This window comes from Moschus berezovskii, chromosome 5 (assembly GCF_049115385.1).
Source record: "Moschus berezovskii isolate FMDL1 chromosome 5, NW_MosBer_1.0, whole genome shotgun sequence".
NCBI lineage: Eukaryota > Metazoa > Chordata > Mammalia > Artiodactyla > Moschidae > Moschus > Moschus berezovskii.
In genome coordinates, this window is record NC_142464.1 from 64,611,128 (window position 1) to 64,755,306 (window position 144,179).

The 144,179-nt window shown below is 38.4% G+C and overlaps 1 protein-coding gene and 1 pseudogene across 1 annotated transcript; both read left to right on the forward strand.

The window, feature by feature from the left end:
• The first annotated feature begins 240 nt into the window (after positions 1 to 240).
• On the forward strand, positions 241 to 1,134 carry LOC129561770 (ER membrane protein complex subunit 2 pseudogene; annotated as a pseudogene).
• A 17,911-nt stretch (positions 1,135 to 19,045) lies between these two features.
• On the forward strand, positions 19,046 to 114,039 carry DTHD1 (death domain containing 1). Its single transcript, XM_055434995.2, has 10 exons — positions 19,046 to 19,424; positions 21,393 to 22,005; positions 25,727 to 26,057; positions 29,400 to 29,579; positions 30,647 to 30,891; positions 47,122 to 47,286; positions 49,527 to 49,816; positions 60,715 to 60,959; positions 97,775 to 97,832; positions 110,292 to 114,039. Exons 1-10 carry the CDS (start codon positions 19,154 to 19,156, stop codon positions 110,651 to 110,653), a joined length of 2,760 nt encoding a protein of 919 aa, XP_055290970.2. The 5' UTR covers positions 19,046 to 19,153; the 3' UTR covers positions 110,654 to 114,039.
• The last annotated feature ends 30,140 nt before the right edge of the window (positions 114,040 to 144,179 follow it).

Below are 144,179 nucleotides of genomic sequence, written 5' to 3' on the forward strand. Positions count from 1 at the left end.
TGATTCATCCAACCCAGTATTTTGCATGATATACCCTGCATATAAATTAAATAAGCAGGGGGAAAATATACAACCTTGACATACTCCTTTCCCAATTTGGAACCAGTCCAGTTCTAACTGTTGCTTCTTGACTTGAACAGGTTTCTTAGGAGGCGGGTAAAGTGGTCTGTTATTCCTATCTCTTTAAGAGTTTTCCACACTTCGGGCCCCCTCACCCAGCTGCCTCCAGGTTCTGAGAAGATGGCGAACGTGTCAGAGCTGTACGATGTCACTTGGGAAGAAATGCGAGATAAAATGAGAAAATGGAGAGAATAAAACTCACGAAATAGTGAGCAAATTGTGGAAGTTGGAGAGTAATTAATTAGTGAATATGCTTCTAAGCTTGGAGATAATATTTGGATCATATATGAACAGGTGATGATTGCAGCCCTCGACTATGGTCAGGATGACTTGGCATTGTTTTGTCTTCAGGAGTTGAGAAGACAGTTCCCTGGAAGTCACAGAGTCAAGAGACTAACGGGCATGAGATTTGAAGCCATGGAGAGATATGATGATGCTATTCAGCCGTATGATCGAATTTTACAAGAAGACCCAACTAACACTGCTGCAAGAAAGCGTAAGGTTGCCATTCGAAAAGCCCAGGGGAAAAATGTGGAGGCCATTCAGGAACTGAATGAGTATCTGGAACAATTTGTTGGAGACCAAGAAGCCTGGCACGAGCTTGCAGAACTTTATATCAATGAACATGACTATGCTAAAGCAGCCTTTTGTTTAGAGGAGCTTATGATGACTAATCCTTACAATCACTTATACTGTCAGCAGTATGCCGAAGTTAAATATACCCAAGGTGGACTTGAAAATCTTAAACTTTCAGGAAAGTATTTTGCACAGGCATTGAAACTGAACAAGAGAAATATGAGAGCTTTGTTTGGACTTTACATGTCTGCAAGTTATATTGCTTCTAATCCAAAAGCAAGTGCAAAAACAAAAAAAGACAACATGAAATATGCTAGTTGGGCAGCCAGTCAAATAAACAGAGCTTATCAGTTTGCAGGTCGAAGTAAGAAGGAAACCAAATACTCTCTCAAGGCAGTCGAAGACATGTTGGAAACACTGCAGATCACCCAGTCTTAAGGAGAGATTAGGACACAGACATACAGAGGAGGCACTCTGGAAAGATGAAGAGAAGATGTCCATCTACAAGCCAAGGAGTGTTTCCTCAGAAGAAACCAGCTCTGCTGACACCCTGATCTTGGATTTCTGGCCTTTAGAATTGTGATGAAATAAATTTCTCTTGTTTTAAGACAAAAAAAAAAAGAGTTTTCCACACTTCGTTGTGATCCACACAATCAAAGGCTTTAGCTAGTCAATGAAGCAGATATTTTTCTGGAATTTCTTTGTTTTTTCTATGATCAAATGATGTTGGCAATTTGATCTTTGATTCCTCTAGCTTTTCTAAATCCAGCTTGTCCATCTAGAAGTTCTCAGTACACATACTGTCGAAATCTAGCTTGAAGTATTTTGAGCATTATCTTGCTAGCATACGAAAGGAGTGCAATTGTGCAGTAGTTTGAACATTCTTTGGCATTACCCTTCTTTGGGATTGGAATTAAAACTGAACTTTTCCAGTCCTGTGGCCACTGCTGAGTTTTCCAAATTTGCTGGCATATTGAGTGCAGCACTTTCACAGCATAATCTTTTAGGATTTGAAATAGCTCAGCTGAAATTCCATAACCTCCACTAGCTTTGCTCATAGTTAATGCTTCCTAAGGCTCAACTGACTTCACACTCCAGGATGTCTGGCTCTAGGTGAGTGATCACACCATCGTGATTATCTGGGTTGTGAAGATCTTTTTTTGTACAGTTCTTCTGTATATTCTTGCCACCTCTTCTTAATCTCTTCTGCTTTCTGTTAGGTGCTGGCCATTTCTGTCCTTTATTGTGCCCATCTTTGCAAGAAACATCCCCCTTGTATCTCCAATTTTCTAAAAGAGATCTCTTTTTTTTAGTCTTTTAGTCTTTCCCTAGAATGGGAAAAGACTTTGTTCACTTAAGAAGGCTTTTATATCTCTCTTTGCTATTCTTTGGAACTCTGTTGGGTATATCTTTCCTAATTTAGGATTTAGAACAGAAGTAATTAGCACTCACCAAAATGGATGGATTTTCTTTCTCCACAATGGATGGAACATTCTTTAAAATGTGTGTGTAATTATGTATGTATATTTAGATGCAAGTGACATTATATTTCCGGTATAGAATACAGTCGAGGTGGCTGATGTTGTTCTCTTCTAAAATACTAAAAATGAATGCTCCACTTGTGGGAAATCCTTGGGTGTGAGCTTACAAAGTGCTAAAAGCTCTACTTTATCTTGGTATTGAGGTTCCCCAAAGAACATGTCTCTCAAAACCTCAAAAGGAAAAAGCATTTTACAGAGCAAGCACAATCAGTTACAGCACCACAACAGCATTTTTCTGAGGTTTATGAGAGATTCAAAGGCTTTGAATTTGAAGATTTAGCTGAAAGGGGCTACAGGTAATTGCCTCACACTGTATTCTTAAACTGGTTTACATTATTTGTATTCAAGTAATTCATTTGCGAATAAACAGGGGAAAGTGTCATGTAGGCCAGTAACATAGAGTAGTACAAACCTCAGGATTCATGAGAAAAAGAAGCAAGTTCCCTGGGGATGGTTTCACCAGGAAGTTCTCCTGACATGTATTCCCAGTTCATCTGTGCTTTCACTGTTCTTTCTACAAGTTGAGACTTTGCCACAGGTTTGACTTTGCACCTGAGGATATCTCAATAACATCCACAATTCTAGTTGCTGCCTGTGCTATTAGCTGTTTCTTCCTTTAGTTTCCCTTGTCTAATCCATAGCACTAACTCTTTTAAAACCCTGCTTAATACATGGCTAGCTTGCTCTTTTTTTTTTTTAATTTTAACTTTTTTAAACACCAGAAACATTTTGTATTGGGGTATAGCCAATTAACAATGCTGTGATAGCTCCAGTGAACAGTGAAGAAGTGACTCAGCCATACATATACATCTATCCAATCTCCCCCAAACCCCACTCCCATCCAGGCTGGCACAAATTTTATCCTTATCAAATGCAATGTTTAGTCACTCCTACTACATTTTTAAGATGCACAGGAACAAGAGCTTTCTTTTAACCACCCAGATATCAGGACAATGCTTAGCATACGGTAAATCCATGTTAGTTGATGGAAAGGCAAATATCTCACATCATGGCTTCCTTCTCTGTTGTATATAGATGTACAGGTCAATGGTAGGGCTTCCCAGGTGGCACTAGTAGTAAAGAACCTGACTGCTAATGCAGGAGATGTTAGACACTCGAGTTTGATCCCTGGGTTGAGAAGATCCCCTGGAGGAGGGCATGGCATCCCACTCCAGTATTCTTGTCTGGAGAATCCCATGGTCAGAGGAGCTTGGTAGGATACAGTCCATAGGGTCTCAAGAGTCAAACATGACTGAAGTGACTTAGGACATGCATACACAGATGGTCCTTATATTTATTCAGCAGAGGTTTGGTGATGAACACCTGGTTTCTGTAGATTATCATTGATCTTGTCTTGCTGCTTGTGCTAGTCATGGCTCATAAGTGATGCTGATTAAAGTTGTTCCAAAATGGGTCACAATATCTACTATTGACCCAGATTTCACAGCTAAATTGTAGGGAGGATATCACCACTACCACACTGAAATAGTTAACATGTGTGGAAGCCAAAGCTGAACTCACACAGCAAACTTTCTGATAAATTCACTTGCCATGTTATATTGTTTCTTTGTTTATTTTGTATCATACAAAGGGATATTGCCACAGCTGTTGGATTAAGTAATGCCTCAAAACATCAGTCTTCAAGGTCATGCAAATACACTATTTCATCCTTTGTGAAAAGTTGATAAAGATTTCAACTTCTGTAAAAATCTCCTGTATATTCAAAAAGAGCTCTACTATGGATCACCTCTTCTCTCCAAAAAGCATATTAAAGACAGTTTCTTGTTTTTGTTTTTTAAAATTCCTAGCATGTCCCCTGCTATCTCTGCTTGAAGCACTCTACTTTCTGGGTTCTTAAGAATGTTAAGATTGTTTTCCAGGTATTAAGCTTACAGCTTGTTGCTGAAATGAGAGTAAATCAAGTACAAAAAAATATTTGGGAGTCTAGTACTTCAGAAAAAGTAGAATTTCTTAATGAGAATATTTTGAATGTGTAGAAAATGCATATTTGAAATCTTCCAGCTTATCACACAAGCTAAACTCTGGAGGCCCCTATATTTCCAGTTATTGGATTAGTAATTATCAATTCTTTAGAAATTGTTCCATTTTTACGATTCTAAGCTATCATTAACATTTTGAAGATTTAACAGATGAAATCGTGGTTTTTAAAAAGTACCCAGAGAACTCAGTTCTTTCAGGGATGAATACATTACTTCTTTTGTACATTGAAATAAAAGAAGTCCTCTGACCTTGATCATTCAGGCATATTTCTCCTAGTACCACCAGTCCTTCTTAGGACATGAATAAGGCACTGAGGAATTAACTCCTTCAAAACCCAAGGAACCCACTTCCCATGCAGAGGTACTGATTTACTGTACCATCCTGTATAATCAAATGACTTCATATAGCATCTTTACTGAAATGCAATTAAATTATTAACCCCCAAAATAAACCAATAACCTGGTTTATTTTCTAGAAGCAATATAAACATTGGAAAAGTACAAATCAATTTTAGACTAAGGAGAGATTACAACCACATATTTGCAGCCAAAGGAAGTATGAGAGAGATGGTGGGGAAGACAAGTGGGAAAAATGGCATACAGCATTGATTATTTATTGCAAGTTTTGCTTTTAAAGCAAAACTAACATTCTTAAGTAGCATACATACAAACACACACACACACACACACACACACACACACACACCTGATGTTTTTAAGACCTGCTTTTCAAACAGCACTCTTAATGTCTTTGCAGGTAGCAGCCAAGAGTTAAAAAAAAAAAAAAAAACACTCTTGTCTTGTGTTAGATAATGCCACAGAGAGTATTTCTAACTTCAGCTTTAGCTTCTGTCTACTGACTAGACCTATTTAAATTTCCTAACCTTTTTAATGAGCTCCAAAAATAAATGTATATTATACAGAAAATTGAGGCACACTCACTCTTTACAGAGAAATGACACAGAGAGGGCATTTATGCAGTATGTAACCTAAATAACCTAGATCAGATTTAATTCAATATGGGAGCCTGGGATTACATTAGGGCTGTTATCTGGGTCTACCAGTGACTGTAACAGCATCTTCAAAAGGTGGTACAATCTTGGCTCATCTGTGTCCTAACAAAGAATGAACCCTTTGTAAGAGCAGAATTCATTTTTGTTCTCAATTTTTTAAAAAGCAAATGACATTTCCTTAAAATTTTATAGCCATTTCTAAATTAAGAAATGAAAAATAAAAAAAACAATGATGCATTTCTGACAGTGCTCAGAAAGAACTATTCCCAATGACTGCCTTTCACTGCGCAGACTGAGAGGTACCCGGAAAGGCATTCCATAGAAGCTTTAATTTTATCACCACAGATTCAGTCTTAAAAAATTCAAGTAATGCTGGTGAGGAAACTCACAGACCTGCCAAGACTCTAGTGCAAATGGGTTTATGCAAGTGATTTTTGGCAGATGATTCAAGGCAGCAAAAGAAAAAGAACAACATGGAAGATAGGCTGAAAGGGAGAGGTAAGTGGGAAGCAGGGCCAAAAAGAAGTTGCCAGTGACTATTTCATAATAAAAATGCTTGCCTAGAGCCAGCTATGGCTGTTCCTCCCACCCACTGTCACTTACAGAGATCCTAGGGTGCCTTGAACCTACTGATGAGAGCAATGAGGAGGGGAAGTGAAGCGAAATAGAAAAGTCGGTAACACTTTTCTGTTGTTGAACCTGGTTAACACCTGTAGTGGATACAAATAATTTAACACAACAGTTGATTGTATTAGATCAAATATGTCAAGATAATAATAGTCTAAGTGGAGAGAAAGTTGTGGTTGTAAGGAACTTGATATTTTCCATTTATAATAAAATTTACTTCTGAGCAACAAAGACCTACATGTAAGATTCAACGTGTAACTGTAAGTGATGGACAATGGTTGGGGAAGATCCTCAGGCAGTCCCAGCTCAGGCAAATTTGGTTCAAAGAGTTCAGTTACTTCTAAAAAGCAGAAAATTGGGAGCTTCTTAGTATCCTTTCCCCCCTTTATAAAAGTGCCCACGATGCTGAGGGTGCAGTTCATGCTGAAGAATTAGTTTCTTGTAAACTTATTTTTGCAGTGTGAGGAATAAGACTTCTGATGATAATTATACTTTCAAAAAGATGAGTTCTGGAATGATAAGTCTAGGAATAAGGTCTGTAAGAGATGCCAGAGTGTGGGTAGAAGGACATTCTGTGGAGGTGATGTCTAGAATAGCACAGATCTGTTCCTTTGGTGGATTTCCTTGTGACTGCCCAGAGGAGAGGAGGGAAACTCGAGGTGAACTTAAAGGGTATATGTAGTGTCAATATGTATCAGACCCTCCCTTTTTTTCTTTTTTCTTTCTTCTTTTAAAAATATTACTTTTCTTCTTTCAGTTACTTCTTATTTCTCTTTACCAGAACTACATCTCAAATTTCTAATTATACCCTGGTAGAAATCAAGCCTTCAGGAAGTTATAGAAACACATTCTAAACTGGGATACCACACACTACACAGTAGCAATGCACCTGGCACACCCTCGTTTGAAAATCTGTCTCTGAAAATTTTGGCAGAGAAGAAGGCTGTCTAGTTTTCATTTCACATGAAAGTTTACTTCATTGGTTTCATGTCATAGGCCCATGACTGTATAGTCATAATTTTCATAAACACAACGATGACTCAACAGAGAAAGGTTGTAAGCTATAATCCAAACTCTGACAGTAATTTCAGAGGCCACTAAAAGGAGAGTTTTTACTAACCAAAAATTGAATAACAGCTCCTGACACCCTGAAAAAACCATTTTTGCTATGTAGTGATTGTAGAAGTCACCAATAAGACCTTTCAACACTAAACCTTCAGGTATGAAAAAATATATTAAAATCAATAGTTACTGCAATCAGTTGGTAAAGTTTGGGAATTTACTTAAACACAAACGAATGAAATGATCTCTACAAATATGTTGGCTATAGTTTTCAAAACTGGTGACTTAGTTTGAAGTAACTCCTTTGCTGCTACTTCTCATTAACCCATAAAATAACAAAAATGAAAGTTAAGCTTCAAATTTTATGAGGAAACTGTTCTAGCACCATTTTTGTTGGCATAATTTAAAAAATTATTTATTTATTTTAATTGGAGGCTAATTACTTTACAATATTGTAGTGGTTTTTGCCATACAATGACATGAATCAGCCATGGGTATACATGTGTCCCCCATCCTGAACCTGCCTCCCACCTCTCTCCCCATCCCATTTCTCAGGATTGTCCCAGGGAACCAGCTTGTTTTATGCATTGAACTTGGACTGGTGATCTATTTCACATACGGTAATATACATGTTTCAATCCTATTCTCTCAAATCTTCCCATCCTCACCTTCTCCCACAGAGTCCAAAAGTCTGTTCTTTATATCTGTGTCTCTTTTGCTGTCCCGCATATAGGATCATCGTTACCATCTTTCTAAATTCCATACATATGCATTAATATATTGTATTCGGAGAAGGCAATGGCAAGCCACTCCAGTACTCTTGCCTAGAAAATCCCATGGATGGAGGAGCCTGGTAGGCTGTAGTCCATGGGGTCGCTATGGGTCAGACACGACTGAGTGACTTCACTTTTCACTTTCACACATTGGAGAAGGAAATGGCAACCCACTCCAGTGTTCTTGCCTGGAGAATTCCAGGGACAAGGGAGCCTGGTAGGCTTCCGTCTATGGGGTCACACAGAGTCGGACACGACTGGAGTGACTTAGCAGCAGCAGCAGCATACTGTATTGGTGTTTTACTTTCTGACTTACTCTGTATAATAGGCTCCAGTTTCATCCACCTCATTAGAACTTATTCAAATGTATTCTTTTTAATAGCTGAGTAATATTCCATTGTGTATATGTACCACAGCTTTCTTATCCATTCGTCTGCTGATGGACATCAAGGTTACTTCCATGTCCTAGCTATTGTAAACAGTGCTGCGATGAACATTGGGGAACATCTCTTTCAATTCTAGTTACCTCAGTGTGTATGCCCAGCAGTGGGATTGCTGGCTCATATTTCCAGTTTTTTAAGGAATTTCCATAGTGGTTGTACTAGTTTGCATTCCCACCAACAGTGTAAGAGGGTTCCCTTTTCTCCACACTCTCTTTAGTATTTGTTGTTTGTAGACTTTTTGGTAGCAGCCATTCTGACTGGTATGAGATGGTACTTCACTGTAGTTTGATTTTCATTTCTCTGATAATGAGTGATATTGAGCATCTTTTCATGTGTTTGTTAGCCAACTGTATGTCTTCTTTGGAGAAACATCTGTTTAGTTCTTTGCCCCATTTTTTGATCGGTCATTTATTTTTCTGGAATTGAGTTGCATCAGCTGTTTGTATATTTTTTAGATTAATTCTTTGTCAGTTGCTTCATTTGCTATTAATTTCTCCCATTCTGAAGGCAGCTTTTTCACCTTGCTTATATTTTCCTTTTCTGTTCAAAAGCTTTTAAGTTTAATTAGGCCCCAATTGTTTATTTTTGCTTTTATTTCCATTACTCTGGAAGGTGGGTCACAGAGGATCCTGTTGTGATTTATGTCAGAGATGTTTTACCTATGTTTCCCTCTAGGAGTTTTATAGTTTCTAGTCTTACATTTAGACCTTTAATCTATTTTGAGTTTATTTTTGTGTATGGTGTTAGAAAGTGTTCTAATTTCATTATTTTACAGGTGGTTGACCAGTTTTCCCAGCACCACTTGTTAAAGAGATTGTCTTTTCTCCATTGTATATTCTTGCCTCCTTTGTCAAAGCTAAGGTGTCTACAGGTGCATGGATTAATCTCTGGGCTTTCTATTTTGTTCCATTGATCTATATTTCTATCATTGTATTGGCATAATGTTTGAATGAGTTTTTCAGTTGTTTTAATTTGTATGAAAATTATTAACAAGGAGTTATTTGCCTATATGGGCCTTTCAGTTCAGTTCAGTTCAGTCGCTCAGTCGTGTCCGACTCTGAGCAACCCCATGAATCACAGCACGCCAGGCCTCCCTGTCCATTACCAACTCCCGGAGTTCACTCAAACTCATGTCCACAGAGTTGGTGATGCCATCCAGCCATCTCATTCTCTGTCGTCCCCTTCTCCTCCCGCCCCCAACCTTTCCCAGAATCAGAGTCTTTTCCAGTGAGTCAACTCGTCGCATGAGGTGGCCAAAGTATTGCAGTTTCAGCTTTAGCATCAGTCCTTCCAATGAACACCCAGGATTGATCTCCTTTAGAATGGACTGGTTGGATCTCCTTGCAGTCCAAGGGACTCTCAAGAGTCTTCTCCAACACCACAGTTCAAAAGCATCAATTCTTCGGTGATCAGCCTTCTTCACAGTCCAACTCTCACATCCATACATGACCACTGGAAAAACCATAGCCTTGACTAGACGGACCTTTGTTGGCAAAGTAATGTCTCTGCTTTTTAATATACTATCAAGGTTGGTCATAACTTTCCTTCCAAGGAGTAAGCGTCTTTTAATTTCCTGGCTGCAATCAGCATCTGCAGTGATTTTGGAGCCCACAAAAATAAAGTCTGACACTGTTTCCACTGTTTTTCCATCTATTTCCCATGAAGTGATGGGACCAGATGCCATGATCTTTGTTTTCTGAATGTTGAGCTTCAAGCCAACCTTTTCACTCTCCTCTTTCACTTTCATCAAGAGGCTTTTGAGTTCCTCTTCACTTTCTGCCATAAGGGTGGTATATATGCATATCTGAGGTTATTGATATTTCTCCCAGCAATCTTGATTCCAGCTTGTGCTTCTTCCAGCCCAGCGTTCCTCATGATGTACTCTGCATATAAGTTAAATAAGCAAGGTGACAATATATGGGCCTTTAGTGGAGCCCAATTGTTAGAACTTATGTAAAAAAATAAAGCATTTGCAACTTTTATGAGATAGCTGGAAATTTGAATCCAGATCAAGTATTTGATGATAGTAAAAAATATTTTTATTACATTTTTAGAAGAATATTATGATGATTTTTAAAGAACTTATCTATTGTTTATTATATTTCATCATTATCTTGGTCATCAAACATTTGTTGACCTTCTACTGTATCAGAGGCACTGTATCCCAGATGAAGTATTTGATACTGGGCAGAACCAGGTGGTAGTTATTCCACCTGTGTTTGAAGATTATGCCCTGCCCATTTGACTCCTTCTAACTTAAGTTCATTCTTGAATGCTTGCCACTGAATTCCAGACATTTTCAATGATAAATTACTCATTATAAAGTCAATAAAATATGTGTTAGCGGTTATGAAGTAACCCATTTGACATGAATATGTTATGTCAGCCTTAATATCATTGCCAAAAGACCTATAGTGAGTGTAACATTTGGCCTCAGTTCTTTTGAAATATGTGAATTTGGTTTATCTCAGTGTGCATGTGTGTGTGTATGTGTATATATATATATATATATATATATATATATATGACAAAATAGTATGACAACACTTAAGAGGACAAGTGACTTATGCTTGCCCCGATGGAGGTGGGTTTGAGTGAACTCGGGGAGTTGGTGATGGACAGGGAGGCCTGGCGTGCTGTGATTCATGGGGTCGCAGAGAGTCGGACACGACTGAGCGACTGAACTGAACTGAACTGAACTATCCTTTTTCCAACCCACATATTCAAAGATCTGTCAATGCCCTCCAGCCAGGGCTTATTTCTCATTTCAGTGAGGGGGAACTCACAACATGAGGAGCCACGGTGTATATCAGTTAAAAGGTATTAAAAGGGATTTATTATAAGATTGGGGCTTTTTTTGGGAAGATCCCCTGGAGAAGGGAATGGCTACCCATTCCAGTATTCTTGCGTAGAGAATTCCAAGGACAGAGGAGCCTGGTGGGCTATAGTCCATGGGGTCACAAAGAGTCAGACCTGGCTGACTGACTAACACCATCTATTTTACATACAATAGTGTGTATGTTTCCATGCTTCTCTCTCCATTCGTCTCAGCCTCTCCTTCCCTGTCTGTGTCCATAAGTCTGTTCTCTATGCCTGCATCTCCATTGCTGCCCTGCACATAAGTTTATGGGTACAATCTTTCTAGATATGCATTCTCTTTATGACTTATTTCACTGTGTATACTAGGCTCTAGATTCATTCACCTCATAAGAACTGACTCAAATGCGTTGAATTTAATGGCTGAGAAATATTCCATCATATATATGTACCACTGCTCCTTTATCCAGTCATTTGTCAATGGACATCTAGGTTGCTTACATGTCCTAGCTACTGTAAATAGTGCTGCAATGAACATTGGGGTACATGTGTCTTTTTCAATTATGGTTTTCTCAGGGTATATGCCCAGTAATGGGATTGTTGGATAATATAGTAATTTTATTCCTAGTTTTTTAAGGAATATCCACATTGTCTTCCATAATGGCTGTATCAATTTACATTCCCACCAACTGTGCAAGAGGATTCCCTCTTCTCCACACCCTCTCCAGCATTTATTGTTTGTAGATTTTTTTGATGATGGCCATTCTGACTGCTATGAGGTAACATCTTATTATCTAGTATTTATTTGCATTTCTCTACTAATGAGGGATGTTGAGTCTTTTCTCCTGTGTTTACTAACCATCTGTATGTCTTCTTTGGAGAAATGTCTCTTTAGGTCTTCTGCCCACTTTCTGATTTGGTTGTTTGTTTTGCAACAACCATATTGAGTTGCATGAGCTGCTTGTATATTTTGGAGGCTAATCCTTTGTTAACTGTTTCATTTGCTATTATTCTCTCCCATTCTGAGGATTGTCTTTTCACCTTGTTTGTAGCTTCCTTTGCTGTGCGAAAGTTTTTAAGTTTAATTAGATCCCATTTGTTTATTTTGTTTTTATTTCCATTACTCGAGGAGGTGGGTCACGAAAGATCTTGCTGTGATTTATGTCATAGAATTTTCTATGTTTTCCTGTAAGAGTTTTATAGTTTCTTATCTTACATTTAGGCCTTAATCTGTTTTGAATTTATCTTTGTGTATGATGTTAGGAAGTGTTCTAATTTAACAGTTCAGTTTTCCCAGAACCACAGAAAGAGAAATTATGGAATCAATCCTACTTACCACTGCAACAAAAGGAACCAAATACCTAGGAGTAAATATACCTAAGGAGACAAAAGAGCTGTATACAGAAAACTATAAGAAACTGATGAAACAAATCAAAGATGACATAAACAGATGGAGAGATATTCCATGTTCTTCGACTGGAAGAATCTGTATTGTGAAAATTACTAGACTACCAAAAGGAATCTACAGATTCAATGATATCCCTATCAAATTACCAATGACATTTTTCACAGAACTAGAACAAAATTTTTCACAATTCATATGGAAACACTAAAGACCCCATATAGCCAAAGCAATCTTGAGAAAAAAGAACAGAGCTGGAGGAATCAACCTTCCTGACTTCAGATGATGCTTCAATGCTATAGTCGTCAAGGCTGTATGGTACTGGCACTAAGACAGAAATAAAGACCAATGGAACAAGATAAAAAGCCCACAGATGAACCCATGCCTCTAGTGGCACCTTATCTTTGACAAAGGAAGCAAGAATAAATAATGGAGAAAAGCTAGTCTCTCCAATAATTGGTGCTGTGAAAACTCTGTTGCTTTTGGAAAAGTTACCTCCCTTAGTAGTTTCCCAAGAAAGGGTATCCGTTCCGTTCCGTTCCGTCGCTCAGTCGTGTCCGACTCTATGCGACCCCGTGGACTTGTAGGCTACAGAAAGGGTATAGAGAAGGCAAAATTTTTTATATTTGCAGGGGATGACGGAAAATGAGATGGCTGAATGGCATCACCGACTCTGTGGACATGAGTTTGAGTGTACTCCGGGAGTTGGTGATGGACAGGGAGGCCTGGCGTGCTGTGATTCATGGGGTCGCAGAGAGTCGGACACGACTGAGCGACTGAACTGAACTGAACTGAACTGAACCTGAAATATGCCCTTTTTCCCCCTGCACACTTTTAAAAAGTGTATTTTCTCTCAGCTTTATTGAAATACAATTGACATATAATATTATGTAAGTGTAAGGTATACAGTATGTTGATTTGATGTACTTTTTACTGTGATATGATTACCACTATAGCCTTAGCTAGTAACTCCATCACATCATATAATTACCATTTCTTTTCTCTGTCCCTGGATCAAATGATGTCTTGAGGAAAACAGAATTCTGAATTAGAAAGAGGGAAATCTCAGAATACTGAAGTCACAATTGAGTGTTGCTTTTGAAAAGTCCAATGCCTTCTGATTTAAATGTGATCTTTCTTGCCTCTTTGGAGGCTATTAGTATCTTTGTCCTTGATACTTTGAATATTCATGATATTTAAAGTAATATGAATAGTCATAATAAGATGACTAGTTATGATTTTTTCTTCTTTTTTCAAGCTATGGTTCTGATCCTATAGTTCCTTCAGTCTGGAATATCAGACACTGCATATGGGAAATTTTCAATTCTTTGATAATTTCTTTCTTTTCTTTCCTTTTTCTAGGACTTATGTTAATTGAGTCACTTAGATTGAACCATTAATTTTCTTAACTTCCTTTTCTTTTTTCCATTGTCTCTGTCTTTTGTTTGACCTCTGGGATGTGTTTACCCATATACCAGCTTAAAAACTTCCTGTTGTATTTTAACTCCTATGAGGTCTTTCTCATTATCTGAGTGCTTCTCTTTTTTTAAGAAAATCTTTTCTTATTGTGTGGGTGCACTATTTTCTCACATCCTAGATGCTGAGTGTTAATTATAATTATATTCAATATTTTCTTCTCTTTCCTGTATTGGCTGTATTATTTCGAGTTGTTTGTGTTTGCTTTAGTCTTCAGCAGTATGTAGGAGGCTTGTTTCAAATGCCTCACCCCCTTGACTGATATTCCATACTCAAAAGTGAAGCATTAGAATCATTGTTTGGAAGGTTTTACATACTTAGGTAGGGCTTCTGACTGATGCTTCATCATGGGTGATCTAACAGGAGCAGGGCAGTCTACTGAGGGTGAGGAGAAGGGGGAGGAGCACAAAACATTTCCTATGAATTGGCCTTTTTATTGGGGTATTCAGTCACAATAGAGAACAAACTTCTAATCTTCTGCCTGAGAGGTTAAACTTGCTGGCCCTATTCTTGGACTTGAGCAGAAGAATAGAGTGGGACTTCACTTTCTAAAATTGTAGAATTTCACTTAATCCTTATTGTCAGAACGCACTCCCTCTGGTTTTCTGCTCAGCCTCCTGCCTCTGCTGCATTTTGTCATAGAGAACATCTCTAGCTTCCAATGGGTGGAAGAGAGACTGTTACCTGGCTATTTGGGGCAGAGGGGAGGAATCTTGGTATCTAATGACTCCCAAAACTGAATTTGAACAAAACTTGCTTACATCTCCAACTTCATTCTCAGTTTCAGAGCTATTCACTCACTGCCTCTAATTCCAGGGCTCTCCTGAGCTTCTATGGCAAGAACCAGTCTTTTTTCCACCATATAGGGACATTCTTTGCTTGATTAGGTTATTTACAACTTGTCCATCTGCTTCTGATCTTCCAAAAGTTTGTTGACATATTTTCTGTCATATTATCACCATTTTCTTTGTCCTTTGTAGTTTACCTGTTGTTTTATCTTCTTCAGTGGCATTTTAGGAGGAAGCAGAGGTAGAATATGTATTAAATCTACATTGTTTAACCAAAAAGTCTTAGCTTTGATTTTTACCACCCATTTTACGAAGACATTTTAAAATTGATATGCATTGATAACTCTGATATTCAATTGCATTTTCCCAGTGCAATAAGTTATTGGGGAAAATAAAAACAAAACAATCATTTTTGCCTTCTCTTCTCTTTCCACTCATCATCCAGTTGTGAGAACTTGCTCTAAACAGATAAAAGATATTCAATAAGAGTTTTCAAATGGGGAAAAATTAATGTGGGCTGACTGCACCAAAGTTTGGGGTTGGTAACTACATAGAAACTCAAAGAAAATAACAAAATCAGATAACAGAACTAATAATGTTGCCAACATCTCATGTATCCACAGCTCCCCACCATAAACTCTGTGGAAAGTAGCCAAGTTCCGTATACTTCAAAACTTTACTGTCCTTCTCTCCTGCCTAGCATCAGTAGGCTGTCCAGTCTATTGCAAAGTTATATTTCTTCAGTTGTTCAATGAGTGACTGTCCTACTTACTGGAATTTCCTCTGTACTCACTTTGATACTTTTGTATGAAGAACTGCAGTCTTTCAACCACATAATGTTTTGCATGAATTCAGGACTGCATACTAATTCCTTTAATGTCAGTGGAAGCACAGAATTCTCAGTAGAGAAAGTATAATAGTCATAATAATGAGTAACCACAATGAAGAAGTCCATCAAGGTGAATTTTTTGCAGTTAACTTCTGTGGGTGTCACAAATCTTGATTGCAAATGTCAGTTCTTTCCATGGTTAGTGACATCAATTAATTGAAAACAAAATGCAGGAACATGCAGATGCTTGTTTAAATGAGTAAACACAGCGAGTGTGGCCTGTGGTAGGTCTCACCTTGCAATATTACATATTTTGGGGAAGCCAGACAGAGAACAAGTTTAGACTTGAGGATAGCAAATGTCAATGAGGCTAAGGCAAAATGTTTGGACTTTCTTCCTCCTGACCTGAGAAAGTATTTTCCTGCATATCTAGAAGGAAATAAATGTTTATTGGTTCAATGATTCAGCATTTCATTATCAGTTTTATTCAATACTTAAAATGTACATGTTGTAAATTCCCCATTAAAGTCTTCTATTTTCAGGGATTCATTCACTACCTATTCAAACATGCCAATATTATTCTGACCTCTCCTCTCCTAAATATATTACATATTCCAAAGAATTGTCCCATGCTATCTCAAAGATAATAGATCCAAAATTAATCAAATTATCTGCCTATCAAGCTGATTTTTTTTTCTCCAAATTCCTTGACTCATTTGGTTTACCATAGTCACTTAACCAAAAATTTCAATCAAACTCCATTACTAAGCACAGTTTTATACCAGTGGCCGAGAAATATTTCTCAAGTAAATAAACAACAGGGTTTTCAATACTTTCTATTCCTCTTTTTCTAACTGATGATTTAGAAGTTATAATTCAAGTCAGGTTTAGTCGCTCAGTTGTGTCTGACTCTTTGCAATCCCATGGACTGTAGTACGCTAGGCTTCTCTGTCCATCACCAACTCCAAATTCATGCCCACGGAGTCAGTGATGCCATCCAATCATCTCATCTTCTGTCACACCCCTTATCCTCCTGCCTTCAATCTTTCCCCAAATCAGGGTCTTTTCTAATGAGTCAGTTCTTTGCATCAGGTGGCCAGAGTATTGGAGTTTCAGCTTCGGCATCAGTCCATCCAATGAATATTCAGGACTGATTTCCTTTAGGATTGACTGGCTTGATATCTTTGCAGTCCAAGGGACTCTCAAGGGTCTTCTCCATTACCAAAGTTCAAAAGCATCAATTCTTTGGCGCTCAGCTTTCTTTATGGTCCAACTCTCATATCCATACATGACTACTGGAAAAACCATAGCTTTGACTAGATGGACCTTAGTTGGCAAAGTAATGTCTCTGCTTTTTAATATGCTGTCTAGGTTGGTCATAGCTTTTCTTCCAGGGAGCAAGTGTCTTTTAATTTCAAATGCAGTCACCATCTGGAGTGACTTCAGAGCCCCCCAAAAATAAACTCTGTCACTGTTTTCATTGTTCTAGTTCTAGTTACTTTACTTCAAATCTCCTCTCAAAACATCATCTTCCTTTGCCTGCACTGTTGCTGCTCTAACATGGACTCTCAAGTCACTCAATTCTTGTGTGTCTACCGTCTAAATCATCTAACTCCCTAAAGCATAGATTTTACTATAGATTTACTTGGTTCAAAAATATTTAATGTCTCTCTTTTGTCTGCAAAAACACAATTCCAACTTCACCACTTTCCATAATTATTTCTCTTACTACTTCCCAGACTCATAAACCCTCTTCAAAGGCCATCCTTTCCTCTTTTTGATCATACAATGTCATGTCTTGCTTCCCTGCTTCTGATCATATTATTTCCTATGCTGGAACATCCCTTCCCTCTGTTGTCAAGGCTGCTCAAATCCTGACTAGCTCCTAGTTAAACATCTCCTAGGCCTCTAACCTGGAGAAGGAAATGGCAACCCACTCCAGTACTCTTGCCGGGAAATTCCCATGGACAGAGGATCCTGGTAGGATACAGCCCATGGGGTACCAAAGAGTCGGAAATGACTGAATGACTTCACTTTCACTTTTCATGCCTCTAATCTGAGTGAAATTTTTACCCCTCAAAGCTTTGGGGATACTCTGAATTCACAGTTCTGCTCTAATTCTCAACACAGTCTAAGCTGATTTCAGTCATCTTTCTGCCTTTCTCTGGAGTTCCCATCAAGTAGATCGTATCTGGGCCACAGTAAATGCTACAGAAAGTTCTCAGAACTGGGATCAAATTAAAGTCATATATACAACATTATGCTAATTACATACATATTTCAGGTGTTAAAGGAACAGAAGTCACTGAAAAATAAGATTTCCACTGGAGAATAAGCCGGCACTTTTACCCCAACCCTCACCGCCCCTTCCCATATCACTCCTTTCCTTTTCCTCAGCCTCTTCAGACCACAAGAATTCTTAGGCAGTATTTAGGCCTGTGGTGGCATTCACTCTCTATTCCCTATTCACTGGGTTGTATTTTCCCATCTCATCTTCTAGGTGTCCCGAGTGTTGCTCTAAGAACTCTGGTGCTTAAGATGAGACAAGGCAATGCCCATGGGAGGGAGGACAGGATTCAGGCTGTGCTTTGGAAGTTTTCATTTCATTTCAGAGTCTCCCAGAGAACAGGAGCCTGTCTGGAATGTACTGCCTTCTGCCTCTGGTGCTGTGCTCTCCCTGATGAAGGGAGTGGCTCGGAGAGGAGGAGGCAGGCTGCTCTGTGTTTCTCCCCACACCCTGGACTCCTCCAGTATCAAGTCCTGTAATTCCTTGGCCTCATGTACAATGTGCCAATGGGGGGGCAGGCAGCAGTGGGAACTTGCTGTGAATGAATTCTAATTATACACAGTGAAGATTTCTCACTAGTTAGAGAAAGCCACTCTTCAGGTTTGCTTTCTTTTGGTGAAGGTGCATTTTATCCAGTTAGAGAGAAATTATCAGAGAGGAAAGAGGCCAAGTACCGACCTTGATCTCACTGCAGACGTGCCATAGAAGAAGGCACTAATTAAACTAATCTCCTGCCCAGTGGTAATAGACTCTGCTCCAGCAGAGGAATATTTTTTAAAATTCTTTATTGTAAAAATATTATAAATATATGCTTATTATAGATAATCATAAGGACTCCCACATGGAACTATATCCAGCTTCAACAATTATTAACCTATAGCTAATTTTATTTCATCTATATACCACTGCCACTATCTCAGATTATTTTGAAGTAATTCAGACAACATATTAGCTCATGCATAAGTATTTTAGAGTATCACATAGAATTATTAGCAATGTTATTAACTTAGTTTACCTTTGATTAATATGCTTCTCATCCTACCAGAGAATCCACATTTTGTTGCCTTAAAACTTGAAAAATATATGGGGCTTCCACGGTATATCAAAACTGTAAAACTTACATGGCTAGTGGGATTGTGTGAGCTAACTCTGTCCCCGTGGTTTAACATTCTGTACACAATGGCATCCAGGGTGTTGGAATGCCCCTCCTTTGGTCACCTAGTAACTTTTCACTGGTCAACAGAAGCTGAATAAACTATTATGTTGCAGGAAAGTGCTTGGCGAGCTGACTTGGATCATCTCCTAGATTTTAGAAGAAAAAGAAATTCCATAGCCAAGATTAAATTTGCTAAACCTTTAGGCTTTGCTGTCAGGAAACATTCCACTCTTGGAGCGTAAGATGGATACAGAAGACATGGGCTCAGGTAAACTAGGCCATATATTGAAGCAGATTTGGAGACAAAACCTGATGCTAACGCAGGTGCTTCTGGGTGAAGACCACTGTGAAGGGGCTGGTGGGGCCACTTGGATCGCCACAGTGGTCTTTCTGGGTCAGGAGCTCAGTGGGGCCCTTCACCAACTCTTGGAGCACATTGCAGGGACACTGCGCTCCACCTGCCAGCAGCTGTATGCACTGCTTGACAAAGAGAATCATTGTACCTGGAGACAAGGCAAGTATTTATTTATTCTTTCTCTAAAAAACATTTATTAGCCACTCTGAGAGGGCTAATGAGCACATAGAGACTAGGTTAAGGTCTCAGTCCATCAGGGATGAACGATTTGATGTGGGAAGTAACACAACTGCACAGTAACACAAGGGACATTGAGGACAATCCCATTACAGACATACAAATGAAATGCCTTAAGTCTTCAGAAACAGGTGAGATTACATTTCTTCAAGTGGAGAATTTTGCTAAGACAAATGCATTATCTAACCTGAGGGTGAAGGAATGGATTTGATTTATGCAGCCAGAACTTGGGTACCTTGAAAGAGCATTCCATGCAGAGGTGTTATCAGTAGGAGCCAACACTTAGAAGTAGGAAAATATAGGCTTAGTTTGAGGCAGGTTGATCAGTTTTTCCATATTGAAATATGATATTCTATTTTTCAACTTATTTGAACTTGAACTTGCTAATTACAAAAATATTGGGAAGTCCAGGGTGGGATGGAATATGAAATTATACCCCCAAGACACACATAAAGAGAGGTGCAGGTTATTGGGAATAAGCCCAGTTATGGATGCTAAGTACAGCATGGCAGGAAGAATGTGGTATCCAATGCCTATTATCTCAGACAACAGTTACTCTAGATGAGAAGATGGGCATCATGAAATCCAAATCTAAATAACACGGTCTCAAGGCAAATGGGCAGGTCAAATCAACTGGGAATCCAGGGCAGATAATGTTAAAAATTCAATCTAGAGAACAGATCGTGGACATTGAGGGGAATCTGTTCAAAGGCAGCATGACCCAGAGACCCTCAGCTGGAACTCAGAGCCAGGAATTGAATCTCTAGAGAGAACTGAATGTGATTCTAGGCAACATATGAAGACGTGATTATTCATGGAAAATGATAAGGTCAGCTCCTAGAAGAGGAGTTCAAAATAAAGACTGGTTCTCAGATACAAGACAAACAAAAAAAGGTCAGAACTAGAGCCCCGTGATAAGACTAGACTAGTTAAAGATGATTTAATGATGACTTTGAAAACACTGAGCTATATGGCATCTTAAATTACATATTCCTGAGTTCAGAGTTGAGTTTTAAAGATTGGAGAGTTGCTAAGCCTATAAGAAGCCATCAGGTGACCCCAGCTGTGAGGAGAGGAGGAATGAATAAATAGGAAAATAATAAGAAATAGGGATGAAGTGAGAGACTATGTCAGATGAGATCTCAGTGAGGGTTTACACCAGAGCAAAGAGGTTTGACTTGGTTTATTAGTTTTTGAGTAGTCAGGTTCCAATCAGAGAATTGGTATCATTAGAGCTATTCTCTGAAAGGCTTATTTGAAAATTGTCAGTGATCAAGCCCAGCAGGATGAACAGTGTGAACCTAATTAAATCATAATAGCAAACAAAGTACTCAACAAAATATAGCATCTGCATCAGCAGAAATAATGTAGACAATGGCATGCCTGCTACCCAAGTCTCATTTGAAGCGTTCCACTAAACTTCAGGCAAATCATTACAGATGGATCATTGATAAACTATACAGAACATTCAAAGAAGAGAAATAATTTCCCCCAAATCATACCAAACGAGGGATGAATGAATGGAGGGAGATGTTGACTTCCATAGGACAGCATGTTATGGGGGTGGGGGTGGCGGGGAAGCCATGATACCTTCAAATACTCAAAGAATTTTCACAAGCAAGAGGAACTGGATTTACTCTTTGCTATTACGTTAAACAAACAATTTGTCCCCAGTTTCTAGGTGTGTTAAAAAAAATTACAGTTGTACACATGATTTCTTCAAGAGGGATACAGGCTGTAAGGCCTAGTAAGGGTCTTATATACACAAGGGTCTTTACAGATTTCTAGGATAATTTCTCCATATTTTATTACATGTGAGTGGAGAAACATAATGTGGTTTTGTTGTGTATTTTTTCTTTTTATGTGTCTCTGTGTGTATTGTGTGTTTAGAAACCATTACGTTCATAGACTGCCTCATGAAAATAAATGAATATTTGGGGAGCACTGCTACATTTCTAAAGAAAGAAGAAAAGGAGATGTGTAATTTATGCGGCATGCATGATGAATGTACTCCACTGCAGACAAAGTCCGCCATTCAAGATTTCAAAGCAACAGACATTGCTGCAAGAGGGGAACAAAATGTCATAGAAACAGCTACTGTTTCTCCCACAAATGGAGAGGAAAGTCATTACACAAACCAGGTCCAGTTGAAAAAAAATAAAATACATAGGAGTTCAGAATTAGTGGAAAAAGAAAACAATACATCATTGAATGGAGATGTAACAGGGCAAGAAGAGTCACAGAACAAAATGTTCCCAGATAATGCAGAAAATAAAGATGATAAACAAATAGAACACACGACTATTGAGAGCATAAATGGCAACAGGGAAGAGTTGCATGACATAATCCAGACAACAGAAAGAGAAATTCAAGAGATCTCAGAAAGCCAAAGAGAAGAGATTACCACATCCTCAATAACATGTGATAGCTCCAATAAATGTATGAATAGCCTTCCCAGTGAGTCAGAGAGTCTAAAGCAAAAGAATAACATAATGGAAAAGGAGTAAGTAAATACAGTGTAAGAGGTGCTTGTGTACGCCTACTTATATGTGTTTCTACTTGTATATAAAACAATTTACACATGAATAAAATTTTATATCTACATTTCATATCTCTAAAAGATATTAGCAATCAATAACTGTTTAAATTACTCCCATAAAAATTTATAAGGTTGCTATTACTAGTATTGTTAGTTTCTTACAGCTCACAGAAAAAAAAATGCTTCTTTAATGGAAGAAGGAATTGACTGTTTAAGAAAGTTGTTAAAATGAATAATTGTCCTGAACACAGTTTCCTAAATCAGAACTCTTTAGATTATCACGAGAAAAAAAAAAACAACTAGGAGACTGCAGAGTTCAAATATTAGAAGAGAATTTCCTAGCCTCTGATTTATTTTATGTATATTTTCAAATTCTTACATTTATTTTATGTATTAATATAAATCATCATGTATCTGTAACCTGTGTCTGTAGAACTCTGGGAGAGCTCATGCATAAGCTTTGAGAGATTCTTAAAATTGAATATATATTTTCACAACTACTTTATATCCTTGGAAATGGTCTAGAGTTCTCACCAGATTCTCAAAGAGCCCATGACTTCAAAAAAATATGTTGAAATTGACTGGTCTATTTTATGAATCATCACCCCTATACAAGGTCATAACAATCCATATTTCTGTAAATAAAATAAAATATCCACAAGCTATATTTTCCCAGTAAAAATAAGACTCTTAGAAGATAACAGGGAATAAAATATCACTGGTTTGGAAGACAGATAGAGGTGAATTTATCTCCTGTTTTACTACATACTAGTTCTGTGACCCCGGAGAAGGCAATGGCAAGCCACTCCAGTACTATTGCCTAGAAAATCCCATGGGTGGAGGAGCCTGGTAGGCCGCAGTCCGTGGGGTCTCTAAGGATTGGACACGACTGAGCGACTTCACTTTCGCTTTTCACTTTCACACATTGGAGAAGGAAATGGCAACCCACTCCAGTGTTCTTGCCTGGAGAATCCCAGGGACGGGGGAGCCTGGTGGGCTTCCGTCTACGGGGTCACACAGAGTGGGACACGACTGAAGTGACTTAGCAGCAGCAGCAGCAGCAGCAGTTCTGTGACCCTGAGCAACTTGTTTTGTTTCTTAGACCCATTTTCTTATTTGTAGAAATTATAAATACTTCCTGGGATTATTTGATAAGATCAAAGGAGAAAATCTTCTAAAGGGCCTAGTACCTTGTTGCTTGGCTGACCTTCACTCTCAGCTAAACTTCTCTATGTTGATTTAATTCACCACCACCAACCCTCACTTTCTCCACCACACACACACCATCAAACATCACTTATCCCATCTGTGCTCTTTCAGACACACAATACCATTTCCAGGACAGCACCACAAATGAGTCCACGGTCGCAGGCAAGTCATTTTGCTCACTTTGACTTAGTTATCTCATCTATAAAAGGAAAGGCTTGAGCTCTGAGGTTTCCTACATGTCTGAAAGTCAGGTCAATTTCACAGATGTCACAGGAGCACATTCAATGCATGAAAGACCCCCCAGGTTTGAAAGACATGCTTCTGAAAAACAACTGTTAAAAGCAGTTAGTATGTGGTTCCCATTTCACTTGAGAAAAACATTAATACTTTGTATCCTCACATTCAGAAATGACTCAATGTATCAACTAATGAGTCACTGCTGAACCACTCCCTCTAACACCTCCTTTAGGTGTTCCTAGTTAGTGATTTCCTCTTTGTGGCAATGTAACCAATTTTGCTTGGCTTGCATGTTTCATAAGATGACTACTCATTGCAGCGCCTCAGGCTAGGAAGCCATGGTGCCCAAGAAAGATGAGCGTCATAAAAAACCTAGTTCGGAATCTGTTGTGATTCCTCCCTGGAGAATATTTTTTTTTAAAGTCTATATCTTTCAGGGTAGTTGTCCTAGTATACACAGACTCAAAGGGAAACAACACTAGAACAAACCAATATAATTATTTTAGTGGTTGGATTAGATTTGTTTGATTAGATCTAGGGGAAATGGAAGCATTAACAGGTCTCCTCGCTCTACTTTGTCAGTCTTTTGGAAGAAGAGTATATTGAGCTGGGCTTCCAGGGCACAGAAGAGAGTCATTTTTGAAGTGATACAAGGCAGGATCATTGCAACTTCCATTAAACAATGTATCTAATTTTCTGAAGTACCATTATCATCATGATCAGAAAACAGACTGATGACTTGAATAATTTTTTATTCCTTCTACCTGTATGGGTTCAGAATTGTAAATATAAATAAACAACCCTCTCTTCTATTTCAACATATTTTTTAGATTTCTGTGTTACAGGGCACTTTAAAGTTAAATTTATTAATTGAAAATAGTTAAAACCTGATTATTTTAGAACTGGGTATTTACGCTGTATTTTATAAAGATCCTCTTCTTTTTTTAAAAAAATATTTTTTAAAGATTCTCTTATTTCTCTTTGATACTATTTATGTTTCAGTCATGTCACTGGTATGAAATGAGAAATAGTGAGAAAAGAAGAAGTGCAAACTGGTAGCTATAATGTAGAGATTTAATATTTATTGAAAACTCATTTTATGTTAATTCACTATTATAAGAAGTTGAAACATTTTATCTCATTCAATCTTCACACTATTGTGAATTTGATATTTGTTTCAATTTATAATGGATAATGAAACCAATGTTTTAGAATGATTTGAGGAAGTCTGATATAACAGAAAGCTTGAGCTTTTGTGTTAAAGATAGATGGATTCATTTAGACTCTACAACTTACTATCTGTGTAACTTTCAGAAAGTTAAAATCTCTAAACCTCAGTTCCTTTATTTATAAAATGGTAATGACAGTAGGATATGCCTGGAAATTTAAATGAAATAATGTATAGCACAAAACCTGATCATAGAAAGAGCTAAAATATTATTAATAGCTATTTTAATAATAATTATTGATGCTAAAGATCAAACAGTAAGTAACTAATATAAAATTTGAATTCAAACCTATAAGATTCTAAAATGTTTTGCAAAGCTGCTGGTACAGAAAGCAAGAGTAAAACCAAATGTAAAAATAAGCTTTTGGATTGATTCCTCGAGGACTGTGAATATTCTGTTTCTATTCACCTTGATTAAATGTACATTTACAGTACTTTTATACTCTCTCAATTTTTCTTAAAATGTAATAAGCATCATCACCTGATTTATGGCATTTAGACAATTCCAGAACTATATATATACAGTATATATATATATATATATATATACACATACATTTTCTTTCCTCAAAATTTAGAAAACTATCCAGGTATTAGTTTTTGATTTATCAAGAAGCTTCAGCAATCTTCAGATTTATATTTGAAGTGAGCAAAACTGAGAGATGAATCGACCACCTAAATAATAACTGTAATAACAACAATAACAATGGATAACTTACATGGTACTTACCATGTGCCAGGCACAGCTTTTAAATGACTTTACTGTATAATTGTTCATTTAATTCTCACAGCCTTCATATGAGACTGGTATTATTTTTCACTATCTTACAATTGAGGAAATTGAGGCACAGAGAAATGATGTATCTTGCCCAAGGTCACAGTGTCAGAAATGGGAGAGCTGGGATTCACGCCACAACAGTGTGGCTCTAGAACTGGTACTCTTATGCATTTCACTATATAGTCCATAAATCAAATACTCGAAAAAAAATGATGTCCCCTTTTCCCCTGCAGGTATCTTGATGTGCTGAGTGACGATACTGTCCCCCAAGTGTCTTGTTATATTACAGCACCAGCCTATGTTCTACAACATTTACAATGCAGGATAATTAATAGCATGAGTTCTTTAATAGTGAGTGAGAATGAAGAGTTGGTCAGCAATGTCATCACCGTGGAGTGCTCAGATACGGAAAAGAAAATTCCATTTCCAATATGCATTGCGATTCCATTTACTGCACGTTACAGGGGAAATTACAGAGATATCGTGGTGAAAGTGTCTGACATAAACCTTCGATCAAGTTACCTAACTCCAAATTCACTGGAAGGAAAGAAAGGAAGTTACAAGGTTGGTCAATCCTTGATTACACCTACATTTGCTCTTTGACTCTTCTTCTAACTAATTACTCAGACTACCAAATCATTGTATAGGTACAATTGCTTCATTGGTAAAAATGGAAGGATTCATGAGATTTATGCTGGTGTATTCATGTGTTATTTTTGTTTGTTTCATTTTTCTATACATAAAGATCAAACAGCAGAGCTTGTTGGTCAAATTTGGGAGTGAAAAACGAGTCTAGGAACCAGCAAGTGTTATATTTTTGCCTGGAAAGCAAAACCAACGTCATTGTTTAATTAGCTTTATACCTTAGACTAGTTTAGACTAACATTTCTAATGGAATGAGCTTCTGTTTAGAATCTCCAGATGACAGTCGCTTTATTTTTATCATTCATGGGTTGAGAAAATATGTAAAAACTAAAACAATTTGCATGTCTGTGTGTGCTTGTGTGTGTGTATGCACTGAGATAAATCATGTTTAATACAAATCATGTTTAGTATGTATATGGAAAACAGTATATTTGGTAGTTAGGATATGGGTTGTGAAGGAAGATTGGCTGGGTTTGAAGTTTGGTTCCTACATCAAACTTTGGTTGCTTGCAATGTCAACTTGAGTAAATTATGTAACCTTGCTACAACTCAAATTTTTCATCTAAAAAGTGAATACAATCATAGTGTCTACCTGGTAGGGTAATAAGGAAAAGGAGTACGTCTGGGAAAGGAGTACATCAAGGCTGTATATTGTCACCTTGCTTATTTAATTTATATGCAGAATACATCATGCAAAATGCCAGGCTGGATGAAGCACAAGCTGGAGTCAAGATTGATGGGAGAAAAATCAATAACCTCAGACATACAGATGACACCACCCTTATGGTAGAAAGCAAAGAGGAACTAAATAGCTTCCTGATGAAAGTGAAAGAGGACAGCAAAAGCTGGCTTAAAACTCAACTTTCAAAAAACTAGGATCATGGCATCCGGCCCCATCATTTCATGGCAAATAGATGGGGAAACAATAGAAACAGTGAGAGGCTTTATTTTCTTGGGCCCCCAAATCACTGTAGCTATGAAATTAAAAGACATTTGCTCCTTGGAAGGAAAGCTATGGCCAACCTAGACAGCATATTAAAAAGCAAAGACATTAATTTAACAACAAAGGACGGTTAGTCAAAGTTATGGTTTTTTTCCAGTAATCATGTATGGATGTGAAAGTTGGACCATAAAGAAAACTGAGCACCAAAAAATTGATGCTTTTGAACTGTGGTGTTGGAGAAGACTCTTGAGAGTCCCTTGGACTAAAAGATCAAACCAGTAAATCCTAAAGGAAATCAGTCTTGAATATTTATTGGAAGGACTGATGCTGAAGATGAAGCTCCAATACTTTAGCCACCTGATGTGAAGAACTGACTCCACTGGAAAAGACCCTAATGCTGGGCAAGATTGAAGGCAGGAGGAGAAGGGGATGACAGAGTATTTGGTGATCTGATGGCATCACCGACACTATGTATGTGAGTTTGAGCAAGCTCCGGGAGTTGGTGATGGACAGAGAAGCCTGGCATGCTGCAGCTCATGGGGTCGCAAAGAGTCCGACACAACTGAGCAACTGAACTGAACTGAACTGCAAGCCATCTGTGGTGACAAAATCACATATTTTGAAGAAAGAATATATGCACAATTATTAAACTGAGAACAGAGTTGATGGGAAGTTTGAAGTTCTTCTCTGGACCACTGGAACTTATTTTTAAATAATTAAAATTATTTACTTTTCAGCTTTATATAAGTTGTCATTATTTGTAGAGGGGGATAGAGAATAAATGTTAAAAAATGCCATACATATAAAGAATTCTTCCTCTTCCAATTTGGGTCTTTTCTGAGTTATAAACAAGATTATACAGTTGAATATGAAAGCTGTGCCTGTTCTAATTATTTATTCCAGTTCATGCAACTAAGACATTTTCTGTTTAGTCTAGCAAGTCTGTAAGTAGTTTGTGGCCTTTTACCATTGACCTATCCATGTGACTATCATAATAATAACAAAAACTGTTCATAGCATATATGCTTTTCACCAAATAGATATGAAGATGGTTAATAAATAGTGCAAAATAAAAAAAGAGAGAACATTTCTACTGAGAAAAATAAAAGCATATACTTTTCTTTTAATAGTTTTCTAATGGTAGTTATCCCTATATTTAGCCTAAGAAAATTTAAACTCTGGATTCCTTCCAAATTTTTATGTGGTTCATACGACATTTAAGAAATCTAATTCTGGAGTCAGATAAACCATCGTCAGAATTCTGCTCTTGACACTCCCCTGCTTAAAAATCCTCCGTTTCCCCAGTATCTGCCAAATATACTTTAACTGCATGGCAACCATCATGAGTTCCGAGAAAACCTTTTTTCTTACCTCTCACCATTTTCCCTCTGGCCAATTAAGAACATTCATCATGCCGTGAATTTTCCCAGCAACAGATTCATGCAGTGATATTGTGAAACCTCTTCCTTAGTCAGTTTTCAAATGATAGATTATTTTCCATTGTGATTGTCCCTGAAATGTTTGTGTGTGTGTCTGGATGATTATCCTCTCCTGCCTGGGTGGAGCTCGGCTGGTGTTTGGGGAAGCACTGAATAGACCAGATTACTTCTAAGTCCTCCTCTTCATTTTAAGCTTTGGTGATTATATGAGTAGATAATTATGTTTTCATTTAGGTACACAGTTCCTTTCTGTGTGATAAAAAAGCTTGAATATGTCCTTGCATATATGCATTCCAAATTTAAATGTCACTGTATAAAAAAGAAACACAAGTGTGTCTCTTTGCAATCGTCTGCTCCCCCTGCATGGAAGAGAGAAATAGAGAAAATGACTTTATCAGGAGGTTATGAATTGTCAGAGGGAGGAATTTGCTGACAGTACAAGTGCTGCAGGATTTGTGTAAACTTTACGCAAATGAAATTTTAGCCCTCGGAATTTCTAAAACTGTTAAACTTTATGGATAGAGGCTAGTGCTTAAAGTCCAAACATGATTAATATCTGTGGAAACAATAAATGTGGTTGCCCATTATCCATTTACCTTTTCAGGGGAATAATTTAAATTTAAAAATATATTTATTTCTCTTTTTTTTTATTGTGTGGTTCAAATTTGAGAAACTCCTAGTGACTACTTCTAGTTTATCTCATGAAAGGACCATCCATTTGGGGTTAATGAAGAAATTCTCAATGACAGGAACAGCATATAGCTGTTTTTTTTTGCTTTTTTCCCCACACCTGTAGAATATGTACAGCATATACTTCCAGAATAATGCACTACTAATGTGTTTTAATGTCACTGTCTTAATATCCTTCAATCCACACAGGGGACCTGTGCTGAAGTGAAAGTTTACAAGTTGGGGATCTTTTCTGTCGTGTCTTGTTTAAAGAAAGAGTCCTTTACAGTAACAAAGAAAGGTCTTACTCATAAGACAAGCATGGATTCCCGAATAGCCTTAAATTACCCTCCAGGAGTTTTCAACTCACCAGTGCTTGTACAAATAAAGGTAAATATTAAAAACTGGTGAGGCTTTTTGTGGGTTATCAAACTTTGTCCTAAAAGGGAAGAAGATACAAGTATTTAATATAGCAATAAATGAATTTTCCTACTTTTAATCACCTAACTTATAGTGTTATCAGTGAAATAGTGATGATTTAGAGCATATTAAATCTCATTCCCAAAGAAATCCCTGACTTATTTTAAAGGCTTTTCTAGCTAATTTTTGTGTTGCTTTGTTGTGTTGTTTATGATATTTGTTGACAAAAAAATGTTGAATATATATGATAGAATTAATGTCAGACTTTGGGGCTTTCATATACTTCAAGAATTCCACCTAAGAAGATGTTTAAAAAAGAACCTAATCAATTAAAACATTTATGATTATGAATATTTGGTTATATTTAATTATAAAACAGTTCTTTTGGGAATGAGAATTTAATTCATACAAACATTATTTACAAGAGGTACAACTATGTATCAGTATACATTTTAGAAGACATATTTCCTCAATATTTCCTATCCTTCTAGCCTAACTCTCCCTCATGCTCTCCTAATTTCTCCTAGTTGTTACCATAATGGGTAAGAAAAGAAAAGTCAGGAAGAAAACATAATATAAATAACTGATTCATAAATATTTTCTATAAACTGTGAAATTTTGAAATCATGCTAGTTATTTTTATTAGCCATTCTTATGTGAGAGGAAACAAATATACGTAGTCTTGTTTGTCTAGTTTCTGGAGATCACTTAATCTAACAATAGTTCTAATTAGAAATTATGTAAAATGTCTGTTTTGTGTTCTGGGTCATTTCTTTGCCTACAATTAAGAGTGATTCTCAGTTATTTATAACATAGAACAAGAAACCTAGATTTTACAAAGACTTTGTAAAAAGAGGACCAATTGCTATGATCTTTCATCGATAAGATAGTGTTGATTCTAGCCAACAACGCAGAGAAAAATGTATAAAACTATGTTCTAGTAAATTTTTAGAAAATTGACTTAGACACGTGCTGATACTTTGTATCTCCTGCTATTAAGATATAGCAATATATATACTTTTTTTTTCTTTGTTTAGGTTCAACCAATTGACCCATCTCTGGTGGCATATTTAAAAACTCAGCAAGATACTTCCTACTCAGTACTATCCACAAGCCCTATGATTCATGTTCACCACCCATCAACACATCCTTTTCAGAAGCCAGTCACTGTACTCCTACCCTGTTCTCCACACCCTGACAAAAAAAATCTTGGGTCTGAAATAGATCATAAAAGAACAGCTAGCACCACAACAAACAGAATCATACCTTTATACCTCAACAGGTAAGTTTGACCCTGATGTCTCTAGTTGACTTAATGGTAAACAAAGAAACATGATTAAAAGTGTAATCAGATATAGTTAAATATCAGCATTGAAATATGATGAAATATTTTTAATATAGAAATAAAATGTTGTGGATCTAGAAGGGTAATGGTTTTAGCTGTAATGGGCCCAAAAGTATGCTATGAGAAAAGATTGACACAAAAGAGGCAAAATTAATCCTTGCTTTCAAAAAATTTATGATATGGTTAATTACAAAGATGTGATATGATGATTTTAATTTCTATATTTAAGAGTTCCATTAATGTAGAAAAAAAAACCTTGATCTTTTAAAAAATAAATTTGAGTCTATATTTGCCACATAGGCAGTTTCCTTTCTGTCCTAATTTCTATAATTTAAAAAATTCCCCACAAATGAGACTAATATACATAATGAGTTGCCAGCTAGAAATAAAACAGGTATGAAATGTTAGCAATAAACAGTGTACACTAAATAATAGGGGTTTCCTTGGTGACTCAGTGGTGAAAGAATCCACCTGCCAATGCCTACCAATGTGAGATGCAGGTTTGATCTCTGGGTCAGGAAGATCCCCTGGAGAAGGAAATAGCAACACACTCTGGTATTCTTGCCTGGAAAATCCCATGGATAGAGGAGACTGGAGAACTACAGTCTGTGGGGTTGCAAAAGAGTCAGACACAAGTTAGTGACTAAACACACACACACACACACACACACACACACACATAGTATCCCTGATCTTCGTTTCTGTCCTTTCATTTAATACTTTTTTTCCTAATAAGAAAGGTAAACAGGAACCTTACATTCTTTGATTCTGAAGGCAATTTTTTTTTTACTTTTTGGCAAAAACATTAGAGGGAGAAACGACTTCAGACAGAAATAATAACAATTATTAACTGAGAAGCTAATTTTTCAAACCAAATTCCTTATGCTTATTATCTCATCCACTCTGCCCACCACCTCACCTTCATTTTATCACTTGGAAGTCTGAAATTCAATGAGACTAAAAACTTGTATTACAATTATCTGCAGGTTGTACATCTGATGATCAATCTATCACAGGTTGATAATATTTTTTAAAAATTCTAGCAAGTTCCCCAAGGCAAAACTTGAATATGCCATGCACTAGCAACTATTTATATACCATTTACACTGTATCAAATATTACAATTAGTCTTGAGATAATTAAAAAGAAGATGTGCCTCTAGGTTATATGCAAAGCCTATGCCATTCATAAAAGGGACTTGAACATCTGCAAAGTTTGGTACCTCTGGGGGTCCTGGAATCAGTCTCTTGCACCCAGATACTGAGGAAGGATTGTGCCTAAGAAGTGTGCGAGCTTGGTTTGGACTCACATATTTTATTTCTAATCACGACTCTATGTAGCACGTGGATCTGCCATGTATTTAGTTTGAGGCTGTAAGATTAGAAATTGAGAGGTGGATTATTTGCTCTTTACCATGGTGTTTCTAATTTAGGAAGCTGACAATAGTAGAACATTGGCCAGGAGACCAAGTTAAACTTTTCTTAGTATTAGGTTTGTGAGAGCAAACATAGAAATTATAGACACGAGTCAGTTGTATGTGCTTTTGCTGTACAAAATCATATGTATTATATTCTAATTGGCATTGAGTTAATCCATGTTCCTGTATATCATGGTAAAGTAAGATTTAAAACCAGAAAAATCCTGGAGCTTCCTATTTAAATATATTAGTCTTAACAGATTACGACATTCTCTTTCAAATATCCTCTAAAATGCATATACATATGCATTTTATATACATATATTTTATAATCTTTAAATATATATATAAAGATTAGATATTAAATATTAAAGATTAGAGTTGAACTCTAAAATTTGATTCTTACTGGTAACCTATTGATAAAATCTAGTAGAAGTTTCAATTGTCTCTAGGGTAGGTTGCAAAGGGTTAATAAAAATAAATTTGTATTGACACGTACTTTATATTATTAAACAATGTAGCTACAATTGCCAGAAAGATAATAATGAAACAATTTCCTGTTCCCAATTGTTGATCTTATTCATAGTCCATATACACCAGTGAGAATAAAAATGTATCCCTGTCACAGCCGAATATCATTTGTGCAAGTGACTGGATCAATGTTTCTTTTGCCTCTCCCTTGCTGTATTTCCAGATCCCTCAGAAACAACAGGGCAGAATGTGGAGAGAAATTGGAGGCAGTGCATTATACTGTCAAAAATGAAATTGCCAAAATATAGGGATAACAGTAGAGGCAATAAGATCTCTAAAAGATATGCATACTGGGGGGTGGCACATTTTCATACACTTCATTGACTCGAAGTACTGGAAATCTAGCCAATACCGATAGGAGAAGGTTACACCTTTGGCCAGAGAAATTTTACTCAGCAAAAATGACTAGACACTGAAAATTGGCTTAGAAATTTTACCCTCTAGATCTATGAAATATTCAAATGGCAACCAAATTGAAAATGGGTGGACCGATGTTCATTCAAAGATAAGAAAATACCCAACTCCTCCATGATGTTGTAAGGGGAAAAAAATAATACCAACCAACACCAAGACTTCAAAGAAGAACAAAAATAACAACAAAAACATATATAGAAAACCATCAGGATGGAGCAGAAAAGAATAAAGACCAACAGGGTGAGATACAAAGATAAGAAACAGATGAAAATCAACAGGGTACGATAAGGACTCATCTAAAGTGATATAACTTAAGGATTTTAAGTACCATTGAGAAAGAGACCAAAACAACCACGAACGAAGTAATAATCAAAGGCACAGAAATGTAATTTTCTGATGTTGACTAAAACCTTGAGTTAGAAAGTGTTGATTTCAAAATTTATGAAAAAAAAACCTATACTTTAGATATGACATAGCAAATTGAAATGTATTTTTAAATAAAATATAATCCCATAAGTATTCATTTAGCAGAAACAGATTAAGTATGAAGGAATAAAATCAATCTAGCCCCAATTTCATTCTGTGTAGCATGAAATATCAAGGATAAATGGAGTAAAGCCTTCAGAGACTTGAAGGGAAGATGTGGAATTAGGGTTTACCCCTAACAAGCAAGTTTTTTTTTTTTTTTTTTAATACAAGTGCTCACAAAATGTATTACTCACTTGTTCTTAGCAAAATAAATAAATATATAAAATTAATGAGTTGAGGATAAAATAATATTTAACAGATCAAGAATAGGACATTAACTCATTTCAAAAATCTAGAATTGAATATAAATAATATAAAAGAAAAAGAAAAGTAAAAATTCATATGGCAAAGTTGTAACAGAAAGAAAAAAAGAAAACAGTATGATGAAATTAAATAGAAAATATTATATAAATAAAATCATTTATATTAAGTAAATATAAGTAGGTTAAACATAATTTATATGAATGTCCACCTTAATCTTTAATATTTTTAATATTTTACATGCTATATTTGTGGAGATTTCCTTAGATTTATCATATATTTTACCAACTTTATTGTCAATTGTTTAAGTTGTTCATTTTAATAATTATAATTCTCTTTTCTAAAAGGTTATTGCTATATTTTAAAATCTTAAAAAATATATTTTCTGAGGTTCTCTATTTTTTCATTATGCTTACTATTTCTTCTTTTATTCCTTTAATCCTTGTAAACACTTCCATTTTAAGTTTCATTCAGATTATTTTACCTATAAGCATGATATTAACTATGATATCTATTTACGTGGTGTAAACTAGTAAATTGTCTTTAATACTAATTCTACTCTATGAATTTTAGCCTTAGAAATTTATTTCCAAGTATTGATTATAATTTTTAATCAGATCAACTGTTCTTCTCCCTTTCCACCCAGAGAAGCGTTTGTGTGCTTCTTTGTTGCTTTCTTGAGTCAGTGTTCAAAGGGATTTTGGTTGTTTTTGTTGTTTCTCATTTCAAGGCCAGTACTGTCCTTTTGGGGATTCCAGTTTTATGACTGAGTTAGTTCTAGCTGACAGCTGGAGGCTGTATGTAATGTGGCTGAGTGCGTGTTAGACTCCAGACCCCACACATCTGGTGTGTGTGCGTGACTGGTGGGATTGGGGCAGGCTGATTCATGGAATCAGTCCCTTGTGTTCCCTAGGGAGGAAAAAGAATTCTAGCTGTTTGAGATTTTTTTCCCCCAGATCTAGGGGATTTTCTTTCCAGCTTCAGAGTTTATCTAACTTGGGTGTGTTTGTGTGTGTCATTTTGTCTGGCGTTCTAGGATTGCCATTTGTCATCAATTCAACTAGCCAAATTTCTTTTTTCTTCTCCATTTCTTTGCCTTAGTACATGATCTCTCTGCTTTTTCTATCATGATTAGCTGAAGAACTCTCATTTGTTCTATAAGGTGAAGCTCAGCTGTCTCGTTATGTCAAGATAGTCTATGATCTCCAGAAGGGATTGCCTGCTCCTCTCTTAGTGCCATCCCTGTTCTTTCGTATATCTTAAATCACACCATACTTATTAAATTCTCTTTTCCATTTATAATCACTCAGCATAATTACAACATTGTTGGTGCCATGTTGAATTAGGTGAATTAAATAAATTAATGAGTAAATTTGTGGAAAAATAAATCATGCCATTAATTTTCTGTATTTTCTGACAATACTAAATTGATAAATTATGATATGCTCTGCTGCTATTAGTGCTAGACATGGGAGATGTATCTTCCCTATGCAGAGGAGCATAAACCAATTAAATAAAAACCTATATGAACTATTTATTTAACATTCTTATGTCAAAGAGTAAAAGCTAGCTGAACATTTTTTGTGGAAATAGAAACACAATGCCTCAGAATATAAAAAAGATAAAATGATTTGATGTCAAAATGTAGTTTGAATATAAAGAATAAAAGGTCTTTGTTGTAGTACATTCCTTCATGTGTGAATGATTTCTGGGCAAAACATGACAGTTATTTAATTATGAGCCAGAAAAGATTTATTGATAGTAATGAAAGAAGAAATTAATTTATTAAATAGAAGCTTATTCCATATTATGCAAGAAATATTTTAGAGAATTAGATGGGAAATTGTTTTTGGTTTTGCATGAAAAATGCCATTTCTACAAAATGCTATTGGTTTTAAGATCACCTTATCAAACTATATGTGAATCATATACAAGAATATCTGTACAATATACATGTCATATAAAAAATAATAAAATGGAGAAACCGGTAAAACTATCACATAACTTAAGAAATTATATATCATCAATACAATTACATCTCCTTACTTGTCTCTTCCCATCCTATCCCTTACCTCCCTACCCAATACTCTTCATTTTCACCAAAGTTAACCACTATTAGAAAATTTTGACTCATTCATTTGCTTTTAATTTTTTACTTTTATCAATATATTTTTATTCATCCATGCATAATGTCTTGTTTGGCTTTGTCTGTGCTTGCCATTTGTAAAAATGCTGCCCTTCTGCCTATAGTCTTATGGTCTTGCTGTTCCATTTATAATTGTATAAAGTTTGTTCTCATTTATGTATAATATTCTATTGAATAGCTTCTTATTTCAATTATCAGTGTTCTTATTGGGGGACATTCGGGTAGTTTCAATTTTTGCTAACATAGATATTACAATTATGATTATTCTTCACTCAAAGTGTATTTGTGTAAGCACTTCTTCAGAGTGTTACCAGTCTTACTGCTGGGCATAGCATATACGCATGTACAATTTTACAGGTTTTACAAACTGGTAGGACTAAATTTCATCCTCCCAGTATTTTTTATGTTTTTTAGCCTTGCATATTGTCAGATTTTGTAATCTGAAAGTTTAATAGTTGTAAAAATGTACTTTTGTGTCTTTAATCTGCAGTTCTCTGATTAAAATAAAGGCGACATCTTTCATAATGGCTTTTATTAGATATTTTTGTTTTCTTATATGTCAGGTAACTGTTAATTTCTTGCTCATTTTTGAACTTTTTACATTGATTTGTAGGATTTTTTTAATGGTCTCAGTGCTAAACCTTTGTCAATTTGTGGTCCGTATTTTTATATTTACGTGACTAATTTATCGTATATTTCATTATCAGTGTTTTCTGTCCCAGTCCTAAAATACTTCTATCTCCTAAATTATAAAAATGTTCTTCTTTATTATCTTACAATTTTAAAGGTTTGGGTTTCATGTAAGTCTTCAATCCATCTGAAATTGACTTTTACATACAATGTGAGGTAGGAATTCATATATTGTTTTTATGTGGATAGGCAGTATGATTTACTGAATGGTTATTTCTTTCATTAACAATCTGTGAAGCCTCCTCTGTCATATAACAGATTTTATTCTGAACTGTTCCACTGGTCAGTCTTGTTATACAGTTTTGAGCTAATCTAACACTGTCATAACTTTTAAGGCTTTATAATAAGTTGATCCCTGATAGGTAAGCCATATCATATTATTCTTATCCAGACACATTTTTTTTGTTTGTTTTCCTTGAAACTTTCCCACTCATATACAATAGAATCAGTTTGTTAAGGTCCACAAGAACAATGTTGGGGTTTTGTTGGTAATTGCCTCTGACATATGGATCAGTTTGGAGAAAGATGACATCTTTAGTATATTGTGTCTTTAAATGTATTACCTGTAATATATGCTTCAATTTGTGTTGTTTTCCAATGTCTTTCAATGAAGCATTGTGAAAGTCTCCACACAAGTACTATATACATTTTATTAGGCTTATTCCTAAATACTATAGCTTTGGTATGTCGATTGGAAAGTCAAGTGAGTAAGAATTTAATTTTCCAAATCAAAAAGAAAATATCACTCAAACTGGCCAACAGAATGCAGTAAGTCTCCTACATACAAACATACAAGTTGTGAACTTTCAAAGATGTGAACGTGTGTCTGTGTGTCCAATCATGTAAGTGAGTTCACGTGGCTGGCATACATCATCATGTGCATGCATTCTCTACAAGTGGCTGTGATTTTGTGTACTTCATTGTTCTATGGAGTATTCAATAGAACAGTATCTTTATTTCAAGTCTAGGATGTATGGAAAAGGAGTAAAAGTAGTGGTGATATGGTTGGTACTGCTAAGAAGTGCCAAGAGATAACGATGAAAACAAAAGTGAAAATAATTGAGAGAGTGGAACAAGAGGAAAATATGATAGACATCTCTTGTTCTTATAACATGAATTGTTCTGGTATGATTCTAAAGAAAAAAGACTTGTGAAGATTATAGAACAGGCTTCCAATAAAAAAATGAAAAATTTTTTTAAAAAAGAACATGTGAAGTCTGCTGTGCTGATGATGTCGATGATGTTGGCAATAATATTGAAGAAGCATGGAAAAGTGATAGAGGAAATGCAGAAACTTCTCAGTGTGTGAATGCATGCATGCTAAGTTGCTTAAGTCATGTCTGACTCTTTGTGACCCTACAGACTGCAGCTCTCCAGGCTCCTCTGTCCTTGGAATTCTCCAGGCAAGAATACTAGAGTGGGTTGTCATGCCCTAATCCAGGGGATCTTCCTGACCCAGGGATCAAACCAATATTTCTTATGTCTCCTGCATCAGCAGGTGAATTCTTTACCATTAGCACCACCTGGATCAGCATCAAGTTCCACTTAGCTTAATGATGCCTGGGAGTTTCCTGAAATACTTTGAGAAATTACTGATGAAAGCAAGAATTTACTTAGTCTTTCCTGGTTGCTCAGATGGTAAAGAATCTGCCTGCAATTCAGGAGACCTGGGTTCAATCCCTAAGTTAGGAAGATCCCCTGGAGAAGGAAATGGCAACCCGCTCCAATATTTTTGCCTGGAGAATCCCATGAACAGAGAAGCCTGGAGGGCTACAGTCCACGAAGCCACAAAGAGTAGGACACAACTGAACAGATAATGCTTTCATTTACCTAAAGACTGTGAAGAAAGCTGATCGCCGAAGAATTGATGCTTTTGAACTGTGGTGTTGGAAAAGACTCTTGAGAGTCCCTTGGACTGCAAGGAGATCCAACCAGTCCATTCTAAAGGAGATCGATCCCGGGTGTTCACTGAAAGGACTGATGTTAAAGCTGAAACTGCAATACTTTGGCCACCTCATGCGATGAGTTGACTCACTGGAAAAGACTCTGATGCTGGGAAAGGTTGGGGGCGGGAGGAGAAGTGGACGACCGAGAATGAGATGGCTGGATGGCATCACTGACTCTGTGGACATGAGTTTGAGTGAACTCCAGGAGTTGGTGATGGACAGGGAGGCCTGGCGTGCTGTGATTCATGGGGTTGTAGAGAGTCGGACACGACTAAGCGACTGAACTGAACTGAAAGCAGGTTTTTAATGTGGATGAGACAGCAAATGTGCAACAGAGAAAGAACAAAGAGAAACAAAAGGAAGGAGTAACTGAAAAACCAAAAAGATTCATGACCCAGGAAATGGCAAGGAGATTTTCTTTATTTGAGGAGGTACTGTTTGTTCTTGAGGGACAGGACCCAGATGTAGAATGGCACATGAAGGTTGCAGCACCCATTGCAGAATGCAATCCAATGCTACCCTGTCATCTATGACAAGAGAAAAGAGCTACTACTCAGACATCACTGGATTTTTTTTTCAAGAGGGTAGATAGAATTTAATCCAGCAAGAAACCAGAATCTGTGCCATCAATGTCAGGCGTGAGTGAAATTGCAGCTTGCCCTCCATCTCCTATTGCTGATGATCCTTCAGCTCTACCATCTCCCACTTCTCATTCCTGTAGTCAGTAACTCTTTTTGCTTCTTTACTAGATGTCAGCCCCTGTGTGCCAGCTATTGTAATCTACTACAGTACTTTTCAAGGTACTACATGATTAAAAATGATTCCTTTATTTTTTGTGTTTGTTTTTTATGTATTATTTGTGTGAAAAATATATTAAACCTATTACAGCATAGTACTATATAGCTAATCATGTTAGTTGGGTACCTAGGCTAACTTTGTTGGACTTATGAACAAAGTGGACTTATAAACTCGCTCTCAGAACAGAACTCATTCATATATAAGAGACTTACTGTATTAAGAAAGATCAACATTGGAGGACTGACCCTCCCTGACTTCAAGGTGAACTATAAAGCTACAGTGATCAAGACAGTGTGGTAGTGACCACTTAAGAATTGACACATAGACTGATAGAACAGAATAGAGAACCCAGGAAATACAACCAACTGATCTTTGATGAAGGAAAAAAGGCAATACATTGGAACCAAGTCAGTCTCTTCAACAAATGGAGTTGGAACAAGTGAACATTCACATGCAAAAAGAATGAATCTAGACACAAATATCATACCCTTTACAAAAGTTAATCCAAAATAGTAGCATGTAAACATAAACGTGAAACACAATGGCATACAAAACTCCTGGAAGACAACATAGGTGAAAATCTAAATGATCTTGTATAAGGCGATGACTTTTTAGATAAAACATCAAAAGTATAGTCTGTGAAAGAAATAATTGATATTGTTGGATCTCATAAAACTAGAAACTTCTACATTGGGCAAAAAATGACAAGTGAGTAAGAAGATGAGCCACAAACTGGGAGGAAATATTTGCAAAAGGTACATCTGATAAAGGACTATTATCCAAAATTTATAAATAAGTCCTAAAACCCAACAATAAGAAAACAAAGACCTGATTCAAAAATAGGCAAAAAACTTTAATAGATATCTCACCAAAGACAACGTACAGTTGCCAAATAAGAATTTGAAAAGATGATCCATATCATATGTCATAAGTGAGATTAAAGATATCACTACATACCTATTGGAATGACCAAAATCTGGGACACTGACAACTTCAAATGCTGGTGAAGATGGGGCAGAACAGGAATTCTCATTTGTTGCTGATGGGAATGAAAAATGGTACACTTTAGAAGATAGTTTGTTGATTTCTTACAAAACTAAATATAATCCCACCATATGATCCAGCAATAGCACTCCTTGGTATTTCCCCCAAAGGAGTTAAAAATGTATACACACAGATGTTATAGCAGTTTTATTCTTATCTGTCAAAACTAGGTAGCAAGCAGGATGTTCTTCAGCAGGTGAATGAATAAATAACACCCACACAATAGAATATTATTCAGCACCAAAAATAAATGAGCTAACAAGCCACAGAAAGACATGGAGGCACCTTAAATGCATACTGCTAAGTGAAAGAAGCCAATCTGAAAAGGCTACCTACTGTTTGATACACACTGTATGGCATTCTGGAAATGGCAAAACCATGAAGACAGTAAAAATATCATGGTTATAGAAGTTTGGCATTGGAGACAGATTAACAGGTACAGTACAGAGAATTTTTAGGTTGGTAAAAATACTATGTACCATACTGTAATGATGGATATGTGTCAATACGTATTTGTCCAATCCACTAAAGTGTTAGTCACTCAGTTGTGTCCTATTCTTTCAATCTCATGGATTGTAGCCCACCAGGCTCTTCTGTCCATGAAATTCTCCAGGCAAAAATAATGGAGTGGGTTTCCATTTCCATTTCTAGGGTTCCTGTAGGGAAAATTAGAATTGGATGCCTCAAGTCTCAGGGAGATTCCTGGGCATGTTCATTGTCAGAACATTCCTCTCCAACTTAGCTGGTTAAGAATCCTGTAATTCAGGAGACCCTGGTTCAATTTCTCAGTTGGGAAGGTCTTCTGGAGAAGGGATAGGCTATCCACTCCAGGAGTTTTGGACTTCCTTGGTGGCTCAGCTGGTAAAGAACCCGCCTGTGATGTGGGAGACCTGGGTTCAATCCCTGGGTTGGGAAGATCCGTTGGAGAAGGGAAAGGCTACTCACTCCAGTATTCTGGCCTGGAGATTTCCATGGACTGTATAGTCCATGGGGTCACAAAGAGTTGGACAGACTGAACATCTTTCACTTTCTAACTGCTGCTGCTAAGTCACTTCAGTCGTGTCCAACTCTGTGCAACCCCATGGATGGCAGCCCACCAGACTCCCCCGTCCCTGGGATTCTCCAGGCAAGAACACCGGAGTGGGTTGCCATTTCCTTTTCCAATGCGTGAAAGTGAAAAGTGAAAGTGAAGTTGCTCAGTCGTGTCTTGTTTAATTGTGAGCCATTCAGTGCAACACAAAGAGTGAACTCTAATGAAATTATAGACTTTGGGTGGCTATGCTATGCCAATGCAAGTTCATCAGTCATAGTAAACATACCACTCTGGTGGGGAATGGGGATAAATGGAGGAAGTTATGCATTTGTGGGAGTAGGTGATAAATGGGAAATCTCTGCACCTTCCTCTCCTTTTTACTATGAATCTAAAACTGCACTAAAATATAGTCTAATAAACAAGAAAAGAAATTATCCTTGAAAAGTCCCCTGTATTGTCTATTTGCAGAGATAAAATATTGAGGTACTTTGGAACAGATCTTTTTATCTTGGAGAAAAATCTTTAATTGAGTGGCACTAAGGCATGTGTCTGGGAATTATGTTATCAGTACACTGTAAGACTTGAAAAGGCAGCTGTGGATGGATATGTGCTGGTTTGTGTATCCTTCTACTTTATTTTTAGGTAATTATACCAGAAATTCTAGAAATTGTCTTTCTCATCCATGTGGAGCTCCTGGATGTTTTCATGTTCTTCAGTGTTCAGTATAATTGAATATTTGACCCCAAATGGGCCAAACATAATTCCCTCAATGCCTGGAATTTTGGACATGGAAAGAGTCTTGAACTCAAGAAATAGCAAAGTCAGCTGTTTTGAATAAACAAGTTGATTTAATAAATGTTGATTATGTTTTATGGAACTATTAGTTATCAAAATTTCATCTTTTGTGGAGTCTGATCGGGGGCTATTCACTGCCAGGTAATACTACTTGTCAAAGTTTGCTAATGGTATGTATAAAATAAAGAGTTTAATTGCAGAGTTGTTAAAACAGCTGGGATAAATAAGCATGCCATCAAATCATTTAATTTCAATACGAGTTGTGTCTATTATCATATTAAGGCTAAATTTTAAGTGATAGATGTATTAACTAACCTAGTTGTGGCAATAATTTTCAATATATACAAGTATCAAATCATCACATTGTACATGTCAAAATCACATAAAGTTATATGTATATTATATCTCAATGGAAAAAAATTAGTCTAAATTTGATCTTAATATCATTAAGGACTTTTTTGATTTTAAGTGACAGAAAAACAAACACAAGTGCTTAAGAAATAGGGAATCCTTTAGTCCATGTAAATTACAAATCGAGGGATACTTTTATTTTAATATTTCACTTGAGCCATAAAGAATAATTTTAAAATATTATTTTTATGTATTTCTTCTCTTTCTGCCTTTCTCTGTGCCAGTTCCATTCTTTGACATACATATTCCTCATGCTGGCAATATTTCTACACCTTCAAAACTCCAAGTTCAGTAGAAAAGAATTTTCCTTTCCTTGTGACTATACGTAAAACTCTTGGGTCTTATTTTTACTCCAAATCTGTCACAAACCCATCACTAAAGAGATCACTGAAACCAAAAGGAAGATGTGCTATACAAGGCAGGCTCACCTAGTTTATGACATGATAACAAAACCTGATTCATTAAAGACAGGCTGCCTCTCGGTCATCTCTCTCCCAGACTTAAGTTGAAGGAAGGGCAGTCATTGTTTTGTTGCTGTCATGGTGGCAGATAAAAAAGCTTTAGATACACTCACACTAGCAGTTAAATACTGAGCCTGAAAATGACAAAATGACATTTCTCAATATTCATTAACCAGAACTGGTCACATAGACCCACTCAACCATAGGGGACAAGGAAGTACAGATCTATCATGTGCTCAGAATGTGCAGAAATCAGGTATTTTGGCAAATTGCACTGATGAATGCCAAATGTACTATATGGCTCAAATCAAACATCCACCTAGACCTGGGAGTAGGGTCAACCCCACCACAGTTGATAACATGTAGATTTTCACAGAAAACTTAGAAAATTCCAGATTCAGTATATCTTCCTGTGTTAATACATTAACTTCCAGGTGTTAAAAATTTACCATATTTGTGGTTATAAACCAAACGCTAAAAACTTATATTTTCCCCTATTTTGATTTTAATCCGGGTTGATCAACATAGTCTAAATTTTTAAGGGTAGACATTTTAAACATAGTTCAGTTCCTCATTTATGGTTCCTAAGATAGCTCAGCCTGTGAAACTAAAGTGGCTTTAAACACACAACTAATTCTATTCACAAATGAAGACGTGGGATCACATTTACATCTTCATTCTTCTTTTTGTTTGTTTTCTTTTCTTCTTCTTTTTTTAACTTCTTTGGCCCCATAGTATCGCATTTGGGATCTTAGTTCCCTGACCAGGGATCAAACCCACATTGCTTGCCATGGAAGTGAGGTGTCTTAACCACTAGACCTACAGGGAAGTCCTTGTCTTCATTCTTTTAATTTTTTAGAATGTAGTTTCACTTATTTATTTTTGGCTGTGCTGGGTAGGCTATTTATCCAGAGAAGGAAATGGCAACCCACTCCAGTGTTCTTGCCTGGAGAATCCCAGGGACTGGGGAGCCTAGTGGGCTGCCGTCTATGGGGTCACACAGAGTCGGACACGACTAAAGTGACTTAGCAGCAGCAGCAGCAGGCTATTTATCTAGTTGTGGTTAGCTGGAACTACTCTCTAGTTGCGGTTAGCTGGAGTTACTCTCTAGTTATGGGGTGCAGGCTTCTCTTGCTGTGGATCATAGGCTCTAGGGCATACCAGCTTCAATAGTTGCCGCAGGTAGGTTCAGTAGTTGCGGCTCCTGGGCTCGAGAGTTCAGGCTCAGTAATTGCGGTGCTTGGACTTAGTTGCTCCACTGTATGTAGTATCTTCCCGTATCAGGGGAATGAGCCCATATCTCCTGCATTGCCAGGTAGTTTCTTTACCACTGAGCCACCAGGGAAGCCCCCTGTCTTCATTCTTAAGTACCTGGTTAGAATTGAAAATCCCATGGACGGTGGAGCCTGGTAGGCTGCAGTCCATGGGGTCGCTAAGAGTCGGACTCGACTGAACGACTTCACTTTCACTTCTCACTTTCATGCATTGGAAAGGGAAATGGCAACTCACTCCAGTGTTCTTGCCTGGAGAATCCCAGGGACGGGGGAGGCTGGTGGGCTGCCGTCTATGGGGTCGCACAGAGTCGGACACGACTGAAGTGACTTAGCAGCAGCAGCAGAGTTTTTCTATCCTCTTATGGGATTTAGTATCATTAGATCAGGTTTTGTTTTTCTTTTTCCAGCAAGATATTCAGTATCAAGGAATTTTCTTTCTTTAATTGTGAGGAACAGTTTTCTATTTCAGTGAGTTTAAGAAAAGAAGAACTTATTGTAAGGCTTCAATACTTAATCTCTGCTTTCGCCATCTCTAACCTATACTACTTGATCTTGTTTTTTTGTTTATTGTTTTTCCTTTTCTCTCTTCACATCTGCTCTGGCATTTCTTTCTTAATAATCTCTCTGCTTACTCATCTTCATAGCCCAGGGCACTACAACCAAAGGGCAACAAGTTACAATACAATCTCTGGGCCTCTTTATTAGTTAAATTTCAAAGACAGGAGTCAAATTGGCTGGGTGTTGGAAATTGATCCACTGTTAGTGAAATCAGCTCTGGTTGGGGGAAAGTATCACATAATACATACAACTGCCTCTTTTAAGGCTTTAAGGTGGGGCAGGTTAGCAAGAAGAACTGTACAAGAAAGCTAATTGGCCATGCCTGCTATAGGAATTAGGATGAGAATATCAATACCATTTATACTTACACAATTTTATGTGCTTTACAAACTGTAACTCATTTAATCCTACAAGGTTGATAGTATTATTACACTCATATTGCAGATGAGAAGACTGAGATATGGGGAGGGCAAGGCAGAGCCACCCAGAATTTGGAAGTAGGTAGCATTGTTTCTGCCTCGAGGTTCGGGCAGGAAAGAATCCGCCTGCAATGTGGGAGACCCAGGTTCAGTCCTTGGGTTGGGAGGATCCCCTGGAGAAGAAAATGGCAACCCGCTCCAGTATTCTTGCCTGGGAAATCCCATGGATGGAGGAGTCTGGCGGTCTATAGCCCATGGGGTCACAAAGAGTCGGGCACGATGGAGCCAGTAACACTTTTCACTTTCACTTTTCATAGGAGGCAAAGTAAGCAGGATCGGGCTGCCATTTGCATGAGGCGGTCAGTGGAGGAAGAGATCTCTGCTGTGACTCCCAGAGCTTTGACGCTGGTTGACTGGGTGGAAGACAGTGGCGTTTGCTGTGTGGGATATATTCAGTACTTATATAGGATATAGTCAGTGCTTAAAAATTAAAAGAATGTTTTGACCAGCCCAATACTTTCCATGTATTAAAGCACTTTAACCTTCACCACAACTGTTGGAGGAGATATTATTATCAGGAAATTAGGTGTGCAAGGTCACACAGCTGGTGTGTGTGGAGCTGAGATTTCAGACTGCAGCAGCCTGGCCAGGGGTCTGTGCTCCCTGTGTGCCAGCACTATTATGTGTTTCAGAACAAGCCTACTTTAGAAAAAGTACCCCAGTGCTGAGCAGTGGAGAAGGCAATGGCACCCCACTCCAGTACTCTTCCCTGGAAAATCCCACGGATGGAGGAGCGTGGTAGGCTGCAATCCACGGGGTCGCTAAGAGTCGGACACGACTGAGCGACTTCACTTTCACTTTTCACTTTCATGCATTGGAGAAAGAAATGGCAACCCACTCCAGTGTTCTTGCCTGGAGAATCCCAGGGATGGGGGAGCCTGGTGGGCTGCCGTCTATGGGGTCACACAGAGTCGGACACGACTGAAGCGACTTAGCAGCAGCTGCATTGCTCCAGAATTTGTAGTTGCTATATCCTGAGTCTAGGCTATCCTAAAGTATCCCTTTACATCAGTGAGTTTACTGTCTTGGGATATTCCCTTAACTCTTTTGCTAGGAGCAAAATTCTTCTCATTCTCCAAAGCTCATCTTGAATATTAGCATTGCCACTTTGCAAGCTCTCCTTCTGCTGTTCAACCATCTCATACATTCCCTTTATTACTACACAGATAACCTTCTCCTGTGATTAACACTGTGAGCTTCTGTTGAGCAAGGGCAAAATATTTCTTACCTTTGTGTTCTTGGTGGATGGTATAATGACTGGCACACAGCGTATACTTAAAGAACTGTTTTTGCATTGTTCAGTTAATGAAAGAATGAATGAATTAAATATGATTTATGCTATACAAATCTTACAGATTTCTCTCCTGCTACTATAATATAGGACAAAAAGCACTTCCATAAGAAAACCCAGGAACAATGCTTGCGAATCTTTGAAATTATTGGGATTCAGAAGCCAGGAGAGTGGTTGGTTTGTGCTTGATGATGTCGTGGTGAGATCTGTGCAGAGTGGCTTGATATCATTTGAATTGTGTGAACATCTAGAGAGGTAATACTATAGTAAACAATAAATGTTGATGATATTCTATTCTGATGGCTTGTAATTGATGTTTATAGAAGCAGAATCGTAGGATTAGATTTTTTTTATTTCTCAAATACAAATATGAATAGTCCTTTAGGGTGCGTTTAAAATGCAAACTAGATCTGACATGAATACACAATCTATAATTTCATTCATGATAGTTTAATAAGTGCTGTTGGAAACCACTCTTAACTTAGACTTATTTTTACAGCTTTCTTCTAACTCCAAAATAGATCTAAAATAGTGCCTTCATTTCTGAAATTCCATGGAGATAGTAATTAACTGTTCTTATTATGCTCATCTCCTATGTATGTATTAACTGAATTTGTTATTTCTGTGTCCTCATTTTGCTTTCTCATTTCCGTGTTTTCTAGACAGCTCATTACAGTAAGAGTTTTAGACATATTAAGGTTCATGAGAAGTAGACACTCATAAAGAGAGGGCCATACATGTCCAAAGACAGCCTTTATCTCACAAAGGAAGAGCTTACATCTATAATTGTTGTGGGTCAGTTTCCCTAGAAAGAGTCTAAAATGAGAATGCAGGTGATAGGCTGAGAGAAGGCTCCCAGGGGATTCCTGTTGAGGAATGAGAAAAGCCAATAGGGACAAGGGAAGAAATGGGAGAAATTATGACTTAAGTTGAGGTTTTACATCAGCCTGACACCTCAGGAGAGCCCTGATGTGAGTACCAAGGAGGCTGGCTTTACATTCCTGCATCAATTAGTCTTTGTCTGTGGATGAGGGGCTGTGCTGGGGGAGGGTGGTCTTGTAGGTCAATTTCTGGAGAACAGCTGGGTGATGGTAGTCCTGCCTATGGGGAGGGATTAGTTTGCTAAGCTCCCATAATGAAGTGTCACAAACTGGGTGGCTTAACCAACAGAAATATATTGTCTTACATTTCTAGAAGCTGGAAGTCCACAATCAAGGTGTTAGCAAGGTTTATTCCTTCTAAGGACTGTGGGGATCTGTCCCAGGCTTTTATCCTTGGCCTATATATGGTTCCGGAGAAGGCAATGGCAAGCCGCTCCAGTACTATTGCCTAGAAAATTCCATGGATGGAGGAGCCTGGTAGGCTGCAGTCCGTGGGGTCGCTAAGGGTCGGACACGACTGAGCGACTTCACTTTCACTTTTCACTTTCCACTTTCACACATTGGAGAAGGAAATGGCAACCCACTCCAGTGTTCTTGCCTGGAGAATCCCAGGGACAGGGGAGCCTGGTGGGCTTCCGTCTATGGGGTCACACAGAGTCAGACACAACTGAAGTGACTTAGCAGCAGCAGCAGCATATATGGTTCATTTCCTGTTCACATGGCATTCTCTTTGTATGCGTACTTACATCCAAATTTCTCATTTTTACAGTCATAGAAATGAGAAATTTTTTTACTCTAATGATAGGCTTCCCTGGTAGCTCAGTGATAAAGAATCTGCCTGCCAATGCAGGAGACATAGGTTCAATCCTAGGGTCAGGAAAATCCCCTGGAGAAGGAAATGGCAGCCCACTCCAGTATTCTTGTCTGGGAAATCACATGGACAGAGGAACCTGCCGGGTTAAGGTCCATGGGATTGAAAAAGAATCAGACATGACCTAGCAACTAAAACAACAACAATGCTCTAATGACCTCACACTGATTTGATTACCTCTGTTAAGAACATACCTCCAAATAAGGTCACATTCTGAAGCATTGGGGATTTGGCCTCCAATGCAGAAGTTGGGTGGAGGTGACACAATTCAAACCATTCGAGGTACACCATAACAACCCTTATCACAGAGTGATGAGATGAATATTTCAATCCCCACTGAAATATGATGTGTATTTTTGTCCTATTGATAATAGGATATTATTGATAATAAATGGATTATCTTGATTATCTTTCTCTTTTTGAAGGAGTAGTCTTTGGTAATGCTAGGTAAAATGTAATTTAAAATATGCTGCCATAGGTAGAGCTAAGCTGAAACTGGATGATTTCTTTGTTTATGGGCATCTGTTTTAGATTTAGCTTGATGTAAGCTGGTTTCCTGACTGCCGAGAGTTTCATTCAAGTCATTCATTGAAATTCATCCCATTAATGAATTTAATGTCTTTAGAATGCTTGATTTTCAAAGGAGCTTTGGTTTATAATGGCTTTTTGGAGGTGTTATTAGTTATTGGTGATATTTTTGAGACTTGTTTTCCCTTAGGTCACTCCTCTTTACTTCCACGCAGGTTTATCGTGCTTCACTATTCTTCTATTGTGGACAACAGCCATTTGGTTTCCTTTGTGAAGTCTTTGGAGGAAGCCATGTTCAGCACCACTGCCTGTGTTATACTTTATCACCAGAAAGACAACCCACATAGAATTGCTATTTTAGCGGTGCCTTCTAAAGATTTATACCAGGTGCTTGGGAACTTGCGCTCAGAAGTTTCTAGTGGTCCTCCAGAACCATCTCGCCATTTCCAAGTGAAAGAAGGAGAATTGCTTCTTTTACGATTTACTGGAAATATATTTGCTTCAAGTAAGTATCATAGAATTGTATATACTGTGGGCCATCAGCCACGTGCTTCAGATGGAGTTCACTAAATGTGCTTCACTAAAGAGTCTTCAAAGGACTGAAGGAAGGCTTTGGAAAAGTAGGAAAAGGAAAAGGACTTATTTACGTCTTTCTTTTCAGTCTGTTTCTTCTCTTTTTAGGGCATGCATGTTCTCTTATGGGCCTATTCTAAGTGACACTCTTTTGGAAACAGTTTTCTCTCCATAACTGCTCCAGCTGAGACTATGCTAGGATCATCTTTCCAACACCAGTGTAGTTGCTTTCTAAATATTCCTTTGCTTCTACTATTAGCCATGTGAAACAAACTATATTTCCATACAGTAACAACAGTGATTTTTAAAAAATATAAATCATACTTTATTACTCCCCCCAGTTAAAACTTTATAATTATCCCCTATTCTACTTCAAACAATACCAAAACTCTTTATGTTGTCCTCCAAAGAATCTGATCTGGGCTCAGTGTACTCCCAAGAGATGTATGGATAGAAATATGTTTCAGTATAATTTCCTTATTTATAATTCCATTTCTTTTATTTTATATACCTAAAAGACTACACTGAGAAGGAGTCAGTAAGTTTCACCACACTCAGAAAGGGTTCAACCCCTGCTTACCTCTTATCTTTACATTTATCTAGTGATCTTTTATTTCTATTACAAATCTTGCCACAACTTGAAATTTTTATTTGTTCTTATACTTTTCATTCCTATACTTATGTTGTTGACTAGAATGTAGATTCCATGAGGGCAGTAACTGTGTCTTTCTTGCTGTGCATCCCTGAGACCAGAATAGTGCCTGGCACTTCAAGGGCTTTCAATAAATACATAGTGAATGAATGAATATATGATGCCAAGGAAAACAAGGTGAATGACTGTGAGAGGTGACAGGAGAGGTGGGAGAAGTAAGGAAATGACTGAGGCAGAAAAGCTAAAAAGAGATAAAGCAAAGGAAGCAAAAAGACAACACAGAGAAAAACAGCCGAGTGAGAGAAGAGAATAAAAGATCTTTGGGGGTGCTGCCATCACAGGCATTTATTTTCATGAAAAAGACTCCTTTCCCTTTCTAACTCCCTTCCTTGAGGTAGAATCAGACCTAACAGTGTGCATGTAAAAGAGGAGGTGTGGGGGGAAATTCAGGAATGGGTTTTGTGGGGATTTCTGGCCCAGAAGTCCCATTATAGACTTGACTTAAAGTAATATTCTCTGTTTATTTATAAATTAATATAGATCCCATTGACTTTTAAATGGTTTCTGTTTTCTAATTTTGAAAATTACTCCAAGCTCCACTGGCTCTTTGCGCTTTGTTGTTTCCAAAACGATGTGGCTTAAAGCTTCAGCTGACCTTTTTTGGTATCTCAGAAAAAATGAGATTCCAAGTGTCCCAATTTGAAGTATCTCTTCCACTGTTACAGACATTGTCTTATCCATCTGAGCCAGCTGTTGGGATCTCGGGAGTAAGTGACACAATATCAGAAAAAGGGGAAGGGAAAGAAGAGGAGAGGAAGGAAGGGTGAAAGACATCCCTTCCTACTTGGCTTCCAGAGAAGAAACCACCCTGAGACAATCTCTCTAAGATATAGTCAAAACCTGGAAGTGTCTCACCCAAACTAATGATGCAAAAGACTTCCTGTAATACTTGGGACAGCAGCTGTGTTTACTTCCTGCCCTAAACAGGAGAGAGTTACTGTGATTCTCAGGCAGTGGTGAAGTGTACTGTCATCTATAAGGGGGAGTGAAGAGCATATGCTAAAATAAAAGTGCCTGGAGACAGCCAGTGTGTTCACAGCTCCTCAATATAGGAATGGAAAACTCCTCTTCAGCCAGGGAAAATGCATCAGGCCGAATGCCAGGATCCTTCCTGCTTTGCCTTTTTTAGAGATGTATATTCAGACCTGGAGCTTCACTGGATTTAAGCCCCCAGTACTATCTAAGAGGAGCAAGACCCTCAGTAAAGAACTGACACCTCTGTTTGATTCCCTTTGCTGTATGGCAGAAAGTAACATGACGTCTTAAATAAACTATGCTCCAATAAAAATTTAAAAAAAAACAGAATTGATACCTCATCCTTTCATCAGGGCCTGCGGTAGCCTCTGTGAATCTCAAAAACAAACAGCCAGAGGTTGTCTGCATGGGGGTCCGTCTCTTGACCTATCACCACTGGCTTCTGCAGTTATCTCCTACTGTATTTTCACATCTCATTTATAGTGATCATGTTCAGAGAAGCCTTTCCTGTCTTTCCTGATTATGTCAGTTCGTATTTTACTTTTTAGATTTTTATGTAACCCTCATTGGAAATGGCAATAGATTTAATCTTCTGTTTATTTTTTAATTGCTTGATCATTATCAGTGTCTCTGACTACAGTCCCAAAAGAGGACTGTCTCTTTAATTAGAACTATTCAATTCCCAGCACCTAGAATGGTGCCTAAAGCTATAAGAAGTATTTACTCAAAGAATGAAGATAAACCTTGGGGATAAACTCAACATTATAGTATTGTATGATTAAAAGTATTTAAAACTTTAATAAATTTAGATGGCTTCTCTCTGAGAAATATAAAAATCTCTAAATTCATTACATAGTTGGACACTCAGTCGTGTCCGATTCCATGGACTTTGTGACCCCATGAACTACACAGTCCATGGAATTCTCCAGGCCAGAATACTGGAGTGGGTGGTCATTCCCTTCTCCAGGGGATCTTCCCAAACCAGGGATCAAACCCAGGTCTCCTGCATTGCAGGCGGATTCTTTACCATCTGAGCCACCAGGGAAGCCCAAGAATACTGGAGTGGGATCTTCCCAGTAGATAGTTCCCAGGAATCAAACCGGGGTCTCCTGCATTTCAAACAGATTATTTACCAAATGAGCTATCAGCTGAAGCTATCAGAGAAGCCTGGGCTACCAGGAAAGCCCTCTAATTCATTACATGGAATATAGATGATTCTTTTGATTGAGGATCATGCTACACAGAGATTATTTCTACTTCTAAGAGACTGCACTCATCTCACACGATAGTAAAGTAATGCTCAAAATTCTACAAGCCAGGCTTCAGCAATACGTGAACCATGAATTTCCAGATGTTCAAACTGGTTTTAGAAAAGGCAGAGGAAGCAGAGATTAAATTGCCAACATCCACTGGATCATGGAAAAAGCAAGAGAGTTCCAGAAAAACAATCTATTTCTGCTTTCTTGACTATACCAAAGCCTTTGACTGTGTGGATCACAATAAACTGTGGAACATTCTGAAAGAGATGGGAATACCAGACCACCTGACCTGCCTCTTGAGAAACCTATGTGCAGGTCAGGAAGCAACAGTCAGAACTGTACATGGAACAACAGACTGGTTCCAAATAGGAAAAGGAGTACGTCAAGGCTGTATATTGTCACCCTGCTTATTTAACTTCTATGTAGAGTACATCATGAGAAACACTGGGCTGGAGGAAGCACAAGCTGGAATCAAGATTGCTGGGAGAAATATCATAACCTCAGATATGCAGATGACACCACCCTTATGGCAGAAAGTGAAGAGGAACTAAAAAGTCTCTTGATGAAAGTGAAAGAGGAGAGTGAAAAAGTTGGCTTGAAGCTCAATATTCAGAAAACTAAGATCATGGCATCTGGTCCCATCACTTCATGGGAAATAGATGGGGAAACAGTGGAAACAGTGTCAGACTTTATTTTTGGGGGCTCCAAAACCACTGCAGATGGTGATTGCAGCCATGAAATTGAAAGACGCTTAGTCCTTGGAAGGAAAGTTATGACCAGCCTAGACAGCATATTAAAAAGCAGAGACATGACTTTGTCAACAAAGGTCCGTCTAGTCAAGGCTATGGTTTTTCCAGTGGTCATGTATGGATGTGAGAGTTGGACTGTGAAGAAAGCTGAGTGCTGGAGAATTGATGCTTTTGAACTGTGGTGTTGGAGAAGACTCTTGAGAGTCCCTTGGACTGCAAGGAGATCTAACTAGTCCATTCTAAAGGAGATCAGTCTTGGGCGCTCATTGGAAGGACTGATGATAAAGCTGAAACTCCAATACTTTGACCACCTCATGCGAAGAGCTGACTCATTGGAAAAGACTCTGATGCTGGCAGGGATTGGGGGCAGGAGGAGAAGGGGACGACAGAGAATGAGATGGCTGGATGGCATCACCGACTCGATGGACATGAGTTTGAGTGAACTCCGGGAGTTGGTGATGGACAGGGAGACCTGGCGTGCTATGATTCATGGGGTCGCAAAGAGTCGGACATGACTGAGCGACTGAACTGAACTGAACTGAACTGAAGAGAAAATCAATATAGGTGTTCCCCTTTACATTGGCCTTTGGCATTCCTCTAGACACAGCTAGAATCTGCTTTCTTTCTCTAGGTTATAGCTGTTGATATAGCACTTAAGCTTTCCAGTGTATCACATCTAAGCCCCCAGTGCTCATAAAATTCATTAAATGCTGGGAAAGGGGCAGAGAGAATTTTGCATAATGATGCCTTAGCACAACTCACTCATAACACTAAGTAATGTCATAAAGAGGTTTGTGTGTGTCCAAGTTTCCCCAAACACACTTTGGCCTAGAGAAGTAGTTTTCCCAGACACAAGTGTTAGAGTGTTAAAATGGCCATCCTTTTATTCATTTAACAAAGATTCCTTTCCTTTATTACATTGTATTTTACTGCAGAGAGACATAGAAGAAGCAAATAAGTAAATAAAATGTACAATTTAATGAGATGAAAGGTTCCTTAAAGAAGAATAAAGCAGGGAAGGGACATAGTAAGTCTCAGAGAGAGTGGCAGATTTGTAATTTTAAATAGACTTATCCAAGATCTTGTTGAGAAAGTACCATTTCAGCAGAGACTCAAAGATGATAGAGCAAGCCATGATCCTATCCTAGGAGAGTCTGTCCCAGGCAGAGCAAGAAGGCTGAAATGGCTGGATGAGAGGGAGGGAGAGGAGACTTGGAGGAGATGAAGTGGAAACTGTACTTGCCTTGAAGCTCATTTCAAGGACTTTTCCTTTTATTCTAAGTGAAATGGGGAGCCCTGAAGGATTTTCAACAAGGTTGTCACACAATCTGGGTCAGATTATATCTGTGTTGAAATTAGATGATGTAAGGTAAGTTCGCAGCAGGGAAATCAATTAATAAGTCATTGCAATGAACCAAGCAAAGAATGCTGGAGGATTAGAGGCAAAGATATTGGAAATCAGGTCTGGTATTTTTGCCATAGACATCTTTGCTGTGAGCATTTTTGCTGAATAACTTATTTACCATAAGGCAATTTTTCCATAAAATATATAGTGACAAAAAATTAAAAAGGGACATTTAAAAGCAAATTTTAAAAGCTAGTGGAGGTGATGAAATTCCAGCTGAGCTATTTCAAATCCTAAAAGACAATGCTGTTAAAGTGCTGCACATAATATATCAGCAAATTTGCAAAACACAGCAGTAGCCACAGGACTGGAAAAGGTCAGTTTTCATTCCAATCCCAAAGAAGGGCAATACCAAAAAATGTTCAAATGACCATACAGTGGTCCTCATTTCACATGCTAACAAGGTAATTCTCAAAATCTTTTAAGCTAGACTTCAGCAGTACGTGAACCAAGAACTTCCAGATGAGCAAACTTGATTTAGAAAAGGCAGAAGAACCAGAGATCAAATTGCCAACATGTGCTGGATCATAGAAAAAGCAAGAAATTCCAGAAAAAATATGCTTCATTGACTATGCTAAAGCCTTTGATTGTGTGGATCACAACAAACTGTGGAAAATTCTCAACCACACCACCTTGCTTGCCTCCTGAGAAACCTGTATGCAGGTCAAGAAGCAACAGTTAGAACAGGAAATGGAACAATGAACTGGTTCCAAATTGGGAAAGGAGTACATTAAAGCTGTATATTGTCACTCTGCTTATTTAACTTATATGCAGAGTACATCATGTGAAATCCTGGGCGGGATGAATAACAAGAAGGCATCAAGATTGCTGGAAGAAATATCAACAACCTCATACATGTAGATGATACCACTCTAAAGGCAGAAAACAAAGAGGAACTAGCGAGCTTCTTGATGAAAGTGAAAGAGGAGAGTGAAAAAGCTGGATTAAACTTCAACATTCAAAAAACAAAGATTATGGAATCCAGTCCCATTGCTGCTGCTGCTGCTGCTGCTGTTAAGTCACTGCAGTCGTGTCCGACTCTGTGTGACCCCATAGATGGAAGCCCACCAGGCTCCGCCATCCCTGGGATTCTCCAGGCAAGAACACTGGAGTGGGCTGCCATTTCCTTCTCCAATGTTTGAAAATGAAAAGTGAAAGTGAAGTCGCTCAGTTGTGTCCGACCCTTACTTCATGGCAAATAGGATAAAGTGGAGACAGTGACAGACTTTATTTTCGTGGGCTCCAAAATCACCGCAGATAGTGACTACAGTCATGAAGTTAAAAGATGCTTTCTCCTTGGAAGGAAAGCTATGGCAAACCTAGTAAGCAAGTTAAAAAGCAGAGACATTATTTTCCTGACAAAAGTTCCATAGTCAAATATATGGTTTTTCCAGCACTCATGTATGGATGTGAGAGTTGGATCATAAAGAAGGCTGAGTGCCAAAGAATTGATGCTTCCAATCTGTGGCGCTGGAAAAGACTCTTGAAATCCCCTTGTACAGCAAGGATATCAAACCAGTTGATCCTAAAGGAAATCAATTCTGAATATTCATTGGAAGGGCTGATGCTAAAGCTGAAGATTGCATGTGGCCACCTGATGTGAAGTGCTGACTCACTGGAAAAGACCCTGATCCTGGGAAAGACTGAGGGCGGGAGAAGGGGGCGAAAGAGGATGAGACGGTTGGATGGCATCATTGACACAATGGACTTGGGTTTGAGCAAATTCTGGGAGATAGTGAAGGACAGGGAAACCTGGCATGCTGTAGTCCATTGGGTTGCAAAGAATCGGACATGACTTAGTGATTGAACAACAAGAAAACCACCTAATGAATCACGAGAAATGAGTAACAAAGTTATAAAGACTTTGTTGTGAAATATAAAATATTTAAATACAATTAAAATCTGTGTAGATTCATACCAATGCTGCACAGATAACTGATTTTATTTTGTGAGTTGTACCTAAGCACTTGTCTCTAAGTATTTTGTTCATTGTTTTTTATATATTTTTTACTTGTTTATTTATTTGTCATTGTTTTTCTTTTTTTATTCATTAAAACTTCATCCATCACTGAAAAAGGTATCAGTTTCCAAATAACTGGGATGCATATTTGTAACTGAGCTTTGTGGTGCATTGCAAAAATCTTCTATACTGTTTGTCCTTGGCAAATTGTCACATGTCCATTGATACATGTTCCAAAGTTCTATGGGAAATGTGAAAATCACTCAGTCATGTTTGACTCTTTGTGACCCCACGCATTATACAGTCCATGGAATTCTCTAGGCCAGAATACTAGAGTGGGTAGCCTTTTCCTTCTCTAGGGGATCTTCCCAACCCAGGCCTCCCACATTTTAGGCAGATTTTTTACCAGATAAGCCACAAGGGAATATGTGTTCAACTCTGGGTCTGTCAGGCCCATGGTCTCAGCCTCTTTCTACCCCAATGTAGTAGTGTTTCAAAATAATAATAATAAAAACAATTCATGTGGTAAATCATTGTCGTCTGTCATGATTTTTTGGTTGTGTTGTCAAATGAACCTATTAACCAGGTATTTTATCTCTTACAGCAAAATTGCCTTGTGGCCTGATCACTAAATCTGTGATATTACATGTGCTGTGCTGTGCTTAGTCACTCAGTCGTGTCCAACCCTTCATGACCCCTTGGACTGTGGCCCATCAAACCCAGGGATTGAACCCATGTCTTTTGCATTGCAGGTGGATTCTTTACCATCTGAGCCACCAGGGAAGCTCAAGAATACTGGAGTAGGTAGCCTATCCCTTCTCCAGGGGAACTTCCCGACCCAGGAATTGAACCAGGCTCTCTTTCATTGCAGGTGGATACTTTATCAGCTGAGCTACCAGGGAAGCCCTGTGGCCTGAGTTATATAGCAAAAATGTTTGTGGGAAAAGTCTCTGAGAAAGATGTCTATAGCAAATACGCTTACAGTGAAAGTACCTATAACTAGTAGAGATGTGTTAGGATACAGAAATATCCCGAGCCAGTGGCTTTCATGAGAGTCTTCTGGTTCTCTGTGTTCCAAGCCTGTTACTTCCTCATCTTAACTTTCTAAGCAAAAGCACATATTACTACCCTTGTACTTCCTATGTTTTCAATGAAAAATACTCCAAAACCACTATCGAGAAAATATATTGCTATAAGAAATCTCTAGTAACTCACAAAATATAAATAAATCCTGTTCTTCTTTCTATGACAAATTTTTACTGTATAGTTACTATCCTACTATTCCTGCTGGGAACTGTATACATAATATGCACAAGGAGAAAGGTTCTCAAAATGTCAACTAATGATTACTTTTATAATTTTGGTATGTAGTGAATGACTTTTGGTTTTACTTCTCTAAATATGACAGAGTAAGAGAAAAAAAATAAAATCGTGCAATTTTCTGTGCTACTCATCCTCTTTTGGTTCTGTTTTTTTTTTTAAACTGTGACAAAGGGCCTTCCAAATATAGTGTAGTATATCTTAGTGACAGTGAAATTCCAACTCTAAAAAGCTACATAATGTTTTCTATATAGAACAATAAGGTAATATTATTTATTATTAGTAAATGCTCAATAATGTTATCCTTATTTCATATGTAAATGTGATTCTTAGAGATTTACATTTTGGATCTTTAGTTTTTTTAATTAACTGGCAATAAAAGGTCGATAAGTTTTAGGTCAAAATAGAAATGTGACTATTTCTCATCCTCAGTCTTTATACAATATATGTATGTAAATTATTTCTTATGAGTAATTGTATACCTGGTAGGGAGCACCATTCATGAGATGGAAGGAGAAATTTAGTAAATTATATTCTACTGGGACAAAAGTGGCAACATTCTTCTTGCTAGTACTCTAGAGGGATGGAAGTAGGAGTTTGTTAGGTGCTCCCCCAGTGATCCAGAAACTGTAATTGATTATTTTCAAGATGGCATTTCAGTTTCAGTGACTCCAAATAATTTTCCTCCCCCCACCCCAGTTTTTTTTTTTTTTTAACCAGAGTGATTCTTTTAAGGCAAATCTGTCTAGTCATGCTTATCTTAAAATGTCTTAGGAATCTGTTTTGTTCAAGGAACCAGGTTGCCTCTAAAACACAGACTTATGCAAAGGAACATACTGCTATACCTTCCATAACATGGAGTTATTCTAATTCTAGATTTAACTGTGCTTTAGAAAGCCACCAAAATGACCTCTAGCAGTCACAACAATGAGAAAAGTATAGATGTCACCTACATCTCTCAAAGAACTCTTATTTCATTGGGAAGATTGGAAGTTTCTGGTCAGAGAGCTAGCGAGGTAGATAGAGATACAGATAGGGACAGAGAGACAGATCTCAGAGTCGTCAACTTCCAGGCCTCTCAGAGCAGCAGGAAGTTGCTGCTGATAGCAAAGCTTCATACTGACATTTCTTTAAGAAATTTAAGTGGGTTGTTTTTGTCATAAATACAAATTCAAAACAATGTAAGAATCCTATCTGTTTCTCCTTTTCTGTCTTGCTCTTGTTTACTTATTACTTTCTTACGTGCTCTTGTTACTTGCTCTTGCTCTTATTATGTGCTAATCCTTTGCTAATCATTGTATCCACACATTATCTCATTTCATTCCCAGAACAATCCTAGGAGGTGAGTTTTATTTCTCTTGCTTTAAAGGTAAGGAAGTGAAGGCTCTAAGAAGTTCAGATGTGAAAGAACTGGATAAATATTACCATGTAAATAAATACTAGAAGCTGAACTTGGATCTAGATCTTTATGTCAGAAACTGCGACTTTATAGCTTACTTTTAAATTTGTAACGGGTAATGCACACCTGCCTTAGGGAATGTGACAGTGTCTGGTTTACTATTGCAATGAGAAGGTGAAATAGCCTGATAGTCATGGTAAAAGCCCCAAGAGTGAAATGTTACGTTCACTAAAGTTCCATTATTTTCAGTGGATCACTGAGAAGACTTTTACATATCCTTGTATGGGGGGATTCACCAGGTTTTAATAGAAATTTCAGTAACTATTAAATCTATAAACTATTACATTTGAAAGTTCTAGAACAGCACTGTATTTCTTCCATGGTGAATATGTTTTATATATGTACTCTCCAATAGACAGATGTGGCTATTGAACATTTGAAATGTGGCTAGAAAGCCTAAGGAATTGAATTTTTAATCTTAGTTTCAACTTTAATTTTAAAAGCTACATGTCGCTACCATATAGGAGAATATATTTCTAGAATGTCTATTGTGAGGTCATGATCGTGTGCAATGTGATATGGATAGTTAAGTGAAAGGAAAAAATGTCATCGTTAAGAAGTGAAAATAATTTTCCAAGTAGAGCCTGGTGGGCTTCCGTCTATGGGGTCACACAGAGTCAGACACGACTGAAATGACTTAGCAGCAGCAGCAGAGAAAGAGCTAAATATGTCCAATGGTTTCTTGTAGCAAAATGTAACAGAAGGTGAAAATCAGATCAATGATGATGCCCACACATGCATAAAAAATGAAAAGAACCAAGGATATGAGATCTAGAAGCAGCCAGAGAGAATGTAGTTCAAGTATAGATGAGAATTCTTTTAGCAGTTTACACAATCTCAGTCCAGTGCTGCTTTGCTAGGTTATGTTTTGACAAGAAGTATTTACACACAACAGACACACTTGAAAAATGAATGATTATTTGAATTTTAAAAAATTAAATAGAAATGTGGTATGTATTAATAGTAACAAATGCATTTTTCTTTTATTTAGGCAATGGGAAGGATTATGGGAAAGACTACAAGCTTATTTTTCATTTACAAAGGAAACCTAGGCTGGAACTCCAAATCAAAGAGGTGGATGAATTTGGAAACTATAGCTGCCCTCATTATAAGGGTGCCATTGTAGTTTACAAAGTACCTAAAGAAAAGATAGTCCACAACCTGGATGAATCTCTTATATTTAATGAAAACAATTATCAGTTGCCAATTTGCAAGTTAGCATTGAGATTACCAAAGGTGAGTAATTTTACCTTCCTAATTACTATATTTTGTTAATTTCTTGTAATTCCCTACAAATTCAATATTGCAGACATCTGGATACTTATGGTTAAAAGGAAAGCTAGGAATAATGGTGACAAGGAAGGAGTGAGTAGCTCCAAATTAAGAGTAATAGAATACATATCAGGATATAAAGTTCTTTCATATCATCATTATACTAGGAACAATTCAAGTTGGTTTGATCCTGAGAGGATGTTGTTAATGACTATTCATTTTCTATAACTGCATCTGATTAAATAGAAAAAAACAGTTATAAAAACATTGAAAACATTTGGAACACAACACTTTTAGAAAAATCATGTGGTGAGAAGAAAAATTGTTTTGAAATACATTCAGTGAGAATTAACCAAATCCTGCACATTTAAGAATTAATTACTCTTTCATTTCTGATTTTACTTGAGTTCTTTTTTCTTGGTTAGTCTGGTTAAAGTTTTTTCTATCTCATTTATCTTTTCAAATAACTAACTCTTAGTTTCATTAATCTATTAAACTGTCTTTTCAGATTTTATTTCATTTATTTCCACTCTTAAAAAAGGAAAAATATTAATCACTCAGTTGTATCCAACTCTGTGGGATCCCATGGACTGGAGTCTGCCAGGCTCTTCTGTCCATGGAATTCTCCAGGCAAGAGTACTAGAGTGGGTAACCATTCCCTTCTCCAGGGGATTGTACCAACCCAAGGACCGAACCCAGGTTTCCTGCATTGCAGGCAGATTCTTTACCATCTGAGCCACCAGGGAAGCCCCTATTTCCACTCTAATCTTTATTATTTCATTTCTTCTGTTAACTTCAGGCTTTTTTGCTCTTCTTTTTCTAGTTTTTTTAGGTATAAAACCAGATTGTTTATTTGTGATTTTTCTTGTTACTGAAGTAAACCTGTATCATTATGAACTTTCTTCTTAGAACTGCTTTAGCACAGATTTTGGTGTTTGCATTTGTGTTTTCATTTGCCTATGTATTTTGTGCTTGTGTCTTTGAATTTCTAATAGCTCATTGGTTTTCAGTAGCATATTGTTCAATCTCCACAAATTTGGTGATTTTCTGAGTTTTCTTATGGTTGATATTTAGTTTCATGACGTTGTTTGGAGAAGATGCTTGACAGGATTTCAGTTTCCTTGAATTTATGGAGACTTGTGACCTAAGTGTACGGAAATGGCCCATGTACACTTGAGAAAAATGTGTATTCTGCTGTTTTAGATGGAATGTTTCTATTTTCTTTCTCTATATATGTATATCTAATCTATTAGGTTCATTTCGTTTAATGTGTTGTTTAAAATTGATGTTTGCTTATTATTTTTCTGTATGGATAATCTATCCATTGATGTAAGTGTAATATTAAAGAGGGACTTCCCTGGTAGTCCAGTGGCTAAGACTCCAAGTTCCTAAGTATTGCTGTCAATTTCTCCCTTTAGGTCAGCCCTAATATTTGCTTTCGACTCGGACACAACTGAGCGACTGAACTGGACTGAACTGAATATTTGCTTTCTTTATTCTAGTGCTCCTTTACTGGGTGCATATATATTTGTAAATGTAACATCTAAAGAAGAAGTTACAATTGACAAAGTAAAAAATAAAAAAGATCATAAGAAACTACTATAAACAATTATAGACCAGCAAACTAGGCAACCTACAAGAAGTTCCTAGATTCCTAGAAACAAACTATCTTCTAAGACTTAGTCATGGATAAATATAGAGAATAGAGGATACTTAATCATGAAGAAAATCTGAATAGATTGATTTCTTGTAAGGATATTGAAATGGTGATAAAAAAAAAATCTCTCAACAAACAAAAGTCTAGGACCAGAAAGCATTAGGGGTGAATGCTCCCCAAAATTTAAAAGAATATTTAATACTATCCTTCGAACTCTTCCAAAATGTTGATAAGGAGGCAATGCTCCTAAACTCGTTTCATGAAATCGGCATTACCCTGATACCAAAACTAAATGAGGACACCACCAAAAAAGAGAAAAGTACAGGCTAGTATCCTTAATAAATGTAGATGTAAAAATCCTCATCAAAATATTAGCACACTGAATCCAACAATAGACTTGTACAGCAGGATCAAGTGGGATTTATCCTCAGAATGCAAGAATAGTTCAACATCTGAAAATCAATCAATGTGTTATACCACATTAACAAAATAAATGATAAAAATCATATGATCATCTCAGTAGAAGCAGAAAAAGAATTTGACAAAATTCAACATCCATTTATGAAAAAATATCAACAAAATAGGTATAGAAAAAAGGTACCTCAACATAATAAATGCAATACATGACAAATCTACAGCAAACACCACACTAAATGGTGAAAAAACTGAAAGCATTTACACTAAGATCAGGAATAAGACATTTTACCAAAGAAGATATGAAGATGGTTGATACAATATGAAAAGATGTTCAAGGTCACTAGTTATTAGGGAAATGAGATTCAGCACAGCAAAGAGATATACCTCAAATCTCTCATATAGAATGATTACTGTCAAAAAGACAAGAAATAACAAATGTTAAAGAGGATGTGGAAAAAAGGGAACATTTGTACACTTTGGGGTTGGTGGAAATATAAATTGGTGGAAATCTAAATTGGTCCAGCCACTGTGAAAATCAGCATGAAGATATTTCAAAAATTAAGAAACAACTACCATATGATTCAGCTATTCCACTTCTGGGTATTTATTCAAAGTATACAAAAATATTAATATGAAAAGATATATTTACCCTATCATCATTTCAATATTATTTACAATAGCCAAGATATGGATACAACCTAAGTGTCCATCAATAGAAGAATAGAAAAGGAAAATGTGGTATATATATATATACAATGGAATACTACTCAGTGATTAAAAGAATGAAATTCCATATGTAATGACATGGCTGGACTTTAGGGTACTTAGTTATATTATTAACTAAGTAATATAAGTTAGACAAAAGAAAGACAAATACCATATGATTTTACTCATATGTGGAGTCTAAAAAACAACAACAACAAAATGATTAAACAAACCAAAGCAAAAATAAACTCATAGATACAGATAACAGATTGGTGATTACACATCAGAGGGGAGGGTGTTTTGGGGAATGAGCAAATGGTTGAAGAATGTCAATTTTATGGTGATGATTGATAACTAGATTTTTGGTTTTGTGCACTTTGCAGCATATACAAATATCAAATTATAATACATACCTGAATCATAAATAATGTAACATAACAATTTTACTTCAATTTAAAATGAGTCAATTACTTTTGTCTAAAATTCTTATTTGTATTGGGAAAGTAGGGTTGAATTGTTCCCCTCAACTTGTGAAGCAAAAAGTCAATGATGTTATTGCTATGCTGCTGCTGCTAAGTCACTTCAGTCGTGTCTGACTCTGTGTGACCCCATAGACGGAAGCCCACCAGGCTCCCCCATCCCTGGGATTCTCCAGGCAAGAACACTGGAGTGGGTTGCCATTTCCTTCTCCAATGTGTGAAAGTGAAAAGTGAAAGTGAAGTCGCTCAGTCGTGTCTGACCCCTAGCGACCCCATGGACTGCAGCCCACCAGGCTCCTCCATCCATAAGATTTTCTAGGCAATAGTACTGGAGTGGCTTGCCATTGCCTTCTCCGTGTTATTGCTATACATACTATTTATTTTAGTGATCCAGGACTTGTACTTCTTAACTATAGCCTAATGAGAAATGAAAAATGTATCACTCCAGAGGAAGAACAAATTTTTTATCCTTTAAGGAAAGTTGAGTAGTTTTCCTACTTTTATGATTTTTATATTTTTACTTGTGTTATGAATAGCAGAAACATGTTCTCTATGGGATATGATTTTGTATTTATTTTAACTAAATTAGTAAACTATTTAATTTGATAAATATTAGTTGAAATTATCAAATAGAAAATTTGCTAAGCTAGGCATTGTGATAAATACTGAGCTATATAGGATAATACAAGCCCTAAAATGGCATTGTCCTGAATGGTAGCCACTATCCACATGTTTCCATGGAAACTTGAAATATGGCTAGTCCAAACTGAGATGTATCATAAATGTCAAATACACACTGGACTTCAAAGACCTAGTACAAAAACAGAAAATATTTCATTAATTTGTTTTTAATGATTTCATTGTAAATGATAATCTTTTGGATATGGAGTTAAAAATGTGTTACTAAAACTCATCTCACCTGATTAAAAATTTTTTAACTAGAATATTTTAAAGTATATTTCTATAGGATATCATTACTCTAAATTATTGACAATCCAGCAGATTGTGCAAAACATGAACAAAATTACCTTGTAAGGTTGTGAATAATTAGATTAATGGTATAAACAGTGTACTAATAGTTATTCAGAGGAGGGAAATTGTTTTTCTGGAAGTTAAACTCGAGAAAAATTTCAAAGTGGTTGTGGCAATTTATCTGAGCTTTATAAGTATGTAGAAATTTGGCCACAGGAAATGAAGAAAACCTATGTTAGGCTGAGGAAATGGAATGAATTTGACTGGGGATTGTAGGCATAGTTTAGCAGGACTTCAGAATTCACCTAATAACCATTATAATAATTTATAAAGTACCAAAGATCTTTCAAGTGCTTTCCATTCGTTGCATCATTAAATTCTCATAAAAATCACATGAGGCTTTATCATTTTATAGGAAACTTAGGCACGTTGTCCTAAGTTATAGGCAAGTTGTCCATGGACCAAAAACTAATAAGTGTCAGAAGTGGGATTCTGACCCAGAAAATCTGCTTCACACATGGGCAACCACAGAGCGCTATTGTCTCTTGAGCAGGTGACACAAGGATTTTTATTCAAGGATGTAAGATAGATTTTAGGACACTCAGGTTCTCCCTCGGAGAAGGCAATGGCAAGCCACTCCAGTACTATTGCCTAGAAAATCCCACGGATGGAGGAGCCTGGTAGGCTGCAGTCCGTGGGGTCGCTAAGGGTTGGACACGACGGAGCGACTTCACTTTCACTTTTCACTTTCACACATTGGAGAAGGAAATGGCAACCCACTCCAGTGTTCTTGCCTGGAGAATCCCAGGGACGGGGGAGCCTGGTGGGCTTCTGTCTATGGGGTCGCACAGAGTCGGACACGACTGAAGTGACTTAGCAGCAGCAGCAGCAGGTTCTCCCTGGAAGTTGTAAGACCATTTCATGTGTAACATGCTTTAGTGTAGAGGTGACAGGACATGGATTCTGGTCATTGGCACTGAAAATAGCCATTTGTAGGGGCCCAGAGACATTAACTCTACTTGCTGGTTTCAGAGAGCCATCCTGAGGTTCTTAGGAGGCATGAGTAAGGTAGCTGACTGTAGCAAACCACTGATACTGAAAGTGACATTTTAAGAAGGGTATAGCTGTATATCCACTATCGGTTGTGGGTTTTAATTTCCATGTAGGTTCCTTGCCCTTGCTTCTCCCTGTGTTTGGGGGTCTCTTCCCTTCGATAGTCACATCAGTTCAGTTCAGTTCAGTTGTTCATCATGTCTGAATATTTGATAACCCATGGACTGCAGCACGTCAGGCTTCCCGGTCCATCACCAACTCCCGGAGGTTACTCAAACTCATGTCCATCAAGTCGGTGATGCCATCCCACTGTCTCATCCTCTGTCGTCCCATTCTCCTCCCACCATCAATCTTTCCTAACATCAGGATATTTTCCAATGAGTCAGTTCTTTGCATCAGGTGGCCAAATTACTGGAGGTTCAGCTTCAGCATCAGTCATTCCAATGAATATTCAGAACTGCTTTCTTTTAGGATTGACTGGTTGGATCTCCTTGCAGTCCAAGGGACTCTCAAGAGTCTTTTCCAACACCACAGTTCAAAAGAATCAATTCCTCAGTGCTCAGCTTTCTGTATAGTCTAACTCTCACACCCAAACATGACTACTGGAAAAACCATAGCTTTGATGAGATGGACATCGGTTGGCAAAGTAGTGTCTCTGCTTTTTGATATGCTGTCTAGGTTGGTCATAGCTTTTCTTCCAAGGAGCAAGTGTCTTTTAATTTCATGGCTGAACTCACCTTCTGCAGTGATTTTGGAGCCCCCCAAAATAAAGTCTCTCACTGTTTCCATCGTTTCCCCATCTATATGCCATGAGTGATGGGACCAGACGCCATGACCTTAGTTTTCTGAATGTTGAGCATTAAGCGAACTTTTTCACTCTCCTCTTTCACTTTCATCAAGAGGCTCTTTAGTTCTTCTTTGATTTCTACCATAAGGGTGGTATCATCTGTATATTTGAGGTTACTGATATTTCTCCCGGCAAACTTGATTCTAGTTTGTGTTTCATCCAGCCTGGCATTTCTCATGATGTACTCTGCATATAAGCTAAATAAGCAGGGTGACAATATACCGCCTTGATGTACTCCTTTCCTGATTTGGAGCCAGTCTGTTGTTTCATCTTAGGTTTTAACTGTTGCTTCTTGACCTGCATACAGATTTCTCAGGAGGCAGGTAAGGTAGTCTGGTATAGCTGATTCTTATTATTTACGTCTTAGCTCAGACATCACCTCCTTATCTATATTCCTCCATCTCCTTATCTCAAGTTGCTATTTAATTACTGAACCTCTTAAAACTTAATTCATAACACTTATCATTAACTGAAATTATTAGATTTATTTATTTATTTATTTCTACTTGCAATTGCTTCTTGAGAGAGCAAGGTCCATGTTCTGGCTCTAGCATTAGTGATTAGAAAAATGCCTGTCATACTGTTCAGTTCAGTTCAGTTCAGTCGCTCAGTCGTGTCCGACTCTTTGCAACCCCATGAATCGCAGCATGCCAGGCCTCCCTGTCCATCACCAACTCCCGGAGTTCACCCAAACTCATATGCATCGAGTTGGTGATGCCATCCAGCCATCTCATCCTCCGTCTTCCCCTTCTCCTCCAGCCCCCAATCCCTCCCAGCATCAGAGTCTTTTCCAATGAGTCAAAAAGCCTCTTAATGAAAGTGAAAGAGAAGAGTGAAAAAGTTAGCTTAAAGCTCAACATTCAGAAAACTAAGATCATGGCATCTGGTCCCATCACTTCATGGAAATAGATGGGGAAACAGTGGAAACAGTGTCAGACTTCTTTTTTTTGGGGCTCCAAAATCACTGCAGATGGTGACTGTAGCCATGAAATTAAAAGATGCTTACTCCTTGGAAGGAAAGTTATGACCAACCTAGACAGCATATTAAATAGCAGAGACATTACTTTGCCAACCAAGGTCTGTCTAGTCAAGGCTATGGTTTTTCCAGTGGTCATGTATGGATGTGAAAGTTGGACTGTGAAGAAAGCTGAGTGCCGACGAATTGATGCTTTTGAACTGTGGTGTTGGGAGAAGAATCTTGAGAGTCCCTTGGACTGCAAGGAGATCCAACCAGTCCATCCTGAAGGAGATCAGTCCTGGGTGTTCATTCGAAGGACTGATGCTAAAGCTGAAACTCCAATACTTTGGCCACCTGTAGGCACTCTAAATATTTATGGCTGGTTGAATGAGGGGAAGTCTACAGAGTCCCTTAGCTTCTACTAAAGTTTAGGAATTACTGACTTAATGGAATGCTTGAGTACTCCCATATCTGTGATTTATAGGCTGTGTTCAAACACTTGGCAGATAGGCCAAGGAGTTGACTTGGATCAATATTGAGGATTTGAGAGCAGAGAAAGGTTACATCAGGGGTGCAGTCTAGATAGTTTGATTTAGCACTTTACTTCCTAAGATCATTGTTGTTTTAATCGGGTAACTAAGAGGGAGACAAGTAAGGGAGGCTGTTGGGATTCTCTGACAGGATTCGGCCAGAATTTCACTACGATGATGATAGAAAATGGAAAGAAAGGCTCTTATGTGAGACAGGACAACTTGAGGTACAAAATGTGACCCAAATTCAGCTTTCAGTTTGCAGTGATTTCTCTGTAGCCCAACTTCATGAATTAATTAGTCAAATTAGCCAAGCTAGAAAATTAAGAGGTTTATATAGGATTTTTCTCAATGAAAGTCTGTTTAGAGATTGTCCAGATCTTTTCCATGAGCTCTTCCTTCGCTTTGATTCTAGAACAACTTCTCCACCTGTTTGCCTGAGCAATTCCTACTGGCCATCCCTTACAGCTTTGCTGAAGTGTGACTTCTCTCTGGAAGCCTTCCCTTACCTCCTTCTCTACCAGGTTAGGTGCTCCTGGCATGTGTTTCCACAACTATGCTTTCCTTATTACTGGAGTTATTATATTTTATTATAATTACTTGCTTTCCAATAGACAAGTGTTTCTCAGTCTCTTTTCTCCTTCTAGGGGATCTTCAGACTATATATCTGTTTATGTATTGTGTGTGTGTGTGTGTGCATGTATATATATATATATATCATACATTAAAAATTTAAGGTTTTTTGTCTTACCTAACAACAATTTTTCTCTCCTTAAGAGCGATGTTACCTTGGTTGGGAATGAATATAATCAACCATGCAGATGCATCCACTATTCTGCTCAAATTTGGATTATCAGTGCCATGTTTATAGTACACATTTGATAATTATTTACCTGGAGAAGGAAATGGCAACCCACTCCATTATTCTTGCCTGGAAAATCGCATGAACAGAGGAGATTGGCAGGCTATAGTTCATGGGGTCACAAAAGGGTCAGACACAACTCAGTAACTAAATAATTAGATAAATGAGATAATTTTTCAAATCCTAAAATTGTCCAATCTTGAAATTAATCATCTTGAGACTATATCGTCATGTTAAAAAATACATTTTAAATGTCTCCTGCCTTTCTTATATAAACATATAGCAAGTATGCCATCTGTCTTTTTTTTCCCTCCTAGATAGGTCTGTATAGGGATTTCCAGATTCACTCTTTTGACCTTTTCTCACAGTGTAGCCTGGCAAGCTACAGACCATAGGACTGCAAAGAGTCAGACACAACTGAGCACACATGCAAACGAACTCTTTACAAGTAAGTTTCTTGGCATTGAGAAAGAATCTGTGCCTGGAAAACTATTTCCCTCATTTAAAACTAACATATCTAAATGGGAATTGAAACTGTGACCTCTATTTCTGTGAGAACCTCTATTTCTTCCATAAAGTTCAGAATTAAAAAAAAATTCCTCTCAGCTAGACAGTACTAGGATGTGCTATTTTTCAGGAAGTAGAAGTAGCCGCATTATATGGGGCTTGGCATTAATGCTTACTACAACATACATACATTTATAGATGTGGTATAAATTAGGTGAAAACATCTGTCAAAATTCAAAGTGTTTTCCACAGAGAAGGCAAGCAGTAAATATTCATATCTATGTATATAGATATAAACACACACACATTGGCATTCTAATAATTATAAGGTATGACCTTAACGTACTACCTCTGCTTTCCAACAATGTGAATATATCACCCATTACTTCATGCTTGTGAGTATCTCTGTTTATCTTATTCTTCAGCCTCCATATTCCATTCATTCATATTTTAATTCATCCAACACACATCTTTTTGTCTCCTTGGGCCATGCAAACTCTGGTGTTCCAATATATATGGTCTCATTCTTCCCTTACATCACTACAGACTACTCTCAAATCAGAGTGTAGAGTGAGCCTTGAAACCATCAGTCAGATCACCTCCTGCCTCTGCTCCAAACACTGCAGTGACTTTCGGTTTCACTCAGAGTAGAAGATTCTATATGAACTTGCCCCCTTGACACTAAGACTTTTGTTTCCTCTTTACTTACTTAACTATTGTCACAATGGCTCTCCGACTATTTTTGGAACTTGCTGCTAATGCCTAGGCTTTAGGTCTTTGTATTAGTGGTTCCCCCTGCCTGGAATAATCTTCCAACCATTAGATACCTACAGGGCTAACACCTTCGTCTCCTCCTTCAGTTTGATCAAATTTCAGCTTCTCTCTGAGGCCCACCTTGATTCTATTTCTTATTGCACTCAGCTCCAACCCATACAACTTGACACTCCTGATCCTTCTGAAATTGCCCTGATATTTCTCTTTCCTCTGAAGCACTACTACCTCCAAACTTCTATTTCCTTATGTATTATGTTTATTGTAGGAGCACCTCCACTCCACAGCCAGTACATAAGGTCTTGAGGGTAGATGTCTTTATCTGTTTTGTTCACTGATGAATCACAAGGAACTATTATAGGATAGTATCTGGCATAAGTTAAGTCTTCAAGAAATGTTTGTTGAATGGGTGAAGTCACAAATAGAGCTTGCATTTAAAATACCAGAAGTGTAAAGAAGAAAGTAAGAAGCAACAAGAAGAAAACTAAATTAGCATCAGAGGATTGACAGAATTGGCAGTGGCTGCTTATGGATGAGATGCAGTAAGGGTATCACTGTGGAGGTATCTTTTGGGCTGAAGAGCCACAGTGACAAGAAGTCTGTGTGCTGTGTGGTCAGGAGTGCACCCAGGGTGACATCAGTTCTGTTCAGTTCAGTTCAGTTGCTCAGTCGTGTCCAACTCTCTGCAACCCCATGAATCACAGCACACCAGGCCTCCCTGTCCATCACCAACTCCCGGAGTTCACTCAAACTCATGTCCATTGAGTCGGTGATGCCATCCAGCCATCTCATTCTCTGTCGTCCCCTTCTCCTCCCACCCCCAATTCTTCCTAGCATCAGACTCTTTTCCAGTGAGTCAACTCGACACATGAGGTGGCCAAAGTATTGGAGTTTCAGCTTTAGCATCAGTCCTTCCAATGAACACCCAGGATTGATCTCCTTTAGAATGGACTGGTTGGATCTCCTTGCAGTCCAAGGGACTCTCAAGAGTCTTCTCCAGCACCACAGTTCAAAAGCATCAATTCTTCGGCGATCAGCTTTCTTCACAGTCCAACTCTCACTTCCATACATGACCACAGGAAAAACCATAGCCTTGACTAGACGGACCTTGGTTGGCAAAGTAATGTCTGTGCTTTTTAATGTGCTATCTAGGTTGGTCATAACTTTCCTTCCAAGGAGTAAGCGTCTTTTAATTTCCTGGCTGCAATCAGCATCCACAGTGATTTTGGAGCCCAAAAAATTAAAGTCTGACACTGTTTCCACTGTTTCCCAATCTATTTTCCATGAAGTGATGGGACCAGATGCCATGATCTTTGTTTTCTGAATGTTGAGCTTCAAGCCAAACTTTTCACTCTCCTCTTTCACTTTCATCAAGAGGCTTTTGAGTTCCTCTGCACTTTCTGCCGTAAGGGTGGTGTCATCAGCATATCTGAGGTTATTGACATTTCTTCCAGCAATCTTGATTTCAGCTTGTGCTTCTTCCAGCCCAGCGTTCCTCATGATGTACTCTGCATATAAGTTAAATAAGCAGGGTAACAATATACAACCTTGACGTACTCCTTTTCCTATTTGGAACCAGTCTGTTGTTCCATGTCCAGTTCTAACTGTTGCTGCCTGACCTGCATACAGGTTACTCAAGAGGCAGGTCAGGGGGTCGGGTATTCCCATCTCTTTCAGAATTTTCCACAGTTTATTGTGATCCACACAGTCAAAGGCTTTGGCATAGTCAATGAAGCAGAAATAGATGTTTTTCTGAAACTCTTGCTTTCTCCATGATCCAGCGGATGTTGGCAATTTGATCTCTGGCTCCTCTGCCTTTTCTAAAACCTGCTTGAACATCTGGAAGTTCACGGTTCACATATTGCTGAAGCCTGGCTTGGAGAATTTTGAGCATGACTTTACTAGCGAGTGAGATGAGTGCAATTGTGCGGTAGTTTGAGCATTCTTTGGCATTGCCTTTCTTTGGGATTGGAATGAAGACTGACCTCTTCCAGTCCTGTGGCCACTGCTGAGTTTTCCAAATAGCAAATAGCAGGTATCAAATTGCAGCGGGCATGAGCTTCTCATCAAGAACTGGAAGGAAGACTACCGCAGTGAATGCACACAGGAGGGACAGAGAAAGGGCTTGAGATTTGAAAGTTAAAGAGGGTCCTAATGATAGCTGGCATTTCAATATGATCTTCTGAAAATGGTCACATAATCAATATATATGTGAAAATATATGGCTGAAAAAGGTGATTTATTTCCAAGTTTTTCTTAAGATGTGCTTCAAACTTCCTCCTTTTACAAAATACTGAAGCCAGTTCAGTTCACATGATGTCTATTCATGCTTTGGTGGAAACCAGGCGAGTTTCAAAGAAGTGTCAAAGGGTTTTAGGTGGCAGGAAGTAGCGTGCGTATGTGCTTCTGAAATCACGTCATGTAGGTGGCTGTCTGTGCAGTTCCGTTATTTGCAGCAGCGTGAGTTGTGGCTGCCTTTGAGTGGTGACTCTTCCTGTCTGTTCAGAGGCTTTGCTTTGAAGGAGAGAAGGGCTCCAGGTGGCTGCTTCTGCAGGACTGTTTTCAAGGTCCCAGTCATACCTAACCTTCATATTTACGTAAGCCAGCCATTGACCCAAGTTTTGCTTAGCCTGAACTTCCTCTTTTTAAATTTTTTTAAAATGAACTCCTGACATGTGATTTCTAGTAAATAATAGTACTGCATCAACCCTTACTTTCTCACCACATAAAATAACTTGCTGTGTCAAAGGAAGGAAGCATGCAGAGGCTGGTGCAACATTCAATTCTTCAGAATCATACCACTTTCTTACCATTTAGGACTTTCATTAGCATCTCCCTGCCCTGAAAGGGCTGACTTTCTTTGCTGTATGATTTCCCCCACCCCAACCACATGACTACTAAAAAAAGACCTTGATTAAATAAATGAGATGTTTCCACTATTGAAAATCTTTATATTCACAGGTACTACAGTTCTATCCAGGTTTTTTAGTAGTAACAATTTAAAAAATTATATTACGTTTCAACAATGAAATGGAACTTTTAATGCTATTGGTAAGAAAGCAGATTTAAAAAAAATTAAAAACAAAAAATAACCTGTGAGAGAAATCAGAGTTGTGTGTGTTGTAGGGAATGGTAAATTTAAAATAGTAATTTAAAAATTTTTGATAACTTCGTCTCATGTTTTTCGTACTAAGTACAACACTGTATTGCTTCATATTCCACCCCTACCAGTTATAGAAGAAAGGCACTAGAATCTTGGTAAGTAGACACATCATGTCAATGTCTTTATCTTCTGAAAGTTCTCAAAGCCTTCTCACTCTTCCCAGTGTTTCAGGGCTGGCGTCCTAGGTGCTGCCTGGACATGCCTTCCCAGCCTGGAGCCTAACCTTCCTCTAAGCCATCAGAATGAACTTCAAAGACAATTTTGCCCAGGTCACTGAAAAATGGACTTTATATTGTACATGACACATGAAAGGGAGAGAATGAGCAAAACTGATTTAGTCAGCAACAGGGTCCTATATGTTTTGGAAAGCGCTTCGCCACCGGTTTAATCAGAAGAGAATAATTGCCTTGTCTTTTCCTTCTCCTTCCTCTTCTCTTCCCCTCCCGTTCTTTGTCCCTCTCCTCTCTTCAACTCATCTCTCCCATCTCTTCCCCTCTCTCTTCCCCTTTCTCTGTCTCCTCTCCTCCTTCCTCCTCCTTAACCCTCTGTCCTTAAAAGGAAAGGTTTTCTCTGCTCAGTGGGCAGTACCAAGAATTACGCAGTGTTTGGCCATATGGTTTTCAATAATTCTTTCATAAAGGAAGTACATATATTCCTGCCTGTCTGGAAAAATGTAACAAAAATAGGTTAATTGCTATATTTGGATTCATTCTGTTAAAATAGTAACATTTAATAAGTAAAAAATGATGTCCATTAATTCAAACAATTTTCTAGGTCCTGAAGTCTTTACTGTGGCTCAGCAGTAAAGATTCCATCTGAAATGTAGGAGTCACAGGAGGTATGGGTTCAATCCATAGGTCAGGAGGATCCTCTGGAGGAGGGCATGGCAACCCACTCCAGTATTCTTGCATAAAGAATCCCATTCAGAGGAGCCTGACGGGCTACAGTCCATAGAGTGGCAAAGAGTCAGACATGGTTGAAGCAACTTAGCACACATGCATGCACGGGCGTGTGCACACACACACACACACACATAAAATGAAGGGCTTAAAAAATGAATACAGGTCAGTCCTAACTTTCAAGGAAATTATGGTCCAGTGAAGGAAATAAAGCATAAACACTGTAAAAGTTATAAAACAATGCAAAATATAAATAATAATTGAATACAATAATACAGTAATATCCCAAGACAGGAAATGATGATAAATTGCAAATAAGTGACTGAGATGGTAAGTGCTAGGACATTTCAGAGAATTTCCAGTAGACTGAGGTGACTCGGGGACACTTCACAGAGCAAGATAGATGAAGAGAATGTTTAGGTTCTGGAGAGGAAGAGAGAAAGAGGCAGTGGGTTCCACACGAGAGGGATGGCATGAGCTGAAACTTACAAGTATCAAAGCACAAGGTGTGTTTCAAGAAAGGACAATGAACAGAACAGCATGGCTTGAATGAAAGAATTGGAAAAATCATACTGGAAATAAGTTGGGGAAAGATCATACAGGGATTTGAATGCCTTATTTAGTTCATCCAAATGTCTCTGTGAAATTGTTATGGAGGAACCTTTTGTCAAAATTTGACAAAAGAATGTGATTGATTTCATCATAGAGAGATCATGTAGAAAGGAGAGATTCCTTAGGATATGAGTAAACAGCAAAATCTCTCAGCCTCTGGATTCTTGGAATGAGTCTGTCCATACTGAGGATAGAGAAGTAGGTATCTAACTAGTCATCATTGAACTTATCTTTTGTCCTATAAGTAGTGGCTAGTGATTGGAAAATTTTAACCAGGAGGGTGATGTGATCAAATTTTGTTAGCTTATTACTGTGACAGCCTATAAGTATATATTAGAAAGAGATGGTACATATACACAATGGAATATTACTCAGCCATTAAAAAGAACATATTTGAATCAGTTTTAATGAGGTGGATGAAAGTGGAGCCTATTATACAGAGTGAAGTAAGTCAGAAAGAAAAACACCAATACAGTATACTAATGTGTATATGTGGAATTTAGAAAGATGGTAATGATAACCCTGTGTGCAAGACAGCAAAAGAGACAGATGTATAGAACAGTCTTTTGGACTCCGTGGGAGAAAGCGAGGGTGGGATGATCTGAGAGAATAGCATTGAAACATGTATATTATCATATGTGAAACAGATCGCCAGTCCAGGTTTGATACATGAGACAGGGTGCTCAGGGCTGGTGCACTGGGATGACCCAGAGGGATGGGATGGGAAGGAAGGCAGGAGTGGGGTTCAAGATGAGGAACACATGTACACCCATAGCTGATTCATGTCAATGAATGGCAAAAACCACTACAATATTGTAAAGTAATTAGCCTCCAATTAAATAAATTTTTAAAAATAAATAAAAATAAACAATAAAAAAGAGAAAGAGATGGGTTTCAGCCACAGTAAAATAGAAATCTAATGAGGCAGTCCTTAGACTAGATGGTGATAGCCTGATGCGCAGACCATGGCAGCAAGGATGGCAAGTGGAGAGCAGGGCTGGAGCAACTGGACTTGTTGATGGAGTGAATATGTGTGGGGATGGAAGGCAGAGGACATTGGGAGATGGACAAAGTTGTGGAGTGGGCTCTTATGGGGTGGCTCTCAGGATACTGGATTGAGCTGTTGTCCTTTGACACAACTTCATGTTTCACTGATTTTCGTTTGGGAGTGTGTTCAAACTTCCATTTCATCTCCGTTCCCTCTAACGTCTCATCCAGTAGATCACTGCCACTTTCTCCTTGAAGCCCTATCACCAGTCCCTTTTTCTATCAATACTTCTAGGCTACATGAGTGATAGGTAGTTTTTCTCAAAAATAAATATGATTTTTTCTTTTCTCCTAAAACATTTCAATTGGTACTTTATTGATCAAAGTCCAAGCTACTTACCCATATATAAGACCCTTCACAAACACCCACAACTTACCCTTGCAACTCTTCATATTACATTTACCCAAAAAACATCTTTGCTCCACTTCGGCTTAAGCTCTCACTTTTTTCACACGTTATTGTCTTAATTGCCTCATGGCTCTTCCCAAAGCTGTCCATGTGAGCACTGACTCCATACTTAGCTCTATTATCACCTCTTTAGAAGAAGCTCTTAAATTTCCCAGGCAGAATAAGGTACTACACAGTAGCTAGAACCAAAGCACTTTGAATATGTACTAACACATGGTCTGTTATAAATTGAATTTATATAATAATAAAAGTAATGATAATATAGCTAATATTTATTACTCTTGGATAGTAACTTGATAAAGCACTTACACATATTAAACCATTTACTGAAACAGTCAGTGGTCGAAGAACCTGAGGTATGGAGAGGTTTGCGAACCCGTTTGTCTGATTCCAATGATGGCATTCACAGCCCCTCTACCCAGGGACTCCTTTTGTGTTAGAGCTCCTCAGAGCTGGGAGAATATCTCATTCAATCCTTTAATCCCATCTCTAATACACATTCAATAATGTTTTGTTGAACTATCAAAGGATAAACGAATGCATGCTGGGGAAATTGATAAAACAATTAAAGGTGGAGTCTTAAGAGCTGACCAAAGCTTTACCTGCTTCCTTTCCCAGCTAACAGTTACAATTTAGCAGAAGCCTTTCATGACTACAAAGGAATGACTAATGTGGGGATTTCACACACTGGCCACAGATAGGAGGAAGATGTTTGCAACTATCGAGGACTTTCCCAGCACATTCACATCATCACCCTTTCTGTTGGAAAGGCTGTTCCTATCCAGAAGCAGGAAAAGCAAGTCAGGAAATTAAGAAAAAAAAAAAAAACCTGTTAGAATATTCCAGAGAATTTTGTTCAGAGTTGAACAGAAACTTTGACAGATATTTGTGCCTGACAAAAACTTGGGATTATAATTGAAATGTGAAACAATGAAGAGACAAGGTGAAAGCTTATACAAGTTCTCACAGTGCTGTGTATCTTGATTTGTTGAGTTGTTTTTAAAATCAACATGGTCTCCCACATAGCTGTATCTATGTATCAAAAGCATCTGCTTTGGCCAGAACTTCCTGGACTAGTGAGGAAGCTTTTAAGCATATTCACAATAGTCAACACTGATGGAGTACTTGCTAAGTTCCAGGTATGTTTGAAGTTTCTATGTGCATTAAGTCATTTAATCTTCACTGCAACCCCATGTTATGTCTACTGCCTCACCTTCAGTAGATAAAAATATGACTCTGGAGATACTAATTTATATATTAGGTTTATCTATTCAAGACTGCTCTTGATGACTTTCCTTTACTGATTCCACGTGTCTTCCATTTTGTTGTTCAGTTGCTAAGTCATGTCCAGTGCTTTGCGACCCCATGGACTGCAGCATACCAGGCTCCTCGGTCCGCCGTGCTCTCCTGAAGTTTGTTCAAATTCATATCCATTGAGTGCATAGTGCTATCTATATTTCCTGAGTTATCCAGGACCTTGCTTTATTTTATGCCTGCAGTCATCCCTAAGACTCCTTCCTTCTCCTTGTGCCAGCTCTTTTGATCATTTAGGGTTTTTTGAATTGATCTATCCAGTTTCCTGGGTCCTCAGGTTGTCTTCTTTTGTGATTGACTCCTTCAAAGGTTGAGAGATAATCAATTCCTTCCTCTTGAGAAAGTCATAATCAAATTGAAGCCTTAAATAGAATCATTTTCTAAGAAGTAATTTAAAAAAATAATGAAGAAACAAAAGTTTGGCTGCAGTAAAAAGTGTATAGTTTTAAAACTAAGAAAGATCTGAGAGAAACAAAATGGACATTTCTAGGATTGGGAACAGCCTGATTTCATTTCCTAAGATCTTAATTTCTAGATAATCTCCAAGTGAGACCACTCTGGGTCAGTTCTTTTAGCTCTAAACTCAGTTTTTACTTTTTTTCCACAGTAATTTTACTTCTCTGTGGGCTTATTAGGATCTCAGATCTTTCCATGTAGAAGCCCTTCCTTTCATTGTGCGGACCAAGCCTTGAGGAAGTTCTACACTGTGCAGTAAAAATAATAACTGTGATGAAAACAATAACAGGATATTTATCGACTGACACTTGTGTCTTTTAATCTGTCTATATATATACTTACATATATATATATATTTAAAGGTATGAGTGGAAATTTTCAGAAACACAAAAACAGAGGAACTACAACGAAACTTCATGGACTCATCACGTTTTTTTGCCATTCTTGTTTCATATAACATGGAATTTTTATTTGTTTGAGTATTTTAAAGCAAATCACAGTTATTCTATCACTTTACTTATAAATAATTCTGTTTGTTTCTCTAAGGGTAAGGAGTTTTTAACAAACAATGGCAAAACCCAATAGAATTGGTAGTTATTACTAATAGTATCTACTATCCAACCCATGTTCTATATTTACCTACTGACTCACTTTCCTCCTTTTACTATTAATTTGTTCAAAAAACAAGTTCTGAAAAGTATTCATACATTGCATTTGGCTTTGTGAGTCTCCTCCTCCATTTGTTGAATTCTCAGTGTAGGTGACATCCTTTACAGACATCACCTTAATCTAGCCTCAGAGCATACTTCAGAGGTAGGAGCCATCGTCTCTGTTTCACCAGCAAGAGTTTAGATGACTTGCCTTGACTTGCATAATCTCACAGGGTAGAGGCTGTGCGAGACCCAGTATTCAAAGTCATTCCTGTCTCATGCTCTTCCACTTCCCTCATTCCTTACACAAGATGGGTCTTCTGTTTCCTTTCGTCTGCCACTTTTGTCGCTACATCATAATTCCTCTCATATCTTTTGCCCCTTTCAATGTATTTGGCAACTCTAGCTCTTTCAGGAAGCCAGGGTGCTTGAATCTTTTGCTGAAACTAATAGAGCAGCCTTAGTCTCATAAGGTGGTTTCCTTTGTTATCTGGAATTTTAAGCTCTTGCGGCAGAAGCAGATTTCTCTATCATCTTGGTTTTACATACACAGTGACTTCTGAACAGCCCAGTAGGTTCCTCTGTTCTATCCACATAGATAGCTCATAGCTCCTCATTTTCAGAGCAGACACTGCTATCCTTTTAGCATGATGAAAGCTCTGGCTTTCTCTGGCTCAGGATATGAGTTCACATTTTTAACTTTTTGTTGCTGACCTATCACTCAGATACCCTCAAAATGTTCTTTATGGTTTTAAAAGAACAAAAATACTTTCCATGCATGTTTACAGTAAAAGATGGCAAAAGGTAAGATTACTGGCAAATAAAAGTCAATGCTCAGTTACATTTTCCCCAAAGTTTAGAATTCTAAGTACTTTATTTTTTAGAACAATAACATACCAGCTTTGAATAAAATGGATTCACATAGTGAGGCAGTTATTTTATTTTTAATCCTTTTGAATCCCTGATCCTCTCAGTAGATCTTAGATTGGTGCTTACATGGTTTTAGCTCTCTCAAATACCTGCAGAGTTAACAAGCAGAGAACAACTCAGGCTCAGAGATCTTGGCTGGCAAGATAATAATATTGTTTTAATTGGATCTGTTTTTAAGATTTCCATGTGTTTATACAAGTTAAAAGGCATTTCCACTTATGCCTGAAATATGATTTTTTAAATGTATTTGCATTGATAAAAAAGTAATTTTAAAGAAAACTGTTAAGTAATAGCTATTATCTTGAGTACTTATTACATGCAATGATCTGCTCAAAGTTATATGATGTAGCCAAAGATTTCTTTTAAGGGCACTATGAAGCAGATACTATATATCATCATGTCAATTTCATGAATGAGGCAAATGGGACACAAACCTGTAAGATCACAAGGTTGATAGATAGTATCATTAGGAATTGACCTCTTTCCCTCTATCTAATGCTGCTTCCAAGTCCAGAGCAGTGATGATATTTGTGACTGGTGAGCTTAATACAAGAGGTGCTAGAATGGCCAAGGGAAAGCCTTGTCTCACATCCTTCCCTTTATATACACAGAAGGATCCATAGTCTTACAAATTTTAGCTTTAATATTACATCTGTTACTTAGTACGTATGTTTTTGGTCAAATTATTTAATCTCTCTAAGCTTCAGTTTTCTAGGGAATCCTCCTCTACTGTTGGTGGGAATGTAAGTTGGTGGGAATGTAAGTGGTGTAGCCACTGCTGAAAACAGTGTAGAGGTTTCTCAGGAAACTAAAAAGAGAATTACCTCATGATTCAGCAGTCCTACTCCTGGGCATATAGTTGGATAAATCTATAATTCAAAAAAGATAAATGCTCCTTTATGTTCATAACAGCACTATTTACAATACCAAAGACATGAAAACAACCTAAATGTCGATGGACAAATGAATGGATAAAGATGTGGTACATGTATACAACAGAATACTACTCAGCATTAAATATAATGAGATAATGTTCTTTGTAGCTCCATGGGTCCAACTGGAGATTATCATACTCGGTGAAATAAGTCAGAAAGAGAAAGACGAATAATATATGTTATCCCTTATATGTGGAATCTAAAATATGACACAAATGAACCTATCTTCAAAGCAGAAACAGACTCATGGATGGAGAGAAAAGACAAGTGGTTGCCAGGGGGAGAGGTGTTTGGAGGTGGGATGGAGTGGGAGGTAGGTGTTAGCAGATGTAAGCTATTATATGGAGAATGGATAAATAGCAATGTCCTACCATATAGCACAGGGAATTATAGTCAGTATTCTAGGATAAACCATGGTAGAAAAGAACAGAAAAAACTGTATACCCTGAAGAAGGGAATGACTACCCACTCCAGTATTTTTGCCTGGAGAATCCCATAGACAGAGGAGCCTGGTGGGCTACAGTCCATGGGGTCATGAAGAGTCAGGCACAACTAAATTACTAACACACACATATATGTATAACTGAATCACTTTGCTGTACAGCAAAAATTAACATTGTAAATCAACTATATTTCAATTAAAAAAATAAACTTCAGTCTGCTCATTTGTAAAGTAAGTATAACAACTACCTCACAAAGTTATAGATATACTAGACTCCACCAAGGTTATGGAATATATTTTAAGTTATTTTAAAATATTTAACTTAAATATATTTTAAGTTATTACTGGTACCTGATAAGTAATGAAAATTATAGCTAATATCATTATCTGGAGGAAATATTATGTCTAACTCAGGGCATTAATTTGAATTCTTTAAGACAGGGCTTTAGACAGAACTGGATTTCAAGATTAGTTCCATGTTACCTTGGAGAAGTTACATCTGTGAAAGGAAAATGACAAATTTTCAAACGTGGTTTGGAATGAAATAATATAGTTACACATTTAGCCCAACTGTTGCCACCAATCCTGCCTGGTATTCTCTGAGCTTCCTGAATCTGTGGTTCGGTGTCTGATATTAATCTGGCAAACTCAACAATTATTGTTTCAAATACTTCTGTTTCTTTCTCTATTTCTATAATTCCTATGGCACACAGGTTTTCACTGTTGTTTCACAGTTCTTAGATGTTCTGTTTTTATCTTTTTTCTCTTGATTTTCAGTTTGGGATCTTCTGTTTAGATATCCTCAAGCTCAAAATCTTTCCACGGCCATGTGTATGTACTAATAATCCTTCTAAAGACATTCTTCATTACTCTTACAATGTTTTGATCTCTAGCATATCTCTTTGGTTTTTTCTGAGACTTTCCATCATCTGCTTACATTGCACATCTGTTCTTATATGCCGTTCACTTTCACACTAGAGTCTTTAGCATATTAATTGTAATTTTTAAAAATTCCTATATGATAATTCTCATAGTACTGCTATACCTGAGTCTAGCTCTCATGTTGACTTGGTCTCTTCAAACTGCTTTTTGCCCTTTAGCCTGTCTTGTAGTTGCTTCTCTTGATAGCTGAACACGATGTACTGGGTAAAGGGAACTGCTATAAATGAACCTTTAGTGATGCGGTGGTAAGCGTGAGGGAAGGCAAGGGTCCTATAGGTCTATGACTTGCTCTCAGTCTTCAGTGAGCCTGTGTCTCCCTCCCGTCCACCTTTGTGGGACAGGATGGTTAGAGGGACCTGAAGTTGGCTATTTCCCTTCCCCTAGGTCAGTTACACCCTGATAAAACACCAGCAAATTAAGCTTTGGTTAAATAGTTTCTTCTGAGGGCAGGCCTTCTACAGACAGAGTACGGATATTTAAAAAGGCTTCATTTTCCCTCTCCCTGCAGGAAGCACAATGGGATTTTTCTCAGATATTTACTATAAGAACCTGGTTGAGCTCCTAGAGGTAAAATTCACAAAAGTGTGCAAAATTTACCCCTGACTGGATCCTCCTGGAGTCTTCCGCTGGAGCTCTTGGACTTGTCCGCACTGAGCCTCCAGCAATCTGTCGATCGTACTTCAGGTTTCCTTACCCTGGCCCTCGTTCCTGTGGTTGTTTGTGCTGTGGGTTTCTGCCCTGGTTAGCTGTGATTCTCAGTAGCTTCTTGTTAGTCTCTACAAATTTGACAAAGAGGTTTGCCCCTGTGACCTTATTTCTTTGACAAATTGAAAGACAGTTGTTGATTTTTCAGCTTGTTCTGCTTTTCACTCTTTAGGACAGAATGGCAACTTCTAGCCTCTCACATGCCTGGCTGGAAACCGAAAATCGAGCCTAGTTCTCCATGCCCGTAGGTCCTCTCTCAGTGCTACTGTAAGCTCTTATTTGATTTGTATTATGTTGGACCTATAACTGAAGCACAGAGATTTTATGCTACCATTAATATTTTATATCAGATTACTTCTTTAATCAATATTCTATCGAATGTATTTATAATATAAAATCTCTAAGAGTTTTATAGAAGTCATACATTATGAAGTTTGAGACCCTACAGTTTATTACTATGATGTGATAAATGAACTCAAGTTAAGCAAATGGCCGCTATTACTTAGGTGAAGAGGACTCTATGTGAAATAAATAGAGAGTAAAGTAAGCAGTTAAAACTTGTATGTAGCTATGGTACCTTAAAGGCTTCTGGCAAAATCCATGTTGCTGCTGCTAAGTCACTTCAGTCGTGTCCGACTCTGTGTGACCCCATAGACGGCAGCCCACCAGGCTCCGCCGTCCCTGGGATTCTCCAGGCAAGAACACTGGAGTGGGTTGCCATTTCCTTCTCCAATGTGTGAAAGTGAAAAGTGAAAGTGAAGTCGCTCAGTCATATCCGACCCTTAGCGACCCCATGGACTGCAGCCTACCAGGCTCCTCCATCCATGGGATTTTCTAGGCAAGAGTACTGGAGTGGCTTGCCATTGCCTTCTCCGAAAATCCATGCTAAAGATACACAAAAATATACTAATTAAATATATACTCCCTTGATTTATTATTCATACCACTTCTAATTTTATATCTTCTAACTAATAAATGACCTATATATCAGAAAAATCTACAATAAGTGTTTGGGGATGGGAGAAGTATGAGAGTTAAGGCTGGACAGAGGAGTTGTTGCCACAAGATATTATCATAATTACCTGTGAAAATCTCTCCATGAATAAGTGCCTTAAGGTAAATGATAAAAATGCTAATATCAGCATCACATTTTTTTGTTGTTGTTGGATATGTAATGCTGCCCTTTAGCTATAATTCTGTGTAGCATCCATGTTAGATGGTACTTAAAGTATCAGAAAGTTTTTAACATGTTACTTTACACAAAAACTAGTTCTTCAATAGAGACTCCAAGAACTAGTGTGTGTGTTACTTGCTCAGTCAATTATGACTCTTTGCAAACCCTGTGGACTGTAGCCAACCAGATTCCACTGTCCATGGAATTTTCCAGGTAAGAATACTAGAGTGGGTTGCCATTTCCTTCTCCCTGGGGCTTCCTGACCCCAGCTCTCCTGCATTGCAGGCAGATTCTTTACTGTCTGAGCCACTAGCGAAGCCCCCAAGAAATAGCAGGCATGTAGAAATTAAGAAAAGTCTATAACTTGTTATTTCTATATCCACCAAATAGCAATAGTAAGATCTTCATGACCCAGATAACCATGATGGTGTGATCACTCACCTAGAGCCAGACATCTTGGAATGTGAAGTCAAGTGGGCCTTAGAAAGCATCACTACGAACAAAGCTAGTGAAAGTGATGGAATTCCAGTTGAGTTATTTTTGAAATCCTAAAAGATGATGCTGTGAAAGTGCTGCACTCATTATGCCAGCAAATTTGGAAAACTCAGCAGTGGCCACAGGACTAGAAAAGGTCAGTTTCCACTCCAATCCCAAAGAAAGGCAATGCCAAAGAATGTTCAAACTACTGCAAAATCGCATTCATCTCGGACACTAGCAAAGTAATGCTCAAAATTCTCCAAGCCAGTGTTCAACAGTACGTGAGCTATGAACTTCCAGATGTTCAAGCTGTATTTAGATAAGGCAGAGGAAACAGAGATCAAATTGCCACCATATGTTGGATCATCAATAAAGCAAGAGGATTCCAGAAAAACATATACTTCTGCTTTATTGACTATACCAAAGCCTTTGACTATGTAGATCACAACCAACTGTAAAATTCTGAAAGAGTTGGGAATACCACCTTACCTGCCTCCTGAGAAATCTGTATGCAAGTCAAGAAGCAACAATTTAAACTGGATGTGGAACAACAGACTGGTTGGAAATTGGGAATGGCGTATGTCAAGACTGTATATTGTCACCCTGTTTATTTAACGTATATGCAGAGTACATCATGCAAAATGCCAGACTGGATAAAGCAGAAGATGGAATCAAGACTGCCAGGAGAAATATCAATAATCTCAGATAAGCAGATGACACCACCCTTATGGCAGAAAGCAGAGAACTAAAGAGCCTCTTGATGAAAGTGAAAGAGGAGAGTAAAAAAGCTAGCTTAAAACTCAACATTAAAAAAACTATGATCATGGCATCCAGTTCCATTACTTCATGCAAATAGATTGAGAAACAGTGAGAGACTTTATTTTGGGGGGCTGCAAAATCACTGCAGATGGTGACCGCAGCCATGAAATTAAAACATGCTTGCTACTTGGAAGAAAAGTTATGACCAACCTCGACAGCATATTGAAAAGCAGAGACATTACTTTGCTGACAAAGGTCCATCTAGTCAAAGTCATGGTTTTTCCAGTAGTCATGTATGATGTGAGAGTTGGACTATAAAGAAAGCTGAGCACCGAAAAATTGACGCTTTTGAACTGTGGTGTTGGAGAAGACTCTTGAGAATTCCTTGGACTTCTGGGAGATAAACCAGTCCATCCTAAAGGAAATCAGTCCTGAATAGTCATTGGAAGGACTGATGCTGAAGCTGAAGCTCCAATACTTTGGCCACCTGATGCAAGGAACTGACTCACTGGAAAAGACCCTGATGCTGGGAATGATTGAAGGCGGGAGGAGAAAGGGACACGGAGAAAATGGTTGGGTTGGCATCACTGACTCAATGGACATGAGTTTGAGCAAGCTCCAGGAGTTGGTGATGGACAGGGAAGCCTGGCATGCTGCAGTCTATGGGGTCAGAAAAAGTTGGACACAACTGAGCAACTGAACTGAATTTAATTATTGTAGGTACCCTTGAAATTAGTGACCATGAATGTTATAATTGGGGGCTTCCCAGGTGGTGCTACTGGTAAAGAACCCGCCTGCCAATGCAGGAGACAAGAGACATGGGTTCAATCCTTCGGTTGGGAAGATCCCCTGGAGGAGGTCATGGCAACCTACTGCAGTATTCTTGCCTGGAAAGTCCCATAGACAGAGGAGCCCGGCAGGGTACGGTCCATAGGGTTGCAAAGAGTTGGACACGACTGAAGCAACTTAGCATGCAAATAACTGAGTCAGTGTACCATACACCTGAAACTAACATAGCACTGTCAATCAAATATAAAGTAAAATTTAAAAAACAACAAAAAAAATAGGATATTACTTTAGATGCAAAAGATGTCATTTTATGTCACTCTTTCCATTTTTCACTTCAAAATATGTTTTACTATGGTAAGGATTTATAATTTTCCTGACTTCTTTTTTTACTTTCAGTTTGGTTTTATGGGTTATTGTGGTGAACCTGCAGAAATTTCACCCAACAACTTTGTTGAATTCCCTAATTTTACTCATATTTGTTATTTTAAGCTGGAATGGAAGGCACAATGCTGCTGCTGCTGCTGCTGCTGCTAAGTCACTTCAGTCATGTCCGACTCTGTGTGACCCCATAGACAGAAGCCCACCAGGCTCCCCCGTCCCTGGGATTCTCCAGTCAAGAACACTGGAGTGGGTTGCCATTTCCTTCTCCAATGTGTGAAAGTGAAAAGTGAAAGTGAAGTCACTCAGTCGTGTCCGACCCTTAGTGACCCCACGGACTGCAGCCTACCAGGCTCCCCCATCCATGGGATTTTCTAGGCAATAGTGCTGGAGTGGCTTGCCATCGCCTTCTCTGCACAATGATGACATGATATTACTAAACAAACCAGTGCTGAAGCCAACCTATAATGGCTGTGTTTCCACTGCTTTATTTTTCACTCTAGTTTTCTTGGTGTTTGTTCCTAGATCCCCCGAAAAAGGAAATGCTTACCCACTCTAGTATTGTTGCCTGGAGAATTCCATGGACAGAGGAGCCTGGCAGGCTACAGTCCATGGGGTGACAAAGGGACGGACACAACTGAGTGACTAAACACTTAACACACTCCTTGTGTGAGGTTACCTTACTTAACTATGGCACCATCCTAAGCTTCCTGAAAGCACATTATAATAAGGGTGAGTCCTGACCAAGATTGAAACTCTGAGCTTCTATCAGAGACTCGATGGTCTGCAGCTGCTGAACCCAGGTGGACTATGAGACCACAGGGAAAGGGGCTGGCTCCAATGCCATTATGTCATGTAACACTTAACTTATGTCTCGCTATACATAAAGTTATAGGATTTACCTTATTTACAAATGGATCTTTTTAAATTAATTTTTATTGGAGTAGAGTTATTTTATAATATTGCATTAATTTCTACTGTATAGCAAAGTGAATCAGCTGTATGTATACATATATCCTCTCTTTTTTAGATTTCCTTCACATTAAGGTCACCACAGGGCACTGAGTATGGAGTTCCCTGTGCTATATGTAGGTTTTCGTTAGTTATTTATTTCATACATGGCATCAGTAGTGTATATATATCAATTCCAGTCCCCCAGTTCATCCCACTGCCCTTCCTTTTGGTATCCATTTGTTTGGTCACTAAATCTGTGTCTGTTTCTGCTTAGCAAATAAGATCATCCATACCATTTTCTAGATTCCACATACATGTGTTAATATAGGGTATTTGCTTTTCTCTGCAAATGGATCTTTGGACAATCATTTATTGTATTGGAATTTGAGAGGTATCAAAACCTTTCTGATACAAAATGAGACTCTAGGTCTATCAAGAATTGTGTGACAAAATTAAATGACTTACTGAACACACACTCTGCAAAGAATTCAATGAAAGTAATCCATTTTATTTCATCTAAAGTATGTTACACATTGTATTTCATTTAAAGTTCACTACACATCTAGGTAGGAGACAAGATGATGACAGAAATTTTAAAGTTTAGGAAACCAAGGCATGAATTGACTCAGGAGTCAACAATTGACAGAATGAGGTTTAGACTCAGTCTTACCCAAAAGCCCTCATGCTCAAGCAGCCTTGTATTAAGGAAAGCATATGTTTTGGAGTTCATCAGAGTGGTATTGAGCCCACGGTTCCCTCACTCTGAAGTCTCAGCCACAAGACCTCACTACTTTTAAGCCTTCATAGTCTCACTCTTGAATGAACTCCTCATCTTCCTCACAGCATTTTGGGGAAAGACAGATGAGATAACCCAGGAGAACATACTTTGTAAATAACTCTGAAGCAGGCTCAATTTTGAGAGTTTCAGACAAGCCTGATAAATAAGTGCTGAGATTCATCCAACTCATAAGATTATTTGCATAGAAGCTGAAGTGATTCCTGGAATAAGAAATTAAACTGTATTCACTGCTGAGTCTGAAATAACTGAATATGAGATATGACTTGACAGAGCTCTATTTGCAGAGGACTCAGAGTGTGTTTTCCCACCCCTCACATATTTATATATATTAGAATATAAATAAATTTTTATTAAAAACTTCTAAATATATACCAAATATTCTATGTTAAATGTGTCACATATTAAAATATATTTAAAACATACAGGCCATCAGATGTTGAGAACAGAGTACTATAATTATTAATGAAATCTGATTCTCAGTTCAGCCCCTTGTCCTAAGGGATTTTAATTTAAAAACAGAAGACATATTTAATTGAGTCCTGTGATGCAACAGGGCCAAGTTCATATTACTGTAACCCAAGGAGTAGGGAGACACTTACTTCATTCTATCACATTTTACTACACAATTTACACACCAGGAGAGCTCAGAGTGGTCACTGATGGAGAACTGCTTTGCTCGGGAGAAAAGTAGGAGAGAGGATGGGCTTCATGTGGAGCAAGTTAGAATGGTATCACTGCTGAAGGAGCTAGCAGAATGGTAGTGGGGCTGCAACAGAACAAACCCATGGTAACCACTGATATGCAATAACTGTGCTCATGTGAAACCATGGGAGCAAAAGCGTGGTATGGGTAGAACACTCATGGTACTACCTAGTAGTACACATGATAGACTCCATGATATACACAGGAAGGGAAACTGTTGTGCCCACAAAAAGAGCTTTGATGGTTGTGTTGCCTGGCGGACCATTGTGCTGAACCTGGTGGAACATGTGGATACCAAGAGAGCAAAGCCCATAAGACTGCCAGAAATACCTGGATGGGACTTTGCAGAGTTGGAGTTTCTATGTGAGGAGGTATGCACCAGATTAAGTCATCTGTGCAACTCCTATGAAGCAATTTTTGAGTGAGAAATTAATTTTATTACTGTACCTCTATCAGAGAAGGTGATGGCACCCCACTTCATTACTCTTGCCTGGAAAATCCCATGGGCGGAGGAGCCTGGTAGACTGCAGTCCATGGGGTTGCTAAGAGTTGGACACAACTGAGCAACTTCACTTTCACTTTTCACTTTCATGCATTGGAGAAGGAAATGGCAACCCACTCCAGTGGTCTTGCCTGGAGAATCCCAGGGACGGGGGAGCCTGGTGGGCTGCCGTCTATGGGGTCGCACAGAGTTGGACACAACTGAAGCGACTTAGCAGCAGGAGCAGCAGCAGCAGTACCTCTATAGCATCAGTTGTGTAAGAAGCAATCAGAATCTCACTTTGGCCCTGACATTATATTGGAAATCTCCATCATTTCTTGGATAAAGATATGTGTTTCATTCTTCCATGCATTGCTGGGATACATTTGGAATGCTGGTTGATAACTGATGTAAGTCCAACTCAATGGTGCTTTTCTAACTGGAGCCATCATACTTCAGAATAAGAACCATCTGTGTTACAAATGTGGCCTTATCTGAGACCAATTCAAAGTATGGACTTAATTTTTGCCTTTTTCTCAAGATTCATTTTCATGAATGCTATGGTTTGAGAACACTGCTTTATTTCTCAGTGATAAATAAAGCCCCTTGCTGAGAGTGTTGGGCAAGGGTGAGGCAGAAGTCTTGCAAAGAGTGGTACATGTGTGCAATGGTTTCCGTAAGCAATAGTGGAAGAGGTCTTCAGGGACATATAAAAATACTGCTGAGCAGTCCCAGTCCCCAGCTGAAACAACAGACTTTAAATTTGTGGTGATAACAATCTTCATAATTGTCCACAGAGAATCCCCAGAGCTATGAAGAATTGAGGCTTGAGGGTATGGTGTAGTAACCCTGTGGTAAATAGAAGCACTGATATTAAAAAAAAAAAAAAACACAGAAAATGATACAATAGGATCTACCAATGTACAGCTGTAAAGAAATTTAACAATGGTTAAAGAAGACAGCTTAAGTGATGCAAGTAAACTTTAAGACTTCATGAAGTGGATGGTTTCCCTTCAAAGAACGACAAAATGGGCAAAAGGTAAGAAACATTTATAAGATAAAGAAAAAGAGCAAGGATGAGACAAATAGAAAATATCCAATTGGCTGGGGCCACAAAGTCACCCCTGATGGGCGTGAGAAGGCCTGGACTGGACTTGGCCTTTATGGACTGGCCGACTGGATACACTGCATATCTGGTCAAGCTGAACATTTATGAGGACATGAATGTTTTCTAAGTTTTGCTTTGCTGATGTGGCATCCTGGAAAGGAGTGTGGATCCTTCCTGGGCCTAGAGATTTATTTCAACAGAGGCACAGTCCTGTAGGGAAAGAGATCATGACACTGAGAGCTCCGGTTGGCCTCAGGGTCTCCATGTTTCACGGCTTCTGTGCCCACATCCATTCTGTGGTTCTGAAGCAGCAGGGGAAATACAGCTCTTGGGCATCGTGGAACGAGAGGAACCAGATAAAGTGGAAGTGTTGCAGCCTGAGGAACATTTTGAGCAGTTTCTGTTTCCAGTCATCAGTGAGGTGCAGGAGGCAATTGTGCCTTGCACTGGCACGCACAGGAGAGCATATGGACATAATAGGATCAGGTTGTAGGAGATGGACAATAAATTCTTCAAATAAAAACACAGGTGGAAAGCCTTGGGAAAAGCACTCTGAATTATCTTCAGAATCCAATCGATGGAGTCAAGGGCAGAGTGACCAAAATGTGCGAAGGAGGAGGAGGCAAAGGAGATTGCAAAGATGACAGTGACAGATGTTAGCTGACCTGGTCAGGCAGGTAAAGAAAAGCAATTGTTTTGAAGGAAGGTCAGCCATTTGTGTCTAATGGATTCTGGTCAAGCAGTGGAGATTGGCTGAGACCCTAAAGAAGCTGAAATCATAGAATCTTCTGTTTCCTCATTTTCTCTCTGTCTACACACTGTCCTCACTTACACTAATGTTCTGCTATGGTCTGTGGTTAATGACCTCAATATGAGTTGTAACTAACTGTTAAATAATTTTGTTTGAGGAAGTAACTTTTGTTTGGAAAATGCCTTCACATATGAGAATTCGTGATAAAGGCTCTTGCAGGAGTAAGAGAAGCTGCAGGCTTCCTGTAAGGAATCTTGCAGTAGCTACATTTGTTTCTGGGCTTTCAGTTATTTCTAAATCTTGAGGTGCTTTGCTCTTTCTTGTGTGACCAGATAGCTCCCAGGAATATTGAGTCTGTGCTGTGCTGTGTGGCTCATGAGACTCAGAGCTGGAGTTCTGTAGTTCTGGAGGTGTCTGCCAAAGGAGCTGTGCTATTTTTGAAAGATGATTTCATGCAGCAACTGCTAAAGAAGCTGTACAGGGGACCAGACTCTTACAGGGAGTGTGAATATGGTTAACTTGGCTAAGACTGATGAATCAGAAGAAGGGGTAAAGGATGGTATTGTCTGTATTTTGGGACTTTAATTTCTGTCTAAGACCTAAGAAGGAGATATGTATTTTGTTGAAAATTTTAATTTTGTGTGGCACACTATCTGATGTAATCAGTCTGGTCAATTTGTTTTGACAGCCTAACTCAACTTAAGATGGAAAAGTCCTTGTCAAGATCTCAATAGGAGATGAGCTCTTGGTATTTTGTTCAAGTTGATATTATACCTTGATGCATTTCAGGGGATTCAGGATGTAAAATGAAAGAGGTATTTGCAAAGGCCCTTGAGAGGCTAGGGAAGGAAAGTGAAGATTATCGGCAATGGGCCCTAAACTGAACAGGGAATAGGTATCTTCAATGTTCCATAAATCACCCAACAATAAGTTCATTTGAGTAGCAGACCTGACAATTACTTGAGGTCAAAATTTTACCATGAGGGAAAATATTATTATTGTAATAAAATTAATTATTTGATTGAAAATAAAGGGATACAAAAATTACTGAAAGTCTAACTGGAGGGAAAACAAACATATGCAAGTAACAGTATATGAGTGGCATTGATGAAAGCACAAGCCATTAAGAAATAAATCGAGTGATATCACATGAATTCTCAAATAAGAAACCAGGAACCAGAGTAGTTGATAAAAGAGATGGAAATGATCAGTGGTCTTGAAAACATGGTAGGATATGAAGGAAGAGATCATTCAAGTCAAGAGAAAGTATCACATAAGTTAAATAGTTCTTACTACCCTATGTGTATGTGTCAATATCAGTAAAGTATGGTGAAGAATTAACATAGGAACAGGGTACTTTATTGGCCCTCAAAGAGATGATAGTCTAATAAGCAGAGCCAAGACTGATCATGGCTAGTTTCTGGAGTGGTGAAAAGATACAATGAAGGGAAACTTTTAGGTGCATCACTAAAAATAATGTTGGATAAAATAAAGGATGTGCTCAAGTTAATTTTTTTGTTGTTGCACACAAAAGACCAAGTTGGTATAAACTCAACTAAAAATGTTTCCTAAGTTTTAAAAATTCAGTAACAGGGTTGTACTTAAGGAACATGGAAACAATAGTAATTGAAGGAGTCTTAAAAGCAGTGGCCTGTAAGACTCAAGACACAATGCCCCTTCCAGGTGTAAGTAACTTTTTAGTTCCAATCTTTTAAAAACACTTTCAAGTCAATGAGAGCTGTGCAGTAACAAGACATACTGGTATATATTTTAATTATTTATACTTTTATACTGATGGCATATAGTGAAGAAAACACTGCCACATAAACCCCACTACACCCTTCTACAAGGTATGTGTGTAAAACTGAAATCTTGAGAGTCAGGTTTAGATTTTCTAGACAGCCTTCCTGAGAAGTCACATGTTGAAAGTGGCATTTTAGAAACTTTATTTGGCAAAATAAAGTCTACAATATTAACATAAGAGCAGGTTACCTGAGAGGAATAACAGAACTTCCTCTAGCAACTAGTGGACCCTTAGGGGATGCAACAGAATAGCACTTGTTGATGTGAAGAAGAGAAGAGAGATAAGTAGGGAAAAATCAGAGTCAATCCCGCCAATGAAGGCATCCAGGTAAGCCTGTGTAGACACAGAATCCATGGGAGTGGACACTGTAGGACAAGCATCGGCTTCCCTGCTTAACTTGGAGCTGACCCTGAGCACCAGTGAGATTTTAAAGGTGGTAAGCAAGGCAAAAATAGTACAAAGAAAAAAAATGGAATGAAAAGATGAAAGAAAGGGGGAGGGAAGGAATAAGAAGGGTGTTTGACAGTCCCTGAATGATGAGAATATATGGGAGACCAGCATAGTGCCTGGAAGTATAAAAGACCCAAGATTTCCCATGCATCCACAATTCACTGCTTCTGTGGTTGGGTTCCAGATAAAGAACATGGCTTGAATTTTCACATATGTGAAAAAATACATATACTTGAACACTGGAATCACTCTCAGTGCATCAAGGTGCTATGAGCCATCTGTGAAGAAAGAATGACTGGCGGGGTGGGTGGTAAATTGTTTACACACAATAAAGAAAAAATCCAATGTGTACCTCTTGTCCTAGACTCAATCCTGGTCATATGTCCATTGGTGGGAATGACAGAATCTGCTGCATGATTTAAAATGGCACATTTCTCAATTTTTCTGGAGAGGATTAAGTGCAAAGTTAATGTCTCAAAAATCTGTGCACTTCTTTTGAAATGCTACAGTATCAGTATTCTTGGATTTATATTGTTATTATATTGATTCTTAATCTCTTCCCATTAAAACTTCTTACTCTAAGGTTTTTAAAAAATTATTTAAATTTCCGGTCTACAGCATTAGAATTCAATATGTGTATACATTACACAGTGTTCACCACTACAATTCTAGTTACCATCCATCTTTGTACAGTTAACCTCCATCACCCATTTCACTAACCCCTCCATCCCCCTTCTCCTCTGGAAACCACAATTCTGATGCCTGTGTCTGAGTTTGCTTTGGGTTTATTTGTTCTTTTGGGATTTTCTTTTGAGATTGGACATATGAATGAAATCATATGGTATTTGTCTTTCTCCATCTGATTTATTTCACTTAGCATAATACCTTTGAAGTTCATCCAAGTTGTCACAAGTGGGAGAATTTAATTCTTTTTTATGGCTGAGTAGTATTTCACTGTTGCGTTTTCCCTGGTGGCTCAGATGGTAAAGAATCTGCCTGCAATGTGGGAGACCTGGGTTAGATCCTTGGGTTGGGAATATCCCCTGGAGGAGGGCATGGGATCCCACTCAAGTATTCTTGCCTAGAGTATCCCCACGGACAGAGGAGCCTGGTGGGCTACAGTCTAAGGGGTCTCAAAGAGTCAGACACAACTAAGTGTCTAAGCACACAGCACAGTATTTCACTGTATATATTTGTGCATGCTATGTCACTCAGTCATGTCCAACTTTTTGTAAACCCCATGGACTGTAGCCCACCAGCTTCTTCTCTCCATGGGGATTCTCCAGGCAAGAACACTGGAGTGGGTTGTCATGCCTTCCTCCAGGGGATATCCCTGACCCAGAGATTGAAACTGTTGTCTCCTACCTCCTTGCACTGCAGGCAGGTTATTTACCACTAGAGCCACCTGGGAAGCCTCGGGTGTGTGTATATATATATATGTAAACCCGGGGCAAATTCATGTCAATATATGGCAAAACCAACCAATATAATATTGTAAAATAATTTGCCTCCAATAAAAAATAAATTAATTACTTAAAAAAAATAAAATAAAATGTATCTTCTTTATCCATTCACATATCGATGGACACTTAGGTTTTTTCCATATCTGACAACTGTAATATATTGCAATAAACATAAGGGTGCATATATCTTTTCAACTTAGTGTTTTTATATTATTCAGATAAATACCAAGAAGTGGAAATATGGTTAGTTCTATTCTTAATTTTTGAAGAACGTCCATACTGTTTTCCATAGTGGCTGCACCAATTTACAGTCCCACAACAATGAGTGTTTTCTTTTCTCCTATCCTCTCTAACATTTGTTATTTTTTCTCTTTTCAATAATAGCCATTCTGTAAGTAATATCTCATTGTAATTTTGATTGATATTCCCCTAATAATTAGCAGTGTTGAACATCTTTCCATGCTTGTTAGCCATCTCTATATCTTCTTTGCAAAGCGTCTGTTCAGATTCTCTGTCCATTTTAAAATTATTTGTTATTGAGTTATGTGAGTTATTAAAATATATTTTAGATATTAACCCCATAGATAAATAGTATCTTCTCCCATTCAGTAGGCTGCTTTTTCACTTTGATAACAGTTTACCTTAACTCCTCAGAAGTTGTTTTTTTTTTTTTTTATGTAGTCCAATTTGCTCATTTTTGCTTTTCCGTTGCCTTTGGAGTGAGATCCACAACGTTACTGCTTATGTTTTTCTCTAGGATTTTTATGATTTCAGATCTTACATTCAGATCTTTAATCTATTTTTAGATCAGGATCTTTCTATGCCACCATCTTGCTTGTATGCCTTAATGGAAGTTTCATATACATGTCTATGTAGTATATATGACAAGAGTACCTACAAAATATTACATTCAGATTTAATAAATTAGTGCTTTTAATGAAGCAGTTTACAATGCATTAATATAGAATTCTACATCATTCTTGTATCATTGCTATGAGCAGACTTTTTAAAAATCAGTTTTATTTTGAAATAATTATAGATTTACAGGAAGTTGCTAAATATGGTCCAGAGAGATGCTAGATATTCTCACCCTGTTTTCCTCAGTGGTTACACCTTACATAACTATAGCACAATATCAAAGCCAGGAAGTTGACATCAATAAACGTGTATATAGTACTGTTAATGTTTTATCAGATGTGTAGCTTTGTGTAACCACTGCATTCAAGATATACAGTTGTTCTAGCATTACAAAGACCTACCTTGTGCTCCCTTTTTACAATCTTCTACTGCTCTCCTAACCCCTGGAAATCACCCATCTGTTCTATATCTTTGTAATTCGATAAGTTCAACAATGTGATATAAATGGAATCAGAATATATGACCTTTCAAGACTGAAATTTTTCACTCAGCACAGTACTCTGAAGTTCATGCAAGGTGTTGCATTTATCAGTGATTTATTCTCTTTATTGTTTAATTGTATCCCACTTTATGGACATTCAATAGTTTTTTTAGCCATTCACCTGTTGTAAAAAATTTTAGTCATTTCCAGTTTTTAGCTATTCCAAATAAAGTTGCTATGAATATCTATGCATAGGTTTCTGAGGGGTGTGTGTGTGCATTTTATTAAATCATATTTCAGAACTTAGGCTGAGGATGGAAATAAACTGTCCAGAGCACTGAACAGGTTTTCAAACATATATTTTTACTTACTCTCCTATGCTATTTTTCCTGATTCTATATTAACTGAGAACAAACCATTCTGTGGACAGTGTAGAAAAGTAATGATTCTATATTTGATTTATTCCTGACAAAATGTTGATTTCAGAATAATACTTACTTAAAGACTTGATTGCTTTTAGCATTATGGCTGCACATTGATTCACTCATTTATTCACGTTTCCCACTCCAGTATTCTTGCCTGGAGAATCCCATGGACGGAGAAGCCTGGTAGGCTACAGTCCACGGGGTCGCAAAGAGTCGGACATGACTGAGCGACGGAACAGAAACAGAAACAGAATGTTTGAGTACCCACCAGGTACCAGGCCTGGTGCTGAGTGTTGAGCAAGGTGCCTGGTCCACAGGGGCTTTTACTAAATATTATGTTTGTATCATAGAGATAGCTTGCTTTTTGTTAGCTAGTATTAACAGTTTTAAATTGTATTTATTCAGAGTTAATTAAACTGCCATAATAATATTTATATGCATATTCCTAATTTAAATTTTCTGAAATATTTGTGTTAATATATGTTGCCTTATCTTGGGAAAGGAATTGCTGAGCATGCAGACACAAATACACAATGCAATTTTGCAAGGCATGCAATTCAGGACTTTTCCCAAACAGGGGTGAAGTTCAGAAGGACTTTTATGTGTAGCTTGTTCACACATTAATGATTTCTTCTGCTTATTCTGTGTCCCTTTCTCCCCAAAGCATGAAAAATTAATCAACCGTCCACAGAGTACCAAAAGAATTTCTACAGATCCACTCGGTAAGGAATATTTGCTGTGTCCTCATTATGATGGTACTCTTTTCTTCTTATATTTTATATTTTATGTGAATCTTAGGAAAAACAGAGGACTTTGATATTAACAATAATTTGCTAAATAATCATTTCTTATCAGCCAAATAAATGAGTTTTTCTTTATAAGTCATGCACATATGAACAAAATTCTTACATGGAGATGTAGTTACACTTTTATTAAAGTCTATAAGAAATATGAATTCTACTAAGTGCTGTTTAACTAAGGTAACTAGTAATTGCTGTATTTGGTAAACAAACTACTATGGTTTGTTCTGAAATGTTGACTATTAGGTTTTGAATCTTAAAATAGATTTTAAATAGAGGTATATATAGAGGTATGAAACCACAAGAAAAATATAAAATTTGATTGCGGTTATGCCTAATCCAGCTACATAACAATGACACATATTTCAGAATTTGACACTTTTATTCTATTTTAGTCTCTGAAACAATTCACTTTGTGATGCTAACAATTACTATTGTGAAAATTTATAGGTCTTCAAAAGGTATCAGTGAATGTGTCTTGACTATTGTGTCAGTCTCCCACTGATGGCATACCATTTTGTTTAGGAGTTTTCTTTGTGGACTTGTATAAAAACTTCACAAGCTTTGCTGAATTAAATTAGAAGTAATAGGATGGGCAATGGCAAGCCACTCCAGTACTCTTGCCTAGAAAATCCCATGGATGGAGGAGCCTGGTAGGCTGCAGTCCGTGGGGTCGCTAAGGGTCGGACACGACTGAGCGAATTTACTTTCACTTTTCACTTTCACACATTGGAGAAGGAAATGGCAACCTACTCCAGTGTTCTTGCCTGGAGAATCCCAGGGACGGGGGAGCCTGGTGGGCTTCCGCCTATGGGGTCACACAGAGTCGGATACGACTGAAGTGACTTAGCAGCAGCAGCAGCAGCAGCAGGATGGGCATACACCCTAGCATTATACACTCTCTCAGAGGCAATAAAATTGATATTTTCAGTGAGAGCAGGAGATCGAGCAAAAAGAAAACACGAAAGCCAAAAACCACACAAACCAAATGAAAAATCCCCACTAAAACAACAAAAGTAGTAGATGAAAACCCAGCAGGTTGATAATGTTAACTTTGAAGAACTTGGTGTTCAAATATAACTCTCCTGCTCCATTGGTAACAACCACCAGAGTGGACAAGGGTACAGTGATCTTTTCTAAGTGTACCAGGGAGTCCTAAATTGTTATTCAATGTGGTCTTGCATGGCCAATGCCATTTGAGCTGCTGCAGGATGATGGTAGATGAGGTTGGAGCAGGATAAAAGTATAAACAGCTTTAAATGCTAAGTTGAGAAGTTTAGACAATGAAGGAGGCCACAAGAGATGTATTAACAAGGAATGAACAAGATCAGATTAAACTTTGAGAACTTCTCTTTGTTAGTTGTGTAGGAGACTAAGGTCAGCCTACAGTGATAGCAGGAGTATGAGTTATAACCCTGGTTCTTGTAGTTTTCCAGAAAAAAGGTAGGACATGATTGAATCCATAAGACTATAAAGTGGGAGAAACACCTGAGGTATGATTATAGTTAGAGCCAATAAAACTTGAGTATAGGTGATAAGATATAATAGGCTTTGAGAAATTGAGATAATCTTATGTGTGTCAGTACACTAAACTGAGTGGTCCTATTTACTAAGATAGTGAATAGAATAAAGGATCAGGTGGAGGGAGGGAAAAACTAAAGTTGATTTCAATTTTAGTAATGTGGAATTTAAATTGGATGTACTATAAACTGGTAAAGATAGCCAGGAGATGAATATTGCAGATGAGTGTGGGTTTGGTTTCAAACCATCACAAAAAAGCAAATATCATGATAAAGTCACATGAATTTTTGGGTTTCCTAGTACATACACTCTTGCCCAGAGAATCCCACGGACGGAGGAACCTGGTAGGCTACTGTCCATGGGGTCGCAAAGAGTCGGACACAGCTGAGCGACTTCACACACTCACTCACTCAGTACATATAAAAGTTACATTATACTGTAGTCTAGGTGTTGGAGAAGACTCTTGAGAGTCCCTTATACTGCAAGGAGATCCAACCAGTCCATTCTAGAGGAGATCAATCCTGGATGTTCATTGGAAGGACTGATGCTAAAGGTGAAACTGCAATACTTTGGCCACCTCATGCGACGAGTTGACTCACTGGAAAAGACTCTGATGCTGGGAAATGTTGGGGGCGGGAGGAGAAGGGGACGATGGAGAATGAGATGGCTGGATGGCATCACCGACTCTGTGGACATGAGTTTGAGTGTACTCTGGGAGTTGGTGATGGACAGGGAAGCCTGGCGTGCTGTAGTTCATGGGGTCGCGGAGAGTCGGACACGACTGAGCGACTGAACTGAACTGAACTGAACTGAAGTGTGCAATAGAATCATGTCTAAAAACTAATGTACATACGTTAAAAATACTTCACTGCTAAAAAAAATGCTGACCATTTTCTGAGCCTTCAGCGAGTCATAATCTTTTTACAATAGTAACATCAGTGATCATGGATCACAGATCACCATACCAAATAGAATAATGAAAAAATTTGAAATACTGTGAGAATGACCAAAATGTGACACAGAGACACAAAGTGAGAAAAGATGTTGGAAAAATGGCACTCATAGATTTGTCTGACCCAGAGTTGCCACAAATCTTCAATTTGCAAACAACAACAACAAACAGTGCAGTATCCACGAAGGGCAATAAAGCAAAGCACAAGAAAACAAGGTGTGCCTGTACCGGGATTTAGGAAAACAGAGTTAAAGATGAAGATACGCTAGATCTGGGATATTTCACAAAGAGGAGATGGTTATGGCAGTTGGTGAATTTCAAGGGGAGGGGCAGAAATAGAAGGGGCCTGAGCTAGGAAGCAGTAATTCAGCACAATTAGGAGGAAGAAAGTCAGCACAGAGGGAAGAGAGAGAAAAGAGGAACACCAGGGTGGGCCATGGAACCCAAGGGAAGGAGTAAAATGCTCTGTGGAAGTCGGAGAAGATGCAAACTAAGAATCAGTTGCTATAAGTAGTATCTAGGAGGGCTCTAGAAAGATTGGAAAGAAAAACTTAAACAGAGTTTTAAAAGAGGATATCAGAGAGGAGGAACAAGATGGTGGAGGAATAGGACGGCGAGACCACTCTCTCCTCCATAAATTCATCAAAAGAACATTTGAACGCGGAGTAAAGTCCACAAAACAACTTCTGAATGCTGGCAGAGGACATCAGGCACCCAGAAAAGCAGCCCATTGTCTTCGAAAGGAGGTAGGAAAAAACATAAAAGATAAAAAACGAGACAAAAGAAGTAAGGACGGAGCTCCGTCCCGGGAAGGGAGGCTTTAAAAAGAGAGAAGTTCCCAAACACCAGGAAACACTCTCACTGGCGAATCTGTGGCGAGCCTTGGAAGATCAGAGGGCCACATAACCCTCTTTTTTTTTTTAAGATTTTTTTAAAACCCACAGACTACCCGCCAAACGGTAACTCCCAGTGGAGAAGCAGCACAGACGCCTGCATACGCCATTAGCAAGCGGGGGCTGGGCAGGGAGGAGCCGGCTGAACTGCTTAGAGAGAGGACTGGGCTTGAATGCCGCGAGAACAATTTGAGAGAACTGGGGAGAGCAAAGCAGACTGTGGGATAGCTTCCCCACGAAAAGGCGGAAAGCTCTAACCTAAGACTCGGCCAGCCCCGCTCACAGAATAAAGGACTGAGCAGAGCGAGCCGGCTGCGGTCGGCCCATCCCCCATCCTCCGCCGAGACAGGCAGGGGGCACAGCCAGAGCCGGAACGGGCAACCGCGCCCCAGAAAGGCATCTGATACAAAGTGCAGACAGGCTTGTTGCTAATCAGGACTTCTTGGGCTCGGGCCGGTCGATAACCTCCTGAGAAGGTGCGCCGGTTGTACACCCAGAAAACTGAGTGGCGGGGACTGGGGAGGCAATAAGTCGCAGAGACAGTGCTCGCCAAACACCTGGTCCCCTGAACTGCTCGGACCAGGGAAGGCACAAAACGCAGGCCCAACCAAGTCTGCGCCTTTGTGGAGTACCTGAGAACCTGAACTTGAGCCGCTCAGACCTGGGAAGTGCATACAACCCAGCGCCGGCCTCAGACAGTTCCCGGCAGAGCAACCTAGAGCCTGTGCAGTGTAGACTGGAACAACACACGCACTGTCAGCGGGGGCAAACCCAGTGTGGCCGAGATGCTGCGAGCACTCCCCACAGACGCCAGAGATATTCGTCTGCAGCGTTCCTCCCTTCCCAGAACAGGACTGAACAATTGAGCCTTAAAAAGTGTCCACCCACCCCCTAGTATCAGGGCGGAAATTAGACACTGAAGAGACCAGCAAACAGAAGCTAAAACAGAGGGAACCACCTTGGAAATGACAGATAGAGACGTCTAGAGGCTACTCCAAGAATAAGACCAAAAACCAGAGGCAAGAGGCTTAAGCCTGAATCCTGAGAACACCAGAGAACTCCTGACTCCAGGGAACATTAATTGATAGGAGCTCATCATACGTCTCCATACCTACACTAAAACCAAGCACCACCCAAGGGTCAACAAGTTCCAGAGCAAGACATACCACACAAATTCTACAGGAACACAGGAAACTAGCCCTGAGCTTCAATATACAGGCTGCCCAAAGTCACTCCAAACCCACTGACATCTCATAACTCATTACTGGACACTTCATTGCACTCCAGAGAGAACAAATCCAGCTCCACCCACCAGAACACTGACACAAGCTTCCGTAACCAGGGAACCTTGACAAGTCACCTGTCCAACCCCACACACAATGAGGAAACTACATAATAAAGAGAACTCCACAAACGGCCAGAAGAGGGAAAGGCCACCCCAAGCAAAGCATTATAAGCAAGATGAAGAGGCAGAGAAATACCCAGCAAGTAAAGGAACAAGATAAATGCCCATCAACACTAACAAAAGAGGAAGATATAGGGAATCTACCTGATAAAGAATTTCAAATTTTGATGGTGAAAATGATTCAAAATCTTGAAAGCAAAATGGAGTTACAGATAAATAACCTGGAGAAAAAGATTGAGAAGATGGAAGAAAGGTTTAATAAGGATTTAGAGGAAATAAAAAAGAGTCAATATACAATGAATAATGCAATAGATGAGATCAGAAACACTCTGGAAGGAACAAACAGTAGAATAACAGAGGCAGAAGACAGGATAAGCGAGTTAGAAGATAGAATTGTAGAAATAAATGAAACAGAGAGGAAAAAAGAAAAACAAATTAAAAGAAATGAGAACAATATTAGAGACCTCTGGGACAATGTTAAATGCTCCAACATTCGAATCATAGGAATCCCAGAAGAAGAAGACAAAAGGAAAGACCATGAAAGAATACTTGAGGAGATAATAGTTGAAAACTTCCCTAAAATAGGGAAAGAAATAATCACCCAAGTCCAAGAAACCCAGAGAGTCCCCAACAGGATAAACCCAAGGCGAAATACTCCAAGACACATATTAATCAAATTAACAAAGATCAAACACAAAGAACAAATATTAAAAGCAGCAAGGGAAAAACAGCAAATAACATACAAGGGGATTCCCATAAGGATAACAACCGATCTTTCAACAGAAACTCTTCAGGCCAGGAGGGAATGGCAAGACATACTTAAAGTGATGAAAGAAAACAACCTACAGCCCAGAATACTGTACCCAGCAAGGATCTCATTCAAATATGAAGGAGAAATCAAAAGCTTTACAGACAAGCAAAAGCTGAGAGAATTCAGCATTTCCAAACCAGCTCGCCAACAAATGCTAAAGGATCTTTTCTAGACAGGAAACACAGAAAGGGTGTATAAACTCGAACCCAAAGCAATAAAGAAAATGGCTACGGGATCGTACTTATCAATAATTACCTTAAACGTAAATGGGTTGAATGCCCCAACCAAAAGACAAAGGCTGGCTGAATGGATACAAAAACAAGACCCCCATATATGTTGTCTGCAAGAGACCCACCTCAAAACGAGGGACACACACAGACTGAAAGTGAGGGGCTGGAAAAAGATATTCCATGCAAATAGAGACCAAAAGAAAGCAGGAGTAGCAATACTCATATCAGATAAAATAGACTTTAAAACAAAGGCTGTGAAAAGAGACAAGGAAGGAAACTACATAATGATCAAAGGATCAATCCAAGATGAAGATATAACAATTATAAATATTTATGCACCCAACATAGGAGCACTGCAATATGTAAGACAATTACTAACAAGTATGAAAGGGGAAATTAACAATAATGCAATAATAGTGGGAGATTTTAATACCCCACTTACATCTATGGATAGATCAACTAAACAGAAAATTAACAAGGAAACACAAACTTTAAATGATACAATAGACCAGTTAGACCTAATTGATATCTATAGGACATTTCACACCAAAACAATGAATTTCACCTTTTTCTCAAGCGCACACGGAACGTTTTCCAGGATAGATCACATCCTGGGCCATAAATCTAGCCTTGGTAAATTCAAAAAAGTTGAAATCATTCCATGCATCTTTTCTGACCACAATGCAGTAAGATTAGATCTCAATTACAAGAGAAAAACTATTAAAAATGCCAACATATGGAGGCTGAACAACACGCTGCTGAATAATGAACAAATCACAGAAGAAATCAAAAGAGAAATCAAACTATGCATAGAAATGAATGAAAATGAAAACACAACAACCCAAAACCTCTGGGACACTGTAAAAGCAGTGCTAAGGGGGAAGTTCATAGCAATACAGGCACACATCAAGAAACAAGAAAAAAGTCAACTAAATAACCTAACTCTACATCTAAAACAACTAGAAAAGGAAGAAATGAAGAAGCCCAGTGTCAGTAGAAGGAAAGAAATCGTAAAAATTAGGGCAGAGATAAATGCAAAAGAAACAAGAGACCATAGCAAAAATCAACAAAGCCAAAAGCTGGTTCTTTGAGAAGGTAAATAAAATTGACAAACCGCTAGCCAGACTTATCAAGAAACAAAGGGAGAAGAACCAAATCAATAAAATTAGAAATGAAAATGGAGAGATCACAACTGACAACACAGAAATACAAAGGATTATTAGAGAATACTATCAGCAATTATATGGCAATAAAATGAATAACCTGGAAGAAATGGACAAATTCCTAGAAAAGTACAACTTTCCAAAACTGAACCAGGAAGAAATAGAAAATCTGAACAAACCCATCACAAGCACGGAACTAGAGGCTGTAATCAGGAATCTTCCAGCAAACAAAAGCCCAGGTCCAGACGGCTTCACAGCCGAATTCTACCAAAAATTTAGAGAAGAGCTAACACCTATTCTACTTAAACTCTTCCAGAAAATTGCTGAGGAAGGGAAACTTCCAAACTCATTCTATGAGGCCACCATCACCCTAATCCCAAAACCTGGTAAAGACCCCACAAAAAAAGAAAACTACAGGCCAATATCACTGATGAACATAGATGCAAAAATCCTTAACAAAATTCTAGCAATCAGAATCCAACAACATATTAAGAAGATTATACATCATGACCAAGTGGGCTTTATCCCAGGAATGCAAGGATTCTTCAATATCCACAAATCAATCAACGTAATACACCACATTAACAAACTGAAAAATAAAAATCATATGATTATCTCAATAGATGCAGAGAAAGCCTTTGACAAAATTCAACATCCATTTATGATAAAAACCCTACAGAAAGTGGGAATAGAAGGGACATACCTCAACATAATAAAAGCTATATATGACAAACCCACAGCAAACATTACCCTCAATGGTGAAAAACTGAAAGCATTTCCCCTAAAGTCAAGAACAAGACAAGGGTGTCCACTCTCACCACTACTATTCAACATAGTTTTGGAAGTTTTGGCCACAGCAATCAGAGCAGAAAAAGACATAAAAGGAATACAAATTGGAAAAGAAGAAGTAAAACTTTCACTCTTCGCTGATGACATGATCCTCTACACAGAAAACCCTACAGACTCTATCAGAAAACTACTAGAGCTAATCAATGATTACAGTAACCTTGCAGGATATAAAATCAACACACAGAAATCCCTTGCATTCCTATTCACTAATAATGAGAAAATAGAAAGAGAAATTAAGGAAACTATTCCATTCACTGTTGCAACGAAAAGAATTAAATACTTAGGAATATATCTACCTAAGGAAACAAAAGACTTGTGCATAGAAAACTATAAAACACTACTGAAAGCAATCAAAGAGGACACTAATAGATGGAGAAATATACCATGCTCATGGATTGGAAGAATAAATATTGTAAAAATGAGTATACTACCCAAAGTAATTTATACATTCAATGCAATCCCTATCAAGCTACCAAGGATATTTTTCACAGAACTAGAACAAATAATCTCACAATTTGTATGGAAATACAAAAAACCTCGAATAGCCAAAGCAATCTTGAGAACGAAAAATGGAACTGGGGGAATTAATCTGCCGGACTTCAGGCTCTACTACAAAGCCACAGTCATCAAGACAGTATGGTACTGGCATAAAGACAGAAATATAGATCAATGGAACAAAATAGAAAGCCCAGTGATAAATCCACGCACCTATGGACACCTCATCTTTGACAAAGGAGGCAAGAATATAAAATGGAGAAAAGACAGTCTCTTTAACAAGTGGTGCTGGGAAAACTGGTCAGCCACTTGTAAAAGAATGAAACTAGAACACTTCCTAACACCATACACAAAAATAAACTCAAAATGGATTAGAGAGCTAAATGTAAGACCAGAAACTATAAAAATCCTAGAGGAGAACGTAGGCAAAACAGTCTCCGACATAAATCACAGCAGGATCCTCCATGACCCACCTCCCAGAATATTGGAAATAAAAGCAAAAGTAAACAAATGGGACCTAATTAAAATCAAAAGCTTCTGCACAGCAAAGGAAACTCTAAGCAAGGTAAAAAGACAGCCTTCAGAATAGGAGAAAATAATAGCAAATGAAGCAACTGATAAAGGATTAATCTCCAAAATATACAAGCAGCTCCTGCAGCTCAATTCCAGAAAAATAAGTGACCCAATCAAAAAATGGGCCAAAGAACTAAACAGACATTTCTCCAAAGAAGACATACAGTTGGCTAACAAACACATGAAAAAATGCTCAACATCCCTCATAATCAGAGAGATGCAAATCAAAACCACAATGAGATACCATTTCACACCTGTCAGAATGGCTGCTATTCAAAAGTCTACATGCAATAAATGCTGGAGAGGATGTGGAGAGAAAGGAACCCTCTTACACTGTTGGTGGGAATGCAAACTAGTACAGCCACTATGGAGAACAGTGTGGAGATTCCTCAAAAAACTGGAAATAGAACTGCCATATGATCCAGCAATCGCACTCCTGGGCATACACACCGAGGAAACCAGAATTGAAAGAGACACATGTACTCCAATGTTCATTGCAGCACTGTTTATAATAGCCAGGACATGGAAGCAACCTAGATGTCCATCTGCAGATGAATGGATAAGAAAGCTTTGGTACATATACACAATGGAGTATTATTCAGCCATTAAAAAGAATGCATTTGAATCAGTTCTAATGAGGTGGATGAAACTGGAGCCTATCATACAGAGTGAAGTAAGCCAGAAAGAAAAACACCAATACAGCATACTAACGCATATATAAGGAATTTAGAAAGATGCAAATGATAACCCTGTATACAAGACAGCAAAAGAGACACAGATGTATAGATCAGTCTTTGGGACTCTGTGGGAGAGGGTGAGGGTGGGATGATCTGGGAGAATGGCATTGAAACACGTATGTTGTCATATGTGAAATGAATCACTAGTTCAGGGTCAATGCATGTTATAGGATGCTTGGGGCTGGCATGCGGGGATGACTCAGAGGGAGGATAAAGGGAGGAGGGAGGTGGGGGGGGTTCAGGAGGGGGAACTTATGAAAACCCGGGGCGGATTCATGTCAATGTATGGCAAAACCAACCAATATAATATTGTAAAATAATTTGCCTCCAATAAAAAAAAATTAATTACAAAAAAAAAGTAAAATAAAAGAGGATATCAATATCCTGTGATAAACTGTATGGAAAAGAATATGAAAAATAATGTATATATATCTGAGTCACTTTGCTGCACAATAGAAATTAACACATAATTGTAAATCAACTATACTTAAATAAAATACATTTTTTAAAGAGACTATATAACCCCAAAGCAAGGGCCTAGGAAAGAGTTTATATTGATGGATTTAAGGCATCAAATTTATGTTAGGCATGAAAAGGTTTTATGGAAAAGGAAGGAGAGAGGGAGCCTGGGACCTAGAAACAGTAGGAGAAACAAGGAAAATTACTTGCGGGAAGCCTGGAAAGAACCTGATGGAAGAGTGGTTAAGGAAATGGTGTGAAGGGAAATTATTTGATAAAAAACACTGTGGGGATGGCACCCATCAAGCATGGTGGAGAGAGATTCTATAAGAAAGTGATTTTGAAATGAAAGTGAGATTTTGAGAACTCAGGTCAAATGGCTTTGGGGAAAGTTAGGAAGAAGAGCCACTGGCTAATTGAAACATAGTAAGAGTGAGATTGAGACTTGATTGACACTGCTGTGGAAAATTTTAAATTGAACTCAGGAAACAGACTTTTTAATGACTTTGTAAGCTGCTAAAGACTTAAAGTGTGTGCAAAACATAGAACTTGAGGATCACATTCTGTTTCTTTTATAACCTGGGATATCCCAGTAGTTGATTGCCATGTAAGTAAGACAGAATTGATGGCTGACAAATTGAGAACACTGAAAGCTAAAGAGGACAGCAGATTTTAAGGAGGATGCAAGCCCCTTATTGACATATAGAGCTGATTGTTACGGGTAGAATGTGTTCAGAGGCAGACATGATGGAATGGTGTGGGCATCAAAGGACTTGCTGTATTAGGAATGGGGCAAGAAGCATATTAAGCAGGAGCAAAGGAATAAAAGCTGTGGAGGTCTAGGGGGCAGTGATGAGCAATAATACTGAGCAGGTGAAGCCAAGGAGACAGAATAATTCTGGCTGGTGATGAAATGTAAGGACTGGCCATGAAAGTCAGTTTCTAGTACGGAATCATCACACAGGTCAGTGATGTTGACAAGATTTAGGAATGAGGAGGTCAGAGGTACAAATAGTTATCAACAGGATTGCTGGTGACGGGGCCTGCCAATGGCAAGAGACAGATGATACAGTCAGGGAGAAGAAGGCCTACCCACATAGCATGGGCATTAAAGTGAATATATTGCAGCAAGCGGAATGTTGGTATGAAAGTGACAGTGGACAGGATGGGTGTGTTGGCTCCATTTCCTGAGTAGCTTTCACAGAAAAGTGGTATGATTTATAGTGTAAAAGCAGGTGCAATCTATGTGAGGAGGTAGATAGAAAAAAGTGAAAGGTGGCAGACAGCTCTTTTCTGATACCAAATCAGGGAAACTGGTGCAGACTTTTGCATGAGTGAGAGAAAGTGGCTGTGATGCAGGTTAGAACTGACATGAGGAAGGAGAGAGATGGTGGGGTCTGAGGGGTTTTCTGAGAGTGAGGGCTACACAATAAAATAAGTAACAACAACAATAGAAAATTAGAATCATACATTTAAGTGGTAGCAGGAGTCACAGGTAAGGAAAAGGGTAAGCTGAACATATAGGATATATTCAGAGATGTTTATGGTTCTAAATAGTCCAGAAGCCAAGGGAAGGACATGCAATGGACCTTCTCTAGAACTCATCTTTGGAGAGTGGATCTTGATGAGTTTGTGTCTTTGTCTGTGTGTGTGTGTGTATGTATATGTATATATGTATGTCTGTAGTTGGGGGACTGGGGTGTGAAGATTGCCTAACTGCTGCTATAATTTATGTATTGCTGCTGCTAAGTCAACTTCAGTCGTGTCCGACTCTGTGTGACCCCATAGACAGAAGCCCACCAGGCTCCCCCTTCCCTGGGATTCTCCAGGCAAGAACACTGGAGTGGGTTGCCATTTCCTTCTCCAATGTGTGAAAGTGAAAAGTGAAAGTGAACTCGTTCAGTCATATCTGACTCATAGCGACCCCATTCAAATATGGTTGGGGACCTGAGCGTCAGGATCATGTGGGTGCTTGTTAAAAATGCTGTTTTGCCCATATCCTAGTCTTATTTAGACTATCCAGGGTAGGGACATGAGCACCATGTTATCAAGCCCTCCTTGATCTCAGGGAAGTTAACATTGGAAAAGCATTCCTAACCCTCTGAAATAGTTGGTTCCCTCAGAAGAAGATCCCAAAGGCTCTCAGCTGTCTGTCTGGGTGGGCTGACATCTTTCTGCTGCTGAGAGGCCAAACCAGAGACTGAGTAGGTTTCCTGTGAAGAGGTGGAGGGTTGGATGAGCACATCCCCCAGGAAAGGGTTCTAACTCTGAGTGTCCCCCGTTTGCCTGGCAGAAGCCCTGTGGGAAAACTTGCTCTACTGGCTGGCAGATGAGCTCTCCGAGGAGAATGTCCTGTGTCTCTCCTCCTCACTCCCTCTTCGCCGCAGCACCATTCAGCTCATCAAACTGAAGAACCCTGATGATCTCACAGAACAGACCCATGAACTTCTTTGTTTTTGGAAAAGATCACTCCCAAATTCTACCGACAAACTTCGCCTCCTGGCTCGCCATCTCCGCAAGATCGGCAGGAATGATCTTGCAGAAGAGCTCAAATTCAAGTGGGAAAATAAAGTGTTCACTGAACCACAGCAGTGGTCTGAGGTGGCCAAATTAAGCCCCACTGCTCTTGCTTTAGCCCTAGAAAAAGGGTCGTAGTTGGTTTGAAGATGGTTTCTGTTAACATTTTACTAGCAGTTTTCCAGTAATGTTGTTTAAAGTGAACTGTTTGATAGATGCAATATTGAGACAAGCACAGAAGCACTAATCAGACCATAAAAAGCATCTGCAGGTTTGAGTCCTTGCTCAGGGTTCAGTAATGTATGTTCTGCAAGATTGTCTTAAGCCAAACTTAATAGCATTTTTAATAGAGTTTGCCCTGTGTATATTTTGATCGCTGAGGTAGCATGTTAAGTGTAAAGGAAAGACAATACATATATATATGTATATATATATGATATACAGAATTCCTTTTTATTATTATCTACATAAAAGTAAACTAGTCACTCAGAACTCCAAGTAGCTAATTCACATTCTAGGTATACTGTGGAGCCCACAAGTAACAATGCAAAATAAATTAGGCCGCAGAGGCCTGATGTTGATGATAGAAAATCACTTTCAAAAAACAGCCAAGGTTGAAATAAATTAAAAATAGACTAACACTTCAGCCATTGACTGCCACAGTTTTTTAGTAAGATACAGCCTAGAATCTGGAAAGCCTCATGTTTTATTGTTAGTGAAGTGAGGCAGCAGCGAGATGATGGAATAGTGGTGTCTTTTGTACAGATTTAGGAAAACAACCTGCTACTAAACCAGTTTGACAGAAACCTTATTACATAAGCCCTATAGGATCATTTTTTAAAAAGCCTTAAAAAGGAAAAAACTAAAAGAAAAAATAGTAATAATTACCTAAGCCGCTCCATCATTGATAATCCATGTTAACATTTGTATTTATACTTTGAGGCTTTGGTAACCCTAAAGCACTTTAGCTCCCAAAACAGTGTGACATGATGGTTCATTAGATTCATAATGCCAGTTCACTAATGGAAGACCATAGGGCCTCGGATTGCAAATACCAATAACTATTAGTTTCGATTATGGGAACAACTGAAAATTAATGAAATTATATGAAAAATTAAAGATTTATATGGTTCTCATTTTTAAAGACAGGATCTCATTCTATAAACTAACCAGAGACTTAAGATATCTGTATGGTTATATGTTAAGAAAGAGAGAAGTCCAATTTTCAAACACATTCCTACCAAGAAACCTTATAACAGTCAAGATTTTTTTTATTATTTTTACCTGTTTCCAGAAAAATGCAATATTTTCCATGTGCTCTGGGAATGAAGGAAACAGACTGAAGTGTTCATTGTTTTTCCTGACTTCAAAGTAACAGAGAGTCAATAAAATTAGAGTTGCCTCTTATTCCACCACTAGAGATTACTATTATGAAAGTGTTTTCTTCCAGTTTTCTTTTTTCCTTGATGGAAACGTTTTTACTTTTATGTGTACAGATGTATCAATATATAAATACACCTATGTGCATGCATATGCACACACACACGCTAACACACACAAATCTCTTCACACACCCTCCTCACTCACCCGCGGGTCTTACTCACCCGCCTCCTTCTCACTCATACACGTGTCACACACCCTATGTCCTCACACCCCCAAGAGGATACTCACTCATATAAATGCACATGTGCCCTCCCACACACCTGTCACAAACATGTCTGCCCCTTACAGGAGCAGAAGCTCTCCTCCGCCTGTACATTCTCACACGCGTTCACACACTCTCACACACAGCCTCCCACACTAACACACTTTTTCACATACAACTCCCCACCGCAGGCAACCTTACACACATACCACCTCAGATCCACTTGTGCACTCTCACACACGTGCTTTCACTAATGCATCCACACCTCCCTCCCACAACTCATACACACACACGCTCATTCATACCCCACAGATATATCCACAAATGCACCATCTCACATTACCTGTATACCTTCACATCCACACTCACACATACCCACCTGCACTGTCTCTCACACACACACATAAATTCCTTTACATTCATAACCTCACAGGCACACATCCCTTCACACACTCTGACGCATATTTTTCCCTAGAATTAAAAAACTTGTATATTCTTGCAACAGTGTAATGATACAGAGGTACACAGAGCACAGAATGGGACTTCCCTGTAACCCTCCTCTCCCTTAGGCAATCAGAGGAATCACCAGTCCCGTGTGCGCCACACCCACACCCTACCCTAGCACCCTGTGCTCCATCTGGTGGCTGCCCTCTAAGGAACACCACCATGACATTTTGGCTTCAAGGTTAACAGGGAGCCCCAGTGGGAGGCTGGGAGGATGGAGGAGAATGAGTTAAATGTTTCCTTTCTTCCTCCCTTGAATTCACTGCAGCCGGGCTGCATCTTCACCCAAGGGCCACTGACCCACTCCTCCATGAAAAGCTGTCCTGGCACTGGGAGCCTCTCCTGCTCATGTCTCATCAGGTCTGGGGTAGTAAAGACTCTATTGCATCACTGTCCTTTGTGGTCCCCCACACCCTGCCCAGGCTTTTAAGACAAAGCCTCCTCTAATTATCCTAATTTGAGTATGTCATATGTTTCCTATTGAGATCCTGACTGATATTTCTCACAGCAACTTTTTTTCTTTTTGCAGAATGGGGATCATCTATTATATATAGTTTTAAATGTTATTATCTTTTATTAAATTAGGAGCATTTCCCAATATCTTTAAATGTTTTAATAACTATCTCACTTCACAGTCACAGCATAACTTAATTTTAGTATTATCCATTTTTAAAAAATTTAAAAAGTGGAATAATACAGTGTATATTCTTTTATGTCTGGCTTTTGAATTCAAATTTACTTTGTTGAAATTCATTCATGTTGTTTGTGTGGCAATAGCTTGCTCCTCATTAATAAATACTATTCCATTATATGCAGATACTATACATTATATATCCATTTCACTGTAACGAGGCATTTCAGTAGATTCCAGTTTGCACCTCTCATGAACAGGGTTTTTATTAACTTTCTATAGATATCTATTGGTGAACATATATATTAATTTCTTCTAAGCATGTACTTAAGTGGACTATAATTGGTTACCCTAATTCATTTATCCTTTCTTCTCTTGTTGGATATTCAGATGATTTCCTTCTTTTCAAAAAATGATGGATGATCATTTTCTACATGTGTATATAAATTATTTCATTAGGATACATTTTTGGAAATGGTATTACTTACTAGGAAAACTTTTAAGGCTCTTGATACACATTGCTAAGTTGCCATTTATATTCTAATTGTCAGGTTATGAAGATTCATAGGAAAACAGCATATTTAAGTATATTTATATACATTAATTGCTTTGATTAATTAATAAATTCATTAATTGACTAATTGATCACTTTTCTATAAATTCACATTAATTTATATAAATTAATCACTTTGAGGTAAATAACATGAAATTCTACATCCTAGGTAAGCCTTTGGAATTCTTCAATTGCTCTATTGGAAAAAAAGATGTCAGCTTAAATTTTTTACAATATTTCTTCTACGAATGAATAAATCATATCCTATTGTCATTGCCAGTTTTAAAAAAAAGTATATGAAGGGAAGTAATATAGCAGGCATGGGCAGATTCCAGAATGTCAGAGACCTTAGCAAATATTGCTCATTTTTAATGAAAAAATGTAAAATCCATTTATTCAGTATATATGTACTGAATACAAACCCTGGGTCAGGCAATCTGTTTAATGCCAGGAGCAAAGAAATAGAGTAAGAGACAGTCCCCTGGGTTATGCTTTATGGGTTAAAAAAAAAAGAAACAAGGAATGAGATCAATATATTATTCATTGCCTGTAATGAACCAGGCTCTTTTGGCTTAGTCTTTTGCAAGTATTTACTTCTTTAGTTCTTCCAGTGCCCTAAAAGGAAGGTACACAGCCCAGTTCTACAAGAGAGGAAGTGAGATTATAAAGATTGAGTGCCTTAATTAATGTCACAATTGAGTGACATAGGATCCAAAGGTAGGTTGTTGGCTTGGCTCCTACCACATCATGTTGCTACTAACCTGAGAATAAAGAAGGGAAATGGATATATCTATTTTTTCCTAAACTTTCTCTATTCCTACTTCTCATTTTGAAAAACAATATTTCTAATTCATATCAGTGGTACAGATACCAGTTTTGAGGATGGGAATGGGAAAAGGACCAGGAGGTGGGATGGGTTATGATTATTGATATGTGTCCCAGCTCAGTTAGTCAAATATTATCTTAGACTTAAGAGACCGACAGATTAGGATAATATTGCATATTGACCTAACACAAACTGGTGATGCCCAAATACTGGGCTATTTGCAGTAGACAGCAGTAATCACCAATCAGTTCAGTTCAGTTCAGTAGCTCAGTCGTGTCCGACTCTCTGCGACCCCATGAATCACAGCACACCAGGCCTCCCTGTCCATCACCAACTCCCAGAGTTCACTCAAACTCATGTCCACAGAGTCTGTGATGCCATCCAGCCATCTCATTCTCCGTCGTCCCCTTCTCCTCCCGCCCCCAACCTTTCCCAGCATCAGAGTCTTTTCCAGAGAGTCAACTCATTGCATGAGGTGGCCAAAGTATTGCAGTTTCAGCTTCAGCATCAGTCCTTCCAATGAACACCCAGGACTGATCTCCTTTAGAATGGACTGGTTGGATCTCCTTGCAGTCCAAGGGACTCTCAAGAGTCTTCTCCAGCACCACAGTTCAAAAGCATCAATTCTTCGACAATCAGCTTTCTTCACAGTCCAACTCTCACATCCATACATCACCAATAGTTAGAGCCATATTACCATAACTAGCTATTCAGACACAAAACTGCTGCTGCTGCTGCTAAGTCACTTCAGTCATGTCCGACTCTGTGTGACCCCATAGACAGAAGCCCACCAGGCTCCCCCTCCCCTGGGATTCTCCAGGCAAGAACACTGGAGTGGGTTGCCATTTCCTTCTCCAATGTGTGAAAGTGAAAAGTGAAAGTGAAGTCCCTCAGTCATGTCTGACTTGTAGCGACCCCATGGACTGCAGCCCACCAGGCTCCTCTGTCCATGGGATTTTCTAGGCAAGAGTACTGGAGTGACTTGCCATTGCCTTCTCCGTCAGACACATAGAGAGCCCTTGAAAATAGTGGCTGCAAAACAAGGCCGTTTAGCAATGAGGTCTTGGGCATCATTGCTGTGTACAGAATGAGGACTTCATCTAAGGTACCTAGGCTCCCGGAATTTAGAAAAGCAGCAGTTCAGAAGAAAGGGAAGTGTCAAGTGAGGCCGAAATAGTGGCTGACGCAGGTCTCGGGTTTCCCCTGTAGCTTAGTGAAGCTGGCTTCTTGTCCCTAACCTCATCAGTATGCCCTTGGACTGTGTCAAAGAGTTTTGACTGACTTCACGTCCTTAAAACCCCACTCACCATTCTCTCTCATGTCTTCCACTGGCACTTTCAATTTTCTCCACTCTGCATTTATTACCTAATATACTAAATAATTTATACTTCAATTATAGTTATTATTTTTGTAAACCTCCACCTTAGTGCATGTTATTCAAGGGTCAGGGAGCTTGTTTCTTTTGTTCACTGATGTAATTTTATTTCTCAGAACTCTGTCTGGCACTTACTGAATGTGTCTCTGTTTTGTTATCCTTATTTTACAGATGAGAAAACTGCAGTTCAGGGTTACAGTGATACCCAGTCAGTGCTAGAGCCTGGATCAGAGCCTGGATGATTCTGTTTTCAAAGTCCTTTTTCCTCTGCTTCCAACATTTTTCCCTTGACTCCCTTACCCCCTTCCTCTCCATAGCCCTCTCTCTTCCATAACCTAGGGTAAACTTTTTCCAGTCCCCTGAACCACCAAGACTCCGTTAATTGTCCTTGGCAGCCTAGACTTAGGTCTAGTTACAGCACCTATACCCTGTTGTATTTGTCTATTTATCTGTTTTTTTCTACGAGTCTGTAAGTTTCTTGAGGGAAGAGACTGAGTTTTGTTCATCGTGGAATTTCCAGTACCCTGCACTGGTCCCAGCATGTAGTAGGGACTCAATAAGTCTCTGCTGAATTAATGCATGAATCATATCTATACACTGTCATGCTTGGGCCCTCTTCCTGTGCCATCTTCCTTCTGGAAGCAACAGAGTTGGGGCCAATGTTCTGTCTGATAAAGTAAAATTTAGATCAGACTCTGCTCTGTCATTCATCAAGCTGGAATAACTGACACAGATGAAACCAGTTGCAAAGTTACCAGGATTCAATATTTCCTCACTAAATATACTGAAGCTGTAAAGTGTCCTCTTTGAGTGACACTGCCGCTTTCCTACATACGGAGAAACTTTGTTATCCAAAATCGCAGACTATCAGAAACTTTGCTGTTTGAAATCATATTAGTAAGAAGGAAATATCCCTTGCTTGCCTGGAGGATGTAAGTCACTTTGACACAGAAAAATGGTCTCAATTGACACCCTGAGTGCAGAGCCTCTGATAAAGGGTTTCTGGATACAACATTGCCCCTCTGTCTCAACGTTAGTGTTTCCAAGGAAACAGGACTGTAGGTGCACTTTGCAGTGCAGACCTGATGTTGATCTCTTTACACAAGCTGTTTTGCTTTGAGTCTATCAAAACACTCAACTCCACCCTATACCCGTGACCTAAAATAAAAAAATGTCTTTGCCTTTCCTCAGTGAGACATCTCTGTTCTTCAGTGTGCAATCTCCCTCATTGCAATGAGACAATCAACCCAGCTTTGTAGAACTTTAAGTGGGTGCCTGGTGGTCCTAGGCTGTTCGGGCTACAGCACATCCATGCTTCTGTGCTCTGATCCGGTAGTTCTCAAATCAGTTGCATGTTAGAATTAGCAGGAGGTGCCTGGACCCATTCTGAGAAATCCTGATTGAAGCAATCTTGAGTGAGTCCTAGGAATCAGAATTTTAAAGTCCCTCAGTTGATTCTACAGCCAAGGCTAAGAATTATTCTTGTAGCCAAATGGACCTAAACAAATCTGGAATGGGTATTAAAATTCAGTTTCACAGGACCACAGCTCAGTCCCCTAAGTCAGAAATGTTGGCTACAGACCTGAAGAATCTATATTCTCAGTGAATATCTCAAGTGATGTTTACATACAGGGAAGCTGAAGGACACTGCTCATTCTACATAATTCCTGCTCAAAGTACTCCCTCAATTATTATTTTCATTTTTCATGGTTAGCACATGGTTAGAGTAACATAGGAGGAAAAGAGAAGAAAACAGAGCAGGCTGTGTGCTGTGCTGGATATAAAAGATTTTTTAATCTTAGTTTATAGTCTTTTGAGACAATTCATCTGTTCACAAGATGAGGCAGGGTGGCATCAGGGATTGAGGCAGAGAATTGGGACAACTGGGAAAGAGGAACATTTGACCCAGAGGAACTAAATATTGAGTTTTACTCATCTTTGTTACCAGAAACAGTCATGCCAAAATCAGAGGTAAACTGACTCCCCTGAAAGCTGAGTATTGTACACCTTTAAATTTGGTTCTGTTGATAGACTTCACACCCAGTCATACACTGTGAATTAGTATTTTTGATCTTTTCTCTCATTTTAAAAAGCAGTTTTATACTTCATTTTAGTAGGTGTGCTGAAAAGTTTAAATGAACTATATTACATTATTTGTAGACATATTTTTGGCCATTTTTATACATGCTGAAGACCTCAAAAATTTTAAATGACCCAGGACTTAATCCACTTGAAAAGCCGTGTCTGTGCCAGAAAAGTTGAAACTTAAAAAACAGTCACTGCAAATACCTAGATGCCACCACAAGAGGGCCTCTGTATCTCAGATAAAACTAAGGAAATGTTCAAGACTTTACAGAGAAAACTCTTTATATTGTCAAATAATTGTTTTTCATGATACTTTAAAAATATTTGCTGTAAGTCATTTTGGAGCATAACCTCATTCATTATCAGTATGTTGTGAGTATGATAGTACATCATTTTGTGGCTAAATTATGTGCTAATGCTCTGAAATCTCTAATTCTCATTTGACATAAAGCAACAAAATATATAAAAACTCTTGCATTATAGAGACCTTTATGTTACATTGTATCTTCTGTTTCTGCAGTCAATGCAATAGATGTGAGAGTGCAATCTATTACCGATCATAGGAAATGATGTAATTTCTCTGAAATTATCTGGAAATAAATTTTAAAAGTATAAACTATTAAAAGCACTACAGAGTATATGTATTTTTGACTCACTTCACTTTTAAATAAATGTGATTAAATTATTTGATTTCTAAATAATTACCTTCTTGCTTTAGAAATATTTTGAATAAAGTGTTGCTATGGTTTGCCAGTGAATAAAAATGGGTTACATATATTCCGAGTAGATTTCTGAATTAAGATTATTTAAAAATATTTTAAGAACGTTTTGGTTGCAATTTTAAAATAATGTATTTCTGAGATTAAATTATAAAAAATGATGAATATTACCCCTTCCACAAAGCATCACAAAACACAGCGTGACAGCCATAGAACAGTCCTTGAACATAAAAAAAAATGGGCATGACAGCTGAAAATAGTCGAACTACAAAGATGACCACTAAAATGTAATTGATTGTACTAAAATATTTGCGACTTCTCTCTGTGGAAAGGCAGTGAATTCCTGTCCCATTGTTTTTACTGTTGGTTATATAATTTAGAGTGCCCAGTAACATATATCATATTTGAGCAGAAGCTACATGAGCCATCCAGTGTTTCCATTATGTTTCTTTGAGATCAGCAATATCTCAAATAAGAAAGTTCTATTAGCCTGGATCCTGGAGCATGGAAGAGAAATTCATAGCCTATTTGTAACAAATAGTGTAAAAACTATGTGAGAAAAATATGTTTCATTGTAACCCCTTATTATCCTCATGGAGGTAATTAATTTATCAAGCATAAACAAGAAAATACTATGCTTGGTTATCAGTTTTATCAGATTTTAAGAAAAGGAATAGAGCCTTGGGCTTCACAAGCAAGGTAAAAAGAAAAAAAGAAGTGATAAGAAGGGCAGCAAAAATGCAAAGATTAGAATCATTGGTGTTAAGAGCAGACTGCTATAGCAAATAGGGGGAAGAGAAAGTCACTGATAGATACGGCAAGCCCAAATACTACGCCACTGAAGAAAGATTAATAATAGATACCAATGTACATGGAACAACAGACTGGTTCCAAATAGGAAAAGGAGTGCGTCAAGGCTGTATATTGTCACCTTGCTTATTTAACTTATATGCAGACTACATCATGAGGAACGCTGGGCTGGAAGAAGCACAAGCTGGAATCAAGATTGCCGGGAGAAATATCAATAACCTCAGATATGCAGATGACACCACCCTTATGGCAGAAAGTGAAGAGGAACTCAAAAGCCTCTTGATGAAAGTGAAAGAGGAGAGTGAAAAGGTTGGCTTGAAGCTCAACATTCAGAAAACAAAGATCATGGCATCTGGTCCCATCACTTCATGGGAAATAGATGGAAAAACAGTGGAAACAGTGTCAGACTTTATTTTTTTGGGCTCCAAAATCACTGCAGATGCTGATTGCAGCCAGGAAATTAAAAGACACTTACTCCTTGGAAGGAAAGTTATGACCAACCTTGATAATATATTAAAAAGCAGAGACATTACTTTGCCAACCAAGGTCCGTCTAGTCAAGGCTATGGTTTTTCCCGTGGTCATGTATGGATGTGAGAGTTGGACTGTGAAGAAAGCTGATCGCCGAAGAATTGATGCTTTTGAACTGTGGTGCTGGAGAAGACTCTTGAGAGTCCCTTGTACCGCAAGGAGATCCAACCAGTCCATTCTAAGGGAGATAGATCCTGGGTGTTCATTGGAAGGACTGATGCTAAAGCTGAAACTCCAATACTTTGGCCACCTCATGCAACGAGTTGACTCACTGAAAAAGACTCTGATGCTGGGAAGGGTTGGGGGCGGGAGGAGAGGGGGACGACCAAGAATGAGATGGCTGGATGGCATCACTGACTCTGTGGACATGAGTTTGAGTGAACTCCGGGAGTTAGTGATGGACAGGGAGGCCTGGCGTGCTGTGATTCATGGGGTCGCGGAGAGTCGGACATGACTGAGCAACTGAACTGAACTGAACTGAACCAATTTATTGAATACTGACTGTGTGTTAGTTAACTAACCAATCTAATCACATGGACCACAGCCTTGTCTAACTCAAGGAAACTATGAGTCATGCTGTGTAGGGCCACCCAAGATGGACGGGTCATGGTGGAGAGTTCTGACAAAATGTGGTCCACTGAAGAAGGGGATGGCAAACCACTTCAGTATTCCTGCCTTGAGAACCCCATGAACAGTATGAAAAGGCAAAAAGATAGGACACTGAAAGATGAACTCCCCAGGTTGGGAGGTGCCCAGTATGTACTGGAGATCAGTGGAGAAATAACTCCAGAAAGAATGAAGGGATAGAGCTAAAGCAAAAACAACACCCAGTTGTGGATGTGACTGGTGATGAAAGCAAGGTCCAATGCTGTAAAGAGCAATATTGCTTAGGAACCTGGGATGTTAGGTCCATGAATCAAGGCAAATTGGAAGTAGTCAAACAGGAGATGGCAAGAGTGAACGTCGACATTTTAGAAATTGGCAAACTAAAATGGCTGAATTTAACTCAGATGACCATTATATCTACGACTATAGGCAAAAATCCCTTAGAAAAAATGGAGTAGCCTTCATAGCCAACAAGAGTCCAAAATGCAGTACTTGGATGCAGTCTCAAAAACAGCAGAATGATCTCTGTTCATTTCCAAGACAAACCATTCAATATCATGGTAATCCAAGGGTATGCCCTGACCAGTAATGCTGAAGAAGCTGAAGTTGAACGGTTCTATGAAGACCTACAAGACCTTCTAGATTTAACACCCCAAAAAGATTTCCTTTTCATTCTACAGGACTGGAATGCAAAAGTAGGAAGCCAAGAAACACCTGGAGTAACAGGCAAATTTGGCCTTGGAGTACAGAATGAAGCAGGGCAAAGGCTAATAGAGTTCTGCCAAGAGAATGCACTGGTCATAGCAAACACCCTCTTCCAATAACACAAGAGAAGACTCTCCACAAGAACATCACCAGATGGTCAACACCGAAACCAGACTGATTATATTCTTTGCAGTCAAAAATGGAGAAGCTCCATACAGTCAGTAAAAGCAAGACTGGGAGCTGACTGTGGCTCGGATCATGAACTCCTTATTGACAAACAGACTTAATTTTAAGAAAGTAGGGAAATAAATGAAACAGAGACTTAAAAGACAATAGCCTTGACGTACTCCTCTTCCTATTTGGGGCTTCCTTGGTGGCTTAGAAGAAAACAATCTGCCTGCAATGCAGGAGATGCAGGTTTGAAACCCTGGGTGAGGACGATCCCCTGGAGGAGAGCATGGCAATTCACTCCAATATTCTTTCCTGGAGAATCCCATGGACAGAGGAGTCTAGTGGGCTACAGTCCATAGGGTCACAGAAAGTCAGACATAACTGAAGCGACTGAGCAGGCACACATATTACTCATAAGGGCTTCCTTGGTGGCTCAGACAGTAAAGAATCTGCCTGCAATGCAGGAGACCAGGGTTTGATCTCTGGGTCAGGAAGATCCCCTAGAGAAGAGCATAGCAACCCACTCCAGTATTCTTGACTGGAGAATTCCACGGACAGAGGAGCCTGGTGGGCTACAGTCCACGAGATTGTAAAGAGTCGGACATGACTGAGCAAATAACACTTTATATTAATTATAAAACTAGAATATAGTAAAATTAGCTTTCAAGATGCTCTTTTCTCCTATATATATTTTTTTCATTGAAATCAGTCTTCTGACACAAAACTGACAAAAACAGGCCAGACACATGGAAACTATAAGCATATAAAGAGGTATTTTTCAAGTCATTAAGTTTGTGGTAATTTACTGTACAGCAAGAGAAAACTAAATGGATGTTCCTTTAGGCTGGTAACTTTGAGTCAATAATCAAAGTTCAAAGTATATGTTCAAAATTTATGTTCAGAATTATTTGCTTGAACAAGTAGGAAAGTATGATGGTAGAGTTTAGAAATACGTTCAATAAAGAGCAAGGCCAAAGAAAAGGAAAAGCAATGAGAAATGATTTTAACAGAGGCTCTCTAAGCTTTCTTCTATATCAGAGTTTATGGCTTTATGATCTATGATTTCATTACCTCTAAAATCCCTTCTTTTCAAAGTTCTTCTATGAATTGTATTAATTTTGCCAGATACACTGAATTGTTGATTCTGGTAAAAGTTTGTGGCAGTGGTGGTCTACCTACAATGTATAACTTTGAATGGACAGGAATTCTTCATTATTTCCCTATATGAGTCTCAGGAGTCTATGCAAAAGCGTTTCCCCTGAGAACAGTACGAACAAACGTAAGGGAACTTTCATTACTATAGTCTTTTCTGTCAGTGTATGTATTTCCTACCATAATCTTGACCTCTCTTCACTTTGGCTTTTTCCTCTCTTTGCATTTATACAGTAAGGGTTAAATATTCATTGACAAGCTGAGACTTTTTTGGGCAAATCCCTGTAGTTTTTGTGCAAGATCCTTTTTAACCTTACTATTCTTCTATAGCAAAAGCTTCATGAATAGTTTTAATTTTTCCTATCTGTAATATGTATCTCTAATGAAATGTTGTTCCACTAAAATATATGCCAAATATATGACCTTTATTTTAAGAGAATCTTTTCCCTTTCCAAGATCTATGAAATATATTATTCCAAATACAAAATAAGGCATAAAAGCAGAAAACTGGTCTTCCATCCTATAGCTTTACAAAAGGAAATCTTGCCGTGAGAAAGCAGCTTCCTAAGTAATGGATCTTCTTTGTGTCTCTCTTGCAGTGTGCTCCATTATTCATTAGTATATACTGTCAGGATGTTCTTTATCCAAGTTTAATTTCCCTTTCTTTCCTTTTTAATTCATTACATTGAACTACATGTCTCCAGTCAAGAAAACAATCCCCCTCTTTATTCTTACGTATTTGAGAATATAATTACTTTTGGATTCAGTAACATTGCTTCAATTATTGCATCAAGTTGTCTTTCTAGAAGAGAATTGTTCTTGTCTTGTCTGTTTGGGACTTGCACTGTTTTGAATAACATGTAAAGAAGCTAAATTGCCACTCCTTGTCATTGAACAGAATGCAGTACTCAGTTCTAAAGGAGCTATTTAGTTGCTAAATAAAATCTGGCAGAGGAACAACTCTGCTTTTTGGAGGAGTCTGTGTTAAAATATGTAAAAATTGCATCGTATGGGCTGGGAAGCTACTGCCTTATGACATTTGTGAAAGCATTAGTATTAGATTGTGGGTCAGATGTCCTGAATCTCTAGTTCAGGTTCTGAAGCTCACTCACTGTTGACTTTTGGCCAAGTTCCTTAATATCTTTGTCTCAATTATCTTCACTTAAGTTTGAAAGGGTTAGATACATTTAAGATAGCATAAATGTTGTTTGAGGGTTGTTGTTCTCTCATGTCTATGTATCCACAACACATAGTTGATTGTGGCACAATTCATTCAATCATTCATCCAAATTCAGCCAAAATCCTCATTCTTAAACTCAGTGGTTTTCAACATACATTGTTATCGCTTAGCATGAAACAATATACCTCTCCAGGAACGATGGTCCCCAAATAATCTCCTACTTAACCCAGAGTTCTATGTTTCTTGTTGTATCTGCTAACCTAAAGAGTCTTACATGACTCAAAGAAGACCCCATTTTGCTCCAGTTCTTGGCTGTGTGTCTTATTTACTCATCTTTTCTTAATGTGGGGTATACTTTGTTCCTGAGTAGAACAGACTGCTAGGACAGTGGTTCCCACTCATTGGTATGCATCAGCATTTGTTGAAACCCAGATTGCTAGGCCCCATCCCTGGTGAAGGATTCAGGATGTCTGGGTTAAGACCCATGAATTTACATTTCTAGTAAGTTTCCAGATACTTGTGATTTTCTGGTCTGAGGATCACATTTTGAGAAACACTACTCTCTAGAAGAACTTTACTTAACCTAGCTATGTCACTCTTCTGTATTATTTTTCTCTTTGGGAAAATACAGTATTTTTAATGAAAATATAGTATTTTAATAAATATATTATTAACTTATAATTGTTATTTTTAAGTGAATTTATCAATAAACATGTCATGAATTTTGTTTTAATTTACAATATGATAAATATAGCCAGATATAATCAACAAGAGGAAAAAAACACTTTAGGGTCTTCCATTTTAAAGCATGGAATGAAGTCATGAACCAAGGTTTTTTTCCCTAGAAAATTTACAGCCTGAAGAATATAATTATTAAAATATCAAAAAAGTCTACTAATGATGGGTACTTTTAGCAGGTCTTGAACCAAGCACATAAAAATAGGCTTTTCTTTGGGAATTTATTAAGACTACACATTGACAGGAACTATAAAAGAGATAAGATCAAACTGGGAACATAAGTGATTTAAAGAATTATTTTTTTTAAAGTTCAATAACTTCAGAGGATGACAGGATTAAATGAAAGCAGGGTTGGAACAAACAGGATGAGTTGGTGGCCACACCTGTGGCATGTGACAGCATGCCAAGAGGTTTTCCTTCTCTATAAGTCTCCTTTACCTGCTTGGCATTTTTATTACAAGGAGAAATAGACAAAGTAGAAATAGTCCAGACAGGAAACATATTAAGTAAAATTCTCATTAAAATATGAATAACTGTTATTAGATCTGAAGAGCCAGGCTGGGAATGTAGACAGGCAAAGCCCCCATGGTGTCAGAGAATATGAGATTATGAGCTAGATGACTTCATTCAGAGGCAGCACGTATTTACAAGCCTTCCAGTAGCGGAAGCTTAGCTAGAAAGTAGAGAGGAAGATGACCTAATGGGGCCCTGAAGGAAATGTCAGTCAATGGTAAAAGAGGAGCATTTAACACAACATTTATTTAGTTCAAAATCATGTTTTGGGTAACTGTTAGTGAATCTAATTCATGGCTAAGGGTGAAAATAATGTCTGTTCTCTTACATACATATCTGGCAATCTTCTGTAGCACACTGAAATATGTAAGCCTCTTCATTCTCATTTTAAGTTCCTCCTCGAAGCAGAGGGATTTGAACTATGCTAAAAAGTCTATTATCTAAGGGAAAAGCTCATTATTAATGTACTAACAAGTACATGCACTAAATAGATTAATTAATGTTATTAGTTTATAGGGCTTCCATAAATTATTACTGAATGAATGATCATATTAATCAAAAAACTAGACTAACTGGCTAGGTGCAAACACTATAGCTGCCTTACCCTCAAACAAGCAAATATTTCCAGTTATTAATAGCTTGTAGTACATGATGGCAATTGGTCACCAAAGTATAGACAGGTTCTTTATTTTGTTCATTAATATTTCCTAAGTGCTGAGAATAATATGCTATACAAAATTAGTGCTCAGTAAATATTTAATAAATAAATTGTTACATTGGTTTAGGGTGTAAGAAAGACAAAATTTAACTCAAAGCAGAGAAGACAATAGAGTGAATTTATGAGTTCGCTTCAGTTCAGTTCAGTTCAGTCGCTCAGTCGTGTCCAACTCTTTGAGACCCAATGAATCACAGCATGCCAGACCTCCCTGTCCATCACCAACTCCCGGAGTTCACTCAGACTCATGTCCATCGAGTCGGTGATGCCATCCAGCCATCTCATTCTCTGTCATCCCCTTCTCCTCCCACCCCCAATCCCTCCCAGCATCAGTCTTTTCCAGTGAGTCAACTCGTCACATGAGGTGGCCAAAATATTGGAGTTTCAGCTTTAGCATCAGTCCTTCCAAAGAACACCCAGGATTGATCTCTTTTAGAATGGACTGGTTGGATTGCCTTGCAGTCCAAGGGACTCTCAAGAGTCTTCTCCAGCACCACAGTTCAAAAGCATCAATTCTTCGGCGATCAGCTTTCTTCACAGTCCAAATCTCACATCCATACATGACTACTGGAAAAACCAAAGCCTTGACTAGACAGATCTTGGTTGGCAAAGTAATGTCTCTGCTTTTCAATATGCTATCTAGGTTGGTCATAACTTTCCTTCCAAGGAGCAAGCGTCTTTTAATTTCATGGCTGCAATCAGCATCTGCAGTGATTTTGGAGCCCAAAAAAATAAAGTCTGACACTGTTTCCACTGTTTTCCCATCTATTTCCCATGAAGTGATGGGACCAGATGCCATGATCTTCGTTTTCTGAATGTTGAGCTTCAAGCCAACCTTTTCACTCTCCTCTTTCATTTTCATCAAGAGGCTTTTTAGTTCCTGGGGAAGACACGGTGATGACTTTATATTGAAGATCAAAGTTCTCTCTTACAAGGCAAGAAATACAGACATCCTCTGAAAGCTGCTCATAGTGTGTAAAATTATAACCCAAGATTCTCTTTTCCCCTCAGATCCCTCAATCCGTGTGCAGTCAGAACTGTGTTCTAGGATTCAGGAAAATTCCAGAGCAAGGAAATCCCAAAGCCTGTCTGCAGGTTTATTTGTGTTTTATGTCCATGGAGAGAAATTTCCATTCAGAAAGGTAGAATATATATAACCATTTTATGGTAACTTCCCCTCATAAATTGGAGAAGGCAATGGCACCCCACTCCAGTACTCTTGCCTGGAAAATCCCATGGATGGAGGAGCCTGGTAGACTTCAGTCCATGGGGTCGCGAAGAGTCGGACACGACTGAGTGTCTTCACTTTCACTTTTCACTTTCACTTTCTGCCATAAGGGTGGTGTCATCTGCATATCTGAGATTATTGATAGTTCTCCCAGCAATCTTGATTCCAGCTTGTGCTTCTTCCAGCCCAGCGTTCCTCATGATGTACTCTGCATATAACTTAAATAAGCCGGGTGACAATATACACCCTAGACGTACTCCTTTTCCTATTTGGAACCAGTCTGTTGTTCCATGTCCAGTTCTAACTATTGCTTCCTGACCTGCATACAGGTTTCTCAAGAGGCAGGTCAGGTGGTCTGGTATTCCCATCTCTTTCAGAATTTTCCACAGTTTATTGTGATCCACAGTCAAAGGCTTTGGCATAGTCAATGAAGCAGAAATAGATTTTCGCTTACTGATAAGTATATAGTTTGGGAGAGATTTAGAGCATCCTCTCCTATAAAGGGAGGGCTTTAGAGCTTTTATACTAATTCTCAGTGAGCTTCTCAAATCCATTCTTGTCAATGAGCTGTCCTTGTACATAGGCTGGCTTCACCCGTGGCTGTAGCATACAGTCATTTCTCAATATCCCTGAGGGATTGGTTCTAAGACCCCCATGGATACCAAAATTCACTGATGTCCTTATATAAATGGTGTAGTATTTGCATATAACCTAGAAACATCTTTTCATATACTTTGAATTATCTCTATATTACTTATAAAACTTATTATAATGTAATCCTATATAAATAGTTGTAAATACAATGTAATTGCTACATAAATACTTGCTCATGCTTGGTAAATTCAAGTTTTGCTTTTTAAAACTCTTTAGAATTTTTTTTCCAAATGTTTTTGATTCACTGTTGGTGGATGTGGAACTGGAGGATGCAGAGGGTTGACTCTCCTAACTTCTTCCAATTGTTTCTGAAAAGAAGAAATCTCACCCAAAATGATCAAGACTTTCACCTAACAGTATTTGGACCATCCTCAATATATCCTTATGAGCAGAGGGTACCAGGTTCTGGGACACTCATGGTGACCAGAAACAGAGTGATCAACACACCCCTCCATCCTTATGCTATACATCATCTGTTTTTCCTTAAAGCTTGTACTATCGGCTCTGGCCTGAGTGCAAGCCTCACCTTCTTCAGCATTCATTGAGGCATTTCCCTCCATACCACTGTGATTATTTTATCAGAAGTAAAAAAATAGTTTTAACAGAATGTTCCTCACTTTGCTGAACTTGAAAACAGTGGCTGCCAATCCTGGCTGATCATCAGAGTCATTGCTGAGTTTTCTAAAAATTCAGATTTCTGGGACCAAGCTGGTGATTTTGATTCAGTGGTACCTTAAGCCATTCTATCAGTTAAGTTTTAGAATCGTTGCTATTAAGCACTGTAAAAATGTATGGTACAATATTTGAAACTATAGAGTTTGTTTGTGTTGGGTTTCGCACGCATCCTTGGGTAAGGTTGGGTACTCTTTCTCTTTGTTTTCGTTGAGATTATAAGCTTATTAAAAGAATAAAGCCATCATCCTTATGACGTGGGGGTTTGGGACCAGCATATCTAGAAGGCTCAGCTGGAATCTCTGTCTTGCTCACAGACACTAAAGGTCTGTGCCTCACATTCAACCTGGAAACCAACCCACAGGTCCATCAGAGGCACTGCTCTCCCACAATAACCAGGGGTGCTCAGTATGATGAGTCAGTGGGACAGTCAGATTAAAAGCTCTATTTGATTTATACAATAAAAATATTTATAATGTGATATTTGACATTCACAAATATTCTATGCCAGCATTTATCAAACAAAGTTTGAGAATAAGAAGAGACTCCATATAGACTAAACAGTCAATATTACTTTGATCTGCAAATCAAAACTCCAGTGAGGTATTACCTCACACTGGTCAGAATGGCCATCATTAAAAAATCTACAAATGATAAATGCTGGAGCGGGTGTGGAGAAAATGCAACCCTCCTATACTGTTGGTGGGAATATAAATTGGCAGAGCCACTATGAACAACAGCATGCTGCTGCTGCTAAGTCACTTCAGTCATGTCTGACTCTGTGTGACCCCATAGACGGAAGCCCACCAGGCTCCCCTGTCCCTGGGATTCTCCAGGCAAGGACACTGGAGTGGGTTGCCATTTCCTTCTCCAATGTGTGAAAGTGAAAAGTGAAAGTGAAGTCACTCAGTCGTGTTCGACCCTTAGCGACCCCATGGACTGCAGCCTACCAGGCTCCTCCATCCCTGGGATTCTCCAGGCAAGAGTACTGGAGTGGCTTGCCATTGCCTTCTCCGGAACAACAGCATGAAGTGTCCTTAAAAAACTGAAAATAGAGCTACCATATGATCCAGCAATACCACTACTAGGCACATAGCCAGAAATAATTTAAAAAGATGCATGTACCCCGATATTTATTACAATACTGTTTACAATAGCAAGGACATGGAAGCAATCTAAATGGCCTTCAAAAAAGAAATGGATAAAGAAGATGTGGTGCATATATACAATGAAATAGGAACAAAATTAGGTCACTTGTGGAGATGTGGATGGACCCAGAGTCTGTCATACAGAATGAAGAAACTCAGAAAGAGAAAACAAACATCGTATATTAACGCATATCTGTGGAATCTTCAAAAATGGTACAGATGAACCTATTTTCAGGGAAGGAATAGAGACATGGACATAGAGAATGAAAATGTGGACACAGCAAAGGGGTCGAGATGGTGGGATGAACTGAGAGAGTAGGATTTATGTATATACACTACCATGTATAAAATAGATAGCTAGTAGAAGCCTGCTGTACAGCACACAGAGCTTAGCTCGCTGTTCTGTGCTGACCGAGATGGGTGGGAATGGAGGGATGGGAGAGAGGTACAAGAGGCAGGGGATATATACATATAGCTGATTCACTTTGGTGTATAGCAGAAACTATGGGCTTCCCTGGTGGCTCAGTAGTAAAGAACCTGCCTGCCAATGCAGTAGATGCAAGAGATAGAAATTTGATCCCTGGGTTGGAAAGATCCTCTGGAAGAAGAAATGGCGACCCATTCCAGTATTCTTGCCTGGAAAATTCCACACATAGAGGAACCTGTCAGGCTACGGTCCATGGGGTTGCAAAGAGTCAGACATGACTTGGCGACTGAATATACACACAAGCAGAGAACAGAAATTAACACAGCATTGTAAAGCAATTATACTTCAATAGAAATTTAAATCTCATCACAATAATTATATGTCATATGTAGAAATGATTAAAAATTGTGAAAATGGTATGGAAAAACAGGTTTTTTAAATGCTGTGTTAAATCAGTTAAGTTACTATACTATGCTATTTGTCAATTTTTTTTTTTTAATTCTGAATTTCTTAGTCCTTGCTTTATATTTTTACTCAGTTCCTTAATGGAATTTTATGGTTTCATAAAAAAAAATAAAAGTTTCAACAATTTAACTTTCCTTTTGATTAGAAGCTTCATTAGGGCAAAACATATACATTTATTCAATTTCCTTGGGGTCCTGTATGACAATGTTCAAAATGGATATGGAGCATTTATTCACAAAATCAATTTTTATGGAGATGAATGCTTCTTTGTGCTTTTCCTTAACTTTGCATCACTCATTTATCGCAAGTGTTAAAATCCCAGATGATTGCTATATTTTCCTTTGGAGTGACTAACGTTTTGATCAAAGATAAGCGCAAAATTATCACTGGTTTTTTTTTTTTCCTGTGATCACTTGTATTGATTTATATTGAGGTCAAGGTAGGTTAATCTCTTGTTCTCTGCCAGCTCTGAGTGGATCTATTTAGAACTGGGAGAGAAATAGACATCAGTTTGTAGCTCAATCTCAACCCCTTGGCATGGCCGCCTAGAAATCTGTCTTGAAGATTCTAACTCCATGAGTGCTGGGACCAATTTATGAGTGAAGGAGAGAAGATGATTATGTTATGATGGCTCATGCATCACATCCCTGGAGAATTCAACTTAAAAATGATTTAATACCAATAAGTGTTATCACTCTCATAAGGAGCCTCCAAAAGCCTGAAAAGCCAGATAATAAGACGTGTAGATTTCAGTGCACAAATTCAGATATTTGGGGCAATGGTAGAGTGTGTGAGAGCCTTCCTGGCCTCCTTCAATTATTGCCACAAAGGAAGTTACTAAATTTGCCTAATTTTGAGGCTGCTCTTTTGGAGCAATTTTTTTTCCACATATTTCTACCAAAATATTTTATGAATTATACATGAAACTTAATTTTCAGACAAAAAATGTAAGTAAAAACATATTACCATTATTATCATTATGGACAAAAAAGACAATAAATTCACTTGAACATAGAGAGGGAAAATGTTCCATTTAATAGCACAGAATCTTTTTTTGTTGGAAGAAGAGAGACCAAATGTCGATCTCTCAAATTTAAAAGATGCTTCCCAGTTAGCTTGGCAATGATCCCAGGCTGGTTTCTGGGAATGCTATGAATTACCCCTGACTTATCATATACGCCAATTTAAATATGGTTCACCCCAAATGAGGTCAAAGGCAGTCAATTCTCTCCCTGTACCACCTCACCTGCTGTGTTGCTTATTCTTATCAGAGAGAGATGCTGCTTTGATCACCTGTCAGGTACAACTTTCTCAAAAGCAATTTAGAATTTCCTTTTATAGGAAGTGTTTCCCAAAGGTTAATCAGCAAGCAAACACTCTATTGCATCACTTATCAGCTAGATTGTAAGTTCTTTGAGGTTTGGAGAAATGTTTTATTTATCATTACATTTCTGGGACCAAGGGTAAAGAAATGAGATGAGATGACTCCTCCTCATACTGTTTCCCTGTTAAGGGCTGCTAGGCTTTGGTATACATATGCAGGTCCCTCCCATCTGTCCATCTGTCTCTCCAACCATTCATCACACAAATCAGCAAGCATTCATTGAGCATCTATATTATCAGAAATAAAGAGATGAATACATTGTTTTGTTTTTCCTCAAGAAGAGCACACTCCAGTATGGAAGAAATAAAATATAATACCTTTAACTTTCTGTAGATAGATCAGAAGTGCAGTTTGGGTCTACATACCCTTCAAGGAAAATTTTTTTGAATAGTAAAATATCTAGATGCCAATGCTTTTATAAGAAACATTACCTCTGGGAAGGTTTTTCCTATAGATTGGTGGTCAAAGTAAAGGGAACTTAAGGTCGACTATAGATCAGGGGTCCCCAACCTCTGGGATATAACACCTGTTGATCTGAAGTGGAGCTGATGTAATAATGACTGGTTGATTGAAAGTCACTAGGTATGTCTGACTCTTTGCGATCTCATGGACTATACAGTCCAGGGAATTCTCCAGGCCAGAATACTGGAGTGAGTAGCCTTTCCCTTCTCCAGGAGATCTTCCCAATCCAGGGATTGAACCCAGGTCTCTCGCATTGCAAGTGGATTCTTTACCAACTGAGCCACAAGGGAAGCCCTGATGTAATAATAATAGAAATAAAGTGCACAATAGATGTAACGCACTTGAATCATCCCAAAACCAGCCCCCCACCCGAGTCTGTGGAAAACTGTCTCCCATGAAAATGGTGTCTGATGCCAAAAAGACTGGGACCGCTGCTATAAATGACTCTATAATTGAATAGGAAGCACCTGGATCAACTCTGAGGCCGTATAGTAGTAAGAACAGAAGTGCATCTCGCCCTGAGCTCTGGCAGAAGTATGAGACTGATGGTTCTCGCTTTGGAGAAAGACACCCACTTTCCATTCATTCCTCTGACAGTTGAACACCAGAGGCATACTTGAAAACACAGGCATCTTTCCTTGAACTCTGCAAAGATACTTTCCTTGGGAGCTACAAGTCAGCAGGTGTACCTGTGCTGACACTGGTGCCGTGAGCAACAGTAACAGATGCAGAGCCAAGCCTGCCCTGCATCATTTGCAAGAGTCAGTGGGAAAGTACTTCATTCATCAGCCTGCAGCCTGGGGCTTCCACATTACTCTGCTCCCAAGGCAAACTGGCAGTGTATTCATTTGACTGTATTAGGACAATAGAGTCCGTGGATAGATTGCAATTTTGAGTCTCTCCTGTTAGAGAAAAGCAAATGGGACGTAGTACCCATCCCTTTTGAACACGTGTGCATTTTTCAATGGAGATCATTTCTTGCATTCATTCATTCATGATTGCTTTTTCATGCAATTAATCATTAAACACCAATCAGCTAGAGCCAGGTAGAATGTTAGATGCTGTGACTTCAACAGCTTGAAAATTTTTTTTTCTCAAGAAGTTTTGATTCATTAATTTTTTCATTCAGCATATATTATCTGAACACTTATTATGCGCCATATACTATGCTACATTCTGAGGATATAATAGTAAACAAAATCACATACGGCCAGGTGTCTGCCCTCATTATTTTGCAGTTTTCTTTTTAATGCTATGCTGAGAATACTGAAAATCTAAGTTCTCTGACTTGTGGGTGGAGCCACAGGCCAAAAGCTCCCAGAAAGGCAACCTATTCTTTCAGAACTAAACAATCAGGGAGAAAAAGAAGCCTGTTTCCTGTATGGAAGAGGAGCCATGGTTAATTTTTTTCCTTGGAAACAAGAGCAGTTAATTAAAAGATTAATCTGATATATATTTACCATAATAGTATATTATATTAGGCTCAATGCAAAATAAATTTTGGAAAGTACAATTATAGATATAAAACTGATAAAAATGTGGAGAAGCAGTAATAAATATGTCCTTTTTATCAGTATATTGTTTTCAGGACATTTCTTCACATTGAAATGGCATGAAGCAGTATCCACTCTAGTACTCCTGCCTGGAAAATCCCATGGACAGAGAGCCTGGTGGGCTGTGGTCCATGGGGTTGTAAAGAGTCAGACACAACTGAGCCTCTGAGCATACAGTACAGAAAGAGCCTAAAAGGAACAGCATTGTGACACAGCCGGATTTCTTGTCATGGAAACTTCCCTCCAGCAGACTGTCTTATTCTTTGACATTCAGCATCCTTAAATATCAGGGAAGAAAGTTAGAATTAGATTTCCTTTATTTAACAAATGCTATTAGAAGATGGAAATTTAAAAATAAGTAAATAGGTTTTAAGTAGAGGCCACACCAAGAAAGTAATATGAAGAAAATAGAAGCTATGGTTGTTTTTTAATGACTATTTCTTTTTTTTTTTCATAAGAAAAGCTGGGAGTGTGGTTTGTAATGACTGAAATAAAAGTACATTATATGGAATCTAGAAAGATGGTACCAATAATCTGATGTGCAGGACAGCAAAGGAGACATAGACATAAACGACAGACTTCTGGACCCTGGGAGAAGGAGAAGGTGGGATGATTTGAGAGAATAGCACTGAAACATACACATTACCAAATGTAAAATAGATAGCCAGTGGGAGTTTGATGTATGATGCAGGGCACCCAAAGCTGGTGCTCTGTGACAGCCTGGAGGGATGGGGTGGGGAGGGAGGTGGGAGAGTTGTTCAGGAGAGAGGGGACATACATACGCCTATGACTGGTTCATATTGACGTATGGCAGAAACCATCACAATATTGTAAAGTAATTATCCTCTGATTAAATATTTTTAAAAGTCATTATATGGGGTGAAAGTGGAAAATTCTAAATGAGAGGTTACTCCAAATGTTCTCCTCATTACCCACAAGCACATCACTGACAACACTGGCCTGCGGCACATGCTACTTATCTATACCTGGAATAAACTTCTCTTCAGCCTTCTACCCAAATGAAACAATTCTCAAATCTTTCTCCTTCATGGCTCTTCCAACCACTGTGATCTCCTTTGAAGTCATTAGACTTGTCTCTATTGCCCATTTCTCTGCCTAACCAAATGTTGCTGTGTGACTTTTTTTTTTAAGATCATAATTATTACCACTAAAGTGTTTAGACTAAGCCCAAGATGGAGTTGCTTATGCTAAGCTCCATATCAGCAAACCAGAACTTAACTAAGTTTATATGCTCAGCTGTTCAAGAAAAGGAAAGCCAAGGTCAACCATTCAGTGTTTGGCTGCTCAGCACAAGTTTCCTGACCTGGCTGCAAGACTTCCCTTTGCTCCATGTAAAGAAAGTGACCCTGCTTTAACCAATCAGTAAACGCCCAGGATAACGTCTTTGTTCCTGCTCACTGCAGTCTATGGGCTTCCCTAATAGCTCAATTGGTAAAGAATCCACCTGCAATGCAGGAGACCCTGGTTCGATTCCTGTGTCAGGAAGATACACTGGAGAAGGGATGGGCTAACCACTCCAGTATGCTTGGGGTTCCCTTGTGACTCAGCTGGTTAAAAAATCTGTCTGAAGTGTGGGAGGCCTGGGTTCAATCCCTGGCTTGGGAAGATCCCCTGGAGAAGGGAAAGGCTACCCACTCTAGTATTCTGGCTTGGAGAATTCCATGGACTGTATAGTCCATGGGGTCGCAAAGAGTCAGACACAACTGAGTGCCTTCCACTTTCACTGTGGTATATAAAATCCTCTTGCTTTATACAATTCTTTAAAACTTCTTCTACACTGGATGCTTCCGGATCTGTGAACTGTTGGATAATCAATCAGATATTTTCAAAATTTTATGATCATTGGACTTTAACATTATTCAGCTCTTCCAGATGTACATATTTTTTCATATTTTCCATCTCCCTCAAAAACTTTAGGGATCTGGGATGTCTCTTCCACAATTTTCTTTATCAATCACATGGACCAAGAAGAGAATTGACACCTAAATTACTCTATGACCTTAGATAAGTCAGGATCTACTCAATACATTTGGACCAAGCGGATCTAGGAGCTAGCTAGAGCAGTAAGTCGGAGAAGGCAATGGCAAGCCACTCCAGTACTATTACCTAGAAAATCTCATGGATGGAGGAGCCTGGTAGGCTGCAGTCCGTGGGGTCGCTAAGGGTCAGACATGACTGAGCGACTTCACTTTCACTTTTCACTTTCACACATTGGAGAAGGAAATGGCAATCCACTGTTCTTGCCTGGAGAATCCCAGGGACGGGGGAGCCTGGTGGGCTTCCGTCTATGGGGTCCCACAGAGTCGGACACGACTGAAGTGACTTAGCAGTAGAGCAGTAAATAAACTTGCAGATCCTATCTGAACTGCATATGTTCTTTGTCCTACTTTGGCTTCTTTTGTAAATAATTTTTTTGATAATAACAATAAATATTTGTTAGCAATTAAATAAACAAACAAGTGAGTTGTCTGGTAGATTGTTATGACTCCAAAGATATGAAATACTTTGGATACTTTAGATGAAAAAAAAATTTGGAGGGAACATTTATTTAGTTAGAAGTCTTAAGCAGGACACAGGGTAATTTCTCCAACTTCTTGCTAAATATGCAAAATGTTGCAACTTATCTTCTCTAGATATCACTTTATCAGAATTCTAGAACCTAGAAGATTACTCTTTCCTTCAGCCCCTCCCTGTTTTACCCCTGTCTTTATTGAGAAGAGTATACTGCCAAATACTTCATTTTCTCTCTCTTCCAAGGTGACACTGCAATGCTATTTTACTCCAACTTTACTGTCTACTTTAAAGTCCTTTTCCATTTCTTAAGTTTTGATATTGTAACTACTTGAAATTATAACAACATTATGTCCAAGAACTTTGCTAGAACAAAATAGAAGCAACACAAATGCTTCAAAATTCATTACATTTTTTTCTTCAAAATTTCAGGAGGTCCATGAGTCTTCTGAAGAAAGCTGATCGCCGAAGAATCGATGCTTTTGAACTGTGGTGTTGGAGAAGACTCTTGAGAGTCCCTTATACTGCAAGGAGATCCAACCAGTCCATTCTAAAGGAGATCAATCCTGGATGTTCACTGGAGGGACTGATGCTAAAGCTGAAACTGCAATACTTTGGCCACCTCATGCGACGAGTTGACTCACTGGAAAAGACTCTGATGCTGGGAAAGGTTGGGGGTGGGAGGAGAAGGGGACGACGGAGAATGAGATGGCTGGATGGCATCACCGACTCTGTGGACATGAGTTTGAGTGTACTCCGGGAGTTGGTGATGGACAGGGAGGCCTGGCGTGCTGTGAGTCATGGGGTCGTGGAGAGTCGGACACGACTGAGCGACTGAACTGAACTGAACTGATGAGTCTTTTGATATCTTTAAAAATAATCACTATGAACATAAATTACATAAGCCTTCAGTTCAGTCGCTCAGCTGTGTCCGACTCTTTGCGACCCCATGGACTGCAGCACGCCAGACCTCCCTGTCCATCACCACTCCCAGTATTCACTCAAACTCATGTTCACTGAGTCAGTGATGCCATCCAACCATCTTATCCTCTGTCATCCCCTTCTCCTCCTGCCTTCAATCTTTCCCAACATCAGCATCTTTTCAAATGAGTAAGTTCTTTGCATCAGTTGGTCAAAGTATTGGAGTTTCAGCTTCAACATCAGTCCTTCCAATGAATATTCAGGACTGATTTCCTTTAGGATGGACTAGTTGGATTTCCTTACAGTCCAAGGGACTCTCAAGAGTCTTCTTCAACACCACAGTGCAAAAGCATCAATTCTTTGGCACTCAGCTTTCTTTATAGTCCAACTCTCACACCCACACATGACTACTAGAAAAACCATAGCCTTGACTAGACGGACCTTTGTTGGCAAAGTAATGTCTCTGCTTTTTAATATGCTGTCTAGGTTGGTCATAACTTTTCTCCCAAGGCGTGAGCGTATTTTAATTTCATGGCTGCAGTCACCATCTACAGTGATTTTGGAGGCCAGGTAAATAAAATCTGTCACTGTTTCCCCATCTCTTTGCCATGAAATGATGGGACCAGATGCCATGATCTTTGTTTTCTGAATGCTGAGTTTAAGTCAACTTTTTCACTCTCCTCTTTCACTTTCATCCAAGAGGCTCTTTAGTTCTCCTTCACTTTCTGCCATAAGGGTGGTGTCATCTGCATATCTGAGGTTATTGATATTTCTCCTGGCAATCTTGATTCCAGCTTGTGCTTCATCCAGCCCAGTGTTTCTCATGATGTACTCTGCATATAAGTTAAATAAGCAGGGTGACAATATACAGCCTTGACGCACTCCTTTTCCTATTTGGAACCAGTCTGTTGTTCCACATCCAGTTTAAACTGTTGCTTCCTGACCTGCATACAGGTTTCTCAAGAGGCAGGTCAGGTGGTCTGGTATGCCCATCTCTTTCAGAATTTTCCAGAGTTTGTTGTGGCCCACACAATCAAAGACTTTGGAATAGTCAATAAAGCAGAAGTAGACATTTTTCTAGAACTCTCTTGCTTTTTCAATGATCCAACAGATGGTGGCAAGTTGATCTCTGGTTCCTCTGCCTTTTCTAAATTCAGCCTGAACTTCTGTAAGTTTACAGTTCATGTACTGTTGAAGCCTGGCTTGGAGAATTTTGAGCATTACTTTACTAACGTGTGAGATGAGTGCAATTGTGCAGTAGTTTGAGCATTCTCTGGCATTGTCTTTCTTTGGGATTGGAATAAAAACTGACCTTTTTGAGTCCTGTGGCCACTGCTGAGTTTTCGAAATTTGCTGGCATATTGAGTGCAACACTTTCACAGTATCATCTTTTAGGATTTGAAATAGCTCAACTGGAATTCCATCACCTCCACTAGCTTTGTTTGTAGTGATGCTTCCTAAGGCCCACTTGACTTTGCATTCCAGAATGTCTGGCATTCCAGATTGCCTTGGGAGGAAAATAAGTACTTTGAACTTTCTATTTATTTGATCATTGTATACATGAAAATTTAATAATTTATTTTTACTGGAATAAGGATCATTTATTACCCTAATATCAATTTGAAGATGATACAAGAAAGCCAGCAGCTAACATAATATTAATACTCAACAGTGAAAAGCCCAAAGCTTTTCCTTTAGGTATGGGAATAATTCAAGGATTCTCACTCTTGCCACTAACATTTAACATAGTTTTGAAATACCTGGCTGGATAAACTGGGTTACCTGTTCAAAATGAAGAAGTAAAATTGTCACTATTTGCAGATTCCAAGTATAAATAGAAAGCCCTAAAGACTGTGAAAAAACTGTTAGAACTAATAAACAAACTCAGCAAAATTTCAGGATAAAATTTCAATACAGAACATACTCTCATGTTCATTACAGCATTATTTAGGATTCATTGATGAATGAATAGATTAAGAACGTTTTGTACCTAAACAATGGAATACTATTCAGTTTCAAAAAAGAAATATTGCCATTTGCGACAACTTAGTTAGACTTTGAGGGCATTAATGCTAAGTGAAATAAGTCAGATAAGGAAAGACAAATACTGCATGATGTCACTTATATGTAGAATGAAAACAAAACAAAATCAAGGTCAGAAACCAGATTGGAGGTTGCCAAAGGCAGGGGCTGGGGGGCGGGTGGGAGAAATGGGTGAAAGGGGTCAAGAAGTAAAAACTTTCAGTTATAAAATAAAGAAATAATGGGAGATATAATATACTGCATGTTGACTATAATTAATAATGCTATATTACAGATTTGAATTTTTCTAAAAGAGTAGATCTTAAAAATATTCATTGTAAGAAAAAATTTGGTAACAATATATGTTGGCAGATGTTAACTACACTTATTTGGTGGTCATTTTGCAATATATACAAATATACCATTATACTTATTTCATGTGTATAGCACAATTCTATATGTCAATTGTACCTCTGTAAAAAGAATTGATGCTTTTGAACTGTGGTGTTGTAGAAGACTCCTGAGAGTCCCTTGTACTGCAAGGAGATCCAACCAGTCCATTCTAAAGGAGATCAATCCTGGGTGTTCATTGGAAGGACTGATGCTAAAGCTGAAACTGCAATACTTTGGCTACCTCATGCGGCGAGTTGACTCAATGGAAAAGACTGATGCTGGCAAAGATTGGGGGCGGGAGGAGAAGGGGACGACAGAGAATGAGATGGCTGGATGGCATCACCGACTCTGTGGACATGAGTTTGAGTGAACTCCGGGAGTTGGTGTTGGACAGGGAGGCCTGGCGTGCTGTGATTCATGGGGTCGCGGAGAGTCGGACATGACTGAGCAACTGAACTGAACTGAACTGAACTGAAAAAGGTGATACAAACAAAAACAGTTACCATACAAAGAAAATTCAAAGTGCTTGAATTTTCTGATTATTTCACATGTATTATCTCTGCTATCTATTTTCTCAAATGTCCAATGAAATCTTACTTTTTTATTGCCATGATATAGTCAAGGATTAAGATATATAGCAGTTAAGTAACTTGCTCAAAGCACACAGTTCTAGACTGCTGAATCAAGATTCAAGTCTAGGCATTCTGACTGGAATTTACGCTCTGAATTCTGATATCAGGAATTAGCTGTTTCTTCTGGCTCACAAGAGCTGATTGTTAAATTTTCAGGAATCTTGTGAGCCAGTTAATATCACATTGGTAGTTTGAAACTGGCCATGGTGAATGTCATCAGCAAAATAATGTCCTCTCAAAGTTGTCTTTGTCTTAACTAGTCCTGGAACCTGTGAACAAGTTTCTTTCATGGCAAAAGGAACTTTTACATATTGTTAAGGATATTGCCGGGAGAAATATCAATAACCTCAGATATGCAGATGACACCACCCTTATGGCAGAAAGTGAAGAGGAACTCAAAAGCCTCTTGATGAAAGTGAAAGAGGAGAGTGAAAAAGTTGGCTTAAAGCTCAACACTCAGAAAACTAAGATCATGGCATCTGGTCCCATCACTTCATGGAAAATAAATGGAGAAACAGTAGAAATAGTGTCAGACTTTATTTTTGGGGCTCCAAAATCACTGCAGATGCTGATTGCAGCCATGAAATTAAAAGACACTTACTCCTTGGAAGGAAAGTTATGACCAACCTAGACAGCATATTAAAAAGCAGAGACATTACTTTGCCAACAAAGGTCCATCTAGTCAAGGCTATAGTTTTTCCAGTGGTCATGTATGGATGTGGGAGTTGGACTGTGAAGAAAGCTGATCACCAAAGAATTGATGCTTTTGAACTGTGGTGTTGGAGAAGACTCTTGAGAGTCCGTTGGACTGCAAGGAGATCCAACCAGTCCATTCTATTTTTTTTTTAATTTATTTTTTAAATTTCAGTCAACAATACTGTTTATTATATTCAACTACCAAAACCAAACAAAATATAAAGTGTTTAAAATGGGCCAGCTAATAAACACCCATTACTTATTGCATTAGCACTATCAGGAAATATTTTACATCATAAACATTAACTGTTATTCTCACTAAACACAAAGCTGCTTCTCAGTTAATAGTTACTCAGTTCATCCTTCCAACCCCACACTTTCTTCAACGATAATCATTTTTTTTTTTTACAGTTAACGTTTTGATCTTTATTTACATTTCTCTCTCATTCTCTCTCACACACACACACTCCAATATAAACAATTATACATAAATAGAATCACATATAATATCAAGCTACTAATCCCTAACTTTTCTTTTTTTTTAGTTTATTTTTATTTATTTGTTTTTTTTGTGTGATTTATTTTATTTTATTTTAAATGAGGCTTTTAATTAATGTTTGACAGAGCTGATTCAAGTTGAACAGACAAATTTCTTTAAACAAACTTACGTATACTCCAGAGTCCTTTAACAACTTAATAGCATTTATACATTGAAGGTATTTGATTTTCTTGTAACTAGCATTTCAAATGCAACAAGCATTTGAAGCAACAAGCATTTGACCCAACAAGTAAAACTTTCTACAGTTCATAACTTTTATAAATAAAATAAATTAAATGTACAATGAATAAGTTCTCTGAAATATTTCAATATTTCTGCAGGTTTATTAACATCATAAAATACATTTCAACTAAAATTCACAAATCTAAAAATCTGTTAGGCATTTTTAGGCGTTTTAAGTTGGAAATAAAGGCCAATGTTACATCGTAATATGCCAATTACAAATAGTACTTCAAATAGCAAATACTACAGTTTGTCCCAAACTTTAAAAACTATTCATGAACTCAACACTGAACTATTGATGGCTATGAGAATTGTTTCCTAGCCTTTTTGAAAATTTCAACCCATTTACGTTTAAGGTAATTATTGATAAGTACGATCCCGTAGCCATTTTCTTTATTGCTTTGGGTTCAAGTTTATACACTCTTTCTGTGTTTCCTGTCTAGAGAAGATCCTTTAGCATTTGTTGGAGAGCTGGTTTGGTGATGCTGAATTCCCTCAGCTTTTGCTTGTCTGTAAAGCTTTTGATTTCTCCTTCATATTTGAATGAGATCCTTGCTGGGTATAGTAATCTGGGCTGTAGGGTATTTTCTTTCATCACTTTAAGTATGTCTTGCCACTCCCTTCTGGCCTGAAGAGTTTCTGTTGAAAGATCGGCTGTTATCCTTATGCGAATCCCCTTATGTGTTATTTGCTGCTTTTCCCTTGCTGCTTTTAATATTTGTTCTTTGTGTTTGATCTTTGTTAATTTGATTAATATGTGTCTTGGAGTATTTCGCCTTGGGTTTATCCTTTTGGGGACTCTCTGGGTTTCTTGGACTTGGGTGATTATTTCTTTCCCTATTTTAGGGAAGTTTTCAACTATTATCTCCTCAAGTATTCTCTCATGGTCTTTCTTTTTGTCTTCTTCTTCTGGGACTCCTATGATTTGAATGTTGGAGTGTTTAACATTGTCCCAGAGGTCTCTAATATTGTCCTCATTTCTTTTAATTCATTTTTCTTTTTTCCTCTCTGTTTCATTTATTTCTATAATTCTATCTTCTAGTTCGCTTATCCTGTCTTCTGCCTCTGTCATTCTACTGTTTGTTCCCTCCAGAGTGTTTCTGATCTCATCTATTGCATTATTCATTGTATATTGACTCTTTTTTATTTCTTCTAAGTCCTTATTAAATCTTTCTTCCATCTTCTCAATCCTTTTCTCCAGGTTATTTATCTGTAACTCCATTTTGCTTTCAAGATTTTGAATCATTTTCACCATCAAAATTTGAAATTCTTTATCAGGTAAATTCCCTATATCTTCTTCTTTTGTTTGTGTTGGTGGGCAATTATCTTGTTCCTTTACTTGCTGGGTATTTCTCTGCCTCTTCATCTTGCTTATATTGCTTTGCTTGGGGTGGCCTTTCCCTCTTCTTGCAGTTTGTGGAGTTCTCTTTATTATGTAGTTTCTTTGCTGTGTGTGGGGTTGGACGGGTGACTTGTCCGGGTTCCCTGGTTAGGGAAGCATGTGTCGGTGTTCTGGTGGGTGGAGCTGGATTTCTTCTCTCTCCTTTAGAAGACAATGGGCTGCTTTTCTGGGAGCCTGATGTCCTCTGCCAGTATTCAGAAGTTGTTTTGTGGACTTTACTCCACATTCAAATGTTCCTTTGATGAATTTGTGGGGGAGAGAGTGGTCTCGCCGTCTTATCCCTCCGCCATCTTGTTCCTTCCTCCCCAGAACACTGGATTCTTATATTCCCCTTGGTCGTGGAGTATCTCTTCCCAGCTGCTCCAGCAAGGTGCAGCCGCTGTACCTTACCTTGGACAAGGGGTATCTCCTCAAGGCCGCCCCTCCTGCTTTGAATGTGGATCAGCTCCTCTCGGCCCTCCGGTGCCCAAGCAGCCACCGCCTCCTGGACGTGGTACAGCTCCTCTCGGCCACCACCCTAACACTGGGCGCGGGGCAGCTCCTCTCAGCCACGATTCTGCACATGGTCGGTTGCGCCGGAGCCGGGCGTCTCCCGCGTCTGTGCCGCCGGAGCCGGGCGTCTCTCCCCAATCAGTCCATTCTAAAGGAGATCAATCCTGGGTGTTCATTGGAAGGACTGATGCTAAAGCTGAAACTCCAATACTTTGGCCACCTCATGCGAAGAGATGACTCATTGGAAAAGACTCTGATGCTAGGAGGGATTGGGGGCAGGAGGAGAAGGGGACGACAGAGAATGAGATGGCTGGATGGCATCACCGACTCTGTGGACATGAG

What these genes read in the sequence shown, in the direction of transcription:
- DTHD1 (XM_055434995.2), top strand. Translation starts at nt 19,154, where the DNA reads ATGGATACAGAAGACATGGGCTCAGGTAAACTAGGCCATATATTGAAG. An exon ending in GAAAGAAAGGAAGTTACAAG is followed by an intron (nt 26,058 to 29,399) that starts GTTGGTCAATCC and finishes CAATCCACACAG; the next exon opens with GGGACCTGTGCTGAAGTGAA. An exon ending in CAGTGCTTGTACAAATAAAG is followed by an intron (nt 29,580 to 30,646) that starts GTAAATATTAAA and finishes TTCTTTGTTTAG; the next exon opens with GTTCAACCAATTGACCCATC.